Here is a 144,179-nt window from a genome sequence, read left to right as displayed (position 1 = left end):
AGAAGAGCAATTACAGAAATTTCTAGATGCAAAATATTTTTCCACAATAGATCTCGCTAATTCGTTTTGGCAGGTGGGTATCACTCCTGATTCTCGGAAATATACTGCATTTATGTTCGGGGGGCGAACCTATCAGTTTTGTGTTCTACCCTTCGGACTGAATGTCAGCTCTGGGGTATTCATTACAGCCCTGGATACCGTGCTTGGCGACGATTTAGTTGAGACAGTCACACACTATGTAGATGATATACTGATAGCTACACAATCTTGGAATGAACACGTTGACACTCTTCAAAGAATTTTAAAAAAATTTGCACAAGCTGGAGTCACAGCCAACCTAAGAAAATCAAAATTTGGTTGCAGTGAGATAAAGTATTTAGGACATATCATTAATTCACAGGGCATACGTCCGGATCCCAGTAAATTAGATGCTATCAGAAACTTTCCTAGCCCTCGAACTAAAAAGCAGTTAAAATCATTCCTTGGGCTATGTTCATTTTTCAGACGTTTTTTGCCACAACCACTTTTGAACAGTAAACATCTGCTAAATCTACTCAGAAAGAATCAAGTTTGGATCTGGTCGGAACAGTGCCAGAATGACTTTAATACAATTAAACATGCTTTAGTGAATGCTAACATTTTGAGCCATCCAGATTTCAATTTAGATTTTTGTATGACTTGTGACGCTTCACGTACTGGCCTGGGCTGTTGCTTATTTCAAGTTGTAAAGAATAAAGAGGAGGAACAGATAAGAATTATTGGGTTTGCGAGTCGCACTCTAACTGAATGTGAGCGTACATACTCCACTACTGAGTTAGAAACACTTTCCATAGTATGGGCATTCAAGAAATTCAATTATTATTTATTTGGAAAACATACGGTAATTTACACCGATCACCAGGCCCTGACATTTTTGTTAACTTGTAAACTTGTACATCCTAGACTATCACGATGGGCAGTTACACTTCAGAACTACTGTTTTGAAATTAAGTACATAATAGGAAATGGACATGCTTATGTATCAATCACGTTGTTATACAGCGATGTTACTGTGATCAAAAAAACTTTACCACGACGACACTAACCTGTGAAACAGTACTGTGCAGTAGATGAATATAAACTGTAATAACGACACGATGTGTATAGGTCAACGCACCTGAAACAACAGAACATTTTTCGTTGAAGCATTTCATTGCAATGCTATGTAACTAAGAACATTCAACAATCTAAAGTTGTATTGTATTATAACAAATATTGTAATTTTAAAACTAAGTTACCTGTCATAGAATGTAGTCTTCATATGTAATCTTGGTGGAATATTATCTTTGTGCAACGACTAAGAAATGCGCGCGCTCACGAACAATATGAACTGCAATACTGTGCCGCGTGATCTAAATTTACGAAATAACGGCAGTGCCGTAGTTACACAGACGCTTCTGCGCATGCGCGCACTCTGTTTTGCCAACATAAGAACTTTTTCGGCGCACGCGCGTCATTCAAATTTTGTATATAATATACAGTATAATGTAAGTCATGTAAATAGTTGTAGATAACTTAGATTTTCTTGTGCCTTTAGGTGAATTGCTCGCCTGCAGGTGTGTCCTTTCGCCTCGCAATTCAGGGGGCAATATAAAGGCACATTTGCATGCCGTGCGTGAGTTTCCTCGGAAACGCGAAATCTTAATCTGTGAGAAATAAATTAAGCCTATGGCACAGAACTGCAGCGCTGTGTCGCTGATAAAACAAAAACAGAATTACGATACTCTTATGTTTGATTAAGGAGAGAGAGGTCTTGGATAAGTGGTGCGGGAAGCACGTATATTTTATTGTCTGGCACACCGCCATATTTCATGTTATAGAAAATTACTGCGAGTTGCAACCATACTAGGCACTCGATTCTGAAAAGAATTTATATTTATAAAAGTAAGTAGGATTATGAACTGTAGGCTTATTCATTGAACATACCTGATTTAACTAACTGTGTAAACTTTTTATGTTTAGTAGGCAGTCACCTCTGTACGACGTATTGACATGGCTGGCAAATTATTCTAATATTGAGATTTAGATTTGAGTCCGCACCTACCGCAGCAGTCTTTGGAAACGATGTAAATACGAAGTCCGATTATTTGAGTCTTATTTCACGGTCAACTACGAATAACATTACATTTACGAAAAAGCCATTGTCAAACGTCTGATACCGAATAATTAAACGTCACGTAAATATTAATTACGACCAATCACTATCATACAATAATACATAATTAATAATTTTATTTTATTTTATTTTATTTATTTTATAAGGTCCATCGGATACAGTAAAGCTGCATTGGTGCTTCGGATTCTAATACTGGTCTCCCAGGAAACGCTCAAAGCAAACCACAAACTATGAGAAGAGTCAGTCGTCTTGTACTTATGTCTGCACTGTGCCATTTGAATTTAATCCCGACGCAATCTCTGTGTTTCATCGTCATTGTGAAGTTCCATCAAATACAGTAAAGCTGCATTGTTGCATCGGACTCTAATGCCGGTCGACCAGGAAACGATCAAAACAAAGCACAAACAATGAGAAGGGTCAGTCATCTTGTGCTTAAGTAGGGAGTTTGCTATTTGAATTAAATCCCGACGCAATTTCTCTGTTTCATCGTCAATGTGAGGGTCCAACGGATACAGTAAAGCTGCGTTAGTGCATCGGAATCTAATACTGGTCTCCCAGGAAACGCTCAAAGTAATCCACAAACAGTGAGACGACTCAGTCTTCTTGTCCCTTTTCGGCATTGTGCCACTATAATTAAATCTCGACGCAATTTCTGTGTTTCATCGTCAATGTGAATGTCCATCGGACACAGTAAAGCTGCATTGGTGCATCGGATTCTAATACTGGTCATCCAGGAAACGCTCAAAGCAAACCACAAACAATTAGAACAGTCAGTCTTATTCTACTGAAGTCGGCATCGAGCCATTTGAATTAAATTCCTACGCAATTTCTGTGTTTCATCGTCAATGTGCAGGTACATCGGATACAGTAAAGCTACTTTGGTGCGTCGGAGTCTAATTCTGGTCTCCCAGGAAACGCTCAAAACAAACCACACACAATGACAAACGTCAGTCTCTTGTAATTTGTCGGCATTGTGATATTTGAATTAAATCCCGACGCAATTTCTGTGTTTCATCGTAAGTGTGAGGGTCCATCGGATACAGTAAAGCTGCATTGGTGCATCAGAATCTAATACTGGTCTCCCAGGAAACGCTCAAAGCAAACTACAAATAATGAGAAGAGTCAGTCTTCTTGTACTTAATTCGGCATTGTGATATTTGAATTAAATCCCGAGGCAATTTCTGTATTTCATCGTAAGTGTGCGGGTCCAACGGATACAGTAAAGCTGCATTGGTGCATCGGAATCAAATACAGGTCTCCCAGACAACGATCTAAGCAAACAACATACATTGAGATGCGTCAGTCCTCTTTCACTTAAGTCGGCATTGTGCCATTTGAATTAAATCCCGACGCAATCTCTGTGTTTCATCGCCAATGTGAAGGTCCATCGGATACAGTAATGCTGCATTGGTGCATCGGTATCTAATACTGGTCTCCCAGGAAACGATCAAAGCAAAACACAAACAATGAGAAGAGTCAATCTTCTTGTACCTTGTTGGCATTGTGCCATTTGAATTAATACCCTACGAAATATCTGTGTTTCATCGTGAATGCGAAGGTCCATCGGTTGCAGTAAAGCTGCATTGGTGCAGCGGAATCTAATACTAGTTTGCTAGGAAACGCTCAAAGCAAACCACAAACAATGAGAAGAGTCAGTCGTCTTGTACTTAAGTCGGCATTGTGGCACTTGAATTTAATCCCGACGCAATCTCTGTGTTTCATCGTCAATGTGAAGGTCCATCGGATACAGTAAAGCTGCATTTTTGCATCGGAATCTAATACTGGTCTGCCAGGAAACGATCAAAACAAAGCACAGACAATGAGAAGGGTCAGTCATCTTGTGCTTAAGTAGGGAGTTTGCTATTTGAATTAAATCCCGACGCAATTTCTGTGTTTCATCGTCAATGTGAGGGTCCAACGGATACAGTAAAGCTGCGTTAGTGAATCGGAATCTAATACTGGTCTCCGAGGAAACGCTCAAAGTAATCCACAAACAGTGAGACGACTCAGTCTTCTTGTCCCTTTTCGGCATTGTGCCACTATAATTAAATCTCGTCGCAATTTCTGTGTTTCATCGTCAATGTGAATGTCCATCGGACACAGTAGAGCTGCATTGGTGCATCGGATTCTAATACTGGTCACCCAGGAAACGCTCAAAGCAAACCACAAACAATTAGAACAGTCAGTCTTATTCTACTGAAGTCGGCATCGAGCCATTTGAATTAAATTCCTACGCAAATTCTGTGTTTCATCGTCAATGTGCAGGTACATCGGATACAGTAAAGCTTCATTGGTGCATCGGAGTCTAATTCTGGTCTCCCAGGAAACGCTCAAAACAAACCACAAACAATGACAAGCGTCAGTCTTCTTGTAACTTGTCGGCATTGTGCCATTTGAATAAAAACCCGACGCAATTTCTGTGTTTCATCGTCAATGTGACGGTCCCTCGGATATAGTAAAGCTGCATTGCTGCATCGGAATCTAAAACTGGTGTCCGAGGAAACGCTTAAAGCAAACGACAAACGATGAGATGTGTCAGCCTTCTTGTACTTAAGTCGGCATTGTGATATTTGAATTAAATCCCGACGCAATTTCTGTGTTTCATCGTAAGTGTGAGGGTCCATCGGAAACAGTAAAGCTGCATTGGTTCATCGGAATCTAATACTGGTCTCCCAGGAAACGCTCAAAGCAAACTACAAATAATGAGAAGAGTCAGTCTTCTTGTACTTAATTCGGCATTGTGATATTTGAATTAAATCCCGAGGCAATTTCTGTATTTCATCGTAAGTGTGAGGGTCCATCGGATACAGTAAAGCTGCATTGGTGCATCGGAATCAAATACAGGTCTCCCAGACAACGCTCTAAGCAAACAACATACATTGAGATGAGTCAGTCCTCTTTCACTTAAGTCGGCATTGTGCCATTTGAATTAAATCCCGACGCAATCTCTGTGTTTCATCGTCAATGTGAAGGTCCATCGGATACAGTAATGCTGCATTGGTGCATCGGTATCTAATACTGGTCTCCCAGGAAACGATCAAAGCAAAACACAAACAATGAGAAGAATCAATCTTCTTGTACCTTGTTGGCATTGTGCCATTTAAATTAATACCCGACGAAATATCTGTGTTTCATCGTCAATGCGAAGGTCCATCGGTTGCAGTAAAGCTGCATTGGTGCTGCGGAATCTAATACTAGTTTGCTAGGAAACGCTCAAAGCAAACCACAAACAATGAGAAGAGTCAGTCGTCTTGTACTTAAGTCGGCATTGTGGCACTTGAATTTAATCCCGACGCAATTTCTGTGGTTCATCGTCACAGTGAAGGTCCATCGGATACATTATGGCTGCATTGGTGCATCGGAATCTAATACTGGTCTCCCAGGAAACGCTTAAAGCAAACCACAAGCAATGTGAGGAGTCAGTCTTCTTGTACCTTGTCGGCAATGTGCCCATTGAATTAAATCCCGACGTGATTTCTGTGTCTCATCGTCAATTTGAAGGTCCATCGGATACAGTAAAGCTGCATTGGTGCGTCGGAATCTAATACTAGTCTCCCAGGCAACGCTCAAAGCAAACCACAAACTATGAGAAGAGTCAGTCGTCTTGTACTTATATCGGCATTGTGCCATTTGAATTAAATCCGGACGCGAATTCTGTGTTTCATCGTCCATTGGAAGGTCCATCGGATACAATTCAGCTGCATTGGTGTTTAGGAATCTGAAACAGGTCTCCCAGGAAACACTCAAAGAAACCACAGTCAATGAGGAGAGTGAGTCTTCTTGTACTTAAGTCGGCAGTGTGCCATTTGAATTAAATCCCGACGCAATTACTCTGTTTCATCGTCAATGTGAAGGTCCATCGGATACAGTAAAGCTGCATTGGTGCATCGGAATCTAATACTGGTCTCCCAGGAAACGCTCAAAGAAAACCACAAACAATGACAAGAGTCAGCCTTCTTGTACCTTGTCGGCATTGTGCCAAATGAATTAAATCCCGACGCAATTTCTGTATTTCATCGCCAATGTGTAGGTCCATCGGATACAGTAAAGCTGCATTGTTGCATCGGAATCTAATGCTGGTCTGCCAGGAAACAATCAAAACAAAGCACAAACAATGAGAAGGGTCAGTCATCTTGTGCTTAAGTAGGGAGTTTGCTATTTGAATAAAATCCCGACGCAATTTCTGTGTTTCATCGTCAATGTGAGGGTCCAACGGATACAGTAAAGCTGCGTTAGTGCATCGGTATCTAATACTGGTCTCCCAGGAAACGCTCAAAGTAATCCACAAACAATGAGACGACTCAGTCTTCTTGTCCCGTTTCGGCATCGTGCCACTATAATTAAATCCCGACGCAATTACTGTGTTTCATCGTCAATGTGAAGGTAAATCGGATACAGTAAAGCTGCATTGGTGCATCGGAATCTAATACTGGTCTCCCAGGAATCGCACAAAGGAAACCACAAACAAAAAGGTGAGTCAGTCATCTTGTACTTAAGTCGGCATTGTGCCATTTGAATTAAATCTCGACACATAGTCTGTGTTTCATCGTCACTGTGAAGGTCCATCGGATACAGTAAAGCTGCATTGGTGCATCAGAATGTAATACTGGTCTCCCAGGAAACTCTCAAAGCAAACTACAAACAATGAGAAGAGTCAGTCTTCTAGTACGTAAGACGACATTGTGCCATTTGAATTAAGTCCCGACGCAAATTCTGTGTTTCATCGACAAAGTGATGGTCCATCAGATAGAGTAAGGCTGCATTGGTGCGTCGGAATCTAATACTGGTCTCCCAGGAAACGCTCAAAGCAAACGACAAACAATGAGAAGAGTCAGTCTTCTTGTAATTATGTCGGCATTGAGCCCTTTGAATTACAGTCCGACGCAATTTCGGTGTTTAATCGTCAATACGAAGTTCCATCGGATACAGTAAAGATGCATTGGTGCATCGGAATCTAATACTGGTCTCCCAGGGAACGCTCAAACCAAACCACAAACAATGAGAAGAGTCAGTCTTCTTGTACTTATGTCGGCATTGTGCCATTTGAATTAAATCCCGACGCAACTTCTGTGAATCATCGACAATGCGAATGTCCATCGGCTACAGTAAAGCTGCATTGGTGCATCGGAATCTAATACTGGTCTCTCAGGAAACGCTCAATGAAAACCACAAACAATGAGAAGAGTCAGTCTTCTTGTACCTTGTCGGCATTGTGCCATTTGAATTAAATCCCGCCACAACTTCTGTGTTTCATCGTCAATGTGAAGGTCCATAGGATACGTTACGGCTGCGTTGGTGCATCGGAATTCAATTCTGGTCTCCCAGGAAACGCTTAAAGCAAACCATAAACAATGTGCGGAGTCAGTCTTCTTGTACCTTGTCTGCAATGTGCCAATTGAATAAAATCCTGACGTAATTTCTGTGTTTCATCGTCAATGTGAAGGTCCATCGGATACATTAAAGCTGCATTGGTGCGTCGGAATCTAATACTGCTCTCCCAGGTAACGCTCAAGGCAAACCACAAACAATGAGAGGAGTCAGTCTTCTTGTACTTAAGTCGGTATTGTGCCATTTGAAATTAATCCCGACGCCATTTCTGAGTATCATCGCCAATGTGAAGATGCATCGCATACGGTACAACTGTATTGGTGCAGCGGGATGTAATACTGATCTCCCAGGAATCGCTCAAAGCAAACCACAAACAATGAGGAGCGTCAGTCTTCTCGTACTTAATTCGGCTTAGTGCCATTTGAATTAAATCCCGACGCAATTTCTGTGTTTCATCGTCAATGTGAAGATCCATCTGACACAGTAAAGCTGCAATGGTGCATCGGTATCTAATACTGGTCTCCCAGGAAACGCTCAAAGCAAACCACAAACAATGACCAGAGTCAGACTTCTTGTACCTTGTCGGCATTGTGCCATATGAATTAAATCCCGACGCAATTCCTGTATTTCATCGTCAATATGTAGGTCCATTGGATGCAGTAAAGCTGCATTGTTGCATCGGAATCTAATGCTGGTCTGCCAGGAAGCGATCAAAACAAAGCACAAACAATGAGAAGGTTCAGTCTTCTTGTGCTTAAGTAGGGAGTTTGCTATTAGAATCAAATCCCGACGCATTTTCTGTGATTCATCGACAATGCGGATGTCCATCGGCTACAGTAAAGTTGCATTGGTGCATCGGAAACTAAAACTGGTCTCTCAGGAAACGCTCAATGCTAACCACAAACAATGAGAAGAGTCAGTCTTCGTGTTTCTTGTCGGCATTGTGCCATTTGAATTAAATCCCGCCACAACTTCTGTGTTTCATCGTCAATGTGAAGGTCCATTGGATACTTTATGGCTGCATTGGTGCATCGGAATATAATATTGGTCTCCCTTGAAACGCTTAAAGCAAACCACAAACAATGTGCGGAGTCAGTCTTCTTGTACCTTGTCGGCAATGTTCCAATTGATTTAAATCCCGACGTAATTTCTGTGTTTCATCGGCAATGTGAAGGTCCATCGGATACAGTAAAGCTGCATTGGTGCGCCGAAATCTAATACTGGTCTCCCACGTAACGCTCAAAGCAAACCACAAACAATGAGAAGAGTCAGTCTTCTTGTACTTAAGTAGGCATTGTGAAATTTGAAATAAATCCCGACGCCATTTCTTAGTATCATCGTCAATGTGAATGTCCATCGCATACGGTAAAAGTGTATTGGTGCACCGGGATGTAATAATGGTCTCCCAGGAATCACTCACAGCAAACCACAAACAATGAGGAGCGTCAGTCTTCTCGTACTTAAGTCGGCACTGTGCCATTTGAATTAAATCCCGACGCAATTTCTGTGTTTCATCGTCAATGTGAAGGTCCATCGGACACAGTAAAGCTGCATTGGTGCATCGGAATCTAATACTGGTCTCCCAGGAAACACTCAAAGAAACCACAATCAATGAGAAGAGTGAGTCTTCTTGTACTTAAGTCGGCAGTGTGCCACTTGAATTAAATCCCGACGCAATTACTGTGTTTCATCGTCAATGTGAAGGTCCATCAGATACAGTAAGGCTGCATTGGTGCATCGGAATGTAATACTGGTCTCCCAGGATACGCACAAAGCAAACCACGAACAAAAAGAAGAGTCAGTTGTCTTGTACTCATGTCGGCATTGTGCCATTTGAATTAAATCCCGACGCAATTTCTGTGTTTCATCGTCACTGTGAAGGTCCATCGGATACAGTAAAGCTGCATTGGTGCATTGGAATCTAATACTGGTCTCCCAGGAAACTCTTAAAGCAAACTACAAACAATGAGAAGAGTCAGTCTTCTTGTACGTAAGACGACATTGTGCCATTTGAATTAAGTCCCGACGCAAATTCTGTGTTTCATCGACATAGTGAAGGTCCATCAGATACAGTAAGGCTGCATTGGTGCCTCGGAATCTAATACTGGTCTCCCAGGAAACGCTCAAAGCAAACCACAAACAATGAGAAGAGTCAGTCTTCTTGTACTTATGTCGGCATAGTTCCATTTGAATTAAATCTGGACGCAAATTCTGTGTTTCATCGACAATGTGAGGGTCCATCGGATACAGTTCAGCTGCATTGGTGTATCGGAATCTAATACAGGTCTCCCAGGAAACACTCAAAGAAACCACAATCAATGAGAAGAGTGAGTCTTCTTGTACTTAAGTCAGCAGTGTGCCATTTGAATTGAATTCCTACGCAATTTCTGTGTTTCATCGTCAATATGAAGGTCCATCGGATACAGTAAAGCTGCGTTGGTGCATCGGAATGTAATACTGGTCTCCCAGGATACGCACAAAGCAAACCACAGACAAAAAGAAGAGTCAGTTGTCTTGTACTTATGTCGGCATTGTGCCATTTGAATTAAATCCCGACGCAATTTCTGTGTTTCATCGTCACTGTGAAGGTCCATCGGATACAGTTCAGCTGCATTGGTGTATCGGAATCTAATACAGGTCTCCCAGGAAACACTCAAAGAAACCACAATCAATGAGAAGAGTGAGTCTTCTTGTACTTAGGTCGGCAGTGTGCCATTTGAATTAAATCCCGACGCAATTACTGTGTTTCATCGTCAATGTGAAGGTCCATCGGATACAGTAAAGCTGCATTGGTGCATCGGAATCTAATACTGGTCTCCCAGGAAACGCTCAAACCAAACCACAAACAATGAGAAGAGTCAGTCTTCTTGTACTTGTGTCGGCATTGTGCCATTTGAATTAAATCCCGACGCAATTTCTGTGATTCATTGACAATGCGAATGTCCATCCGCTACAGTAAAGCTGCATTGGTGCATCGGAAACTAATACTGGTCTCTCAGGAAACGCTCAATGCAAACCACAAACAATGAAAAGAGTCAGTCTTCTTGTACCTTGTCGGCATTGTGCCAATGAATTAAATCCCGCCACAACTTCTGTGTTTCATCGTCAATGTGAAGGTCCATCGGATACATTATGGCTGCATTGGTGCATCGGAATCTAATACTGGTCTCCCAGGAAACGCTTAAAGCAAACCACAAACAATGTGCGGAGTCACCCTTCTTGTACCTTGTCGGCAATGTGCCAATTGAATTAAATCCCGACGTAATTACTGTGTTTCATCGTCAATGTGAAGGTCCATCGGATACAGTAAAGCTGCACTGGTGCGTTGGAATCTAATACTGGTCTCCCAAGTAACACTAAAAGCAAACCACAAACAATGAGAAGAGTCAGTCTTCTTGTACTTAAGTCGGCATTGTGCCATTTGAAATAAATCCCGATGCCATTTCTGAGTATCATCGTCAATGTGAAGGTCCATCGGATACGGTAAAGCTGTATTGGTGCACCGGGATGTAATACTGGTCTCCCAGGAATCGCTCAAAGCAAACAACAAACAATGAGGAGCGTCAGTCTTCTCGTACTTAAGTCGGCATTGTGCCATTTGAATTAATTCCCGACGCAATTTCTGTGTTTCATCGTCAATGTGAAGGTCCATCGGATACAGTTCAGCTGCATTGGTGTATCGGAATCCAATACAGGTCTCCCAGGAAACACTCAAAGAAACCACAATCAATGAGAAGAGTGAGTCTTCTTGTACTTAAGTCAGCATTGTGCCATTTGAATTCAATCCCGACGCAATTACTGTGTTTCATCGTCAATGTGAAAGTCCATCGGATACAGTAAAGCTGCATTGTTGCTTCTAATTCTAAAACTCGTCTCCCAGGAAACGCTCAAAACAAACCACAAACAATGAGAAGAGTCAGTCGTCATGTACTTTAGTCGGCTTTGTGCCATTTGAATTAAATACCGACGCAATTTCTGTGTTTCATCGTCAATGTGATGGTCATTCGGATACAGTAAAGGTGCATTTGTTCATCGGATTCTAATACTGGTCTCCCAGGAAACGCTCATAGCAAACCATAAACAATGAGAAGAGTCAGTCTTCTTGTACTTAAGCCGGTATTGTGTGATTTGAATTAAAAACAGACGCAATTTCTGTAATTCATCGTCAATGTGAAGGTCCATCGGATACAGTAAAGCTACATTGGTGCATCGGAATCTAATACTGATCTCCCAGGTAACGATCAGAACAAATCACAAACAATGAGAAGAGTCGGTCTTCTTGTGCTTAAGTAGGGATTTTTTTTTGAATTAAATCCCGAAGCAATAACTGTGTTTCATCGCCAATGTGCAGGTACATCGGCTAGAGTAAAGCTTCATTGGTGCGTCGGAATCTAATACTGGTCTCCCAGGAGACGCTCAAAGCCAACCACGAACAATGAGAAGAGTGAGTCTTCTTGTACTTAAGTCGGCAGTGTGCCATTTGAATTAAATCCCGACGCAATTACTGTGTTTCATCGTCAATGTGAAGGTCCATCGGATACAGTAAAGCTGCATTGGTGCATCGGAATCTAATACTGGTCTCCCGGGAACCGCTCAAACCAAACCACAAACAATGAGAAGAGCCAGTCTTCTTGTACTTATGTCGGCATTGTGCCATTTGAATTAAATCCCGACGCAATTTCTGTGATTCATCGACAATGCGAATGTCCATCCGCTACAGTGAAGCTGCGTTGGTGCATCGGAATCTAATACTGGTCTCCCAGGAAACGCTCAAATCAAACCACAAGCAATGAGAAGAGTCAGTCTTCTTGTACCTCGTCGGCATTGTGCCATTTGAATTAAACCACCGCCACTACTTCTGTGTTTCATCGTCAATGTGAAGGTCCATCGGACACATTATGGCTGCATTGGTGCATCGGAATCTAAAACTGGTCGCCAAGGAAACGCTTAAAGAAAACCATAAACAATGTGCGAAGTCAGTCCTCTTGTACCTTGTCGGCAATGTTCCAATTGATTTAAATCCCGACGTAATTTCTGTGTTTCATCGTCACTGTGAAGGTCCATCGGATACAGTAAAGCTGCATTGGTACACCGGAATCTAATACTGGTCTCCCAGGAAACTCTCAAAGCAAACTACAAACAATGAGAAGAGTCAGTCTTCTTGTACGTAAGACGACATTGAGCCATTTGAATTAAGTCCCGACGCAAATTCTGTGTTTCATCGACATAATGAAGGTCCATCAGATACAGGAAGGCTGCATTGGTGCCTCGGCATCTAATACTGGTCTCCCAGGAAACGTTGAAAGCAAACCACAAACAATGAGAAGAGTCAGTCTTCTTGTAATAATGTCGGCATTGTGCCATTTGAATTACCGCCCGACGCAATTTCGGTGTTTAATCGTCAATGCGAAGTTCCATCGGATACAGTAAAGCTTCATTGGTGCATAGGAATCTAATACTGGTCTCCCAGGAAACGCTCAAAGCAAACCACAAACAATGAGAAGAGTCAGTCTTCTTGTACTTATGTCGGCATTTTTCCATTTGAATTAAATCCCGACGCAATTTCTGTGATTCATCGACAATGCGAATGTCCATCGAGTACAGTAAAACTGCATTGGTGCATCGGAAACTAATAGTGGTCTCTCAGGAAACGCTCAATGCAAACCACAAACAATGAGAAGAGTCAGTCTTCTTGTACCGTGTCGGCTTTGTGAAAATGAATTAAATCCCGCCACAACTTCTGTGTTTCATCGTCAATGTGAAGGTCCATCGGATACATTATGGCTGCATTGGTGCATCGGAATCTATTACTGGTCTCCCAGGAAACGCTTCAAGCAAACCACATACAATGTGCGGAGTGACCCTTCTTGTACCTTGTCGGCAATGTGCCAATTGAATTAAATCCCGACGTAATTTCTGTGTTTCATCGTCAATGTGAAGGTCCATCGGATACAGTAAAGCTGCACTGGTGCGTTGGAATCTAATACTGGTCTCCCAAGTAACGCTCAAAGCAAACCACAAACAATGAGAAGAGTCAGTCTTCTTGTACTTAAGCCGGTATTGTGTGATTTGAATTAAAAACAGACGCAATTTCTGTAATTCATCGTCAATGTGAAGGTCCATCGGATACAGTAAAGCTACATTGGTGCATCGGAATCTAATACTGATCTCCCAGGTAACGATCAGAACAAATCACAAACAATGAGAAGAGTCGGTCTTCTTGTGCTTAAGTAGGGATTTTTTTTTCGAATTAAATCCCGACGCAATATCTGTGTTTCATCGTCAATGTGCAGGTACATCGGCTAGAGTAAAGCTTCATTGGTGCGTCGGAATCTAATACTGGTCTCCCAGGAGACGCTCAAAGCAAACCACGAACAATGAGAAGAGTCAGACTTCTTGTACTTATGTCGGCATTGTGCCATTAGAATTAAATCCCGACGCAATTACTGTGTTTCATCGTCAATGTGAAGGTCCATCAGATACAGTAAGGCTGCATTGGTGCATCGGAATGTAATACTGGTCTCCCAGGATACGCACAAAGCATACCACGAACAAAAAGAAGAGTCAGTTGTCTTGTACTCATGTCGGCATTGTGCCATTTGAATTAAATCCCGACGCAATTTCTGTGTTTCATCGTCACTGTGAAGGTCCATCGGATACAGTAAAGCTGCATTGGTGCATCGGAATCTAATACTGGTCTCCCAGGAAACTCTTAAAGCAAACTACAAACAATGAGAAGAGTCAGTCTTCTTGTACGTAAGACGACATTGTGCCATTTGAATTAAGTCCCGACGCAAATTCTGTGTTTCATCGACATAGTGAAGGTCCATCAGATACAGTAAGGCTGCATTGGTGCCTCGGAATCTAATACTGGTCTCCCAGGAAACGCTCAAAGCAAACCACAAACAATGAGAAGAGTCAGTCTTCTTGTAATAATGTCGGCATTGTGCCATTTGAATTTCCGCCCGACGCAATTTCGGTGTTTGTTCGTCAATGCGAAGTTCCATCGGATACAGTAAAGCTGCATTGGTGCATAGGAATCTAATACAGGTCTCCCAGGAAACGCTCAAACCAAACCACAAACAATGAGAAGAGTCAGTCTTCTTGTACATATGTCGGCATTTTGCCATTTGAATTAAATCCCGACGCAATTTCTGTGATTCATCGACAATGCGAATGTCCATCGACTACAGTAAAGCTGCATTGGTGCATCGGAAACTAATACTGGTCTCTCAGGAAACGCTCAATGCAAACCACAAACAATGAGAAGAGTCAGTCTTCTTGTACCTTGTCGGCATTGTGCCATTTGAATTACACCCCCGCCACAACTTCTGTGTTTCATCGTCAATGTGAAGGTCCATCGGATACCGTAAAGCTGCATTGGTGCATCGGAATCTAATACTGGTCTCCCAGGTAACGCTCAAAGCAAACCACAAACAATGAGAAGAATCAGTCTTCTTGTACTTAAGTCGGCATTGTGCCATTTGAAATAAATCCCGACGCCATTTCTCAGTATCATCGTCAATGTGAATGTCCATCGCATACGGTAAAAGTGTATTGGTGCACCGGGATGTAATACTGGCCTCCCAGGAATCACTCAAAGCAAACCACAAACAATGAGGAGCGTCAGTCCTCTCGCACTTATGTCGGCACTGTGCCATTTGAATTAAATCCCGACGCAATTTCTGTGTTTCATCGTCAACGTGAAGGTCCATCGGACAGAGTAAAGCTGCAATGGTGCATCGGAATCTAGTACTGGTCTCCCAGGAAACGCTTAAAGCAAACCACAAACAATGAGAAGAGTCAGTCTTCTTGTACTTATGTCGGCATAGTTCCATTTGAATTAAATCTGGACGCAAATTCTGTGTTTCATCGACAATGTGAGGGTCCATCGGATACAGTTCAGCTGCATTAGTGTATCGGAATCTAATACAGGTCTCCCAGGAAACACTCAAAGAAACCACAATCAATGAGAAGAGTGAGTCTTCTTGTACTTAAGTCAGCAGTGTGCCATTTGAATTGAATTCCTACGCAATTTCTGTGTTTCATCGTCAATATGAAGGTCCATCGGATACAGTAAAGCTGCGTTGGTGCATCGGAATGTAATACTGGCCTCCCAGGATACGCACAAAGCAAACCACAGACAAAAAGAAGAGTCAGTTGCCTTGTACTTATGTCGGCATTGTGCCATTTGAATTAAATCCTGACGCAATTTCTGTGTTTCATCGTCACTGTGAAGGTCCATCGGATACAGTTCAGCTGCATTGGTGTATCGGAATCTAATACAGGTCTCCCAGGAAACACTCAAAGAAACCACAATCAATGAGAAGAGTGAGTCTTCTTGTACTTAGGTCGGCAGTGTGCCATTTGAATTAAATCCCGACGCAATTACTGTGTTTCATCGTCAATGTGAAGGTCCATCGGATACAGTAAAGCTGCATTGGTGCATCGGAATCTAATACTGGTCTCCCAGGAAACGCTCAAACCAAACCACAAACAATGTGAAGAGTCAGTCTTCTTGTACTTGTGTCGGCATTGTGCCATTTGAATTAAATCCCAACGCAATTTCTGTGATTCATTGACAATGCGAATGTCCATCCGCTACAGTAAAGCTGCATTGGTGCATCGGAAACTAATACTGGTCACTCAGGAAACGCTCAATGCAAACCACAAACAATGAGAAGAGTCAGTCTTCTTGTACCTTGTCGGCATTGTGCCAATGAATTAAATCCCGCCACAACTTCTGTGTTTCATCGTCAATGTGAAGGTCCATCGGATACATTATGGCTGCATTGGTGCATCGGAATCTAATACTGGTCTCCCAGGAAACGCTTAAAGCAAACCACAAACAATGTGCGGAGTCACCCTTCTTGTACCTTGTCGGCAATGTGCCAATTGAATTAAATCCCGACGTAATTACTGTGTTTCATCGTCAATGTGAAGGTCCATCGGATACAGTAAAGCTGCACTGGTGCGTTGGAATCTAATACTGGTCTCCCAAGTAACGCTAAAAGCAAACCACAACAATGAGAAGAGTCAGTCTTCTTGTACTTAAGTCGGCATTGTGCCATTTGAAATAAATCCCGAAGCCATTTCTGAGTATCATCGTCAATGTGAAGGTCCATCGGATACGGTAAAGCTGTATTGGTGCACCGGGAAGTAATACTGGTCTCCCAGGAATCGCTCAAAGCAAACAACAAACAATGAGGAGCGTCAGTCTTCTCGTACTTAAGTCGGCATTGTGCCATTTGAATTAATTCCCGACGCAATTTCTGTGTTTCATCGTCAATGTGAAGGTCCATCGAATACAGTTCAGCTGCATTGGTGTATCGGAATCCAATACAGGTCTCCCAGGAAACACTCAAAGAAACCACAATCAATGAGAAGAGTGAGTCTTCTTGTACTTAAGTCAGCATTGTGCCATTTGAATTCAATCCCGACGCAATTACTGTGTTTCATCGTCAATGTGAAAGTCCATCGGATACAGTAAAGCTGCATTGTTGCTTCTAATTCTAAAACTCGTCTCCCAGGAAACGCTCAAAACAAACCACAAACAATGAGAAGAGTCAGTCGTCATGTACTTAAGTCGGCTTTGTGCCATTTGAATTAAATACCGACGCAATTTCTGTGTTTCATCGTCAATGTGAAGGTCCATCGGATACAGTAAAGCTACATTGGTGCATCGGAATCTAATACTGATCTCCCAGGTAACGATCAGAACAAATCACAAACAATGAGAAGAGTCGGTCTTCTTGTGCTTAAGTAGGGATTTTTTTTTGAATTAAATCCCGAAGCAATTACTGTGTTTCATCGCCAATGTGCAGGTACATCGGCTAGAGTAAAGCTTCATTGGTGCGTCGGAATCTAATACTGATCTCCCAGGAAACGATCAAACAAAACACAAACAATGAGAAGAGTCAAACTTCTTGTACCTTGTTGGCATTGGGCCATTTAATTTAATTCCCGACGAAAATTCTGTGTTTCATCGTCAATGTGAAGGTCCATCGGTTGCAGTAAAGCTGCATAGGTGCAGCGGAATCTAATACTGGTCTCCCACGAAACGCTCAAAGCAATCCACAAACAATGAGACGACTCAGTCTTCTTGTACCTTGTCGGCATTGTGCCACAATAATTAATTCCCGACGCAATGTCTGTGTTTCATCGTCAATGTGAATGTCCATCGGATACAGTAAAGCTGCATTGGTGTATCGTAATCTAATACAGGTCTCCCAGGAAAAGGTCAAAGCAAACCACAAACAATTAGAACAGTCTGTCTTATTTTACTGAAGTCGGCATCGAGCCATTTGAATTAAATTCCAACGCAATTTCTGTGTTTCATCGTCAATGTGAAGGTTTATCGGATACAGTAAAGCTGCATTGGTGCGTCGGAATCTAATACTGGTCTCCCAGGTAACGCTCAATGCAAACCACAAACAGTGAGAAGTGTCTGCCTTTTTGTACTTAAGTCTGCATTGTGCCATTTGAAATAAATACCGACGCCATTTCTGAGTATCATCGTCAACGTGAAGGTAGATCGCATACGGTAAAAATGTATTGGTGCACTGGGATGTAATACTGGTCTCCCAGGAAACGCTCAAAGCAAACCACAAACTATGAGAAGCGTCAGTCTTCTCCTACTTAAGTCGGCATTGTGCCATTTGAATTAAATCCCGACGCAATTTCTGAGTTTCATCGTCAATGTCAAGGTCCATCGGACACAGTAAAGCTGCATTGGTGCATCGGAATCTAATACTGGTCTCCCAGGAAACGCTCAAAGCAAACCACAAACAATGAGAAGAGTCAGTCTTCTTGTACTTATGTCGGCATTGTGCCATTTGAATTAAATCCGGACGCAAATTCTGCGTTTCATCGTCAATGTGAAGGTCCATCGGACACAGTTCAGCTGCAATGGCGTATCGGAATCTAATACAGGTCTCCCAGGAAACACTCAGAGAAACCACAATCAATGGGAAGAGTGAGTCTTCTAGTACTTAAGTTGGCAGTGTGCCATTTGAATTAAATACCGACGCAATTACTGTGTTTCATCGTCAATGTGAAGGTCCATCGGATACAGTAAAGCTGCATTGGTGGTTCGGATTCTAATACTGGTCTCCCAGGAAACGCTTAAAGCAAACCACAAACTATGAGCAGAGTCAGTCGTCCTTTACTTAAGTCAGCATTGTGCCATTTGAATTAAATCCCGACGCAATCTCTGTGTTTCATCGTCAATGTGAATTTCCATCATATACAGTGAAGCTGCATTGGTGCATCGGAATCTAATACTGGTCTCCCAGGAAACGCTCAAATAAAACCACAAACAATGACAAGAGTCAGTCTCCTTGTTCCTTGTCGGCATTGTGCCATTTGAATTAAATCCCGACGCAATATCTGTATTTCATCGTCAATGTGTAGGTCCATCGGATACAGTAAAGCTGCATTGTTGCATCGGAATCTAATGCTGGTCTGCCAGGAAACGATCAAAACAAAGCACAAACAATGAGATGGGTCAGTCTTCTTGTGCTTAAGTAGGGAGTTTGATATGTGAATTAAATCCCGACGCAAATTCTGTGTTTCATCGTCAATGCGAGGCTCCATCGGATAGAGTAAAGCTGCGTTAGTGCATCGGAATCTAATACTGGTCTCCCAGGAAACGCCCAAAGCAATCCACAAACAATGAGAAGACTCAGTCTTCTTGTAATTAAGTCGGCATTGTGCCACTATAGTTAAATCCCGACGCAATTTCTGTGTTTCATCGTCAATGTGAAGGTCCATCGGATACGGTAAAGCTGCATTGGTGCATCGGAATCTAATACTGGTCTCCCAGGAAACTCTCAAAGCAAACTACAAACAATGAGAAGAGTGAGTCTTCTTGTACGTAAGACGACATTGTGCCATTTGAATTAAGTCCCGACGCAAATTCTGTGTTTCATCGACAAAGTGAAGGTCCATCAGATACAGTAAGGCTGCATTGGTCCCTCGGAATCTAATAATGCTCTCCCAGGAAACGCTCAAAGCAAACCATAAACAATGAGAAGAGTCAGTCTTCTTGTAATTATGTCGGCATTGTGCCATTTGAATTTCAGCCCGACGCAATTTCGGTGTTTAATCGTCAATGCGAAGTTCCATCGGATACAGTAAAGCTGCATTGGTGCATCGGAATCTAATACTGGTCTCCCAGGAAACGCTCAAACCAAACCACAAACAATGAGAAGAGTCAGTCTTCTTGTACTTCTGTCGGCATTTTGCCATTTGAATTAAATCCCGACGCAATTTCTGTGATTCATCGACAATGCGAATGTCCATCGACTACAGTAAAGCTGCATTATTGCATCGGAAACTAATACTGGTCTCTCATGTAACGCTCAATGCAAACCACAAACAATGAGAAGAGTCAGTCTTCTTGTACCTTGTCGGCAATGTGCCATTTGAATTAAATCCCGCCACAACTTCTGTGTTTCATCATCAATGTGAAGGTCCATCGGATACATTATGGCTGCATTGGTGCATCGGAATCTAATACTGGTCTCCCAGGAAACGCTTAAAGCAAACCACAAACAATGTGCCGAGTCAGTCTTCCTGTACCTTGTCGGCAATGTGCCAATTGAATTAAATGCCGACGTAATATCTGTGTTTCATCGTCAATGTATAGGTCCATCGGATACAGTAAAGCTTCATTGGTGCGTCGGAATCTAATACTGGTCTCCCAGGTAACGCTCAAAGCAAACCACAAACAACGAGATGAGTCAGTCTTCTTGTACTTAAGTCGGCATTGTGCCATTTGAAATAAATCCCGATGCCATTTCTGAGTATCATCGTCAATGTGATGGTCCATCGCATACGGTAAAGCTGTATTGGTGCACCGGGATGCAATCCTGGTCTCCCCGGAATCGCTCAAAGCAAACAACAAACAATGAGGAGCTTCAGTCTTCTCGTAGTTAAGTCGGCATTGTGCCATTTGTATTATTTCCCGACGCAATTTCTGTGTTTCATCGTCAATGTGAAGGTCCATCGGATACAGTTCAGCTGCATTTGTGCATCGGAATCAAATACAGGTCTCCCAGGCAACGCTCAAAGCAAACCACATACATTGTGAAGAGCCAGTCCTCATTTTCTTAAGTCGGCATTGTGCCATTTGAATTAAATCCCGACGCAATTTCAATGTTTTATCGTCAATGTTAAGGTCCATCGGATACAGTAAAACTGCATTGAGGCATCGGAATCTAATACTGGTCTCCCAGGAATCGCTCAAAGCAAACCACACACAATGAGAAGAGTCAGTCCACATGTGCTCAGGTTGGCATTGTGCCATTTGAATAAGATCAAGACGCAATCTCTGTGTTTCATCGTCAATGTGACGGTCCATCGGATACAGTAAATCTGCATTGGTGCATCGGAATCTAATACTGGTCTCCCAGGAAACGATCAAAGCAAAACACAAACAATGAGAAGAGTCAATCTTCTTGTACCTTGTTGGCATTGTGCCATTTGAATTAATTCCCGACGAAATGTCTGTGTTTCATCGTCAATGTGAAGGTCCATCGGTTGCAGTAAAGCTGCATAGGTTCAGCGGAATCTAGTACTAGTTTCCTAGGAAACGCTCAAAGCAAACCACAAACAATGAGAAGAGTCAGTCTTCTCATACTTATGTCGGCATTGTGCAATTTGAATTAAATCCTGACGCAATATCTGTGTTCCATCGTCAATGTGAAGATATATCGGATACAGTAAAGCTGCATTGTTGCATCGGAATCTAATACTGGTCTGCCAGGAAACGATCAAAACAAAGCACAAACAATGGGAAGGGTCAGTCTTCTCGTGCTTGAGTAGGGATTTTTCTATTTGAATTAAATCCCGACGCAATTTCTGTGTTTCATCGTCAATGTGAAGGTCCATCGGATAGAGTAAAGCTGCGTTAGTGCATCGGAATCTAATACTGGTCTCCCACGAAGCGCTCAAAGCAATCCACAAACAATGAGACGACTCAGTAGTCTTGTACTTATGTCGGCATTGTGCCATTTGAAATAAATACTGACGCCATTTCTGAGTATCATCGTCAATGTGAAGGTCCTTCGCATACGGTAAAAATGTATTGGTGCACGGGGATGTAATACTGGTCTCCCAGGAAACGTTCAAAGCAAACCACAAACAATGAAAAGCGCCAGTCTTCTCGTACTTAAGTCGGCATTGAGCCATTTGAATTGAATCCCGACGCAATTTCTGAGGTTCATCGTCAATCTCAAGGTCCATCGGACACAGTAAAGCTGCATTGGTGCATCGGAATCTAATACTGGTCTCCCAGGAAACGCTCAAAGCAAACCACACACAATGAGAAGAGTCAGTCCACATGTGCTTAGGTTGGCATTGTGCCATTTGAATAAGATCAAGACGCAATCTCTGTGTTTCATCGTCAATGTGAAGGTCCATCGGTTGCAGTAAAGCTGCATAGGTGCAGCGGAATCTAATACTGGTCTCCCACGAAACGCTCAAAGCAATCCACAAACAATGAGACGACTCAGTCTTCTTGTACCTTGTCGGCATTGTGCCACAATAATTAATTCCCGACGCAATGTCTGTGTTTCATCGACAATGTGAATGTCCATCGGATACAGTAAAGCTGCATAGGTTCAGCGGAATCAAGTACTAGTTTCCTAGGAAACGCTCAAAGCAAACCACAAACAATGAGAAGAGTCAGTCTTCTCATACTTATGTCGGCATTGTGCAATTTGAATTAAATCCTGACGCAATATCTGTGTTTCATCGTCAATGTGAAGGTTTATCGGATACAGTAAAGCTGCATTGGTGCGTCGGAATCTAATACTGGTCTCCCAGGTAACGCTCAATGCAAACCATAAACAGTGAGAAGTGTCTGCCTTTTTGTACTTAAGTCTGCATTGTGCCATTTGAAATAAATACCGACGCCATTTCTGAGTATCATCGTCAATGTGAAGGTCCATCGCATACGGTAAAAATGTATTGGTGCACTGGGATGTAATACTGGTCTCCCAGGAAACGCTCAAAGCAAACCACAAACTATGAGAAGCGTCAGTCTTCTCCTACTTAAGTCGGCATTGTGCCATTTGAATTAAATCCCGACGCAATTTCTGAGTTTAATCGTCAGTGTCAAGGTCCATCGGACACAGTAAAGCTGCATTGGTGCATCGGAATCTAATACAGGTCTCCCAGGAAACACTCAGAGAAACCACAATCAATGAGAAGAGTGAGTCTTCTAGTACTTAAGTCGGCAGTGTGCCATTTGAATTAAATACCGACGCAATTACTGTGTTTCATCGTCAATGTGAAGGTCCATTAGATACAGTAAAGCTGCATTGGTGCTTCGGATTCTAATACTGGTCTCCCAGGAAACGCTTAAAGCAAACCACAAACTATGAGCAGAGTCAGTCGTCCTTTACTTAAGTCAGCATTGTGCCATTTGAATTAAATCCCGACGCAATCTCTGTGTTTCATCGTCAATGTGAATTTCCATCATATACAGTGAAGCTGCATTGGTGCATCGGAATCTAATACTGGTCTCCCAGGAAACGCTCAAATAAAACCACAAACAATGACAAGAGTCAGTCTCCTTGTTCCTTGTCGGCATTGTGCCATTTGAATTAAATCCCGACGCAATATCTGTATTTCATCGTCAATGTGTAGGTCAATCGGATACAGTAAAGCTGCATTGTTGCATCGGAATCTAATGCTGGTCTGCCAGGGAACGATCAAAACAAAGCACAAACAATGAGATGGGTCAGTCTTCTTGTGCTTAAGTAGGGAGTTTGATATGTGAATTAAATCCCGACGCAAATTCTGTGTTTCATCGTCAATTCGAGGTTCCATCGGATAGAGTAAAGCTGCGTTAGTGCATTGGAATCTAATACTGGTCTCCCAGGAAACGCCCAAAGCAATCCACAAACAATGAGACGACTCAGTCTTCTTGTAATTATGTCGGCATTGTGCCACTATAATTAAATCCCGACGCAATTTCTGTGTTTCATCGTCAATGTGAAGGTCCATCGGATACGGTAAAGCTGCATTGGTGCATCGGAATCTAATACTGGTCTCCCAGGAAACTCTCAAAGCAAACTACAAACAATGAGAAGAGTGAGTCTTCTTATACGTAAGACGACATTGTGCCATTTAAATTAAGTCCCGACGCAAATTCTGTGTTTCATCGACAAAGTGAAGGTCCATCGGATACAGTAAAGCTGCATTGTTTCATCGGAATCTAATACTGGTCTCCCAGGAAACGCTCAAACCAAACCACAAACAATGAGAAGAGTCAGTCTTCTTGTACTTATGTCGGCATTTTGCCATTTGAATTAAATCCCGACGCAATTTCTGTGATTCATCGACAATGCGAATGTCCATCGACTACAGTAAAGCTGCATTGGTGCATCGGAAACTAATACTGGTCTCTCATGTAACGCTCAATGCAAACCACAAACAATGAGAAGAGTCAGTCTTCTTGTACCTTGTCGGCAATGTGCCATTTGAATTAAATCCCGCCACAACTTCTGTGTTTCATCAACAATGTGAAGGTCCATCTGATACATTATGGCTGCATTGGTGCATCGGAATCTAATACTGGTCTCCCAGGAAACGCTTAAAGCAAACCACAAACAATGTGCCGAGTCAGTCTTCCTGTACCTTGTCGGCAATGTGCCAATTGAATTAAATGCCGACGTAATATCTGTGTTTCATCGTCAATGTATAGGTCCATCGGATACAGTAAAGCTTCATTGGTGCGTCGGAATCTAATACTGGTCTCCCAGGTAACGCTCAAAGCAAACCACAAACAACGAGATGAGTCAGTCTTCTTGTACTTAAGTCGGCATTGTGCCATTTGAAATAAATCCCGATGCCATTTCTGAGTATCATCGTCAATGTGATGGTCCATCGCATACGGTAAAGCTGTATTGGTGCATCGGAATCAAATACAGGTCTCCCAGGCAACGCTCAAAGCAAACCACATACATTGTGAAGAGCCAGTCCTCATTTTCTTAAGGCGGCATTGTGCCATTCGAATTAAATCCCGACGCAATTTCAGTGTTTCATCGTCAATGTTAAGGTCCATCGGATACAGTAAAACTGCATTGAGGCATCGGAATGTAATACTGGTCTCCCAGGAATCGCTCAAAGCAAACCACACACAATGAGAAGAGTCAGTCCACATGTGCTTAGGTTGGCATTGTGCCATTTGAATAAGATCAAGACGCAATCTCTGTGTTTCATCGTCAATGTGAAGGTCCATCGGATACAGTAAATCTGCATTGGTGCATCGGAATCTAATACTGGTCTCCCAGGAAACGATCAAAGCAAAACACAAACAATGAGAAGAGTCAATCTTCTTGTACCTTGTTGGCATTGTGCCATTTGAATTAATTCCCGACGAAATGTCTGTGTTTCATCGTCAATGTGAAGGTCCATCGGTTGCAGTAAAGCTGCATAGGTTCAGCGGAATCTAGTACTAGTTTCCTAGGAAACGCTCAAAGCAAACCACAAACAATGAGAAGAGTCAGTCTTCTCGTACTTAAGTCGGCATTGTGCCATTTGAATTGAATCCCGACGCAATTTCTGAGGTTCATCGTCAATCTCAAGGTCCATCGGACACAGTAAAGCTGCATTGGTGCATCGGAATCTAATACTGGTCTCCCAGGAAACGCTCAAAGCAAACCACACACAATGAGAAGAGTCAGTCCACATGTGCTTAGGTTGGCATTGTGCCATTTGAATAAGATCAAGACGCAATCTCTGTGTTTCATCGTCAATGTGAAGGTCCATCGGATACAGTAAATCTGCATTGGTGAATCGGAATCTAATACTGCTCTCCCAGGAAACGATCAAAGCAAAACACAAACAATGAGAAGAGTCAATCCTCTTGTACCCTGTTGGCATTGTGCCACTATAATTAAATCCCGACGTAATGTCTGTGTTTCATCGTCAATGTGAAGGTTTATCGGATACAGCAAAGCTGCATTGGTGCATCGGAATCTAATACTGGTCTCCCAGGAAACGCTCAAAGCAAACCACAAACAATAAGAAGAGTCAGTCGTCTTGTACTTATGTCGGCATTGTGCAATTTGAAATAAATACCGACGCCATTTCTGAGTATCATCGTCAATGTGAAGGTCCTTCGCATACGGTAAAAATGTATTGGTGCAGCGGGATGTAATACTGGTCTCCCAGGAAACGCTCAAAGCAAACCACAAACAATGAGAAGCGTCAGACTTCTCGTACTTAAGTCGGCATTGTGCCATTTGAATTAAATCCCGACGCAATTTCTGAGGTTCATCGTCAATCTCAAGGTCCATCGGATACAGTAAAGCTGCATTGGTGCATCGGAATCTAATACTGGTCTCCCAGGAAATGATCAAAGCAAACCACAAACAAAGAGAAGAGTCAACCGTCTTGTACTTAAGTCGGCATTGCGCCATTTGAATTAAATCCCGACGCAATCTTTGTGTTTCATCGTCAATGTAAAAGTCCATCAGATACATTAAAGCTGCATTGGTGCATCGGAATCTAATACTGGTCTCCCAGGAAACGCTCAAAGAAAACCACAAACAATGACAAGAGTCAGTCTTCTTGTACCTTGTCGGCATTGTGCCATTTGAATTAAATCCCGATTCTTTGTTTCATCGTCAATGTGAGGGTGCATCGGACACAGTAAAGCTGCATTGGTGCATCGGAATCTAATACTGGTCTCCCAGGAAACGCTCAAATCAAACCACAAACAATGCGAAGAGTCAGTCTTTTTGTACATATGTCCGTAGTGTGCCATTTGAATTAAATCCCGACGCAATCTCTGTGTTTCATCGTCTATGTGAAGGTCCATCAGATACATTAAAGCTGCATTGGTGCATCGGAATCTAACACTGGTCTGCCAGGAAACGATCAAAGGAAACCACAAACAATGAGAAGGGTCAGTCTTCTTGAGCTTAAGTAGGGATTTTGCTATTTGAATTAAATCCCGACGCAATTTCTGTGTTTCATCGTCAATGTGCAGGTACATCGGATACAGTAAAGCTTCATTGGTGCGTCGGAGTCTAATTCTGGTCACCCAGAAAACTCTCAAAGCAAACCACAAACAATGACAAGAGTCAGTCTTCTTGTACCTTGTCGGCATTGTGCCATTTGAATTAAATCCCGACGCAATTTCTGTGTTTCATCGTCAATGTGACAGTCCCTCGGATATAGTAAAGCTGCATTGCTGCATCGGAATCTAATACTGGTCTCCGAGGAAACGCTTAAAGCAAACCACAAACGATTAGAAGTGTACGACTTCTTGTACTTAAGTCGGCACTGTGCCATTTGAATTAAATCCCGACCCAATTTCTGTGTTTCATCCTCAATGTGATGGTCCATTGGATACAGTAAAGCTGCATTGGTGCATCTAAATCTAATACTGGTCCCCCAGGAAACGCTCAAAGCAAACGACAAATAATGAGAAGAGTCAGTTTTCTTGTACTTAATTCGGCAATGTGATATTTGAATTAAATCCCGACGCAATTTCTGCGTTTCATCGTAAGTGTGAAGGTCCATCGGATACAGTAAAGCTGCATTGGTGCATCGGAATCAAATACAGGTCTCCCAGGCAACGCTCTAAGCAAACCACATACATTGAGAGGAGTCAGTCATCTTTTGCTTAAGTCGGCATTGTGCTATTTGAATTAAATCCCGACGCTATTTTTGTGTTTCATCGTCAATGTTAAGTTCCATCGGATACAGTAAAGCTGAATTAGGGCATCGGAATCTAATAATGGTCTCCCAGGAAACGCTCCAAGCTAACCACTAACAATGAGATGAGCCAGTCTTCATGTACTTACGTCGGCATTGTGCCATTTGAATTAAATCCCGACGCAATTTCTGTGATTCATTGTCAATGTGAAGGTCCATCGGAAACAGATAAGCTGCATTGAGGCTTCGGAATCTAATACTGGTCTCCCACGAATCGCTCAAAGCAAACCACAAACAATGAGAAGAGTCAGTCCCCTTGTGATTAGATCGGCATTGTGCCATTTGAATTAGATCAAGACCCAATCTCTGTGTTTCATCGTCAATGTGAAGGTCCATCGGATACAGTAAATCTGCATTGGTGCATCGGAATCTAATACTGGTCTCCCAGGAAACGCTCAAAGCAAACCACAAACAATGAGAAGAGTCAGTCATCTTGTACATAAGTCGGCATTGTGCGATCTGAATTAAAGCCAGACGCAATTTCGGTATTTTATCGTAAATGTGAGGTACCATCGGATACAGTAAACCTGCATTGGTGCATCGGAGTCTAATACTAGCCACCCAGAAAACGCTCAAAGCAGACCCCAAACAATGGGAAGCGTCAGTCTTCTCGTACTTAAGTCGGCATTGTGCCATTTGAATAAAATCACGACGCAATTTCTGTGATTCATCGTCAATGTGAGGGTGCATCGGACTCAGTATACCTACATTGGTGCATCGGAATCTAATACTGGTCTCCCAGAAATCGCTCTAATCAATCCACAAACAGTGAGAAGAGTCCGTCTTCATGTGCTTAAGTCGGCATTGTGTCATTTGAATGAAATCCCGAGCAATTTCTGTGTTTCATCGTCAATGTGGGGGTCCATCGGATACAGTTAAGCTGCATTGGTGTATCGAAATCTAATACAGGTCTCCCAGGAAACACTCATAGAAACCACAAACAATGAGAAGAGTCAGTCTTCTCGTACTTAAGTCGGCAGTGTGCCATTTGAATTAAATCCCGACGCTATTTCAGTGTTTCATCGTCAATGTGAAGGTCCATCGGTTACAGTAAAGCTGCACTGGTGCATCGGAATCTATTACTGGTCTCCCAGGAAACGCTCAAAGCAAATCGCAAACAATGAGAGGAGTCAGACTTCTTGTACTTAAGTCGGTATTATGCCATTTGAATTAAATACAGACGCAATTTCTGTAATTCATCGTCAATGTGAAGGTCCACCGGATACAGTAAAGCTGCATTGGTGCATCGGAATCTAATACTGGTCTCCCAGGAAACGCTCAAAGCTAACCAAAAACAATGAGAAGATTTAGTCTTCTTGTACTTAAGTCGGCATTGTGCCATTTGAATTAAATCCCGACGCAATTTCTGTGTGTCATCGTCAATGTGAAGGTCCATCGGATTGAGTAAAGCTGCATTTGTGCATCGGAATCTAATACTGGTCTCCCAGGAAACGATCAAATCAAACCACAAACAATGAGAAGGGTCAGTCTTCTTGTGCATAAGTAGGGATTTTGCAATTTGAATCAAATCCCGACGCAATTTCTGTGTTTCATCGTCAAGGAACTGGTACATCGGATACAGTAACGCTTCATTGGTGCGTCGGAATCTAATACTGGTCTCCCAGGAATCGCTCAAAGCAATCCACAAACAATGAGAAGAGTCAGTCCACTTGTGCTTAGGTTGGCATTGTGCCATTTGAATTAACTCAAGACGCAATCTCTGTGTTTCATCGTCAATGTGAAGGTCCATCGGAGACCGTAAATCTGCATTGGAGCATCGGAATCTAGTACTGGTCTCCTAGGACACGATCAAAACAACCCACAAACAATGGGAAGTGTCAAACTTTTTGTACCTTGTCGGCATTGTGCCATTTGAATTAAATCCCGACGAAATTTCTGTGTTCCATCGTCAATGTGAAGGTACATCGGTTGCAGTAAAGCTGCATTGGTGCAGCGGAATCTAATACTAGTTTTCTAGGAAACGCCCAAAGCAAACCACAAACAATGAGAAGAGTCAGTCATCTTGTACTTAAGTCGGCATTGTGCCATTTGAATTAAATCCCGACACAATCTCTGTGTTTCATCGTTTATGTGAAGGTCCATCGGATACAGTAATGCTGCATTGGTGCCTCGGAATCTAATACTGGTCTCCCAGGAAACGCTCAAAGCAAACCACAGACAAAGAGGAGAGTCAGTCATCTTATTCTTAAGTCGGCATTGTGCCATTTCAATTTGATACCGACGTGTTTTCGGTGTTTCATCGTGAATGTGAAGGTCCATCGGATACAGTAAAGCTGCATTGGTGCCTCGGTATGAAATACTGGCCTCCCAGGAAACGCTCAGAGCAAACCACAATCAATGAGAAGAGTCCGTCTTCTTATACTTAAGTCGGCATTGTGCCAGTTCAATTTAATCCCGACGCTATTTCTGTGTTTCATCGTCAATGTGAAGGTCCATCGCTTTCAATAAAGCTGCATTGTTGCATTGGAATCTAATACTTGTCTCCCAGGAAACGCTCACAGCCAACCACAAACAATGACAAGAGTCAGTCGTAATTTACTTAAGTCGGCATCGTGATATTTCAATTAAATCCCGACGCAATTTCTGTGAATCATCGCCAATGTGAGGGTCCATCGGATACAGTTAAGCTGCATTGGTGTATCGGAATCTAATACAGGTCTTCCAGGAAACACTCAAAGAAACCACAAACAATGAGAAGAGTCAGTCTTCTTGTACTTAATTCGGCATTGTGATATTTGAATTAAATCCCGACGCAATTTCTGTGCTTCATCGTCAGTGTGAGGTCCATCGGACACAGTAAAGCTGCATTGGTGCATCGGAATCAAATACAGGTCTCCCAGGGAACGCTCAAAGCAAGCCACAAACAATGGGAAGAGTCAGTCGTCTTGAACCTTGTCGGCATTGCGCCATTTGAATTAAATCCCGACGCAATTTCTGTATTTCATCGTCAATGTGAAGGACCATCGGATACAGTAAAGCTGCATTGGTGCATCAAAATTTAATACTGGTCTTCCAGGAAACGCTCAAAGCAAATCACAAACAATGTGAAGAGTCAGCCTGCCTGTACCTTGTCGACAATGTGCCAATTGAATTTAATCCCGACGCAGTTTCTGTGTTTCATCGGCATTGTGAAGTCAATCGGATACTGTAAAGCAGCATTGGTGCGCCGGAATCTAATACTGGTCTCCCAGGTAACGCTCAATGCAAACCACAAACAATGAGAAGAGTCTGTCGTCTTGTACTTAATTCGGCATTGTGACATTTGAAATAAATCCCGACGCAATTTCTGTGTTTCATCGGCAGTGTGAAGGTCCATCGGATACAGAAAAGCTGCATTGGTGCATCGGAATCAAATACAGGTCTCCCAGGCAACGCTCAGAGCAAACCACAAGCAATGAGAGGGGTCAGTCCTCTTTTACTTAAGGCGGCATTGTGCCATGTGAATTAAATCCCGACGCAATTTCTGTGTTCATCGTCAGTGTGAAAGACCATCGCATACAGTAAAGCTGCATTGGTGCATCGGAATCATATACTGGTCTCCCAGGAAACGCTCACAGCAATCCACAAACAATGGGAAGAGTCAGACTTCTTGAACCTTGTCGGCATTGTGCCATTTAAATTAATTCCCGACGCAATTTCTGTGTTTCATCGTCAATGTTAAGGTCCAGCGGATACAGTAAAGCTGCATTGAAGCATCGGAATCTAATACTGGTCTCCCAGGAAACGATCAAAACAAACCACAAACAATGAGAAGAGTCAATCTTCTTGTACCTTGTCGGCATTGTGCCATTTGAATTAAATCCCGACGAAATTTCTGTGTTCCATCGTCAATGTGAAGGTCCATCGGATACAGTAAATCTGCATTGGAGCATCGGAATCTAATACTGGTCTCCCAGGAAACGATCAAAACAAACCACAAACAATGAGAAGAGTCAATCTTCTTGTACCTTGTCGGCATTGTGCCATTTGAATTAAATCCCGACGAAATTTCTGTGTTCCATCGTCAATGTGAAGGTCCATCGGTTGCAGTAAAGCTGCATTGGTGCAGCGGAATCTAATACTAGTTTCCTAGGAAACGCTCAAAGCAAACCACAAACAATGAGAAGAGTCAGTCATACTGTACTTAAGTCGGCATTGTGCCATTTGAATTAAATCTCGACACAATCTCTGTGTTTCATCGTTAATGTGAAGGTCCATCGGATACAGTAATACTGCATTGGTGCATCGGAATCTAATACTGGTCTCCCAGGAAACGCTCAAAGCAAACCACAGACAATGAGAAGAGGCAGTCTTCTAGTGATTAAGTCGGCATTGTGCCATTTGAATTAAATACCGACGCAATTTCTGTGTTTCTTCGTCAATGCGAAGGTCCATCCGATACAGTAATGCTGCATTGGTGCATTGGAATGAAATACTGGTGTCCCAGGAAACGCTCAAAGCAAACCACAAACAATGAGAAGAGTCAGGCTTCTTATACTTAAGTCGGTATTGTGCCATTTGAATTATATCCCAACGCAATATCTGTGTTTCATCGTCAATGTGAAGGTCCATCGGATACAATAAAGCTGCACTGGTGTACTGGAATCTAATACTGGTCTTCCAGGAAACGCTCAAAGCAAACCACAAACAATGAGAAGAGTCAGTCATCTTGAACTAAAGTCGGCATTGTGCCATTTGAATTAAATCCCGACGCAATTTTTGTGATACATCGTCAATGTGAAGGTCCATCGGACACAGTAACGCTGAGTTGGTGCATCGGAATCTTGTACTGGTCTCCCAGGAAGCGCTTAATGCCAACCACAAACAATGAGAAGAGTCAGTCTTCTAGTACTTAAGTCGGCATTGAGACACTTTAATTAAATCCCGACGAAAATTCTATGCTTCTTCGACAATGTGAAGGTCTATCGGATAAAGTAAAGCTGCATTGGAGAATCGGAATCTAATACTCGTCTCCCAGGAAACGCTCAAAGTAAACCACAAACAATGAGAAGAGTCGGTCTTATTTTACTTAAGGCTGCATCGTGCCATTACCGTTAAATCCCGACGCAATCTCTGTTTTTCATCGTCAATGTGATGGTCCATTGGATACAGTAAAGCTGCATTGGTGCATCGGAATCTTATACTGGTCTTCCAGGAAACGCTCAAAGCAAACCACTAACAATGGGAAGAGTCAGTCTTCTTGAAACTTGTCGGCATTGTGCCATTTGAAATAAATCCCGACGCAATTTCTGTGTGTCATCGTCAACGTGAAGGTCCAACGGATACAGTAAAGCTGCATTGGTGCATCGGAATCTAAAACTGGTCTTCCAGGATACGCTCAAAGCAAACCACAAACAATGGGAAGAGTCAGTCTTCTTGAACCTTGTCGGAATTGTGCGATTTGAATTAAATCCCGACGCAATTTCTGTGTTTCATCGTCAATGTGAAGGTCCATCGGATACAGTATAGCTGCATTGGTGCATCAGAATCTAATACTGGTCTCCTAGGAAACGCTCAAAGCCAACCACAAACAATGAGAAGAGTCAGTCTTCTTGTACCTTGTCGGCATTGTGCCACTTTAATTAAAACCCGACGCAAATTCTGTGTTAATCGTCAATGTGAAGCTCCATCGGATACATTAAAGCTGCACTGGTGCATGGGAATCTAGTACTTGTCTCCCAGAAAACGCTCACAGCAAACCACAAACAATGAGAAGAGTCAGTCGTAATTTACTTAAGTCGGCATCGTGCCATTTCAAATAAATCCCGTCGCAATTTCTGTGTTTCATCGTCAATGTGAAGGTCAATCGTATACAGTAAAGCTGCATTGGTGCATCAGTATCATATACTGGTCTCCCAGGAAACGCTCAAAGCAAACCACAATCAATGAGAAGAGTCCGTCTTTTTATACTTAAGTCGGCATTGTGCCAGTTCAATTTAATCCCGACGCTATTTCTGTGTTTCATCGTCAATGTGAAGGTTCATCGGATACAATAAACCTGCATTGTAGCATCGCAATCTAATACTGGTCTCCCAGGAAACGCTCAAAGCAAACCACAAACAATGCGAAGAGTTAGTCTTCTTGTCCTTAAGACGACATAGTGAAATTTTTATTAAATCCCGAAGCAAATTCTGTCTTTCATCGTGAATGTGAACGTCCGTCAGATACACTAAGGCTGTGCTGGTTCATCGGTATCTAATACTGGTCTCCCAGGAAACGCTCAGAGCAAACCACAAACAATGAGAAGAGGCAGTCTTCTTGTACTTAAGTCGGCATTGTGCCATTTGAATTAAAGCCCAACGCAATTTCGGTGTTTCATCGTCAATGTGAAGTTCCTACGGATACAGTAAAGCTGAATTGGTGCATCGGAATCTAATACTGGTCTCCCAGGAAACGCTCAAAGCAAACCACAAACAATGGGAAGAGTCAGTCTTCTTCTACTTATGTCGGCATTGTGCCATTTGAATTAAATCCCGACGCAATTTCTGTGTTTCATCGTCAATGTGAGGGTCCATCGGATACAGTTAAGCTGCATTGGTGTATCGGAATCTAATACAGGACTCCCAGGAAACACTCAAAGAAACCACAAACAATGAGAAGAGTCAGCCTTCTTGTACTTAATTCGGCATTGTGATATTTGAATTAAATCCCGACGCAATTTCTGTGTTTCATCGTCGGTGTGAAGGTCCATCGGATACAGTAAAGCTGCATTGGTGCATCGGAATCAAATACAGGTCTCCCAGACAACGCTCAAAGCAAACAACAAACAATGTGAAGAGTCAGCCTGCCTGTACCTAGTCGGCAATGTGCCATTTGAACTAAATCCCGACGCAGTTTTGTGTTTCATCAACAATGTGAAGGTCCATCAGATACAGTAAAGCAGCATTGGTGCGTCGGAATCTAATACTGGTCTCCCAGGTAACGCTCAAAGCAAACCACAAACAATGAGAAGAGTCTGTCGTCTTGTACCTAAGTCAGCATTGTGCCATTTGAATTAAATGCCGACGCAATTTCCGTGTTTCATCGTCAAAGCTAAGGTACATTGAATACGGTAAAGCTGCATTGGTGCATCGGAGTCTAATACTGGTCTCCCAGGAAACGCTCAAACAAAACACAAACAATGGGAAGCGAGAGTGTTCTCGTACTTAAGTCGGCATTGTGCCATTTGAATAAAATCCCGAGAATTTTCTGTGTTTCATCGTCAATGAGAAGGTGCATCGGACGCAATAAAGCTGCATTGGTGCATCGGAATCTAATACTGATCTCCCAGGAAACGCTCAAACCAAACCACAAACAATGAGAAGAGTCAGTCTTCTAGTACTTAAGTCGGCATTGAGACACTTTAATTAAATCCCGACGCAAATTCTGTGGTTCTTCGACAATGTGAAGGTCTATCGGATAATATAAAGCTGCATTGGAGAATCGGAATCTAATACTCGTCTCCCAGGAAACGCTCAAAGCAAACCACAAAAAATTAGAAGAGTCGGTCTTATTTTACTTAATGCTGCATCGTGCCATTACAATTAAATCCCGACGCAATCTCTATTTTTCATCGTCAATGTGATGGTCCATTGGATACAGTAAAGCTGCATTGGTGCATCTGAATCTTATACTGGTCTCCCAGGAAACGCTCAAAGCAAACCACTAACAATAAGAACAGTCAGTCTTCTTGAAACTTGTCGGCATTGTGCCATTTGAAATAAATCCCGACGCAATTTCTGTGTGTCATCGTCAACGTGAAGGGCCAACGGATACAGTAAAGCTGCATTGGTGCATCGGAATCTAAAACTGGTCTTCCAGGAAACGCTCAAAGCAAACCAAAAACAATGGGAAGAGTCAGTCTTCTTGAACCTTGTCGGAATTGTGCGATTTGAATTAAATCCCGACGCAATTTCTGTGTTTCATCTTCAATGTGAAGGTCCATCGGATACAGTATAGCTGCATTGGTGCATCGGAATCTAATACTGGTCTCCTAGGAAACGCTCAAAGCCAACCACAAACAATGAGAAGAGTCAGTCTTCTTGTACCTTGTCGGCATTGTGCCACTTTAATTAAAACCCTACGCAAATTCTGTGTTAATCGTCAATGTGAAGCTCCATCGGATACATTAAAGCTGCACTGGTGCATGGGAATCTAGTACTTGTCTCCCAGAAAACGCTCACAGCAAACCACAAACAATGAGAAGAGTCAGTCGTAATTTACTTAAGTCGGCATCGTGCCAGTTCAATTGAATCCCGACGCTATTTCTGTGTTTCATCGTCAATGTGAAGGCCCATCGGATACAATAAACCTGCATTGTAGCATCGGAATCTAATACTGGTCTCCCAGGAAACGCTCAAAGCAAACCACAAACAATGCGAAGAGTTAGTCTTCTTGTACTTAAGGCGACATAGTGATATTTTTATTAAATCCCGAAGCAAATTCTGTCTTTCATCGTGAATGTGAACGTCCGTCATATACACTAAGGCTTTGTTGGTTCATCGGTATCTAATACTGGTCTCCCAGGAAACGCTCAGAGCAAACCACAAACAATGAGAAGAGGCAGTCTTTTTGTACTTAAGTCGGCATTGTGCCATTTGATTTAAAGCCCGACGCAATTTCGGTGTTTCATCGTCAATGTGAAGTTCCTACGGATACAGTAAAGCTGAATTGGTGCACCGGAATCTAATACTGGTCTCCCAGGAAACGCTCAAAGCAAACCACAAACAATGGGAAGAGTCAGTCTTCTTGTACTTATGTCGGCATTGTGCCATTTGAATTAAATCCCGACGCAATTTCTGTGTTTCATCGTCAATGTGAGGGTCCATCGGAAACAGTTAAGCTGCATTGGCGTATCGGAATCTAATACAGGTCTCCCAGGAAACACTCAAATAAACCACAAACAATGGGAAGCGTGAGTCTTCTCGTACGTAAGTCGGCATTGTGCCATTTGAATAAAATCCCGAGAATTTTCTGTGTTTCATCGTCAGTGAGAAGGTGCATCGGACGCAATAAAGCTGCATTGGTGCATCGGAATCTAATACTGATCTCCCAGGAAACGCTCAAACCAAACCACAAACAATGATAAGAGTCAGTCTTCTTGTACTTATGTCGGCATTCAGCCATTTGAATGAAATCAAGAGCAATTTCTGTGTTTCATCGTCAATGTGAGGGTCCATCGGATACAGTTAAGCTGCATTGGTGTATCGGAATCTAATACAGGTCTCCCAGGAAACACTCAGAGAAACCACAAACAATGAGAAGAGTCAGTCTTCTTGTACTTAATTCGGCATTGTGAAATTTGAATTAAATCCCGATGCAATTTCTGTGTTGCATCGCCAGTATGAAGTTCCTTCGGATACAGTAAAGCTGCATTGGTGCATCGGAATCAAATACAACTCTCCCAGGCAACGCTCAGAGCAAACCACAAGCAATGAGATGAGTCAGTCCTCTTTTACTGAAGTCGACAATGTGCAATGTGAATTAAATCCCGACGCAATTTCAGTGTTTCATCCTCAATGTGAAGGTCCATCGGATACAGTAAAGCTGCATTGTTGCATCTGAATCTAATACCGGTCAACCAGGAAACGCTCAATGCTAACTACAAATAATGAGAAGAGTCAGACTTCTTGTACTTAATTCGGCATTGTGATGTTTGAATTAGATCCCGACGTAATTTCTGTGTTCATCGTCAGTGTGAAAGTGCATCGGATACAGTAAACCTGCATTGTTGCATCGGAATCAATTACAGGTCTCCCAGGCAACGCTCAAAGCAAACCACAAGCAATGAGAGGAGTCAGTCCACTTTTACTTAAGTCGGCATTGTGCCATTTGAATTAAATCCCGACGCAATTTCTGTGTTTCATCGTCATCATAAAGGTCCATCGGATATAGTAAAGCTGCATTGGTGTATCGTAATCTAACACTGGTCTCCCAGGAATCGTTTAAATCATGCCACAAACAAAGACAAGAGTCAGTCTTCTTGTACCTTGTCGGCATTGTGCCATTTCAATTAAATCCCGACGCAATTTCTGTATTTCATAGTCAATGTGAAGGACCATCGGATACAGTAAAGCTGCATTGGTGCATCGGAATATAATACTGGTCTCCCAGGAAACGCTCAAAGCAAACCACAAACAATGAGAGGAGTCAGTCTTCTTGTACATAAGTCGGCTTTGTGCCACTTGAATTAAATCCCGACGCAATTTCTGTGTTTCACCGTCAATGGGAAGGTCCATCAGATACAGTGAAGCTGCATTTGTGCATTGGAATCTATTACTGGTCTCCCAGGAAACGCTCGAAGCAAACCACAAATAATGAGAAGAGTCAGTCATCTTATACTTAAGTCGGCATTGTGCCATTTGAATAAGATACCGACGCATTTTCGGTGTTTCATCGTGAATGTGAAGGTCCATCGGATACAGTAAAGCTGCGTTGGTGCATCGGAATCAAAAACTGGTCTTGCAGGAAACGCTCAGAGCAAACCACAAACAATGAGAAGAATCAGTCTTCTTGTCTTATGTCGGCATTGTGCCATTTGAATTAAATCCCGATGCAATTCCTGTGATTCATCGTCAATGTGAAGATCCATCGGATACAGTAAAGCTGCATTGGTGCATCGGAATCTAATACTGGTCTCTCAGGAAACGCACAATGCAAACCACAAACAATGAGAGGAGTCAGTCTTCTTGTAGCTTGTCGGCATTGTGCCATTTGAATTAAATCCCGATACAACTTCTGTGTTTCATCGTCAATGTGAAGGTCCATCGGATACAGTAAAGCTGCATTAGTGCATCGGAATCTAATACTGGTCTCCCAGGAAACGCTCAAACAAACCACAAATAATGTGAAGAGTCAGTCTTCCTGTCCCTTGTCGGCAATGTGCCATTTGAATTAAACCCGACGCAGTTTCTGTGTTTCATCGTCATTGTGAAGGTCCGTCGGATACAGTAAAGCTGCATTGGTGCGTCGGAATCTAATACTGGTCTCCCAGGTAACGCTCAAAGCAAACCACAAATCTTGAGAAGAGTCATTCTCCTTGTACTTAAGTCGGCATTGTGCCATTTGACTTAAATCCCGACGCAATTTCTGTGTTTCATCGTCAATGATAAGGTCCATCGGATACGGTAAAGCTGCATTGGTGCATCGGGATCTAATACTGTTATCCCAGGTAACGCTCAAAGCAAACCAAAAACTATGGGAAGCGTCAGTCCTCTCGTACTTAAGTCGGCATTGTGCCGATTGAATAAAATCCTGACGCAATTTCTGTGTTTCATCGTCACTGTGAAGGTGCGTCGGACACAGTAAGGCTGCATTGTTGCATCGGAACCTAATACTGGTCTCCCAGGAAAGGCTCAAAGCAATCCACAAACAATGAGAAGAGTCAGTCTTCTTGTACTTATGTCGGCATTGTGCCACTTGAACGAAATCCCGAGAGATTTCTGTGTTTCATCGTCAATGTGAGGGTCCATCGGATACAGTTAAGCTGCATTGGTATATCGGAATCTAATACAGGTCTCCCAGGAAACATTCAATGAATCCAGAAACAATGAGAAGAGTCAGTCTTCTGGTACTTAATTCAGCATTGTGATATTTGAATTAAATCCCGACGCAATTTCTGTGTTTCATCGCCAGTGTGAAGGTTCATCGTATACAGTAAAGCTGCATTGGTGCAACGGAATCAAATACAGGTCCCCCAGGCAACGCTCAAAGCAAACCACAAGCAATGAGAGGAGTCAGCCCTCTCTTACTTAAGTCGGCATTGTGATATTTGAATTAAATCCCGACACAGTTTCTGTGTTTCATCCTCAATGTGAAGGTCCATCGGATATAGTAAAGCTGCGTTGGTGCATCTGAATCTAATCCTGGTCTCCCAGGAAACGCTCAAAGCAAAACTACAAATAATGAGAAGAGTCAGTCTTCTTGTACTTAATTCGGCATTGTGATATTTGAATTAAATCCCGACGCTAATTCTGTGTTTCATTCGTCAGTGTGAAGGTCCATCGGATACAGTATAGCAGCATTGGTGCATAGGAATCAAATACAGGTCTCCCAGGCAACGCTCAAAGCATACCACTAGCAATGAGAGCAGTCAGTCCGCTTTTACTTAAGTCTGCATTGTGCGATTTGAATTAAATCCCGACGCAATTTCTGTGTTTCATCGTCAATGTGAAGGTCCATCGGAAACAGTAAAGCTGCATTGACGCATCGGAATCTAATACTGATCTCCCAGGAAACGCTCAAAGCAAACCACAAGCAATGAGAGGAGTCAGTCGGCATTGTGATATTTGAATTAAATCCCGACACAATTACTGTGTTTCATCCTCAATGTGAAGGTTCATCGGATATAGTAAAGCTGCGTTGGTACATCTGAATCTAATCCTGGTCTCCCAGGAAACGCCCAAAACAAACTACAAATAATGAGAAGAGTCAGTCTTCTTGTACTTAATTCGGCATTGTGATATTTGAATTAAATCCCGACGTTAATTCTGTGTTTCATTCGTCAGTGTGAAGGTCCATCGGATACAGTATAGCAGCATTGGTGCATAGGAATCAAATACAGGTCTCCCAGGCAACGCTCAAAGCATACCAGTAGCAATGAGAGGAGTCAGTCCCCTTTTACTTAAGTCTGCATTGTGCGATTTGAAATAAATCCCGACGCAATTTCTGTGTTTCATCGTAAATGTGAAGGTCCATCGGATACAGTAAAGCTGCATTGGTTCATCGGAATCAAATACAGCTCTCCGCGGAAACGCTCAAAGCAAACCACAAACAATGAGGAGAGTCAAAATTCTCGTACTTAAGTCGGCATTACGCGATTTGAACTACATCCCGACGCAATTTCTGTGTCTCATCGTCAATGTGAAGGTCCATCGGATACAGTAAAGCTGCATTGTTGCATCGGAATCTAATACTGGTCTCCCAGGAAACACTCAATGCAAACCACAAACAATGAGAAGAGTCAGCCGTCTTGTACTTAAGTCGGCATTGTGCCATTTTGATTAAATCCGGACGCAATTTCTGTGTCTCATCGTCAATGTGAAGATCCATCGGATACAGTAAAGCTGCATTGGAACTTCGGAAACAAATACTTCTCTCCCAGGAAACGCCCTAAGCCAACCACAATCAATGAGAAGGGTTTTCTTGTACTTAAGTCGGCATTGTGCCATTTGAATTAAATAACGACGCAATTTCTGTGTTTCATCGTCAATCTGAAAGTCCATCAATTACAGTAAGGCTGCATTACTGCATCGGAAACTAACACTGGTCTCCCAGGAAACGCTCAAAGGAAACCAAAAACAATGAGAAGAGTCAGTCTTATTTTACTTAAGGCGGCATCGTGCCAATTGAATTAAATCCCGACGCAATTTCTGTGTTTCATCGTCAATGTGAAAGTCCATCGTGTTGGTTAAAGCTGCATTGGTGCATCGGAATCTAATACTGGTGTCCCAGGAAAAGCTCAAAGCAAATCACAAACAAAGAGCAGAGTCAGTCTTCTTGCACATAAGTCGGCATTGTGCCATTTGAACTAAATCCTGACGCAAACTCTGTGTCTCATCGTCAATGTGAGGGTCCATCGGATACAGTTAAGCTGCATTGGTGCATCGTAATCTAATACTGGACCCCCAGGAATCGCTCAAAGCAAACCACAATCAATGAGAAGAGTCAGTATTCTTGTACCTTCTCGGCATTGTGCCATTTGAATTAAATCCCGACGCAATTTCTGTGTTTCATCGTCAATGTGAAGGTCCATCGGATACGGTAAAGCTGCATTGGTGTATCGGAATGTAATACTCGTCTCCCAGGAAACGCTCCGAGGAAACAACAAACAATGAGAAGAGTCAGTCTTCTAGTACTTAAGTCGGCATCGTGCCACTTTAAGTAAATCCCGACGCAATTTCTGTGTTTCTTCGTCAATGTGAATGTCCATCGGATACAGTAAAGCTGCATTGATGCATCGGAATCTAATACTTGTTTCCCAGGAAACGCTGAAAGAAAACCACAAACAATGAGAAGAGTCAGTCTTATTTTACATAAGGCTGCATCGTGCCATTTGAATTAATTCTCGAGGCAGTTTCTGTGTTTCATCGTCAATGTGAAGGTCCATCGTATTTATTAAAGCTGCATTGGTGCATCGAAATCTAATACTAGTATCCCAGGAAACGCTCAAAGCAAACCATAGAAAATAAGACGAGTCAGTCTTCTTGTACTGAAGTCGGCATTGTGCCATTTGAATTAAATTCCGACGGAATTTCTGTGATTCAACGTCAATGTGTAGGTCCATCGGATACAGTAAAGCTGCATTAGTGCTCGGAATCTAATACTGGTGTACCAGGAAACGCTCAAAGCAAACCACAAACGATGAGAAGAGTCTGTCGTCTTGTGCATAAGTCGGCATTGCGTCATATGAATGACATCCTGACGCAATGTCTGTGTCTCATCGTCAATGTGAAGGTCCATCGAATACAGTAAAGCTACATTGGTGCATCGTAATCCAATACTGGACTCCCAGGAATCGCTCAAAGCAAACCACAATCAATGAGAAGACTCAGTATTCCTGTACCTTGTCGGCATTCTGCCATTTGAATTAAATCCCGACGCAATTTCTGTGTTTCATCGTCTATGTGGAGGTCCATCGGATACAGTAAAGCAGCATTGGTGCGTCGGAATCTAATACTGGTCTCCCAGGTAACGCTCAAAGCAAACCACAAACAATGTGAAGAGTCAGCCTGCCTGTACCTTGTCGGCAATGTGCCATTTGAACTAAATCCCGTCGCAGTTTCTGTGTTTCATCGACAATGTGAAGGCCCATCGGATACAGTAAAGCAGCATTGGTGCGCCGGAATCTAATACTGGTCACCCAGGTAACGCTCAAAGCAAACCACAAACAATGAGAAGAGTCTGTCGTCTTGTACTTAAGTCGGCATTGTGCCATTTGAATTAAATCCCGACGCAATTTCCGTGTTTCATCGTCAAAGCTAAGGTACATTGGATACGGTAAAGCTGCATTGGTGCATCGGAGTGTAATACTGGTCTCCCAGGAAACGCTCAAACAAAACACAAACAATGGGATGCGTGAGTCTTCCCGTACTTAAGTCAACATTGTGCCATTTGAATAAAATCCCGAGAATTTTCTGTGTTTCATCGTCAATATGAAGGTGCATCGGACGCAATAAAGCTGCACTGGCGCATCGGAATCTAATACTGGTCTCCCAGGAAACGCTCAAAGCAAACCACAAACAATGAGAAGAGTCTGTCTTCTTGTACTTAAGTCGGCTTTGTGCCACTTAAATTAAATCCCGACGCAAATTCTGTGTTTCATCGTCAATGTGAAGGTCCATCAGATACAGTAAAGCTGCATTTGTGCATTGGAATCTATTACTGGTCTCCCAGGTAACGCTCGAAGCAAACCACAAATAATGAGAAGAGTCAGTCATCTTATACTTAAGTCGGCATTGTGCCATTTGAATTAGATACCGACGCATTTTCGGTGTTTCATCGTGAATGTGAAGGTCCATCGGATACAGTAAAGCTGCATTGGTGCATCGGAATCTCATACTGGACTCCCAGGAAACGTTCAAATCAAACCACAAATAATGAGAAGAGTCAGTCTTCCTGGACTTAAGTCCGCGTTGTGCCACCTGAGTTAAATCCCGACGCATTTTCTGTGTTTCATCTTCAATATGAAGGTGCATCTGACACAGTAAAGCTGCATTGGTGCGTCGGAATTTAATACTGGTCTCCCAGGAAACGCATAAAGAAAACCACAAACAATGAGAAGAGTCACTCTTCTTGTACTTAAGTCTTCATTGTGCCATTTGTATTAAATCCCGACGCAATCCCTGTGTTTCGTCAGCAATGTGATGGTCAACCGGATACAATAAAGCTGCATTGGTGCATCGGATTCTAATACTGGGGTCCCAGGAAACGCTCAAACCAAACCACAAACAATGAGAAGAGTCAGTCATCTTGTACGTAAGTCGGTATTGTGCCATTTGAATTAAATCCCGACGCAATTTCTGTTTTCCGTCGTCAATGTGAAGGTCCATCGGATACAGTAAAGCTGCATTGGTGTATCGGAATGTAATACTCGTCTCCCAGGAAACGCTCCGAGGAAACCACAAACAATGAGAAGAGTCAGTCTTCTAGTACTTAAGTCGGCATCGTGCCACTTTAAGTTAATCCCGACGCAATTTCTGTGTTTCTTCGTCAATGTGAATGTCCATCGGATACAGTAAAGCTGCATTTGTGCATCGGAATCTAATACTGGTTTCCCAGGAAACGCTGAAAGAAAACCACAAACAATGAGAAGAGTCAGTCTTATTTTACTTAAGGCTGCATTGTGCCATTTGAATTAATTCCCGAGGCAGTTTCTGTGTTTAATCGTCAATGTGAAGGTCCATCGTATTTATTAAAGCTGCATTGGTGCATCGAAATCTAATACTAGTATCCCAGGAAACGCTCAAAGCAAACCACAGAAAATTAGACGTGTCAGTCTTCTTGTACTGAAGTCGGCATTGTGCCATTTGAATTAAATTCCGACGGAATTTCCGTGTTTCAACGTCAATGTGTTGGTCCATCGGATACAGTAAAGCTGCATTAGTGCTCGGAATCTAATACTGGTGTACCAGGAAACGCTCAAAGCAAACCACAAACAATGACACGAGTCAGTCATCTTGTACTTACGTCGGTATTGTGCCATTTGAATTAAATCCCGACGCAATTTCTGTCTTTCGTCGTCAATGTGAAGGTCCATCGGATACAATAAAGCTGCATTGGTGTATCGGAATCTAATCCTGGTCTCCCAGGAAACGCTCAAAGGGAACGACAAACAGTGAGAAGAGTCAGTCTTCTTGTTCTTCAGTCGGCATTGTGCCATTTAAATTAAATCCCGACGCAATTTCTGTGTTTGATCGTCAATGAGAAGGTCCAACTAATACAGTAAAGCTGCATTGGTGCATCGCAATCAAATACTGGTCTCCCAGGAAACGCTCAAGGCCAACCACAAACAACGAGAAGAGTCAGTCTTCTTGTACTTAACTCGGCATTGTGCCATTTGAATTAAATCCCACGCAATTTCTGCGTTTCATCGTCAATCTAAAGGTCCATCGGATACAGTAAAACTGCATTGGTGTATCGGAAAATAATACTGGTCTCCCAGGAAACCCTCAAATCAAACCACAAACAATGAGAAGAGTCAGTCTTCTTGTACCTTCTAGGCATTTTGCCACTTTAATTTCATCTCGACGCAATTTCTGTGTTTCTTCGTCAATGTGAAGCTCCATCGGATACGGTAAAGCTGCAGTTGTGCATCGGAATCTAATACTGGTCTCCCAGGAAACGCTCAAATCAAAAAACAAACAATGAGACGAGTCATTCGTCTTGTACTTGAGTCGGTATTGTGCCATTTGAATTAAAGCCCGTAGCAATTTCTGTTTTTCGTCGTTAATGTGAAGGTCCATCGGATACAATAAAGCTGCATTGGTGTATCGCAACCTAATACTGGTCTCCCAGGAAACGCTCAAAGGAAAAACAAACAATGAGAAGAGTCAGTCTTCTTGTACCTAAGTCGGCATTGTGCCATTTGAATTAAATACGACGCAATTTCTGTGTTTGATCGTCAATGTGAAGGTCCAACGCTCAAAGCCAACCACAAACAACGGGAAGAGTCAGTCATCTTGTACTGAAGTCGACAATGTGCCATTTGAATTAAGTCCCGACGCAATTTCTGTGTCTCATCGTCAATCTGATGGTCAATCGGATACAGTAAAGCTGCATTGGTGCATCGGAATCTAATACTGGTGTCCCAGGAAACGCTCAAAGCAAACCACAAACAATGAGAAGTGTCATTCTTCATGTACTTATGTCGGCATTGTGTCATGTGAATTAAATCCCGACGCAAGATCTGTGTTACATCGTCAATGTGATTGTCCATTGGATACAGTAAAGCGGCATTGGTGCATCGGAATCTAATACTGGTCACCCACGAAACGCTTAAGGCAAACCACAAACTATGATATGAGTCAGTTTTCTTGTAATTCAGTCGGCACTGTGCCATTAGAAATTAAACCCGAAGCAATCATCGTCAATGTGAAGGTCCATCGGATGCACTATGGCTGCATTGGTGCATCGGAATCTAATACCGGTATCCCAGGAAACGCTCAAAGCTAACCACAAACAATGAAAAGAGTAAGTCTCTATGTACTTAAGTCGGAATTGTGCCATTTGAATTAAATCCCGACGCAATTTCTTTGTATCATCGTCAATGTGAAGGTCCATCAGATACAGTAAGGCTGCATTGGTGCTTCGGAGTCTAATACTGGTCACCCAAGAAACGCTTTAGGAAAACCACAAACAATGAGAAGAGTCTGCCTTCTTGTACTTAAGTCGGCATTGTGCCATTCGAATTTAATCCCGACGCAATCATCGTCAATGTGAAGGTCCATTGGATACACTAAAGCTGCATTGATGCATCGGAATCTAATACTGGTCTCCCAGGAAACGCTCAAAGCAATCCACAAACAATGAAAAGAGTCAGTCTTCTTGTACTTAAGTCGACATTGTGTTATTTGAATTAAATCCCGACGCAATTTCTTTGTTTCATCGTCAATGTGAAGGTCCATCGGATACTGTAAAGCTGCATTGGTGCATCAGAATCTAATACTTGTCTCCCAGGAAACGCTCAAAAAAAACCACAAACAATGAGAAGAGTCAGTCGTCTCGTACTTAAGTCGGCATTGTGCCATTTGAATTAAATTCCGCCGCAATTTCTGTGTTTCATCGTCAATGTGAAGTTCCATCGGAAACAGTAAAGCTGCATCAGAATCTACTACTGGTCTCCCGGGAAACGCTCAAAGCCAACCACATACAACGTGAAGAGTCAGTCTTCTTGTTCTTAACTCGGCATTGTGCCATTTGAATTAAATCCCACGCAATTTCTGTGTTACATCGTCAATGTGAGGGCCCATCGGATACAGTAATGCTGCAATGGTGCATCGGAATCTAATACTGGTCTCCCAGGAATCGCTTAAGGCAAATCACAAACAATGAGAAGAGTCAGCCTTATAGTACTCAGGCCGGCACTGTGCATTTAGAATTAAATCCCGACGCAATCATCGTCAATGTGAAGGTCTATCGGATACAGTAAAGCTGCATTGGTGGATGGGAATCTCATACTGGTCTCCCAGGAAACGCTCAAAGTAAACAACAAACAATGGGAAGAGTCAGTCTTCTTGAACCTTGTCGGCATTGTGCCATTTGAATTAAATCCCGACGCAATTACTGTGTTACATCGTCAATGTGAGGGTCCATCGGATAAAGTAATTTGCATTGGTGCATCGTTATCTAATACTGGTCTCATAGGGAACGCTCAAAGCATACGACAAACAATAGGAAGATGCAGTCTTATTTTACCAAAGTCGGCATCGTGCCATTTGAATTAAATCCCGACGCAATTTCTGTGTTTCATCGTCAATGTGAAGGTCCATCGGATACAGTAAGGCTTCATTGGTGCATCGGAATCTAATACTGGTCTCCCAGGAAACGCTCACAGCTAACCACAATCAATTAAAAGAGTCAGTCTTCTTGTACTTAAGTCGGCGTGGCCCCATTTGAATGAAATCCCGACACAATTTCTGTGTCTCATCGTAATTGTGAGGGTCCATCAGATAAAGTAAAATTGCATTGGTGCATCGTAATCTATTACAGGTCTCCCAGGAAACGCACAAAGCAAACCACAAACACTGAGAAGAGTCAGTCTTCTTGAACCTTGTCGGCATTGTGCCTTTTGAATTAAATCCCAACGCAATCTCTGTGTCTCATCGTAATTGTGAGGGTCCATCAGATAAAGTAAAATTGCATTGGTGCATCGTAATCTAATACAGGTCTCCCTGGAAACGCACAAAGCAAACCACAAACACTGAGAAGAGTCAGTCTTCTTGAACCTTGTCGGCATTTTGCGTTTTGAATTAAATCCCGACGCATTTTCTGTGTTTCATAGTAAATGTGAAGGTCCATCAGATACAGTAAAGCTGCATTGGTGCATCGCAATCTAATACTGGTCACCCAGGAAACGCTCAAATCAAACCTCGGACAATGAGAAGAGTCAGTCTTCTTGTAATTAAATCGGAATTGTGCCACTTGAATTTAATCGCTACGCTATTTCTGTGTTTCATCGTCAACATGAAGGTGCATCTGATCAGTAAAGCTGCGTTGGTTCGTCTGAATCTAATACTGGTTTCCCAGGGAACGTTCAAAGAAACCACAAACAATGAGAAGAGTCAGTCTTCTTGTACTTATGTGGGCATTGTGCAACTTGAATTAAATCCCGACCTAATATCTGTGTTTCCTCGTCAATGTGGAGGTTCATCTGACACAGTAAAGCTGCATTGGTGCGCCGGAATCTAATACTGGTCGACCAGGATACGCTCAAGGCAAACCACAAACAATGTGAAGAGTCAGTCTTCTTGTACTGAAGTCGGCATTGTGCCATTAGAAATCAAGCCCGACGCACTATCCGTGCTTCATCGTCAATGTGAAGGTCCATTGGATACAGTAAAGCTACATTGGTGCATCGTAATCTAATACAGGCCTCCCAGGAAATGGTCAAAGCAAACCACAAGCAACGAAAAGAATCAGTCTTCATTACTGAAGTCGGCATTGTGCAACTTGAATTAAATCCCGACGCTATATCTGTGATTCTTCGTCAACTGGAAGGTTCATCGGATACAGTTAAGCTGCATATGTGCATCGGAATCTAATGCTGGTCTCCCAGGAAACGCTCAAAGAAAACCACAAACAATGAGAAGAGTCAGTCTTCTTGTACTCAAGTCGGCGTTGTGCCATTTGAATTAAATCCCGACGCAATATCTGTGATTCATCGTCAATGTGAAGGTCCAAGGGATACAGTAAACCTGCACTGGTGCGTCGGAGTCTAATAATGGTCTATCAGGAAACGCTCAAAGCAAACCACAAACAACGAGAAGAGTCAGTCTTCTTGTACTTAAGTCGGCATTGTGCCATTTGACTTAAATCCCGACGCAATTTCTGTGTTTCATCGTCAATGTGAAGGACCGTCTGGTACAGTAAAGCTGCATTGGTGTATCGGAATCTAATACTGGTCCTCCAGGAAACGCTCAAAGCAAACCACAAACAATGAGAAGAGTCAGTCTTCTTGTACTTAAGTCAGCATCGTGCAATTTGATGTGAATCCCGACGCAATTTCTGCGTTTCAACGTCAAAGTGAAGGTCTGTCGGATACAGTAAAGCTGCATTGGTGCATCGGAAGCAAATACTGGTCTCCCAGGAAACGCTCAAAGCCAACCACATACAATGAGAAGAGTCAGTCTCCTTGTACTTAAGTCGGCATTGTGGCATTTGAATTAAATCCCGACGCAATATCTGAGTTTCATCGTCAATCTAAAGGACCATCGGATACAGTGAAGCTGCATTGGTACATCGGAATCTAATACTGGTCTCCCAGGAAACGCTCTTAGCAAACCACAAACAATAAGAAGCGGATGTCCTCTTTTAGTTAAGTCGGCATCGTGCCATTAGAAATAAATCCCGGCGCTATTCCTGTGTTTCATAGTCAATGAGAAGGTCCATCAGATGCAGTAAAGCTGCATTGGTGCATCGGAAACTAATACTGATCTCCCAGGAAACGCTCAAAGCAAACCACAAACAATGAGAAGAGTCAGGCTTCCTGTACTTCAGTCGGCATTGTGCCATTTGAATTAAATCCCAACGCAATCTCTGTGTTTCTTCGTCAATGTGAAGGTCCATCCGATATAGTAAAGCTGCATTGGTGCATTGGAATATAATACTGGACCCCAGGAAACGCTGAATGCAAACTACAAACAGAGAGAAGAGTACGTCTTCTTGTACATAGTCGGAATTGTGCCATTTGAATTGCATCCCGCCGCAACTTCTGTGTTTCATCGTCAAAGTGGACGTCCATCGGATATAGTAAAGCTGCATTTGTGCATTGGAATATAATACCGGTCTCCCAGGAAACGCTCAAATCAAACCACAAACAATGAGAAGTGTCATTCCTGATGTACGTTGTCAGCATTGTGCCATTTGAATTAAATCCCGAAGCAATATTTGTGTTTCATCGTCAATGTGAAGGTCCATCGGATGCAGTTAAGCTGCATTGGTGCATCGGAATCTAATAATGGTCTCCCAGGAAACGCTCAAAGCAAACCACAAACAATGAGAAGAGTCAGTCTACTTGTACCTTGTCGGCATTGTACCATTTGAATTAAATCCCGACGCAATTTCTGTCTTTCATCGTCAATGAGAAGGTCTATCGGATACAGTAAAGCTGCATTGGTGCATCGGAATCCAATACTGGTCTGCCGGGAGACGCTCAAAGAAACCCACAAACAATTAGAAGAGTCAGTCTTCTTGAACTTAAGTCGGCATTGTGCCGTTTGAATTAATCCCGACGCAATTTCTGTGTTTCATCGTCAATGTGAATGTCCATTGGACTACAGTAAAGCTGCATTGGTGCATTGGAATCTAATACTGGTTTCCCAGGAAACGCTCAAAGCAAACCACAAACAATGAGAAGAGTCAGGCTTCTTGTACTTAGGTCAGCATTGTGCCATGTGAATTAAATCCCGACGCAAAATCTGTGTTACATCGTCAATGTGAGGGTCCATCGGATACAGTAATGCTGCATTGGTGCATCTGAATCTAATAGTGGTCTCCCAGGAAACGCTTCAGCAAACCACAAACAATGAGAAGTGGCAGCCTTCATGTACTTAAGTCGGCATTTTGCCATTAGCATTAAATCCCGATACAATCATCGTCAATGAGAACGACCATCGTATACAGTAAACCTGCATTGGTGCATCGGTATGTAATACTGGTCCCCCAGGATGCGCTCAAAGCAAACCACAACAATGGGAAGAGTCAGTCTTCTTGAACCTTGTCGGCATTGTGCCATTTGAATTAAATCCCGACGCATTTTCTGTGTTTCATCGTCAATGTGAAGGTCCATCAGATACAGTATAGCTGCATTGGTGTATCGCAATCTAATACTGGTCACCCAGGAAACGCTCAAATCAAACCACGAACAGTGAGAACAGTCAGTCTTCTTGTACCTTGTCGTCATTGTGCCACTTTAATTAAATCCCGACGCAATGTCTGTGTTTTATCGTCAATGTGAAGCTCCATCGGATACAGTAAAGCTGCATTTGTGCATGGGAATCTAATACTGGTCTCCCAGGAAACGCTCAAAGCAAACCACAAACAATGAGAAGATTCAGTCTTATTTTACCAAACTCGGCATCGTGCCATTTGAATTAAATCCCGACGCAATTTCTGTGTTTCATCGTCAATGTGAAGGTCCATCGGATACAGTAAGGTTGCATTGGTGCATCGTAATCTAATACTGGTCTCCCAGGAAACGCTCAAAGCAAACCACAAACTATGAGAAGACTCAGTCTTATTTTACCAATGTCGGCATCGTACCATTTGAATTAAAACCTGACGCAATTTCTGTGTTTCTTCGTCAATGTGAAGGTCCATCGGATACGGTAAGGTTGCATTGGTGCATCGGAATCTAATACATGTCTCCCAGGAAACGCTCAAAGCAATCCACAATCAATGAAAAGAGTTAGTCTTCTTGTACTTAAGTCGGCATTGCGCCATTTGAATTAAATCCCGACGCAATTTCTGTGTCTCGTCGTCAATGTGTGGGTCCATCGGATCAAGTAAAATTGCTTTTGTGCATCGTAATCTAATACTGGTCTCCCAGGAAACGCTCAAAGCAAACCACAAACACTGAGAAGAGTCAGTCTTCTAGTACCTTGTCGGCATTGTTCCATTTGAATTAAATCCCGACGCTATATCTGTGATTCTTCGTCAACAGGAGGGTCAATCGGATACAGTAGAGCTGCATTGGTGCATCGGAATCTAATACTGGTCTACCAGGAAACTTTCAATGCAAACCACAAACAATGAGAAGAGTCAGTCTTCTTGTACTTTGTCGGAATTGCGAAATTTGAGTTAAATCCTGCCGCAACTTCTGTGTTTCATCGTCAATGTGGAGGTCCATCGGATACAGTTAAGCTGCATAGGTGCATCGGAATCTAAAGCTGGTCTCCCAGGAAACGCTCAAAGCAAACCACAAACCATGAGACGAGTCAGTCTACTTGCAACTTGTCGGCATTGTGTCATTTGAATTAAATCCCGACGCAATTTCTGTGTTTCATCGTCAATGTGAGTGTCCTTCGGATCCAGTAAAGCTGCATTGGTGTATCGGAATCTAATACTGGTCCCCCAGGAAACGCTCAAAGCAAACCACAAACAACGAGAAGAGTCAGTCTTCTTGTACTTAAGTCGGCATTGTGCCATTTCAATAGAATCCCGACGCAATTTCTGTGTTTCATCGTCAATGTGAAGGACCGTCTGGTACAGTAAAGCTGCATTGGTGTATCGGAATCTATTACTGGTCTCCCAGGAAACGCTCAAAGCCAACCACATACAATGAGAAGAATCAGTCTCCTTGTACTTAAGTCGGCATTGTGGAATTTGAATTAAATCCCAACGCAATATCTGAGTTTCATCGTCAATCTAAAGGACCATCGGATACAGTGAAGCTGCATTGGTACATCGGAATCTAATACTGGTCTCCCAGGAAACTCTCTTAGCAAACCACAAACAACAAGAAGTGGAAGTCCACTTTTAGTTAAGTCGGCATCGTGCCATTTGAATTAAATCCCGACGGTATTCCTGTGTTTCATAGTCAATGTGAAGGTCCATCAGATGCAGTAAAGCTGCATTGGCGCATCGGAAACTAATACTGATCTCCCAGGAAACGCTCAAAGCAAACCACAAACAATGAGAAGAGTCAGTCGTCTTGTACTTAAGTCGGCATTGTGCCATTTGAATTAAATCCCAACGTAATCTCTGTGTTTCATCGTCAATGTGAAGGTCCATCCGATATAGTAAAGCTGCATTGGTGCATTGGAATATAATACTGGTGCCCCAGGAAACGCTCAATGCAAACTACAAACAGTGAGAAGAGTACGTCTTCTTGTACCTAGTCGGAATTGCGCCATTTGAATTAAATCCCGCCGCAACTTCTGTGTTTCATCGTCAAAGTGGACGACCATCGGATACAGTAAAGCTGCATTTGTGCATTGGAATATAATACTGGTCTCCCAGGAAACGCCCAAATCAAACCACAAACAATGAGAAGTGTCATTCCTGATGTACATTGTCGGCATTGTGCCATTTGAATTAAATCCCGACGTAATTTTTGTGTTTCATCGTCAATGTGAAGGTCCATCGGATACAGTTACGCTGCATTGGTGCATCGGAATCTAATAGTGGTCTCCCAGGAAACGGTCAAAGCAAACAACAACAATGAGAAGAGTCAGGCTTCTTGTACTCTAGTCGGCATTGTGCCATTTGAATTAAATCCGGAGGCAATTTCTGTGTATCATCGTCAATGTGATGGTCCATCGCATACATTAAAGCTGCATTTGTGCATCGGACTCAAATACTGGTCTCCCAGGAAACGCTCAAAGCAAACCACAAACAATGAGAAGAGTCAGTCTACTTGTACCTTGTCGGCATTGTGCCATTTGAATTAAATCCCGACGCAATGTCTGTTTTTCATCGTCAATGGGAAGGTCTATCGGATACAGTAAAGCTGCATAGGTGCATCGGAATCCAATACTGGTCTCCCGGGAGACGCTCAAAGAAAACCACAAACAATGAGAAGAGTCAATCTTCTTGAACTTAAGTCGGCATTGTGCCGTTTGAATTAATCCCGACGCAATTTCTGTGTTTCATCGTCAATGTGAATGTCCATTGGATACAGTAAAGCTGCATTGGTGCATTGGAATCTAATACTGGTTTCCCAGGAAACGCTCAAAGCAAACCACAAACAATGAGAAGAGTCAGGCTTCTTGTACTTAGGTCAGCATTGTGCCATGTGAATTAAATCCCGACGCAAAATCTGTGTTACATCGTCAATGTGAGGGTCCATCGGATACAGTAAAGCTGCATTGGTGCATCTGAATCTAATAGTGGTCTCCCAGGAAACGCTTTAGCAAACCACAAACAATGAGAAGTGGCAGCCTTCATGTACTTAAGTCGGCATTTTGCAATTAGCATTAAATCCCGATACAATCATCGTCAATGAGAATGTCCATCGTATACAGTAAAGCTGCATTGGTGCATCGGTATGTAATACTAGTCCCCCAGGATGCGCTCAAAGCAAACCACAACAATGGGAAGAGTCAGTCTTCTTGAACCTTGTCGGCATTGTGCCATTTGAATTAAATCCCGACGCATTTTCTGTGTTTCATCGTCAATGTGAAGGTCCATCAGATACAGTATGGCTGCATTGGTGTATCGCAATCTAATACTGGTCACCCAGGAAACGCTCAAATCAAACCACGAACAGTGAGAACAGTCAGTCTTCTTGTACCTTGTCGTCATTGTGCCACTTTAATTAAATCCCGACGCAATGTCTGTGTTTTATCGTCAATGTGAAGCTCCATCGGATACAGTAAAGCTGCATTTGTGCATGGGAATCTAATACTGGTCTCCCAGGAAACGGTCAAAGCAAACAACAAACAATGAGAAGAGTCAGTCTTCTTGTAAACTAGTCGGCATTGTGCCATTTGAATTAAATCACGACGCAATTTCTGTGTTTCATCGTCAATGTGATGGTCCGTCGCATACAGTAAAGCTGCATTTGTGCATCGGACTCAATTACTGGTCTCCCAGGAAACGCTCAAAGCAAACCACAAACAATGAGAAGAGTCAGTCTACTTGTACCTTGTCAGCATTGTGCCATTTGAATTAAATCCCGACGCAATTTCTGTCTTTCATCGTCAATGAGAAGGTCTATCGGATACAGTAAAGCTGCATTGGTGCATCGGAATCCAATACTGGTCTCCCGGGAGACGCTCAAAGAAAACCACAAACAATGAGAAGAGTCAGTCTTCTTGAACTTCAGTCGGCATTGTGCCGTTTGAATTAATCCCGACGCAATTTCTGTGTTTCATCGTCAATGTGAATGTCCATTGGATACAGTAAAGCTGCAATGGTGCATTGGATCTAATACTGGTTTCCCAGGAAACGCTCAAAGCGAACCACAAACAATGAGAAGAGTCAGGCTTCTTGTACTTAGGTCGGCATTGTGCCATGTGAATTAAATCCCGACGCAAAATCTGTGTTACATCGTCAATGTGAGGGTCCATCAGATACAGTAAAGCTGCATTGGTGCATTTGAATCTAATAGTGGTCTCCCAGGAAACGCTTTAGCAAACCACAAACAATGAGAAGCGGCAGCCTTCATGTAATTAAGTCGGCATTTTGCCATTAGCATTAAATCCCGATACAATCATCGTCAATGAGAATGTCCATCGGATACAGTAAAGCTGCATTGGTGCATCGGTATGTAATACTGGTCTCCCAGGATGCGCTCAAGGCGAACCACAACAATGGGAAGAGTCAGTCTTCTTGAACCTTGTCGGCATTGTGCCATTTGAATTAAATCCCGACGCATTTTCTGTGTTTCATCGTCAATGTGAAGGACCATCAGATACAGTATAGCTGCATTGGTGTATCGCAATCTAATACTGGTCACCCAGGAAACGCTCAAAGCAAACCAAAAACCATGAGACAAGTCAGTCTACTTGCAACTTGTCGGCATTGTGTCATTTGAATTAAATCCCGACGCAATTTCTGTGTTTCATCGTCAATGTGAGTGTCCTTCGGATACAGTAAAGCTGCATTGGTGTATCGGAATCTAATACTGTTCCCCCGGGAAACGCTCAAAGCAAACCACAAACAACGAGAAGAGTCAGTCTTCTTGTACTTAAGTCGGCATTGTGCCATTTGAATTGAATCCCGACGCAATTTCTGTGTTTCATCGTCAATGTGAAGGACCGTCTGGTACAGTATAGCTGCATTGGTGTATCGGAATCTATTACTGGGCCCCCAGGAAACGCTCAAAGCAAACCACAAACAATGAGAAGAGTCAGTCATTTTGTACTTAAGTCAGCATCGTGCAATTCGATGTGAATCCCGACGCAATTTCTGCGTTTCATCGTCAAAGTGAAGGTCCGTCGGATACAGAAAAGCTAAATCGGTGCATCGGAAGCAAATACTGGTCTCCCAGGAAACGCTCAAAGCCAACCACATACAATGAGAAGAGTCAGTCTCCTTGTACTTAAGTCGGCATTGTGGCATTTGAATTAAATCCCAACGCAATATCTGAGTTTCATCGTGAATCTAAAGGGCCATCGGATACAGTGAAGCTGCATTGGGACATCGGAATCTAATACTGGTCTCCCAGGAAACGCTCTTAGCAAACCACAAACAATAAGAAGTGGAAGTCCTCTTTTAGTTAAGTCGGCATCGTGCCACTTGAATTAAATCCCGACGGTATTCCTGTGTTTCATAGTCATTGTGAATGTTCATCAGATGCAGTAAAGCTGCATTGGCGCATCGGAACCTAATACTGATCTCCCAGGAAACGCTCAAAGCAAACCACAAACAATGAGAAGAGTCAGTCGTCTTGTACTTAAGTCGGCATTGTACCATTTGAATTAAATCCCAACGCAATCTCTGTGTTTCATCGTCAATGTGAAGGTCCATCCGATATAGTAAAGCTGCATTGGTGCATTGGAATATAATACTGGTGCCCCAGGAAACGCTCAATGCAAACTACAAACAGTGAGAAGAGTACGTCTTCTTGTACCTAGTCGGAATTGTGCCATTTGAATTAAATCCCGCCGCAACTTCTGTGTTTCATCGTCAAAGTGGACGACCATCGGATACAGTAAAGCTGCATTTGTGCATTGGAATATAATACTGGTCTCCCAGGAAACGCTCAAATCAAACCACAAACAATGAGAAGTGTCATTCCTGATGTACATTGTCGGCATTGTGCCATTTGAATTAAATCCCGACGCAATTTTTGTGTTTCATCGTCAATGTGAAGGTCCATCGGATACAGTTAAGCTGCATTGGTGCATCGGAATATAATACTGGTCTCCCAGGAAACGGTCAAAGCTAACAACAACAATGAGGAGAGTCATGCTTCTAGTACTCTAGCCGGCATTGTGCCATTTGAATTAAATCCGGACGCAATTTCTGTGTTTCATCGTCAATGTGATGGTCCATCGCATACATTAAAGCTGCATTTGTGCATCGGACTCAAATACTGGTCTCCCAGGAAACGCTCAAAGCAAACCACAAACAATGAGAAGAGTCAGTCTACTTGTACCTTGTCGGCATTGTGCCATTTGAATTAAATCCCGACGCAATTTCTGTTTTTCATTGTCAATGGGAAGGTCTATCGGATACAGTAAAGCTGCATTGGTGCATCGTAATCCAATACTGGTCTCCCAGGAAACGCTCAAAGAAAACCACAAACAATGAGAAGAGCCAGTCTTCTTGAACTTAAGTCGGCATTATGCCGTTTGAATTAAATCGCGACGCAATTTCTGTGTTTCATCGTCAATGTGAGAGTCCATCGGATACAGTAAAGCTGCATTGTTGCATCTGAATCCAATAGTGGTCTCCCAGGAAACGCTTAAGCAAACCACAAACAATGAGAAGAGGCAGCCTTCATGTACTTAAGTCGGCATTTTGCCATTAGAATTAAATCCCGACACAATCATCGTCAATGAGAATGACCATCGTATACAGTAAAACTGCATTGGTGCAACGGAATCTAATACTGGTCTCCCAGGACACGCTCAAAGCAAACCACAAACAATGGGAAGAATCAGTCTTCTTGAACCTTGGCGGCATTGTGCCATTTGAATTAAATCCCGACGCATTTTCTGTGTTTCATCGTCAATGTGAAGGTCCATCAGATACAGTATAGCTGCATTGGTGTATCGCAATCTAATACTGGTCACCGAGAAAACGCTCAAATCAAACCACGAACAGTGAGAACAGTCAGTCTTCTTGTACCTTGTCGTCATTGTGCCACTTTAATTATATCCCGACGCAATGTCTGTGTTTTATCGTCAATGTGAAGCTCCATCGCATACAGTAAAGCTGCATTTGTGCATGGGAATCTATTACTGGTCTCCCAGGAAACGCTCAAAGCAAACCACAAACAATGAGAAAATTCAGTCTTATTTTACCAAACTCGGCATCGTGCCATTTGAATTAAATCCCGACGCAATATCTGTATTTCCTCGTCAATGTGGAGGTTCATCTGACACAGTAAAGCTGCATTGGTGCGCCGGAATCTAGTACTGGTAGCCCAGGAAACGCTCAAAGCAAACCACAACCTATGAGAAGAGTCAGTCTTCTTGTACTTAAGTCGGTATTGTGGAACTTGAATGTAATCGCTACGCTATTTCTGTGTTTCATCGTCAATATGAAGGTGCATCTGACACAGTAAAGCTGCATTGGTTCGTCTGAATCTAATACTGGTCTCCCAGGAAACGCTCAAAGCAAACCACAAACAATGAGAAGTGTCAGTCTTCTTGTACTTATGTGGGCATTGTGCCACTTGAATTATATCCCGACGAAATATCTGTATTTCCTCGTCAATGTGTAGGTTCATCTGAGACAGTAAAGCTGCATTGGTGCGCCGGAATCTAGTACTGGTAGCCCAGGAAACGCTCAAAGCAAACCACAAACTAAGAGAAGAGTCAGTCTTCTTGTACTTATGTGGGCATTGTGCCACTTGAATTATATCCCGACGAAATATCTGTATTTCCTCGTCAATGTGGAGGTTCATCTGACACAGTAAAGCTACATTGGTCCATCGTAATCTAATACTGACCTCCCAGGAAATGCTCAAACCAAACCACAAACAACGAAAACAGTCAGTCTTCTTGTACTTAAGTCGGCATTGTGCCATTTGAATTAAATCCCGACGCTATATCTGTGATTCTTCGTCAACAGGAAGATCCATCGGATACAGTAGAGCTGCATTGGTGCATCGGAATCTAATACTGGTCTCACAGGAAACTTTCAATGCAAACCACAAACAATGAGAAGAGTCAGTCTTCTTGTACCTTGTCGGAACTGCGAAATTTGAGTTATATCCCGCCGCAACTTCTGTATTTCATCGTCAATGTGGAGGTCCATCGGATACAGTTAAGCTGCATAGGTGCATCGGAATCTAAAGCTGGTCTCCCAGGAAACGCTCAAAGCAAACCACAAACAATGAGACGAGTCAGTCTACTTGCAACTTGTCGGCATTGTGTCATTTGAATTAAATCCCGACGCAATTTCTGTGTTTCATCGTCAATGTGAGTGTCCTTCGGATACAGTAAAGCCGCATTGGTGTATCGGAATCTAATACTGGTCCCCCAGGAAACGCTCAAAGCAAACCACAAACAATGAGAAGAGTCAGTCTACTTGTACTTAAGTCAGCTTTGTGCAATTACATTTGAATCCCGACGCAATTTCTGCGTTTCATCGTCAAAGTCAGGGTCCATCGGATACAGTAAAGCTGCATTGGTGCATCGGAAGGAAATACTGGTCTCCCAGGAGACGCTGAAACCCTACCACATACAATGAGAAGAGTCAGTCTTCTTGTACTTAAGTCGGCATTGTGCCATTTGAATTTAATCCCGACGCAATATCTGTGTTTCATCGACAATCTAAAGGACCATCGGATTCAGTGTAGCTGCATTGGTACATCGGAATCTAATACTGGTCTCCCAGGAAACGCTCTTAGCAAACCACAAACAATGAGAAGCGGAAGTCCTCTTTTAGTTAAGTCGGCATCGTGCCCTTTGAATTAAATCCCGACGCTATTCCTGTGTTTCATTGTCAATGTGAAGGTGCATCGGATACAGTTAAGCTGCATTGGTGCATCGGAATCCAATACTGGTCTCCCAGGAAACGGTCGAAGCAAACCACAAACAATGAGAAGAGTCAGTCTTCTTGTACTCAAGTCGGCATTGTGCCATTTGAATTAAATCCCGACGCAGTTTCTGTGTTTCATCGTCAATGCGATAGTCCATCGCATACAGTAAAGCTGCATTTGTGCATCGGACTCAAATACTGGTCTCCCAGGAAACGCTCAAACCAAACAACAAACAATGAGAAGAGTCAGTGTACTTGTACCTTGTCGGCATTGTGCCGTTTGAATTAAATCCCGACGAAATTACTGTGTTTCTTCGTCAAGTAGTCCATTGGATATAGTTAAGCTGCGCTGGTACATCGAAATCTAATGCTGCTATCCCTGGAAACGCTCAAGGCAAACCACAAACAATGAGAAGAGTCTGTCTACTTGCAACTTGTCGGCACTGTGCCATTTGAATTAAATCCCGACGCTATATCTGTGTTTCATCGTCAATAAGAAGGTCAATCGGATACTGTAAAGCTGCATTGGTAAATCGGAATCTACTACTGGTTACCCAGGGAACGCTCAATCAAACCATAAACAATGAGACGAGTCAATCTTCATGGACATAGTCGGCATTGTGCCATTTGAATTAAATCCCGACGCAATTTTTGTGTTTCATCGTCAGTGTGAAGGTCCATCGGATACAGTAAAGCTGCATTGGTGCATCGGAATCTAATACTGGTCTCCCAGGAAACGATCAAAGCAAAGCACAAACATTGAGATGAGTCAGCCTTCTTGTACTCAAGTCGGCATTGAGCCATTTGAATTAAATACCGACGCAATTTCTGTGTCTCATCGTCAATGTGAAGGTCCATCGGATACAGTAAAGCTGCGTTGGTGCATCGGAATCTAATACTGGTCTCCCAGGAAACGCTCAAAGCAAACCACAAAAAATGAGAAGAGTCAGTCATCTTGTACCTTGTCGTTATTGTGCCACTGTAAATAAAACCCGACGCAAATTCTGTGTTTCATCGTCATTTTGAAGGAACATGGGATACAGTAAGGCTGCATTGGAGCATCGCAATCTAATACTCGGTCTCCCAGGAAACGCTCATAGCAAACCCAAAACAATGAGAAGAGGCAGATTTCTTTTAGTTAAATCGGCATCGTGCCATTTGAATTATATCCCGACGCTATTCCAGTGTATCATAGGCAATGTGAAGGTCCATCGGATACAGTAAAGCTGCATTGGTGAATCGGAATCTAATACTGGTTTCCCAGGGAACGGTCAAACAAACCATGAACAATGAGACGAGTCAATCTTCATGGACATAGTCGCCATTGTGCCATTTGAATTAAATCCCGACCCAATTTCTGTGTTTTATCGTCAATGTGAAGATCCATAGGATACAGTAAAGCTGCATTGGTGCATCGGAATCTAATACTGGTCTCCCAGGAAACGATCAAAGCAAACCACAAACATTGAGATGAGTCAGCCTTCTTGTACTCAAGTCGGCATTGTGCCATTTGAATTAAATACCGACGCGATTTCTGTGTTTCATCGTCAATGTGAAGGTCCATTGGATACAGTAAAGCTGCGTTGGTGCATCGGAATCTAATACTGGTCTCTCAGGAAATGCTCAAAGCAAACCACAAAAAATGAGAAGAGTCAGTCTTCTTGTACCTTGTCGTTATTGTGCCACTGTAACTAAAACCCGACGCAAATTCTGTGTTTCATCGTCATTGTGAAGGAACATGGGATACAGTAAGGCTGCATTGGAGCATCCCAATCTAATACTCGGTCTCCCAGGAAACGCTCATAGCAAACCCCAAACAATAAGAAGAGGCAGATTTCTTTTAGTTAAATCGGCATCGTGCAATTTGAATTATATCCCGACGCTATTCCTGTGTATCATAGGCAATGTGAAGGTCCATCGGATACAGTAAAGCTCCATTGGTGCATCGGAATCTAATACTGGTCTCCTGGGAAACGCTCAAAACAAACCACAAACAATGAGAAGAGTCAGTCTTCTTGTACCTTGTCGACAATGTGCCATTTGAATTAAATCCCGACGCAATTTCTGTGTTTCATCGCCGATGTGGAGGTCCACCGGATACAGTAAAGCTGCACAAACAATGGGAAGAGTCAGTCATCTTGTACTTAAGTCGGCATTGTGCCACTTGATTTAAATCCCGACGCAATTTCTGTAATTCTTTGTCAATATGAAGGTCCATCGGGTAAAGTAAAGCTGCATTGGTGCATTGGCATCTAAATCTGGTCTCCGAGGATTCGCTCAAAGCAAACCACAAACAATGAGAAGAGTCAGTCTACTTGTACTTAAGTTGGCATTGTGCCATTTGAATTAAATCCCGACGCAATATTTGTGTTTCATCGATAATGTGAAGGTCCATCAGATACAGTAAAGCTGCATTGGCGCATCGGAAACTAAGACTGGTCTCCCAGGAAACGCTCAAAGCAAACCACAAACTAAGAGAAGAGCCAGTCTTCAGGTACTTAAGTTGGCACGGTGCCATTTGAATAACATCCCGAGGCAAAACTGTGTTTTATCGTCAGTTTGAAAGTCCATCGGATAGAATAAAGCTGCATTGGTGCATCGGAAACTAACACTGGTCACCCGGGAAACGATCATAGCAAACCGCAAACAATGAGAAGAGTCAGCCATCTTGTACCTTGTCGGCAATGTGCCATTTGAATTAAATCCCGACGCAATTTCTGTGTTTCATCGCCAACGTGGAGGTCCATCGGATACAGTAATGCTGCACAAACAATGGGAAGAGTCAGTCATCTTGTACTTAATTCGGCATTGTGCCATTTGAATTAAATCCCGACCCAATTTCTGTGTTTCATCGTCCATGTGAAGGTCCATCGGATACAGTAAAGTTGAATTGGTGCATTCGAATGTAATACTGGACTCCGAGGAAACGATCAAAGCAAACCACAAACATTGAGATGAGTCAGCCTTCTTGTACTCAAGTCGGTATTGTGCCATGTGAATTACAACCCGACGCAATTTCTGTTTTTCATCGTCAGTGTGACAGTCCATCGGATACGGTAAAGCTGCGTTGGTGTTTCGGAATCTAATACAGGTCTCCCAGGAAATGCTAAGAGCCAACAACAAACAATGAGATGAGTCAGTCTTCTTTTACTTAACTCGGCATTGTGCCCTTTGAATTAAATCCCGACGCAATTTCTGTGTTTCATCGTCAATGTGATGGTGCATCGGACACAGTAAAGCTGCATTGGTGTGACGCAATCTAATACTGGTCTCCGAGGAAACGCTCAAAGCAAAGTACAAACAATGAGAAGAGTCGGTCTTCTTGTACTTAAGTCGGCATTGTGCCATTTCAATTAAATCCCGACGCAATATCTGTGATTCATCGTCAATGTGAAGGTCCATCGGATACAATAAAGGTGCATGGGAATCTAATACTGGTCTCCCAGGAAACGCTCAAAACAAACCACAAACAATGAGAAGAGTCAGTCTTCGTGTACGTAAGTAGGCATTGTGCCATTTGAATTATATCCCGTCGCAATATCTGTGTTTCATCGTCAATGTGGTGGTCCATTGGATAAAGTAAAGCTGCATTGGTGCGTCGGATTCTAATACTGGTTTCCCAGGAAACGCCCAAAGCAAACCGCAAACAATGACAAGAGTCTGTCTCCTTGTGCCCTGTCGGCTTTGGGCCATTTGACTTAAGTCCCGACGCAATTTCTGTGTTTCATCGTCTGTGTGAAGGTCCATCGGATACAGTAAAGCTGCATTGGTGCTTCGGAATCAAATACTGGGCTCCCAGGAATCGCTCAAAGCAAACCACAAAAAATGAGAAGAGTCAGTCTTCTTGTACCATGACGGAATTCTGCCATTTGAATTAAATCCCGACGCAACTTCGGTCTTTCATCGTTAATGTGAAAGTCCATCGGATACATTAAGGTGGCATTGGAGCATCCTAATCTAATACTGGTCACAAAAAGAACCGCTCAAAGCAAACCACAAACAATGAGAAGATTCAGTCATCTTGAACCTTGTCGGCATTGTGCCATTTCAATTAAATCCCGACGAAATTTCTGTGTTTCATCGTCAATGTGAAGGTCCACCGGATACAGTAAAGCTGCATTGGTGCTTCGGAATCAAATACTGATCTCCCAGGAAACGCTCAAAGCTAACCACAAACAATGAGAGGACTCAGTCTTTATGTACCTTGTCGGCATTTTGCCACTGTAACTAAATCCCGACGCAAATTCTGTGTTTCATCGTCATTGTGAAGGAACATCGGACATAGTAAGGCTGCATTGGTGCATCGGAATCTAATACTGGTCTCCGAGGAATCGCTCAAAGCAAACCACAAACAATGAGAAGAGTCCGTCTTCTTGTACTTAAGTTGGCATTGTGCCATTTGATTTCATTCCCGACGCAATTTCTGTGTTTCATCGTCAATGTGAAGGTCCATCGGATACTGTAAAGCTGCATTGGAGCATCGGAATCTAATACTGGTCCCCCAGGAAACGCTCAAAGCAAACCACAAACAATGAGAAGAGTCAGTCTTCTTGTACTTAAGTCAGCATCGTGCAATTCGATGTGAATCCCGACGCAATTTCTGCGTTTCATCGTCAAAGTGAAGGTCCGTCGGAGACAGTAAAGCTGCGTTGGTGCATCGGAAGCAAATACTGGTCTCCCAGGAAACGCTCAAAACCAACCACAAACAATGAGAAGAGTCAGTCTTCTTGTACTTAAGTCGGCATTCTGCCATTTGAATTAAATCCCGACGCAATTTTTGTGTTTCATCGTCAATGTGAAGGTCCATCAGATACAGTAAAGCTGCATTGGCGCATCGGAAACTAAGACTGGTCTCCCAGGAATCGCTCAAAGCGAACCACAAAAAATGAGAAACGTCAGTCTTCTTGTACCTTGACGGCATTCTGCCATTTGAATTAAATCCCGACGCAACTACTGTCTTTCATCGTTAATGTGAAAGTCCATCGGATACATTAAGGCGGCATTGGTGCATCCGAATCTAATACTGGTCTCCCAAGAACCGCTCAAAGCAAACCACAAACAATGAGAATAGTCAGTCATGTTGTACTTAAGTCGGCATTGTGATAATTGGATTTAATCCCGACGCAATTTGTGTGTTTCGTAGTCAATCTGAAGGTTTATCGGATACAGTAAAGCTGCATTGGTGCATGGGATCCTAATACTGGTCTCCAAGGAAACGCTCAAAGCAAACCACAAACGATGAAAAGAGTCAGTCTTCTTGTACTTAAGTCGGCATTGTGCCATTTGAATTAAATTCCGACGCAATTTCTGTGTTTCATCGTCCATGTGAAGGTTCATCGGATACAGTAAAGCTGCATTGGTGCATCGGAATCTAATACTGGTCTCCCAGGAAATACTCAAAGATAACCACAAGCAATGAGATGAGTCAGTCATCTAATACCTTGTCGGCATTGTGCCACTTTACTTAAATCCCGACGATATTTCTGTGTCTCATCGTCAATGTGCAGGTCCATCGGATACAGTAAAGCTGCGTTGGTGCATCGGAATCTAATACAGGTCTCCCAGGAAACGCTCAAAACAAACCACAATTAATGAGAAGAATCAGTCTTCTTGTACGTAAGTAGGCATTGTTCCATTTGAAATAAATCCCGACGCAATTTCTGTGTTTCATCGTCAATGGGATGGTCCATCACCTACAATAAAGCTGCATTGGTGCGTCGGAGTCTAATACTGGTCTCCCAGGAAACGCTCAGAGCAAACCGCAAACAATGACAAGAGTCAGTCTCTTTGTACCTGGTCGGCTTTGTGCCATTTGACTTAGATCCCGACGCAATTTCTGTGTTTCATCGTCAATGTGAACGTCCATCGGATACAGTAAAGCTGTATTGGTGCTTCGGAATCAAATACTGGTCTCCCAGGAATCGCTCAAAGCAAACCACAAACAATGAGAAGAGTCAGTCTTCTTGTACCTTGTCGGCATTCTGCCATTAGAATTAAATCCCGACGCAACATCTGTCATTCATCGTCAATGTGATAGTCCATCAGATACAGTAAAGCGGCATTGGTGCATCCTAATCTAATATTGGTCTCCCAGGAAACGCTCAAAGCAATCCACAAACAATGAGAATAGTCAGTCTTGTTGTACTTAAGTCGGCATTGTGCCATTTGAATTAAATCCCAACGGAATTTCTGTGTTTCATCGTCAATGTGAAGGTCCGTCGGATACAGTAAAGCTGCATTGGTGTCTCCGAATCTAATACTGGTCTCCAGGGAACGCTCAAAGCAAACCACAAACAATGAGAAGAGTAATTTTTCTCGTACTTAAGTCGGCATTGTGCCTTTTGAATTAAATCCCGACGCGTTTTCTGTGTTTCATCGTCTATGTGAAGGTCCATCAAATACACTAAGGCTGCATTGGTGGATCGGAATCTAATACTGGTCCCCAGGAAACGCTCAAAGCAAACCACAAACAATGAGAAAAGTCAGTCTTCTTGAAATTATGTCGGCATTGTGCCATTAGAATTAAATCCCGACGCAATATCTGTGTCTCATCATCAATGTGTAGGTCCATCGGATACGGAAAAGCTGCGTTGGTGCATCGGAATCATATATTGGTCTCCCAGGAAACGCTCAAAACAAACCACAAACAATGAGAAGAGTCAGTCTTCTTGTACGTAAGTAGGCATTGTGCCATTTGAATTAAATCCCGACGCATTTTCTGTGTTTCATCGTCTATGTGAAGGTCCATCAAATACACTAAGGCTGCATTGGTGGATCGGAATCTAATACTGGTCTCCCAGGAATCGCACAAAGGAAACCACAAACTATGAGAAGAGTCAGTCTTCTTGTACCTTGTCGACAATGTGCCATTTGAATTAAATCCCGACGCAATATCTGTGTTTCATCGCCAATGTGGAGGTCCATCGGATACAGTAAAGCTGCACAAACAATGGGAAGAGTCAGTCATCTTGTACTTAAGACGGCATTGTGTCATTTGATTTAAATCCCGACGCAATTTCTGTATTTCATTGTCAATGTGATGGTCCATCGGATACAGTAAAGCTGCAGTGGAGCATCGTAATCTAATACTGGTCCCCCAGGAAACGCTCAAAGCAAACCACAAACAATGAGAAGAGTCAGTCTTCTTGTACTTAAGTCGGCATTGTGCATTTCGATTTAAATCCAGACGCAATTTCTGTGTTTCATCGTCAATGTGAAGGTCCATCGGATACAGTAAAGCTGCATTGGTGCATCGGAAGCAAATACTGGTCTCCCAGAAAACGCTCAAAGCCAACCAGAAATAATGAGAAGAGTCAGTCTTCTTGTAATTAAGTCGGCATTGTGCCATTTGAATTAAATTCCGACGCAATATTTGTGTTTCATCGTCAATGTGAAGGTCAATCAGATACAGTAAAGTAGCATTGGCGCATCGGAAACTAAGTCTGGTCTCCCCGGAAACGCTCAAAGCAATCCACAAACAATGAGAAGAGCCAGTCTTCTTTTACTTAAGTCGGCACTGTGCCATTTGAATAATATCCCGACGCAAAACTGTGTTTTATCGTCAGTGTGAAAGTCCATCGGATAGAGTAAAGCTGCATTGGTGCATCGGAAACTAACACTGGTCTCCCGGGAAACGCTCAGAGCAAACCACAAACAATGAGAAGAGTCAGCCATCTTGTACATTGTCGACAATGTGCCATTTGAATCAAGTCCCGACGCAATTTCTGTGTTTCATCGTCATTGTGAAGGTCCATCGGATACAGTAAAGCTGCATTGTTGCTTGGGAGTCAAATACTGGTCTCCCAGGAATCGCTCAAAAGCAAACCACAAAAAATGAGAAGAGACTGTCTTCTTGTACCTTGACGGAATTCTGCCATTTGAATTAAATCCCGACGCAACTTCGGTCTTTCATCGTTAATGTGAAAGTCCATCGGATACAGTAAGGCGGCATTGGAGCATCCTAATCTAATACTGGTCACCAGAGAACCGCTCAAAGCAAACTTCAAACAATGATTATAGTCAGTCTTGTTGTACTTAAGTCGCCATTGTGATATTTGGATTAAATCCCGACGCAATTTCTGTGTTTCATCGCCAACGTGGAGGTCCATCGGATACAGTAAAGCTGCACAAACAATGGGAAGAGTCAGTCATCTTGTACTTAATTCGGCATTGTGCCATTTGAATTAAATCCCGACCCAATTTCTGTGTTTCATCGTCCATGTGAAGGTCCATCGGATACAGTAAAGTTGAATTGGTGCATTCGAATGTAATACTGGACTCCGAGGAAACGATCAAAGCAAACCACAAACATTGAGATGAGTCAGCCTTCTTGTACTCAAGTCGGTATTGTGCCATGTGAATTACAACCCGACGCAATTTCTGTTTTTCATCGTCAGTGTGACAGTCCATCGGATACGGTAAAGCTGCGTTGGTGTTTCGGAATCTAATACAGGTCTCCCAGGAAATGCTAAGAGCCAACAACAAACAATGAGATGAGTCAGTCTTCTTTTACTTAACTCGGCATTGTGCCCTTTGAATTAAATCCCGACGCAATTTCTGTGTTTCATCGTCAATGTGATGGTGCATCGGACACAGTAAAGCTGCATTGGTGTGACGCAATCTAATACTGGTCTCCGAGGAAACGCTCAAAGCAAAGTACAAACAATGAGAAGAGTCGGTCTTCTTGTACTTAAGTCGGCATTGTGCCATTTCAATTAAATCCCGACGCAATATCTGTGATTCATCGTCAATGTGAAGGTCCATCGGATACAATAAAGGTGCATGGGAATCTAATACTGGTCTCCCAGGAAACGCTCAAAACAAACCACAAACAATGAGAAGAGTCAGTCTTCGTGTACGTAAGTAGGCATTGTGCCATTTGAATTATATCCCGTCGCAATATCTGTGTTTCATCGTCAATGTGGTGGTCCATTGGATAAAGTAAAGCTGCATTGGTGCGTCGGATTCTAATACTGGTTTCCCAGGAAACGCCCAAAGCAAACCGCAAACAATGACAAGAGTCTGTCTCCTTGTGCCCTGTCGGCTTTGGGCCATTTGACTTAAGTCCCGACGCAATTTCTGTGTTTCATCGTCTGTGTGAAGGTCCATCGGATACAGTAAAGCTGCATTGGTGCTTCGGAATCAAATACTGGGCTCCCAGGAATCGCTCAAAGCAAACCACAAAAAATGAGAAGAGTCAGTCTTCTTGTACCATGACGGAATTCTGCCATTTGAATTAAATCCCGACGCAACTTCGGTCTTTCATCGTTAATGTGAAAGTCCATCGGATACATTAAGGTGGCATTGGAGCATCCTAATCTAATACTGGTCACAAAAAGAACCGCTCAAAGCAAACCACAAACAATGAGAAGATTCAGTCATCTTGAACCTTGTCGGCATTGTGCCATTTCAATTAAATCCCGACGAAATTTCTGTGTTTCATCGTCAATGTGAAGGTCCACCGGATACAGTAAAGCTGCATTGGTGCTTCGGAATCAAATACTGATCTCCCAGGAAACGCTCAAAGCTAACCACAAACAATGAGAGGACTCAGTCTTTATGTACCTTGTCGGCATTTTGCCACTGTAACTAAATCCCGACGCAAATTCTGTGTTTCATCGTCATTGTGAAGGAACATCGGACATAGTAAGGCTGCATTGGTGCATCGGAATCTAATACTGGTCTCCGAGGAATCGCTCAAAGCAAACCACAAACAATGAGAAGAGTCCGTCTTCTTGTACTTAAGTTGGCATTGTGCCATTTGATTTCATTCCCGACGCAATTTCTGTGTTTCATCGTCAATGTGAAGGTCCATCGGATACTGTAAAGCTGCATTGGCGCATCGGAAACTAAGACTGGTCTCCCAGGAATCGCTCAAAGCGAACCACAAAAAATGAGAAACGTCAGTCTTCTTGTACCTTGACGGCATTCTGCCATTTGAATTAAATCCCGACGCAACTACTGTCTTTCATCGTTAATGTGAAAGTCCATCGGATACATTAAGGCGGCATTGGTGCATCCGAATCTAATACTGGTCTCCCAAGAACCGCTCAAAGCAAACCACAAACAATGAGAATAGTCAGTCATGTTGTACTTAAGTCGGCATTGTGATAATTGGATTTAATCCCGACGCAATTTGTGTGTTTCGTAGTCAATCTGAAGGTTTATCGGATACAGTAAAGCTGCATTGGTGCATGGGATCCTAATACTGGTCTCCAAGGAAACGCTCAAAGCAAACCACAAACGATGAAAAGAGTCAGTCTTCTTGTACTTAAGTCGGCATTGTGCCATTTGAATTAAATCCCGACGCAATTTCTGTGTTTCATCGTCCATGTGAAGGTTCATCGGATACAGTAAAGCTGCATTGGTGCATCGGAATCTAATACTGGTCTCCCAGGAAATACTCAAAGATAACCACAAGCAATGAGATGAGTCAGTCATCTAATACCTTGTCGGCATTGTGCCACTTTACTTAAATCCCGACGATATTTCTGTGTCTCATCGTCAATGTGCAGGTCCATCGGATACAGTAAAGCTGCGTTGGTGCATCGGAATCTAATACAGGTCTCCCAGGAAACGCTCAAAACAAACCACAATTAATGAGAAGAATCAGTCTTCTTGTACGTAAGTAGGCATTGTTCCATTTGAAATAAATCCCGACGCAATTTCTGTGTTTCATCGTCAATGGGATGGTCCATCACCTACAATAAAGCTGCATTGGTGCGTCGGAGTCTAATACTGGTCTCCCAGGAAACGCTCAGAGCAAACCGCAAACAATGACAAGAGTCAGTCTCTTTGTACCTGGTCGGCTTTGTGCCATTTGACTTAGATCCCGACGCAATTTCTGTGTTTCATCGTCAATGTGAACGTCCATCGGATACAGTAAAGCTGTATTGGTGCTTCGGAATCAAATACTGGTCTCCCAGGAATCGCTCAAAGCAAACCACAAACAATGAGAAGAGTCAGTCTTCTTGTACCTTGTCGGCATTCTGCCATTAGAATTAAATCCCGACGCAACTTCTGTCATTCATCGTCAATGTGATAGTCCATCAGATACAGTAAAGCGGCATTGGTGCATCCTAATCTAATATTGGTCTCCCAGGAAACGCTCAAAGCAATCCACAAACAATGAGAATAGTCAGTCTTGTTGTACTTAAGTCGGCATTGTGCCATTTGAATTAAATCCCAACGGAATTTCTGTGTTTCATCGTCAATGTGAAGGTCCGTCGGATACAGTAAAGCTGCATTGGTGTCTCCGAATCTAATACTGGTCTCCAGGGAACGCTCAAAGCAAACCACAAACAATGAGAAGAGTAATTTTTCTCGTACTTAAGTCGGCATTGTGCCTTTTGAATTAAATCCCGACGCGTTTTCTGTGTTTCATCGTCTATGTGAAGGTCCATCAAATACACTAAGGCTGCATTGGTGGATCGGAATCTAATACTGGTCCCCAGGAAACGCTCAAAGCAAACCACAAACAATGAGAACAGTCAGTCTTCTTGAAATTATGTCGGCATTGTGCCATTAGAATTAAATCCCGACGCAATATCTGTGTCTCATCATCAATGTGTAGGTCCATCGGATACGGAAAAGCTGCGTTGGTGCATCGGAATCATATATTGGTCTCCCAGGAAACGCTCAAAACAAACCACAAACAATGAGAAGAGTCAGTCTTCTTGTACGTAAGTAGGCATTGTGCCATTTGAATTAAATCCCGACGCATTTTCTGTGTTTCATCGTCTATGTGAAGGTCCATCAAATACACTAAGGCTGCATTGGTGGATCGGAATCTAATACTGGTCTCCCAGGAATCGCACAAAGGAAACCACAAACTATGAGAAGAGTCAGTCTTCTTGTACCTTGTCGACAATGTGCCATTTGAATTAAATCCCGACGCAATATCTGTGTTTCATCGCCAATGTGGAGGTCCATCGGATACAGTAAAGCTGCACAAACAATGGGAAGAGTCAGTCATCTTGTACTTAAGACGGCATTGTGTCATTTGATTTAAATCCCGACGCAATTTCTGTATTTCATTGTCAATGTGATGGTCCATCGGATACAGTAAAGCTGCAGTGGAGCATCGTAATCTAATACTGGTCCCCCAGGAAACGCTCAAAGCAAACCACAAACAATGAGAAGAGTCAGTCTTCTTGTACTTAAGTCGGCATTGTGCATTTCGATTTAAATCCAGACGCAATTTCTGTGTTTCATCGTCAATGTGAAGGTCCATCGGATACAGTAAAGCTGCATTGGTGCATCGGAAGCAAATACTGGTCTCCCAGAAAACGCTCAAAGCCAACCAGAAATAATGAGAAGAGTCAGTCTTCTTGTAATTAAGTCGGCATTGTGCCATTTGAATTAAATTCCGACGCAATATTTGTGTTTCATCGTCAATGTGAAGGTCAATCAGATACAGTAAAGTAGCATTGGCGCATCGGAAACTAAGTCTGGTCTCCCCGGAAACGCTCAAAGCAATCCACAAACAATGAGAAGAGCCAGTCTTCTTTTACTTAAGTCGGCACTGTGCCATTTGAATAATATCCCGACGCAAAACTGTGTTTTATCGTCAGTGTGAAAGTCCATCGGATAGAGTAAAGCTGCATTGGTGCATCGGAAACTAACACTGGTCTCCCGGGAAACGCTCAGAGCAAACCACAAACAATGAGAAGAGTCAGCCATCTTGTACATTGTCGACAATGTGCCATTTGAATCAAGTCCCGACGCAATTTCTGTGTTTCATCGTCATTGTGAAGGTCCATCGGATACAGTAAAGCTGCATTGGTGCTTGGGAATCAAATACTGGTCTCCCAGGAATCGCTCAAAAGCAAACCACAAAAAATGAGAAGAGTCTGTCTTCTTGTACCTTGACGGAATTCTGCCATTTGAATTAAATCCCGACGCAACTTCGGTCTTTCATCGTTAATGTGAAAGTCCATCGGATACAGTAAGGCGGCATTGGAGCATCCTAATCTAATACTGGTCACCAGAGAACCGCTCAAAGCAAACTTCAAACAATGATTATAGTCAGTCTTGTTGTACTTAAGTCGCCATTGTGATATTTGGATTAAATCCCGACGCAATTTGTGTGTTTCGTCGTCAATGTGAAGGTCCATCGGATACAGTAAAGCTGCATTGGAGCATGGGATTCTAATACTGGTCTCCCAGCAAACGCTCAAAGCAAACCACAAACAATGAAAAGAGTCAGTCTTCCTGTACTTGAGTCGGCATTGTGCCATTTGAATTAAATCCCAACGCAATCTCTGTGTTTCATCGTCAATGTGAAAGTCAATCGGACACAGTAAAGCTGAATTGGTGCATTGGAATATAATACTGGTCTCCCAGGAAACGCTCAAGGAAAACTACAAAGAATGAGAAGAGTCAGTCTTCCTGTACTTAAGAAGGCATTGTGCCGTTTGAATTAAATCTCGACGCAATTTCTGTGATTCATCGCAATGTGAAGGTCCATCAGATACTTTAAAGCTGCATTGGTGCTTTGGAATATTATACTGGGCTACCAGGAAACGCTCAATGCAAACCACAAACAATGAGAAGATTCAGTCATCTTTTACCTTGTCGGCATTGTGCCATTTCAATTAAATCCCGACGAAATTTCTGTGTTTCATCGTCATTGTGAAGGAACATCGGATACAGTAAGGCTGCATTGGTGCATCGGAATCTAATACTGGTCTCCCAGGAAACGCTCATAGCAAACCACAAACAATGAGAAGAGTCAGTCGTCTTGTACTTAAGTCGGCATTGTGCCATTTGAATTAAATACCGACGCAATTACTGTGTTTCTTTGTCAATTTGAAGGTCCATCGGATACAGTAAAGCTGCATTGGTGCATCGGAATCTAATACTGGTCTCCCAGGAAACGCTCAAACCAAACCACAAACAATGAGAAGAGTCAGTCTTCTTGTACTTATGTCGGCATTGTGCCATTTGAATTAGATCATGACGCAATTTCTGTGATTCATCGACAATGCGAATGTCCATCGGCTACAGTAAAGCTGCATTGGTGCATCGGAATCTAATACTGGTCTCTCAGGAAACGCTCAATGCAAACCACAAACAATGAGAAGAGTCAGTCTACATGTACCTTGTCGGCATTGTGCCATTTGAATTAAACCCCCGCCACAACTTCTGTGTTTCATCGTCAATGTGAAGGTCCATCGGACACATTATGGCTGCATTGGTGCATCGGAGTCTAATACTGGTTTCCCAGGAAACGCTTAAAGGAAACCATAAACAATGTGCGGCGTCAGTCTTCTTGTACCTTGTCGGCAATGTTCCAATTGATATAAATCCAGACGTAATTTCTGTGTTTCATCGTCAATGAGAAGATCCATCGGATACAGTAAAACTGCATTGGTGCATCGGAATCTAATACTGGTCTCCCAGGAAACAATCAAAGCAAACCACAAACAATGAGAAGAGTCAATCTTCTTGTACCTTGTTGGCATTGTGCCGTTCGAATTAATTCCCGACGACAATTCTGTGTTTCATCGTCAATGTGAAGATCCATCGGTTGCAGTAAAGCTGCATTGGTGCAACGGAATCTAATACTAGTCTCCTAGGAAACGCTCGAAGCAAACCACAAACAATGAGAAGAGTCAGTCTTCTTGTACTTAATTCGGCATTGTGATATTTGTATTAAATCCCGACGCAATTTCTCTGATTCATCGTAAGTGTGAGGGTCCATCGGATACAGTAAAGCTGCATTGGTGCATCGGAATCAAATACAGGTCATCCAGACAACGCTCTAAGCAAACAACATACATTGAGATGAGTCAGTCCTCTTTCACTTAAGTCGGCATTGTGCCATTTGAATTAAATCCCGACGCAATATCTGAGTTTCATCGTCAATGTGAAGGTCCATCGGATACAGTAATGCTGCATTGCTGCATCGGAAACTAATACTGGTCACCCAGGAAACGCTCAAAGCAAACCACAAACAATGAGAAGAGTCAGACGTCTTGTACTTAAGACGGCATTGTGCCATTTGGATTAAATACCGACGCAATATCTGTGTTTCTTCGTCAATGTGAAGGTCCATCGGATACAGTAAAGCTGCATTGGTGCATCGGAATCTAATACTGGTCTCCCAGGAAACGTTCAATCCAAACCACAAACAATGAGAAGAGTCAGTCTTCTTGTACTTATGTCGGCATTGTGCCATTTGAATTAAATCCCGACGCAATTTCTGTGATTCATCGACAATGCGAATGTCCATCGGCTACAGTAAAGCTGCATTGGTGCATCGGAATCTAATACTGGTCTCCCAGGAAACGCTCAAATCAAACCACAAACAATGAGAAGAGTCAGTCTTCTTGTACTTATGTCGGCATTTTGCCATTTGAATTAAATCCCGACGCAATTTCTGTGATTCATCGACAATACGAATGTCCATCGGATACAGTAAATCTGCATTTGTGCATCGGAATCTAATACTGGTCTCCCAGGAAACGATCAAAGCAAAACACAAACAATGAGAAGAGTCAATCTTCTTGTAACTTGTTGGCAATGTGCCATTTGAATTAATTCCCGACGAAATTTCTGTGTTTCGTCGTCAATGTGAATGTCCATCGGTTGCAGTAAAACTGCATAGGTGCAGAGGAATCTAATACTGGTCTCCCACGAATCTCTCAAAGCAATCCACAAACAATGAGACGACTCTGTCTTCTTGTACCTTGTCGGCATTGTGCCACTATAATTAAATCCCGACGCAATGTCTGTGTTTCATCGTCAATGTGAATGTCCATCGGATACAGTAAAGCTGCATTGGTGTATCGTAATCTAATACAGGTCTCCCAGGAAAAGGTCAAAGCAAACCACAAACAATTAGAACAGTATCTCTTATTTTACTGAAGTCGGCATCGAGCCATTTGAATTAAATCCCGACGCAATATCAGTGTTTCATCATCACAGTGAAGGTCCATCGGATACATTATGGCTGCTTTGGTGCATCGGAATCTAATACTGGTCTCCCAGGAAACGCTTAAAACAAACCACAAGCAGTGTGATGAGCCAGTCTTCTTGTACCTTGTCGGATACAGTAAAGCTGCATTAGTGCGTCGGATTCTAATACTGGTCTCCCAGGAAGCGCTCAAAGCAAACCACAAACAATGAGAAGAGTCAGTCTTCTTGTACGTAAGACAACATTGTGCCATTTGAATTAAGTCCCTACGCAAATTCTGTGTCTCATCGACAAAGTGAAGGTCCATCAGATACAGTAAGGCTGCATTGGTGCCTCGGAATCTAATACTGGTCTCCGAGGAAACGCTCAAAGCAAACCACAAACAATGAGAAGAGTCAGTCTTCTTGTAATTATGTGGGCATTGTGCCATTTGAATTACAGCCCGATGCAATTTCGGTGTTTAATCGTCAATGCGAAGTTCCATCGGATACAGTAAAGCTGCATTGGTGCATCGGAATCTAATACTGGTCTCCCAGGAAACGCTCAAACCAAACCACAAACAATGAGAAGAGTCAGTCTTCTTGTACTTATGTCGGCATTTTGCCATTTGAATTAAATCCCGACGCAATTTCTGTGATTCATCGACAATGCGAATGTCCATCGACTACAGTAAAGCTGCATTGGTGCATCGGAATCTAATACTGGTCTCTCAGGAAACGCTCAAAGCAAACCACAAACAATGAGAAGAGTCAGTCTTCTTGTACCTTGTCGGCATTGTGCCATTTGAATTAAATCCCGCCACAACTTCTGTGTTTCATCGTCAATGTGAAGGTCCATCGGATACAGGATACATTTTGGCTGCATTGGTGCACCGGAATCTAATACTGGTCTCCCAGGAAACGTTTAAAGCAAACCACAAACAATGTGCGGAGTCAGTCTTCTGGTACCTTGTCGGCAATGTGCCATTTGAATTAAATCCCGACGTAATTACTGTGTTTCATCGTCAATGTGAAGGTCCATCGGATACAGTAAAGCTGCATTGGTGCGTCGGAATCTAATACTGGTCTCACAGGTAACGCTCAAAGCAAACCACAAACAATGAAAAGAGTCAGTCTTCTTGTACTTAAGTCGGCATTATGCCAATGGAAATAAATCCCGACGCCATTTCTGAGTATCATCGTCGATGTGAAGGTCCATCGCATACGGTAAAACTGTATTGGTGCACCGGGATGTAATACTGGTCACCCAGGAAACGCTCATAGCAAACCACAAACAATGAGAAGAGTCAGTCTTCTTGTGCTTAGGTAGGGATTTTGCTATTTGAATTAAATCCCGACGCAATTTCTGTGTTTCATCCTCAATGTGAAGGTCCATCGGATACAGTAAAGCTGCATTGGTGCATCTAAATCTAATACTGGTCTTCCAGGAAACGCTCAAAGCAAACTACAAACAATGAGAAGAGTCAGTCCTCATTTACTTAAGTCGGCATTGTGCCATTTGAATTAAATCCCGACGCAAATTCTGAGTTTCATCGTCAATGTTAAGGTCCATCGGATACAGTAAAGCTGCATTGAGGCATCGGAATCTAATACTGGTCTCCTAGGAATCGCTCAAAGCAAACCACACACAAAGAGAAGAGTCAGTCCACATGTGCATAGGTTGGCATTGTGCCGTTTGAATAAGATCAAGACGCGATCTCTGTGTTTCATCGTCAATGTGAAGGTCCATCGGATACAGTAAATCTGCATTGGTGCATCGGAATCTAATACTGGTCTCCCAGGAAACGATCAAAGCAAAACACAAACAATGAGAAGAGTCAATCTTCTTGTACCTCGTTAGCATTGTGCCATTTGAATTAATTCCCGACGAAATATCTGTGTTTCATCGTCAATGTGAAGGTCCATCGGTTGCAGTAAAGCTGCATAGGTGCAGCGGAATCTAGTACTAGTTTCCTAGGAAACGCTCAAAGCAAACCACAAACAATGAGAAGAGTCGGTCGTCTTGTACTTAAGTCGGCATTGTGGCATTTGAATTTAATCCCGACGCAAACTCTGTGTTTCATCGTCAATGCGAAGGTCCATCGGATACAGTAATGCTGTATTGACGCTTCAGAATCTAATACTGGTCTCCCAGGAAACTCTCAAAGCAATCCACAAACAATTAGAAGAGTCAGTCTTTTCATACTTATGTCGGCATTGTGCGATTTGAATTAAATCCCGACGCAATATCTGTGTCCCATCGTCAATGTGAAGGTACATCGGATACAGTAAAGCTGCATTGTTGCATCGGAATCTAATACTGGTCTGCCAGGAAACGATCAAAACAAAGCACAAACAATGAGAAGGGTCTGTCTTCTCGTGCTTAAGTAGGGATTTTACTACTTGAATTAAATCCCGACGCAATTTCTGTGTTTCATCGTCAATGTGAAGGTCCATCGGATAGAGTAAAGCTGCGTTAGTGCATGGGAATCTAATACTGGTCTCCCAGGTAACGCTCAAAGCAAACCACAAACAATAAGAAGAGTCAGTCGTCTTGTACTTATGTCGGCATTGTGCCATTTGAATTAAATCCCGACGCAATTTCTGTGTTTCATCGTCACAGTGAAGGTCCATCGGATACATTATGGCTGCTTTGGTGCACCGGAATCTAATACTGGTCTCCCAGGAAACGCTTAAAACAAACCACAATCAATCTGAGGAGTCAGCCTTCTTGTAACTTGTCGGCAATGTGCCAATTGAATTAAGTCGCGACGTAATTTCTGTGTTTCATCGGCAATGTGAATTTTTATCGGATACAGGAAAGCTGCATTGGTGCGTCGGAATCTAATACTGGTCTCCCAGGTAACTCTCAAAGCAAACCACACACAATGAGAAAAGTCTGCCTTCTTGTACTTAAGTCGGCATTGTGCCATTTGAATTAAATCCCGACGCAATATCTGTGTTTCATCGTCAATGTGAAGGACCATAGGGTACAATGAAGCTGCATTGGTGCATCGGAAACTAATACTGGTCTCCCAGGTAACGCTCAAAGCAAACCACTAACATTGAGAAGAGTCAGTCTTCTTGTACCTTGTCGGCATTGTGCCTCTTTAATTAAATCCCGACGCAATTTCTGTCAATGTGAAGGTCCATCGGATACAGTAAAGCTGCACTGGTGAATCGGAATCTAATACTCGTCTCCCAGGAAACGCTCAAAGTAAACCACAAACAATGAGAAGAGTCAGTCTTCTTGTACTTAAGTCGGCTTTCTGCCAATTGAATTAAATCCCGACGTAATCTCTGTTTTTCATCGTCAATGTGAAGAACCATTGGATACAGTAAAGCTTCGTTGGTGCATCGGAATCTTATACTGGTCTCCCAGGAAACGCTCAAAGCAATCCACAAACAATGGGAAGAGTCAGACTTCTTGAACCTTGTCGGCATTGTTCCATTTAAATTATATCCCGACTCAATTTCAGTGTTTCATCAGCAATGTTAAGGTCCATCGGATACAGTAAAGCTGAATTGGTGCATCGGAATTTAATAATGGTCTCCCAGGAAACGCTCCAAGCTAACCACAAACAATGAGATGAGTTAGTCTTCATATACTTAAGTCGGCATTGTGCCATTTGAATTAAATCCCGACGCAATTTCTGTGTTTCATTGTCAATGTGAAGGTCCATCGGAAACAGTAAAGCTGCATTGAGGCATCGGAATCTATTACTGGTCTCCCAGGAATCGCTCAAAGCAAACCACAAACAATGAGAAGGGTCAGTCCACTTGTGCTTAGATCGGCATTGTGCCATTTGAATTAGATCAAGACGCAATCTCTGTGTTTCATCGTCAATGTGAGGGTCCATCGGATACAGTAATGCTGCATTGGTGCATCGGAAACTAATACTGGTCTCCCAGGAAACGCTCAAAGGAAACCACAAACAATGAGAAGAGTCGGTCGTCTTGTACTTAGGTCGGCATTGTGACATTTGAATTAAATACCAACGCAATTTCTGCGTTTCTTCGTCAATGTGTAGGACCAACGGATACAGTAAAGTTGCACTGGTGCATCGGAATAAAATACTGGTTTCCCGGGAAACGCTCAAAGCAAATCACAAACAATGAGAAGAGTCAGTCGTCTTGTACTTAAGTCGTCATTGTGCCATTTGAATTAAATCTTGACGAAATCTCCGTGTTTCATCGTCAATGTGATGCTCCATCGGATACAGTAAACCTGTATTGGTGCATGGGAATCGAATACTGGTCACCCAGAAAAAGCTCAAAGCAAACCCCAAACAATGGGAAGCGTCAGTCTTCTAGTACTTAAGTCGGCATTGTGGCATTTGAATAAAATCCCGACGAAATTTCTGTGTTTCATCGTCAATGTGAGGGTGCATCGGACACAGTAAAAATGCATTGGTGCATCGGAATCTAATACTGGTCTCCCAGGAAACGCTTAAAGAAAACCATTAACAATGTGCGGAGTCAGTCTTCTTGTACCTTGTCGGCAATGTTCCAATTGATTTAAATCCCGACGTAATTTCTGTGTTTCATCGTCAATGTGAGGGTCCATCGGATACAGTTCAGCTGCATTGGTGTATCGGAATCTAATACAGGTCTCCCAGGAAACACTCAAAGAAACCATAATCAATCAGAAGAGTGAGTCTTCTTGTACTTAAGTCAGCAGTGTGCCATTTTAATTAAATCCCGACGCAATTACTGTGTTTCATCGTCAATGTGAAGGTCCATCGGATACAGTAAAGCTGCATTGTTGCTTCGGATTCTAATACTGGTCTCCCAGGAAACGCTCAAAGCAAACCACAAACAATAAGAAGAGTCAGTCGTCTTGTACTTAAGTTGGCATTGTGCCATTTGAATTAAATACCGACGCAATTTCTGTGTTTCTTCGTCAATGTGAAGGTCCATCGGATACAGTAAAGCTGCATTGGTGCATCGGAATCTAATACTGGTCTCTCAGGAAACGCTCAATGCAAACCACAAACAATGAGAAGAGTCAGTCTTCTTGTTCTTAAGTAGGGAGTTTGCTATTTGAATTAAATCCCGACGCAATTTCTGTGTTTCATCGTCAATGAGAATGTCCATCGGATACAGTAAAGCTGCATTGGTGCATAGGATTCTGATACTGGTCTCCCAGGAAGCGCTCAAAGCAAACCACAAACAATTTGAACAGTCAGTCTTATTTTACTGAAGTCGGCATCGAGCCATTTGAATTGAATTCCTACGCAATTTCTGTGTTTCATCGTCAATATGAAGGTCCATCGGATACAGTAAAGCTGCATTCGTGCATCGGAATGTAATACTGGTCTCCCAGGATACGCACAAAGCAAACCACAAACAAAAAGAAGAGTCAGTCGTCTTGTACTTATGTCGGCATTGTGCCATTTGAAATAAATCCCGACGCCATTTCTGAGTATCATCGTCAATGTGAAGCTCCATCGCATACGGTAAAGCAGTATTGGTGCACCGGGATGTAATACTGGTCTCCCAGGAATCGCTCAAGGCAAACAACAAACAATGAGGAGCGTCAGTCTTCTCGTACTTAAGTCGGCATTGTGCCATTTGAATTTATTCCCGACGCAATTTCTGTGTTTCATTGTCAATGTGAAGGTCCATCGGATACAGTTCAGCTGCATAGGTGTATCGGAATCTAATACAGGTCTCCCAGGAAACACTCAAAGAAACCACAATCAATGAGAAGAGTGAGTCTTCTTGTACTTAAGTCGGCAGTGTGCCATTTGAATTAAATCCCGACGCAATTACTGTGTTTCATCGTCAATGTGAACGTCCTTCTTATACAGTAAAGCTGCATTGTAGCTTCGGATTCTAATACTCGGCTCCCAGGAAACGCTCAAAGCAAACCACAAACAATGAGAAGAGTCAGTCGTCTAGTACTTAAGTCGGCATTGTGCCATTTGAATTAAATACCGACGCAATTTCTGTGTTTCATCGTCAATGTAATGGTCCATCGGATACAGTAATGGTGCATTGGTTCATCTGATTCTAATACTGGTCTCCCAGGAAACGCTCATAGCAAACCACAATCAATGAGAAGAGTCAGTCTTCTTGTACTTAAGTCGGTATTGTGTCATTTGAATTAAAAACAGACGCAATTTCTGTAATTCATCGTCAATGTGAAGGTCCATCGGATACAGTAAAGCTACATTGGTGCATCGGAATCTAATACTGATCTCCCAGGTAACGATCAAAACAAACCACAAACAATGAGAAGAGTCAGTCTTCTTGTGCTTAAATAGGGATTTTGCTATTTCAATTAAATCCCAACGCAATTTCTGTGTTTCATCGTCAATGTGCAGGTACATCGGATAGAGTAAAGCTTCATTGGTGCGTCGGAATCTAACACTGGTCTCCGAGGAAACGCTGAAAGCAAAAAACAAACGAAGAGATGTGTCAGTCTTCTTGTACCTAAGTCGGCATTGTGCCATTTGAAATAAATCCCGACGCAATTTCTGTGTTTCATCCTCAATGTGAAGGTCCATCGGATACAGTAAAGCTGCATTGAGGCATCGGAATCTAATACTGGTCTCCCAGGAATCGTTCAAACAAAAACCACACACAATGAGAAGAGTCAGTCTTCTTGTACTTAATTCGGCATTGTGATATTTGAATTAAATCCCGACGCAATTTCTGTGTTTCATCGTCAGTGTGAAGGTCCATCGGATACAGTGAAGCTGCATTTGTGCATCTGAATCAAATACAGGTCTCCCAGGCAACGCTCAAAGCAAACCACATACATTGTGAAGAGTCAGTCCTCATTTACTTAAGTCGGCATTGTGCCATTTGAATTAAATCCCGACGCTATTTCTGTGTTTCATCGTCAATGGTAAGGTCCAACGGACACAGTAAAGCTGCATTGAGGCATCGGAATCTAATACTGGTCTCCCAGGAATCGTTCAAAGAAAAACCACACACAATGAGAAGAGTCAGTCCACTTGTGCTTAGGTTTGCATTGTGCCATTTGAATAAGATCAAGACGCAATCTCTGTGTTTCATCGTCAATGTGAAGGTCCATCAGATACAGTAAATCTGCATTGGTGCGTCGGAATCTAATACTGGTCTCCCAGGAAACGATCAAAGCAAAACACAAACAATGAGAAGAGTCAATCTTCTTGTAGCTTGTTGGCATTGTGCCATTTGAATTAATTCCCAACGAAATTTCTGTGTTTCATCGTCAATGTGAATGTCCATCGGTTGCAGTAAAGCTGCATTGGTGCATCGGAATCTAATACTGGTCTCCCAGGAAACGCTCAAACCAAACCACAAACAATGAGAAGAGTCAGTCTTCTTGTACTTATGTCGGCATTTTGCCATTTGAATTAAATCCCGACGCAATTTCTGTGATTCATCGACAATGCGAATGTCCATCGACTACAGTAAAGCTGCATTGGTGCATCGGAATCTAATACTGGTCTCTCAGGAAACGCTCAAAGCAAACCACAAACAATGAGAAGAGTCAGTCTTCTTGTACCTTGTCGTCATTGTGCCATTTGAATTAAATCCCGGTACAACTTCTGTGTTTCATCGTCAATGTGAAGGTCCATCGGATACAGCATACATTTTGGCTGCATTGGTGCATCGGAATCTAATACTGGTCTCCCAGGCAACGTTTAAAGCAAACCACAAACAATGTGCGGAGTCAGTCTTCTGGTACCTTGTCGGCAATGTGCCATTTGAATTAAATCCCGACGTAATTACTGTGTTTCATCGTCAATGTGAAGGTCCATCGGATACAGTAAAGCTGCATTGGTGCGTCGGAATCTAATACTGGTCTCACAGGTAACGCACAAAGCAAACCACAAACAATGAAAAGAGTCAGTCTTCTTGTACTTAAGTCGGCATTGTGCCATTGGAAATAAATCCCGACGCCATTTCTGAGTATCATCGTCGATGTGAAGGTCCATCGCATACGGTAAAACTGTATTGGTGCACCGGGATGTAATACTGGTCACCCAGGAAACGCTCATAGCAAACCACAAACAATGAGAAGAGTCAGTCTTCTTGTGCTTAGGTAGGGATTTTGCTATTTGAATTAAATCCCGACGCAATTTCTGTGTTTCATCCTCAATGTGAAGGTCCATCGGATACAGTAAAGCTGCATTGGTGCATCTGAATCTAATACTGGCCTTCCAGGAAACGCTCAAAGCAAACTACAAACAATGAGAAGAGTCAGTCCTCATTTACTTAAGTCGGCATTGTGCCATTTGAATTAAATCCCGACGCAAATTCTGTGTTTCATCGTCAATGTTAAGGTCCATCGGATACAGTAAAGCTGCATTGAGGCATCGGAATCTAATACTGGTCTCCTAGGAATCGCTCAAAGCAAAACACACACAATGAGAAGAGTCAGTCCACATGTGCATAGGTTGGCATTGTGCCGTTTGAATAAGATCAAGACGCGATCTCTGTGTTTCATCGTCAATGTGAAGGTCCATCGGATACAGTAAATCTGCATTGGTGCATCGGAATCTAATACCGGTCTCCCAGGAAACGATCAAAGCAAAACACAAACAATGAGAAGAGTCAATCTTCTTGTACCTTGTTGGCATTGTGCCATTTGAATTAATTCCCGACGAAATGTCTGTGTTTCATCGTCAATGTGAAGGTCCATCGGTTGCAGTTAAGCTGCATAGGTGCAGCGGAATCTAGTACTAGTTTCCTAGGAAACGCTCAAAGCAAACCACAAACAATGAGAAGAGTCGGTCGTCTTGTACTTAAGTCGGCATTGTGGCATTTGAATTTAATCCCGACGCAAACTCTGTGTTTCATCGTCAATGCGAAGGTCCATCGGATACAGTAATGCTGTATTGACGCTTCAGAATCTAATACTGGTCTCCCAGGAAACTCTCAAAGCAATCCACAAACAATTAGAAGAGTCAGTCTTTTCATACTTATGTCGGCATTGTGCGATTTGAATTAAATCCCGACGCAATTTCTGTGTTTCATCGTCACAGTGAAGGTCCATCGGATACATTATGGCTGCTTTGGTGCACCGGAATCTAATACTGGTCTCCCAGGAAACGCTTAAAACAAACCACAAGCAATCTGAGGAGTCAGCCTTCTTGTAACTTGTCGGCAATGTGCCAATTGAATTAAGTCGCGACGTAATTTCTGTGTTTCATCGGCAATGTGAATTTTTATCGGATACAGGAAAGCTGCATTGGTGCGTCGGAATCTAATACTGGTCTCCCAGGTAACTCTCAAAGCAAACCACACTCAATGAGAAAAGTCTGCCTTCTTGTACTTAAGTCGGCATTGTGCCATTTGAATTAAATCCCGACGCAATTTCTGAGTTTCATCGTCAATGTCAAGGTCCATCGGACACAGTAAAGCTGCATTGGTGCATCGGAATCTAATACTGGTCTCCCAGGAAACGCTCAAAGCAAACCAAAAACAATGAGAAGAGTCAGGCTTCTTGTACGTATGACGACATTGTGCCATTTGAATTAAGTCCCGACGCAAATTCTGTGTTTCATCGACAAAGTGAAGGTCCATCAGATACAGTAAGGCTGCATTGGTGCCTCGGAATCTAATACTGGTCTCCCAGGAAACGCTTAAACCAAACCACAAACAATGAGAAGAGTCGGTCTTCTTGTACTTATGTCAGCATTGTGCCATTTGAATTAAATCCCGACGCAATTTCTGTGATTCATCGACAATGTGAATGTCCACCGTCCACAGTAAAGCTCCATTGGTGCATCGGAATCTAATACTGGTCTCCCAGGAAACGCTCAAACCAAACCACAAACAATGAGAAGAGTCAGTCTTCTTGTACCTAGTCGGCATTGTGCCATTTGAAATAAATACTGACGCTATTTCTGAGTATCATCGTCAATGTGAAGGTCCATCGCATACGGTAAAACTGTATTGGTGCATCGGGATGTAATACTGGTCTCCCAGGAATCGCTCAAAGCAAACCACAAACAATGCGGAGCGTCAGTCGTCTCGTACTTAAGTCGGCATTGTGCCATTTGAATTAAATCCCGACGCAATTTCTGTGTGTCATCGTCAATGTGAATGTCCATCGGATTGAATAAAGATGCATTAGTGCATCGGAATCTAATACTGGTCTCCCAGGAAACGATCAAAACAAACCACAAACAATGAGAAGGGTCAGTCTTCTTGTGCTTAAGTAGGGATTTTGCTATTAGAATTAAATCCCGACGCAATTTCTGTGTTTCATCGTCAATGTGCAGGTACATCGGATACAGTAAAGCTTCATTGGTGTGTCGGAATCTAATACTGGTCTCCGAGGAGACGCTTAAAGCAAACCACAAACATTGAAAAGTGTCAGTCTTCTTGTACTTAAATCGGCATTGTGCCATTTGAATTAAATCCCGAAGCAATTTCTGTGTTTCATCCTCAATGTGAAGGTCCATCGGATACAGTAAAGCTGTATTGGTGCATCTGAATCTAATACAGGTGTCCCAGGAAACACTCATAGGAACCACAAACAATAAGAAGAGTCAGTCTTGTCGTACTTAAGTCGGCAGTGTGCCATTTGAATTAAATCCCGACGCTATTTCTGTGTTTCATCGTCAATGTGAAGGCCCATCGGAACCAGTAAAAATGCATTCGTGCATCGGAATCAAATACTGCTCTCCCAGGAAACGCTCAAAGTAAACCACAAACAATGAGAAGAGTCAGGCTTCTCATAGTTAAGTCGGCATTGTGCGATTTGAATTAAATCCCGACGCAATATCTGTGTTCCATCGTCAATGTTAAGATCCATCGGATAGCTGCATTGTAGCATCGGAATCTAATACTGGTCTGCCAGGAAACGCCTAAAGCAAACCACAAACAATGAGAAGAGTCAGTCATCTTGTTCTTAAGTCGGCATTGTGCCATTTGAATTAAATACCAACGCTATTTCTGTGTTTCTTCGTCAATGTGAAGGTCCATCGGAAACAGTAAAGCTGCATTGGTGCATCGGAATCTAATACAGGTGTCCCAGGAAACGCTCAAAGCAAACCACAAACAATGAGAAGAATCAGGCTTCTTGTACTTATGTCGGTATTGTGCAATTTGAATTAAATGCTGACGGAATATCTGTGTTTCATCGTCAATGTGAAGGACCATAGGGTACAATGAAGCTGCATTGGTGCATCGGAAACTAATACTGGTCTCCCAGGTAACGCTCAAAGCAAACCACTAACATTGAGAAGAGTCAGTCTTCTTGTACCTTGTCGGCATTAAGCCACTTTAATTAAATCCCGACGCAATTTCTGTCAATGTGAAGGTCCATCGGATACAGTAAAGCTGCACTGGTGAATCGGAATCTAATACTCGTCTCCCAGGAAACGCTCAAAGTAAACCACAAACAATGAGAAGAGTCAGTCTTCTTGTACTTAAGTCGGCTTTCTGCCAATTGAATTAAATCCCGACGTAATCTCTGTTTTTCATCGTCAATGTGAAGAACCATTGGATACAGTAAAGCTTCGTTGGTGCATCGGAATCTTATACTGGTCTCCCAGGAAACGCTCAAAGCAATCCACAAACAATGGGAAGAGTCAGACTTCTTGAACCTTGTCGGCATTGTTCCATTTAAATTATATCCCGACTCAATTTCAGTGTTTCATCAGCAATGTTAAGGTCCATCGGATACAGTAAAGCTGAATTGGTGCATCGGAATTTAATAATGGTCTCCCAGGAAACGCTCCAAGCTAACCACAAACAATGAGATGAGTTAGTCTTCATATACTTAAGTCGGCATTGTGCCATTTGAATTAAATCCCGACGCAATTTCTGTGTTTCATTGTCAATGTGAAGGTCCATCGGAAACAGTAAAGCTGCATTGAGGCATCGGAATCTATTACTGGTCTCCCAGGAATCGCTCAAAGCAAACCACAAACAATGAGAAGGGTCAGTCCACTTGTGCTTAGATCGGCATTGTGCCATTTGAATTAGATCAAGACGCAATCTCTGTGTTTCATCGTCAATGTGAGGGTCCATCGGATACAGTAATGCTGCATTGGTGCATCGGAAACTAATACTGGTCTCCCAGGAAACGCTCAAAGGAAACCACAAACAATGAGAAGAGTCGGTCGTCTTGTACTTAGGTCGGCATTGTGACATTTGAATTAAATACCGACGCAATTTCTGCGTTTCTTCGTCAATGTGTAGGACCAACGGATACAGTAAAGTTGCACTGGTGCATCGGAATAAAATACTGGTTTCCCGGGAAACGCTCAAAGCAAATCACAAACAATGAGAAGAGTCAGTCGTCTTGTACTTAAGTCGTCATTGTGCCATTTGAATTAAATCTTGACGAAATCTCCGTGTTTCATCGTCAATGTGATGCTCCATCGGATACAGTAAACCTGTATTGGTGCATGGGAATCGAATACTGGTCACCCAGAAAAAGCTCAAAGCAAACCCCAAACAATGGGAAGCGTCAGTCTTCTAGTACTTAAGTCGGCATTGTGGCATTTGAATAAAATCCCGACGCAATTTCTGTGTTTCATCGTCAATGTGAGGGTGCATCGGACACAGTAAAAATGCATTGGTGCATCGGAATCTAATACTGGTCTCCCAGGAAACGCTTAAAGAAAACCATTAACAATGTGCGGAGTCAGTCTTCTTGTAACTTGTCGGCAATGTTCCAATTGATTTAAATCCCGACGTAATTTCTGTGTTTCATCGTCAATGTGGGGGTCCATCGGATACAGTAAAGCTGCATTGTTGCTTCGGATTCTAATACTGGTCTCCCAGGAAACGCTCAAAGCAAACAACAAACAATGAGAAGAGTCAGTCGTCTTGTACTTAAGTCGGCATTGTGCCATTTGAATTAAATACCGACGCAATTTCTGTGTTTCTTCGTCAATGTGAAGGTCCATCGGATACAGTAAAGCTGCATTGGTGCATCGGAATCTAATACTGGTCTCTCAGGAAACGCTCAATGCAAACCACAAACAATGAGAAGAGTCAGTCTTCTTGTTCTTAAGTAGGGAGTTTGCTATTTGAATTAAATCCCGACGCAATTTCTGTGTTTCATCGTCAATGAGAATGTCCATCGGATACAGTAAAGCTGCATTGGTGCATAGGATTCTGATACTGGTCTCCCAGGAAGCGCTCAAAGCAAACCACAAACAATTTGAACAGTCAGTCTTATTTTACTGAAGTCGGCATCGAGCCATTTGAATTGAATTCCTACGCAATTTCTGTGTTTCATCGTCAATATGAAGGTCCATCGGATACAGTAAAGCTGCATTCGTGCATCGGAATGTAATACTGGTCTCCCAGGATACGCACAAAGCAAACCACAAACAAAAAGAAGAGTCAGTCGTCTTGTACTTATGTCGGCATTGTGCCATTTGAAATAAATCCCGACGCCATTTCTGAGTATCATCGTCAATGTGAAGGTCCATCGCATACGGTAAAGCAGTATTGGTGCACCGGGATGTAATACTGGTCTCCCAGGAATCGCTCAAGGCAAACAACAAACAATGAGGAGCGTCAGTCTTCTCGTACTTAAGTCGGCATTGTGCCATTTGAATTAATTCCCGACGCAATTTCTGTGTTTCATTGTCAATGTGAAGGTCCATCGGATACAGTTCAGCTGCATAGGTGTATCGGAATCTAATACAGGTCTCCCAGGAAACACTCAAAGAAACCACAATCAATGAGAAGAGTGAGTCTTCTTGTACTTAAGTCGGCAGTGTGCCATTTGAATTAAATCCCGACGCAATTACTGTGTTTCACCGTCAATGTGAACGTCCTTCTTATACAGTAAAGCTGCATTGTTGCTTCGGATTCTAATACTCGGCTCCCAGGAAACGCTCAAAGCAAACCACAAACAATGAGAAGAGTCAGTCGTCTAGTACTTAAGTCGGCATTGTGCCATTTGAATTAAATACCGACGCAATTTCTGAGTTTCATCGTCAATGCGATGGTCCATCGGATACAGTAATGGTGCATTGGTTCATCGGATTCTAATACTGGTCTCCCAGGAAACGCTCATAGCAAACCACAATCAATGAGAAGAGTCAGTCTTCTTGTACTTAAGTCGGTATTGTGCCATTTGAATTAAAAACAGACGCAATTTCTGTAATTCATCGTCAATGTGAAGGTCCATCGGATACAGTAAAGCTACATTGGTGCATCGGAATCTAATACTGATCTCCCAGGTAACGATCAAAACAAACCACAAACAATGAGAAGAGTCAGTCTTCTTGTGCTTAAATAGGGATTTTGCTATTTCAATTAAATCCCAACGCAATTTCTGTGTTTCATCGTCAATGTGCAGGTACATCGGATAGAGTAAAGCTTCATTGGTGCGTCGGAATCTGACACTGGTCTCCGAGGAAACGCTGAAAGCAAAAAACAAACGAAGAGATGCGTCAGTCTTCTTGTACCTAAGTCGGCATTGTGCCATTTGAAATAAATCCCGACGCAATTTCTGTGTTTCATCCTCAATGTGAAGGTCCATCGGATACATTAAAGCTGCATTGAGGCATCGGAATCTAATACTGGTCTCCCAGGAATCGTTCAAACAAAAACCACACACAATGAGAAGAGTCAGTCTTCTTGTACTTAATTCGGCATTGTGATATTTGAATTAAATCCCGACGCAATTTCTGTGTTTCATCGTCAGTGTGAAGGTCCATCGGATACAGTAAAGCTGCATTTGTGCATCTGAATCAAATACAGGTCTCCCAGGCAACGCTCAAAGCAAACCACATACATTGTGAAAAGTCAGTCCTCATTTACTTAAGTCAGCATTGTGCCATTTGAATTAAATCCCGACGCTATTTCTGTGTTTCATCGTCAATGGTAAGGTCCATCGGACACAGTAAAGCTGCATTGAGGCATCGGAATCTAATACTGGTCTCCCAGGAATCGTTCAAAGAAAAACCACACACAATGAGAAGAGTCAGTCCACATGTGCTTAGGTTGGCATTGTGCCATTTGAATAAGATCAAGACGCAATCTCTGTGTTTCATCGTCAATGTGAAGGTCCATCGGATACAGTAAATCTGCATTGGTGCATCGGAATCTAATACTGGTCTCCCAGGAAACGATCAAAGCAAAACACAAACAATGAGAAGAGTCAATCTTCTTGTAGCTTGTTGGCATTGTGCCATTTGAATTAATTCCCGACGAAATTTCTGTGTTTCATCGTCAATGTGAATGTCCATCGGTTGCAGTAAAGCTGCATAGGTGCAGCGGAATCTAATACTGGTCTCCCACGAATCGCTCAAAGCAATCCACAAACAATGAGACGACTCAGTCTTCTTGTACCTTGTCGGCATTGTGCCACTATAATTAAATCCCGACGCAATGTCTGTGTTTCATCGTCAATGTGAATGTCCATCGGATACAGTAAAGCTGCATTGGTGTATCGTAATCTAATACAGGTCTCCCAGGAGAAGGTCAAAGCAAACCACAAACAATTAGAACAGTCTGTCTTATTTTACGAAGTCGGCATCGAGCCATTTGAATTAAATTCCTACGCAATTTCTGTGTTTCATCGTCTCTGTGAAGGTTTATCGGATACAGTAAAGCTGCATTGGAGCATCGGAATCTAATACTGGTCTCCCAGGAAACGCTCAAAGCAAACCACAAACAATAAGAAGAGTCAGTCGTCTTGTACTTATGTCGGCATTGTGCCATTTGAATTAAATCCCGACGCAATATCTGTGTTTCATCATCACAGTGAAGGTCCATCGGATACATTATGGCTGCTTTGGTGCATCGGAATCAAATACTGGTCTCCCAGGAAACACTTAAAACAAACCACAAGCAATGTGAGGAGTCAGTCTTCTTGTACCTTGTCGGATACAGTAAAGCTGCATTGGTGCGTCGGATTCTAATACTGGTCTCCCAGGAAGCGCTCAAAGCAAACCACATACAATTAGAACAGACAGTCTTATTTAACTGAAGTTGGGATCGAGCCATTTGAAATAAATCCCGACGCAATTTCTGTGTTTCATCGTCAATGTGAAGGTCCATCGGATACAGTAAAGCTGCATTGGTGCATCGGAATCTAATTCTGGTCTCCCAGGAAACTCTTAAAGCAAACTAAAAACAATGAGAAGAGTCAGTCTTCTTGTACGTAAGACGACATTGTGCCATTTGAATTCCCGACGCAAATTCTGTGTCTCATCGACAAAGTGAAGGTCCATCAGATACAGTAAGGCTGCATTGGTGCCTCGGAATCTAATACTGGTCTCCCAGGGAACGCTCAAAGCAAACCACAAACAATGAGAAGAGTCAGTCTTCTTGTAATTATGTCGGCATTGTGCCATTTGAGTTACAGCCCGACGCAATTTCGGTGTTTAATCGTCAATGCGAAGTTCCATCGGATACAGTAAAGCTGCATTGGTGCATCGGTATCTAATACTGGTCTCCCAGGAAACGCTCAAACCAAACCACAAACAATGAGAAGAGTCAGTCTTCTTGTACTTATGTCGGCATTTTGCCATTTGAATTAAATCCCGACGCAATTTCTGTGATTCATCGACAATGCGAATGTCCATCGACTACAGTAAAGCTGCATTGGTGCATCGGAATCTATTACTGGTCTCTCAGGAAACGCTGTATGCAAACCACAAACAATGAGAAGAGTCAGTCTTCTTGTACCTTGTCGGCATTGTGCCATTTGAATTAAATCCCGCCACAACTTCTGTGTTTCATCGTCAATGTGAAGGTCAATCGGATACATTTTGGCTGCATTGGTGCATCGGAATCTAATACTGGTCTCCCAGGAAACGTTTAAAGCAAACCACAAACAATGTGCGGAGTCAGTCTTCTTGTACCTTGTCGGCAATGTGCCAATTGAATTAAATCCCGACGTAATTACTGTGTATCATCGTCAATGTGAAGGTCCATCGGATACAGTAAAGCTGCATTGGTGCGTCGGAATCTAATACTGGTCTCCCAGGTAACACTCAAAGCAAACAACAAACAATGAAAAGAGTCAGTCTTCTTGTACTTAAGTCGGCATTGTGCCATTTGAAATAAATCCTGACGCCATTTCTGAGTATCATCGTCGATGTGAAGGTCCATCGCATACGGTAAAGCTGTATTGGTGCACCGGGATGTAATACTAATCCCCCAGGAAACGCTCATAGCAAACCACAAACAATGAGACTAGTCAGTCTTCTTGTGCTTAGCTAGGGATTTTGCTATTTGAATTAAATCCCGACGCAATTTCTGTGTTTCATCGTCAATGTGCAGGTACATCGGATAGAGTAAAGCTTCATTGGTGCGACGGAATCTAATACTGGTCTCCGAGAAACGCTGAAAGCAAAAAACAAACGATGAGATGTGTCAGTCTTCTTGTATCTAAGTCGGCATTGTGCCATTTGAATTAAATCCCGACGCAATTTCTGTGTTTCATCCTCAATGTGAAGGTCCATCGGATACAGTAAAGCTGCATTGGTGCATCTGAATCTAATACTGGTCTCCCAGGAAACGCTCAAAGCAAACTACAAACAATGGGAAGAGTCAGTCCTCATTTACTTAAGTCGGCATTGTGCCATTTGAATTAAATCCCGACGCAAATTCTGTGTTTCATCTTCCATGTTAAGGTCCATTGGATACAGTAAAGCTGCATTGAGGCATCGGAATCTAATACTGGTCTCCTAGGAATCGCTCAAAGCAAACCACACACAATGAGAAGAGTCAGTCCATATGTGCATAGGTTGGCATTGTGCCGTTTGAATAAGATCAAGACGCAATCTCTGTGTTTCATCGTCAATGTGAAGGTCCATCGGTTGCAGTAAAGCTGCATAGGTGCAGCGGAATCTAGTACTAGTTTCCTAGGAAACGCTCAAAGCAAACCACAAACAATGAGAAGAGTCGGTCGTCTTGTACTTAAGTCGGCATTGTGGCATTTGAATTTAATCCCGACGCTAACTCTGTGTTTCATCGTCAATGCGAAGGTCCATCGGATACAGTAATGCTGCATTGGCGCTTCAGAATCTAATACTGGTCTCCCAGGAAACTCTCAAAGCAAACCACAAACAATTAGAAGAGTCAGTCTTCTCATACTTATGTCGGCATAGTGCGATTTGAATTAATTCCCGACGCAATATCTGTGTTCCATCGTCAATGTGAAGGTACATCGGATACAGTGAAGCTGCATTGTTGCATCGGAATCTAATACTGGTCTGCCAGGAAGCGATCAAAACAAAGCACAAACAATGAGAAGGGTCTGTCTTCTCGTGCTTAAGTAGGGATTTTACTATTTGAATTAAATCCCGACGCAATTTCTGTGTTTCATCGTCAATGTGAAGGTCCATCGGATAGAGTAAAGCTGCGTTAGTGCATCGGAATCTAATACTGGTCTCCCAGGTAACGCTCAAAGCAAACCACAAACAATAAGAAGAGTCAGTCGTCTTGTACTTATGTCGGCATTGTGCCATTTGAATTAAATCCCGACGCAATTTCTGTGATTCATCGTCACAGTGAAGGTCCATGTGATACATTACGGCTGCTTTGGTGCATCGGAATCTAATACTGGTCTCCCAGGAAACGCTTAAAACAAACCACAAGCAACGTGAGGAGTCAGCCTTCTTGTATTTTGTCGGCAATTTGCCAATTGAATTAAGTCCCGACGTAATTTCTTTGTTTCATCGTCAATGTGAAGGTTTATCGGATACAGTAAAGCTGCATTGGTGCGTCGGAATCTAATACTGGTCTCCCAGGTATCTCTCAAAGCAAACCACACAAAATGATAAGAGTCTGCCTTCTTGTACTTAAGTCGACATTGTGCCATTTGAAATAAATACCGACGCCATTTCTGAGTATCATCGTCAATGTGAAGGTCCATCGCATACGGTAAAAAAGTATTGGTGCACCGGGATGTAATACTGGTCTCCCAGGAAACGCTCAAAGCAAACCACAAACAATGAGAAGCGTCAGTCTTCTCGTACTTAAGTCGGCATTGTGCCATTTGAATTAAATCCCGACGCAATTTCTGAGTTTCATCGTCAATGTCAATGTCCATCGGACACAGTAAAGCTGCATTGGTGCATCGGAATCGAATACTGGTCTCCCAGGAAACGCTCAAAGCAAACCAAAAACAATGAGAAGAGTCAGTCTTCTTGTACTTATGACGGCATTGTGCCATTTGAATTAAATCCGGACGCAAATTCTGTGTTTCATCGTCAATGTGAAGGTCCATCGGATACAGTTCAGCTGCATTGGTGTATCGAAATCTACTACAGGTCTCCCAGGAAACACTGAAAGAAACCACAATCATTGAGAAGAGTGAGTCTTCTTGTACTTAAGTCGGCATTGTGCCACTATAATTAAATCCCGACGCAATTTCTGTGTTTCATCGTCAATGTGCATCTCCATCGGATACAGTAAAGCAGCATTGGTGCATCGGATTCTAATACTGGTCTCCCAGGAAGCGCTGAAAGCAAGCCACAAACAATTAGAACAGACAGTCTTATTTTAATGAAGTCGGCATCGAGCCATTTGAATTAAATTCCTACGCGATTTCTGTGTTTTATCGTCAATGTGAAGGTCCATCGGATACAGTTAAGCTGCATTGCCGCATCGGAATCTAATACTGGTCTCCCAGGAAACGATCAAAACAAACCACAAACAATGAGAAGGGTCAGTCTTCTTGTGCTTAAGTAGGGATTTTGCTATTTGAATTAAATCCCGACGCAATTTCTGTGTTTCATCGTCAATGTGCAGGTACATCGGATACAGTAAAGCTTCATTGGTGTGTCGGAATCTAATACTCGTCTACGAGGAGACACTTAAAGCAAACCACAAACGATGAAAAGTGTCAGTCTTCTTGTACTTAAGTCGGCATTGTGCCATTTGAATTATCCCGACGCAATTTCTGTGTTTCATCCTCAATGTGAAGGTCCATCGGATACAGTACAGCTGTATTGGTGCATCTGAATCTAATACAGGTCTCCCAGGAAACACTCATAAGAACCACAAACAATAAGAAGAGTCAGTCTTGTCGTACTTAAGTCGGCAGTGTGCCATTTGAATTAAATCCCGACACTATTTCTGTGTTTCATCGTCAATGTGAAGGTTCATCGGAAACGGTAAAGCTGCATTGAGGCATGGAATCTAATACTGGTCTATCAGGAATCGCTCAAAGCAAACTACAAACAATGAGAAGAGTAAGTCCACTTGTGCTTAGGTCGGCATTGTGCCATTTGAATTAGATCAAGACGCAATCTCTGTGTTTCATCGTCAATGTGAAGGTCCACTGGATACAGTAAAGTTTCATTGGTGCAACGTAATCTAATACTGGTCTCCCAGGAAATGATCAAAGCAAACCACAAACAATGAGAAGAGTCAGTCATCTTGTACTTAAGTCGGCATTGTGCCATTTGAATTAATTCCCGACGCAATTTCTGTGTTTCATCGTCAATGTGAAGGTCCATCGGATACAGTAAAAATGCATTTGTGCATCGGAATCAAATACTGCTCTCCCAGGAAACGCTTAAAGCAAACCACAAACAATGAGAAGAGTCAGTCTTCTCATAGTTAAGTCGGCATTGTGCGATTTGAATTAAATCCCGACGCAATATCTGTGTTCCATCGTCAATGTTAAGTTCCATCGGATTGCTGCATTGTAGCATCGGAATCTAATACTGGTCTGCCAGGAAACGCCTAAAGCAAACCACAAACATTGAGAAGAGTCAGTCATCTTGTTCTTAAGTCGGCATTGTGCCATTTGAATTAAATCCCGACGAAATTTCTGTCTTTCATCGTCAATGTAAAGGTCCATCGGTTGCAGTAAAGCTGCATTGGTGCATCGGAATCTAATACTAGATTCCTAGGAAACGCCTAAAGCAAACCAGAAACAATGAGAAGAGTCAGTCATCTTGTACTTAAATCCGCGTTCTGCCATTAGAATTAAATCCCGACGCAATCTCTGTGTTTCATCGTCAATGTGAAGGTCCATTGGATACAGTAAAGCTGCATTGGTGCATCGGAATCTTATACTGGTCTCCCAGGAAACGCTCAAAGCAATCCAGTAACAATCGGAAGAGTCAGACTTCTTGAACCTTGTCGGCATTGTGCCATTGAAATTAAATCCCGACGCAATTTCTGTGTCTCATCGTCAATGTGAAGGTCCATCGGAAACAGTAAAGATGCATTGATGCATCGGAATCTAATACTGGACTCCCAGGAATCGCTCAAAGCAAACCACAAACAATGAGAAGAGTCAGTCCACTTGTGCTTCGGTCGGCATTGTGCCATTTGAATTAACTCAAGACGCAATTTCTGTGTTTCATCGTCAGTGTGAAGGTCCATCGGATACAGAAAAGCTGCATTGGTGCATCAGAATCAAATACAGGTCTCCCAGGCAACGCTCAGAGCAAACCACAAGCAATGAGAGGTGTCACTCCTCTTTTACTTAAGTCGGCATTGTGCCATGTGAATTAAATCCCGACGCAATTTCTGTGTTTCATCCTCAATGTGAAGGTCCATCGGATACAGTAAAGCTGCATTGTTGCATCTGAATCTAACACTGGTCTCCCAGGAAACGCTCAATGCAAACTACAAATAATGAGAAGAGGCAGTCTTCTTGTACTTAATTCGGCATTGTGATATTTGAATTAGATCGGGACGCAATTTCTGTGTTCAACGTCAGTGTGAAAGTCCATTGCATACTGTAAAGCTGCATTGTTGCATCGGAATCAATTACACGTCGCCCAGGCAACGCTCAAAGCAAACCACAAGCAATGAGAGGAGTCAGTCCTCTTTTACTTAAGTCGGCATTGTGCTATTTGAATTAAATCCCGACGCAATTTCTGTGTTTCATCGTTATTGTAAAGGTCCATCGGATATAGTAAAGCTGCATTGGTGTATCGGAATCTAACACTGGCCTCCCAGGAAACGTTTAAAACATGCCACTAACAATGACAAGAGTCATTCTTCTTGTACCTTGTTGGCATTGTGCCATTTCAATTAAATCCCCACGCAATATCTTTAATTCATCGTCAATGTGAAGGACCGTCGGATACAGTAAAGCTGCATTGGTGCATCGGAATATTATACTGGTTTCCCAGGAAACCCTCAAAGCAAACCACAAACAATGTGAAGAGTCAGTCTTCTTGTACTTAAGTCGGCATTGTGTCACTTGAATTAAATCCCGACGCAATTTCTGTGTTTCATCGTCAATGTGAAGGTCCATCGGATACAGTAAAGCTGCATTTGTGCATTGGAATCTATTACTGGTCTCCCAGGAAACGCTCGAAGCAAACCACAAATAATGATAAGAGTCAGTCATCTTATACTTAGGTCGGCATTGTGCCATTTGAATTAGATACCGTCGCATTTTCGGTGTTTCAATGTGAATGTGGAGGTCCATCGGATACAGTAAAGGTTCATTGGTGCGTCGGAATCTAATACTGGTCTCCGAGGAAACGCTTAAAGCAAACCACAAACGATGAGAAGGGTCAGTCTTCTTGTACTTAAGTCGGCATTGTGCCATTTGAACTAAATCCCGACGCAATTTCTGTGTTTCATCCTCAATGTGAACGTCCATCGGATACAGTAAAGCTTTATTCTTGCATCTGAATCTAATACTGGTCTCCCAGGAAACGCTCAAAGCAAACTACATATAATGAGAAGAGTCAGTCTTCTTGTACTTATTTCGGCATTGTGATATTTGAATTAAATCCCGACGCAATTTCTGTGTTTCATCGTCAGTGTGAAAGCCCATCGGATTCAGTAATGCTGCTTTGGTGCATCGGAATCAAATACAGGTCTCCCAGGCAACGCTCAAAGCAGACCACATGCATAGAGAAGAGTCAGTCCTCATTTACTTAAGTCGGCATAGTGCCATTTGAAATAAATCCCGAAGCAATTTCTGTGTTCATCGTCAATGTGACAGTCCATCGGAAACGGTAAAGCTGCATTGAGGCATGGAATCTAATACTGGTCTCCCAGGAATCGCTCAAAGCAAGCCACAAACAATGAGAAGAGTGAGTCCACTTGTGCTTAGGTCGACATTGTGACATTTCAATTAGATCAAAACGCAATCCCTGTGTTTCATCGTCAGTGTGAAGGTCCATCGGATGCAGTAAATCTGTATTGATGCATCGGAATCAAACACTGGTCTCCCAGGAAACGATCAAAGCAAACCACAAACAATGAGAAGAGTCAATCTTATTGTACCTTGTTGGCATTGTGACATTTGAATTAAATCCCGAGAAAATTTCTGTGTTTCATCGTCAATGTAAAGGTACATCGGTTGCAGTAAAGCTGCATTGGTGCAGCGGAATCTAATACTAGTTTCCTAGGAAACGCTCGAAGCAAACCAGAAACAATGAGAAGGGTCAGTCGTCTTGTGCTTAAGTCGGCATTGTGCCATTTGAAATAAATCCCGACGCAATTCCTGTGTTTTATCGTCAATGTGAAGGTTCATCGGATACAGTAAAGCTGCATTTGTGCATCGGAATCAAATACTACTCTCCCAGGAAACGCTCAATGCAAACCACCAACAATGAGAAGAATCAGTCTTCTCACACATAAGTCGGCATTGTGCATTTTCAATTAAATCCCGACGCAATATCTGTGTTCCATCGTCAATGTGAAGTTCCATCGGATACAGTAAAGCTGCATTGTTGCATCGGAATCTAATACTGGTCTGCCAGGAAGCGCCTAAAGCAACCCACAAACAATGAGAAGAATCAGTCATCTTTTACTTATGTCGGCATGGTGCCACTTGAATTAAATGCCGACGCAATTTCTGTGTCTCATCGTCAATCTGAAGGTCAATCGGATAAAGTAAAGCCGCATTGGTGCGTCGGAATCTCATACTGGTGTCCCAGCTAACGCTCAAAGGAAACCACAAACAATGAGAAGAGTCAGGCTTCTTTTACTTACGTCGGTATTGTGCAATTTGAATTAAATCCTGACGTAATATCTGTGTTTCATCGTCAATGTGAAGGTCCATTGGGTACAATAAAGCTGCATTGGTGCATCGGAAACTGATACTGGTCTCCCAGGAATCGCTCAAAGCAAACCACAAACATGGAGAAGAGTCAGTCCACTTGTGCTTAGCTCGGCATTGTGCCATTTGAATTAAATCAACACGGAATCTCTGTGTTTCATCGTTAATGTGAAGGTCCATCGGATACAGTAATGCTGCATTGGTGCATCGGAATCTAATACTGGTCTCCCAGGAAACGCTCAAAGCAAACCACAGACAATGAGAAGAGGCAGTCTTCTAGTGATTAAGTCGGCATTGTGCCATTTGATTTAAATACCGACGTAATTTCTGTGTTTCTTCGTCAATGTGAAGGTCCAACCGATACAGTAATGCTGCATTGGTGCATCGGAAAGAAATACTGGTGTCCAAGGAAACGCTCAAAGCAAACCACAAACAATGAGAAGAGTCAGGCTTCTTGTACTTAAGTTGGTATTGTGCCATTTGAATTATATCCCGACGCAATATCTGTGTTTTATCGTCAATGTGAAGGTCCATCAGATACAATAAAGCTGCATTGGTGTACTGGAATCTAATACTGGTCTTCCAGGAAACGCTCAAAGCAAACCACAAACAATGAGAAGAGTCAGTCTTCTTGTACTTAAGTCGGCATTGTGCCATTTGAATTAAATCCCGACGCAATATCTGTGTTTCATCGTCAATGTGAAGGTCCATCAGATACAATAAAGCTGCATTGGTGTACTGGAATCTAATACTGGTCTTCCAGGAGCGCTTAAAGCCAACCACAAACAATGAGAAAAGTCAGTCTTCTAGTACTTAAGTCGGCATTGTGACACTTTAATTAAATCCCGGCGCAAATTCTGTGTTTCTTCGACAATGTGAATGGCTATCGGATAGAGTAAAGCTGCATTGGAGAATCGGAATCTAATACTCGTCTCCCAGGAAACGCTCAAAGCAAACCACAAACAATGAGAAGAGTCAGTCTTATTTTACTTAAGGCTGCATCGTGCCATTAGAATTAAATCCCGACGCAATCTCTGTTTTTCATCGTCAATGTGATGGTCCATTGGATACAGTAAAGCTGCATTGGTGCATCGGAATCTTATACTGGTCTCCCAGGAAACACTCAAAGCAAACCACAAACAATGGGAAGAGTCAGTCTTCTTGAAACTTGTCGGCATTGTGCCATTTGAAATAAATCCCGACGCAATTTCTGTGTGTCATCGTCAACGTGAAGGTCCAACGGATACAGTAAAGCTGCATTGGTGCATCGGAATCTAATACTGGTCTCGCAGGAAACGCTCAAAGCAAACCAAAAACAATGAGATGAGTCAGTCTTCTTGTACTTATGTCGGCATTGTGCCATTTGAATTAGATCCGGACGCAAATTCTGTGTTTCATCGTCAATGTGAAGGTCCATCGGATACAGTTCAGCTGCATTGGTGTATCGAAATCTAATACAGGTCTCCCAGGATACACTCAAAGATACCTCAATCAATGAGAAGAGTGAGTCTTCTTGTACTTACGTCGGCATTGTGCCACTATAACTAAATCCCGACGCAATTTCTGTGTTTCATCGTCAATGTGAATTTCCATCGGATACAGTAAAGCAGCATTGGTGCATCGGATTCTAATACTGGTCTCCCAGGAAGCGCTGAAAGCAAACCACAAACAATTAGAACAGACAGTCTTATTTTACTGAAGTCGGCATCGAGCCATTTGAATTAAATTCCTACGCGATTTCTGTGTTTCATCGTCAATGTGAAGGTCCATCGGATACAGTTAAGCTGCATTGCCGCATCGGAATCTAATACTGGTCTCCCAGGAAACGATCAAAACAAACCACAAACAATGAGAAGGGTCAGTCTTCTTGTGCTTAAGTAGGGATTTTGCTACTTGAATTAAATCCCGACGCAATTTCTGTGTTTCATCGTCAATGTGCAGGTACATCGGATACAGTAAAGCTTCATTGGTGTGTCGGAATCTAATACTCGTCTCCGAGGAGACGCTTAAAGCAAACCACAAACGATGAAAAGTGTCAGTCTTCTTGTACTTAAGTCGGCATTGTGCCATTTGAATTATCCCGACGCAATTTCTGTGTTTCATCCTCAATGTGAAGGTCCATCGGATACAGTAAAGCTGTATTGGTGCATCTGAATCTAATACAGGTCTCCCAGGAAACACTCATAGGAACCACAAACAATAAGAAGAGTCAGTCTTGACGTACTTAAGTCGGCAGTGTGCCATTTGAATTAAATCCCGACACTATTTCTGTGTTTCATCGTCAATGTGAAGGTTCATCGGAAACGGTAAAGCTGCATTGAGGCATGGAATCTAATACTGGTCTATCAGGAATCGCTCAAAGCAAACTACAAACAATGAGAAGAGTCAGTCCACTTGTGCTTAGGTCGGCATTGTGCCATTTGAATTAGATCAAGACGCAATCTCTGTGTTTCATCGTCAATGTGAAGGTCCACTGGATACAGTAAAGCTTCATTGGTGCAACGTAATCTAATTCTGGTCTCCCAGGAAATGATCAAAGCAAACCACAAACAATGAGAAGAGTCAGTCATCTTGTACGTAAGTCGCAATTGTGCCATTTGAATTAAATCCCGACGCAATTTCTGTGTTTCATCGTCAATGTGAAGGTCCATCGGATACAGTAAAAATGCATTTGTGCATCGGAATCAAATACTGCTCTCCCAGGAAACGCTCAAAGCAAACCACAAACAATGAGAAGAGTCAGTCTTCTCATAGTTAAGTCGGCATTGTGCGATTTGAATTAAATCCCGACGCAATATCTGTGTTCCATCGTCAATGTTATGTTCCATCGGATAGCTGCATTGTAGCATCGGAATCTAATACTGGTCTGCCAGGAAACGCCTAAAGCAAACCACAAACAATGAGAAGAGTCAGTCATCTTGTTCTTAAGTCGGCATTGTGCCATTTGAATTAAATACCAACGCTATTTCTGTGTTCCTTCGTCAATGTGAAGGTCCATCGGAAACAGTAAAACTGCATTGGTGCATCGGAATCTAATACAGGTGTCCCAGGAAACGCTCAAAGCAAACCACAAACAATGAGAAGAATCAGGCTTCTTGTACTTATGTCGGTATTGTGGAATTTGAATTAAATCCTGACGGAATATCTCTGTTTCATCGTCAATGTGAAGGACCATTGGGTACAATGAAGCTGCATTGGTGCATCGGAAACTGATACTGGTCTCCCAGGTAACGTTCAAAGCAAACCACTAACATTGAGAAGAGTCAGTCTTCTTGTACGTTGTCGGTATTGTGCCACTTTAATTAAATCCCGACGCAATTTCTGTCAATGAGAAGGTCCATCGGATACAGTAAAGCTGCACTGGTGAATCGGAATCTAATACTCGTCTCCCAGGAAACGCTCAAAGTAAACCACAAACAATGAGAAGAGTCAGTCTTCTTGTACTTAAGTCGGCTTTCTTCCAATTGATTTAAATCCCGGCGCAATCTCTGTTTTTCATCGTCAATGTGAAAGTCCATTGGATACAGTAAAGCTTCGTTGGTGCATCGGAATCTTATACTGGTCTCCCAGGAAACGCTCAAAGCAATCCACAAACAAAGGGAAGAGTCACTCTTCTTGAACCTTTTCGGCATTGTACCATTTAAATTAAATCCCGACTCAATTTCTGTGTTTCGTCAGCAATGTTGAGGTCCATCGGATACACTGAAGCTGAATTGGTGCATCGGAATTTAATAATGGTCTCCCAGGAAACGCTCCAAGCTAACCACAAACAATGAGATGAGTTAGTCTTCATATACTTAAGTCGGCATTGTGCCATTTGAATTAAATCCCGACGCAATTTCTGTGTTTCATTGTCAATGTGAAGGTCCATCGGAAACAGTAAAGCTGCATTGAGGCATCGGAATCTATTACTGGTCTCCCAGGAACCGCTCAAAGCAAACCACAAACAATGAGAAGGGTCAGTCCGCTTGTGCTTAGATCGGCATTGCGCCATTTGAATTAGATCAAGACGCAATCTCTGTGTTTCATCGTCAATGTGAGGGTCCATCGGATACAGTAATGCTGCATTGGTGCATCGGAAACTAATACTGGTCTCCCAATAAACGCTCAAAGGAAACCACAAACAATGAGAAGAGTCGGTCGTCTTGTACTTAAGTCGGCATTGTGCCATTTGAATTAAATACCGACGCAATTTCTGTGTTTCATCGTCAATGTGGGGGTCCATCGGATACAGTTAAGCTGCATTGGTGTATCGGAATCTAATACAGGTCTCCCAGGAAACTCTCATAGAAACCACAAACAATGAGAGGAGTCAGTCTTCTCGTACTTAAGTCGGCAATGTGCCATTTGAATTAAATCCCGACGCAATTTCTGTAATTCATCGCCATTGTGAAGGTAGACCGGATACAGTAAAGCTGCATTGGTGCATCGGAATCTAATACTGGTCTCCCAGGAAACGCTCAAAGCAAACCACAAACAATGAATAGAGTCAGTCTTCTTGTACTTAAGTCGGCATTGTGCCATTTGAATTAAATCCTGACGCAATTTCTGTGTGTAATCGTTAATGTGAAGGTCAATCGGATTGAGTAAAGCTGCATTAGTGCATCGGAATCTAATACTGGTCTCCCAGGAAACGATCAAAACAAATCACAAACAATGAGAAGGGTCAGTCTTCTTGTGCTTAAGTAGGGATTTTGCTATTTGAATTAAATCCCGACGCAATTTCTGTGTTTCATCGTCAATGTGCAGGTACATCGGATACAGTAAAGCTTCATTGGTGCGTCGGAATCTGATACTGGTCTCCAACGAAGCGATCAAAGCAAACCACAAACAATGAGAAGAGTCAATCTTCTTCTACCCTGTTGGCATTGTGCCATTAGAATTAAATCCCGACGCAATCTCTGTGTTTCATCGTCAATGTGAAGGTCCATTGGATACAGTAAAGCTGCATTGGTGCATCGGAATCTTATACTGGTCTCCCAAGAAACGCTCAAAGCAATCCAGTAACAATCGGAAGAGTCAGACTTCTTGAACCTTGTCGGCATTGTGCCATTGAAATTAAATCCCGACGCAATTTCTGTGTCTCATCGTCAATGTGAAGGTCCATCGGAAACAGTAAAGATGCATTGATGTATCGGAATCTAATACTGGACTCCCAGGAATCGCTCAAAGCAAACCACAAACAATGAGAAGAGTCAGTCCACTTGTGCTTCGGTCGGCATTGTGCCATTTGAATTAACTCAAGACGCAATTTCTTTGTTTCATCGTCAGTGTGAAGGTCCATCGGATACAGAAAAGCTGCATTGGTGCATCGGAATCAAATACAGGTCTCCCAGGCAACGCTCAGAGCAAACCACAAGCAATGAGAGGTGTCAGTCCTCTTTTACTTAAGTCGGCATTGTGCCATGTGAATTAAATCCCGACGCAATTTCTGTGTTTCATCGTCAATGTGAAGGTCCATCAGATACAGTAAAGCTGCATTTGTGCATTGGAATCTATTACTGGTCTCCCAGGAAACGCTCGAAGCAAACCACAAATAATGATAAGAGTCAGTCATCTTATACTTAGGTCGGCATTGTGCCATTTGAATTAGATACGTCGCATTTTCGGTGTTTCAATGTGAATGTGGAGGTCCATCGGATACAGTAAAGGTTCATTGGTGCGTCGGAACCTAATACTGGTCTCCGAGGAAACGCTTAAAGCAAACCACAAACGATGAGAAGTGTCAGTCTTCTTGTACTTAAGTCGGCATTGTGCCATTTGAACTAAATCCCGACGCAATTTCTGTGTTTCATCCTCAATGTGAAGGTCCATCGGATACAGTAAAGCTTTATTCTTGCATCTGAATCTAATACTGGTCTCCCAGGAAACGCTCAAAGCAAACTACATATAATGAGACGAGTCAGTCTTCTTGTACTTAATTCGGCATTGTGATATTTGAATTAAATCCCGACGCAATTTCTGTGTTTCATCGTCAGTGTGAAAGTCAATCGGATTCAGTAATGCTGTTTTGGTGCATCGGAATCAAATACAGGTCTCCCAGGCAACGCTCAAAGCAAACCACATGCATTGAGAAGAGTCAGTCCTCATTTACTTAATTCGGCATAATGCCATTTGAAATAAATCCCGAAGCAATTTCTGTGTTCATCGTCAATGTGAAAGTCCATCGGAAACGGTAAAGCTGCGTTGAGGCATGGAATCTAATACTGGTCTCCCAGGAAACGCTGAAACCAACCACAAACAATGAGATGAGTCAGTCTTCTTGCATCTTGTCGGCGTTGTGCCACTTTAATTAAAACCCGACGCCAATTCTGTGTTAATCGACAATGTGAAGCTCCATCGGATACTTTAAAGCTGCACTGGTGCAACGGAATCTAGTACTTGTCTCCCAGAAAACGCTCACAGAAAACCACAACCAATGAGAAGAGTCAGTCGTAATTTACTTAAGGTGGCATCGTGGTATTTCAATTAAATCCCGTCGCAATTTCTGTGTTTCATCCTCAATGTGAAGGTCCATCGGATACAGTAAAGCTGCATTGGTGCAACGTAATCTAATACTGGTCTCCCAGGAAACGCTCAAAGCAAACCACAAACAATGGGAAGAGTCAGCCTGCCTGTACCTTGTCGGCAATGTGCCATTTGAATTAAATCCCGACGCAGTTTCTGTGTTTCATCGACAATGTGAAATACCATCAGATACAGTAGAGCAGCATTGGTGCATCGGACTCTAATACTGGTCTCCCAGGTAACGCTCAAAGCAAACCACAAACAATGAGGAGAGTCTGTCGTCTTGTGCTTAAGTCGGCATTGTGCCATTTGAATTAAGTCCCGACGCAATTTCCGTGTTTCATCGTCAACGCTAAGGTACATTGGATACGGTAAAGCTGCATTGGTGCATCGGAATCTAACACTGGTCTCCCAGGAAACGTTTAAATCATGCCACAAACAAAGACAAGAGTCAGTCTTCTTGTACCTTGTCGGCATTGTGCCATTTGAATTAAATCCCGATACAACTTCTGTGTTTCATCGTCAATGTGAAGGTCCATCGGTTGCAGTAAACCTGCATTGGTGCAGCGGAATCTAATACTAGTTTCCTAGGAAACGCTCAAAGCAAACCAGAAACAATGAGAAGGGTCAGTCGTCTTGTGTTTAAGTCGCCATTGTGCCATTTGAATTAAATCGCGACGCAATTTCTGTGTTTTATCGTCAATGTGAAGGTCCATCGGATACAGTAAAGCTGCATTGTTGCATCGGAATCTAATACTGGTCTGCTAGGAAAGGCCTAAAGCAAACCACAAACAATGAGAAGAATCAGTCATCTCTTACTTATGTCGGCATGGTGCCACTTGAATTAAATGCCGACGCAATTTTTTGTGTCTCATCGTCAATCTGAAGGTCAATCGGATCAAGTAAAGCTGCATTGGTGCGTCGGAATCTAATACAGGTGTCCCAGCTAACGCTCAAAGCAAACCACAAACAATGAGAAGAGTCAGGCTTCGTTTACTTATGTCGGTATTGTGCAATTTGAATTAAATCCTGACGTAATATCTGTGTTTCATCGTCAATGTGAAGGTCCATCGGGTACAATAAAGCTGCATTGGTGCATCGGAAACTAATACTGGTCTCCCAGGAATCGCTCAAAGCAAACCACAAACATGGAGAAGAGTCAGTCCCCTTGTGCTTAGCTCGGCATTGTGCCATTTGAATAAAATCAACACGCAATCTCTGTGTTTCATCGTCAACGTGAAGGTCCATCGGATACAGTAATTCTGCATTGGAGCATCGGAAACTAATACTGGTCTCCCAGGAAACGATCAAAACAAACCACAAACAATGAGAAGAGTCAATCTTCTTGTACCTTGTCGGCATTGTGCCATTTGAATTAAATCCCGACGAAATTTCTGTGTTCCACCGTCAATGTAAAGGTCCATCGGTTGCAGTAAAGCTGCATTGGTGAAGCCGAATCTAATACTAGTTTCCTAGGAAACGCTCAAAGCAAACCACAAACAATGAGAAGAGTCAGTCATCTTGTACTTAAGTCGGCATTGTGCCATTTGAATTAAATCTCGACACAATCTCTGTGTTTCATCGTTAATGTGAAGGTCCATCGGATACAGTAATGCTGCATTGGTGCATCGGAATCTACTACTGGTCTCCCAGGAAACGCTCAAAGCAAACCACAGACAATGAGAAGAGGCAGTCTTCTAGTGATTAAGTAGGCATTGTGCCATTTGAATTACATACCGACGTAATTTCTGTGTTTCTTTGTCAATGTGAAGGTCCATCCGATACAGTAATGCTGCATTGGTGCATCGGAATGAAATACTGGTGTCCCAGGAATCGCTCAAAGCAAACCGCAAACAATGAGAAGACTCAGGCTTCTTGTACTTAAGTCGGTATTGTGCCATTTGAATTATATCGCGACGCAATATCTGTGTTTCATCGTCAATGTGATGGTCCATCAGATACAATAAAGCTGCATTGGTGTACTGGAATCTAATACTGGTCTTCCAGGAAACGCTCAAAGCAAACCACAAACAATGTGAAGAGTCAGTCTTCTTGTACTTAAGTCGGCATTGTGCCATTTGAATTAAATCCCGACGCAATTTCTGTGTTACATCGTCAATGTGAAGGTCCATCGGACACAGTAAAGCTGCATTGGTGCATCGGAATCTTATACTGGTCTCCCAGGAAGCGCTTAAAGCCAACCACAAACAATGAGAAAAGTCAGTCTTCTAGTACTTAAGTCGGCATTGTGACACTTTAATTAAATCCCGGCGCAAATTCTGTGTTTCTTCGACATCAAAGCAGACCACAAACAATGGGAAGAGTCAGTCTTCTTGAACCTTGTCGGAATTGTGCGATTTGAATTAAATCCCGACGCAATTTTTGTGTTTCATCGTCAACGCTAAGGTACATTGGATACGGTAAAGCTGCATTGGTGCATCGGAATCTAACACTGGTCTCCCAGGAAACGTTTAAGTCATGCCACAAACAAAGACAAGAGTCAGTCTTCTTGTACCTTGTCGGCATTGTGCCATTTGAATTAAATCCCGATACAACTTCTGTGTTTCATCGTCAATGTGATGGTCCATCGGATACAGTAAAGCTGCATTGGTGCATCAAAATTTAATACTGGTCTCCCAGGAAACGCTCAAGGCAAACCACAAACAATGTGAAGAGTCAGCCTGCCTGTACCTTGTCGGCAATGTGCCATTTGAATTAAATCCCGACGCAGTTTCTGTGTTTCATCGACAATGTGAAGGTCCATCAGATACAGTAAAGCAGCATTGGTGCGTCGGACTCTAATACTGGTCTCCCAGGCAACGCTCAAAGCAAACCACAAACAATGAGAAGAGTCTGTCGTCTTGTGCTTAAGTCGGCATTGAGCCATTTGAATTAAATCCCGACGCAATTTCCGTGTTTCATCGTCAACGCTAAGGTACATTGGATACGGTAAAGCTGCATTGGTGCACCGGATCCTAACACTGGTCTCCCAGGAAACGTTTAAGTCATGCCACAAACAAAGACAAGAGTCAGTCTTCTTGTACCTTGTCGGCATTGTGCCATTTGAATTAAATCCCGATACAACTTCTGTGTTTCATCGTCAATGTGATGCTCCATCGGATACAGTAAAGCTGCATTGGTGCATCGGAATCTAATACTGGTCTCCCAGGAAACGCTCAAACAAACCAAAAACAATGTGAAGAGTCAGTCATCCTGTCCCTTGTCGCAATGTGCCATTTGAATTAAACCAGACGCAGTTTCTGTGTTTCATCGTCATTGTGAAGGTCCATCGGATACAGTAAAGCTGCATTGGTGCGTCGGAATCTAATACTGGTCTCCCAGGTAACGCTCAAAGCAAACCACAAACAATGAGAAGAGTCATTCTCCTTGTACTTAAGTCGGCATTGTGCCATTTGAATTAAATCCCGACGCAACTTCTGTGTTTCATCGTCAATGATAAGGTCCATTGGATACGGTAAAGCTGCATTGGTGCATCGGAATCTAATACTGGTATCCCAGGAAACGCTCAAAGCAAACCAAAAACTATGGGAAGCGTCATTCCTCTCGTACTTAAGTCGGCATTGTGCCAATTGAATAAAATCCCGACGCAATTTCTGTGTTTCATCCTCAATGTGAAGGTCCATCGGATATAGTAAAGCTGCGTTGGTGCATCTGAATCTAATCCTGGTCTCCCAGGAAACGCTCAAAGCAAACTACAAATAATGAGAAGAGTCAGTCTTCTCGTACTTAATTCGGCATTGTGATATTTGAATTAATACCCGACGCTAATTCTGTGTTTCATTCGTCAGTGTGAAGGACCATCAGATACAGTATAGCAGCATTGGTGCATAGGAATCAAATACAGGTCTCCCAGGCAACGCTCAAAGCATACCGCTAGCAATGAGAGGAGTCAGTCCCCTTTTACTTAAGTCTGCATTGTGCGATTTCAATTAAATCCCGACGCAATTTCTGTGTTTCATTGTCATTGCAAAGGTCCATCGCATATAGTAAAGCTGCATTGGTGCATCGGAATCTAATACGGGTCTCTCAGGAAACGTTGAAACGATACCACAAACAATGAAAAGAGTCAGTCTTCTTGGACCTTTTCGGCATTGTGCCATATCAATTAAAGCCCGACGCAATTTCTGTGCTTCATCGTCAATGTGAAGGTCCATCGGAAACAGTAAAGCTGCATTGTTGCATCGGAATCTAATACTGGTCTCCCAGGAAACACTCAAAGCAAACCACAAACAATGAGAAGAGTCAGCCCTCTTGTACTTAAGTCGGCTTTGTGCCATTTTAATTAAATCCCGACGCAATTTCTTGTCTCATCGTCAATGTGAAGGTAGATCGGATACAGTAAAGCTGCATTAGAACATCGGAAACAAATACTGGTCTCCCAGGAATCGCCCAAAGCCAACCACAAACAATGAGAAGGGTCTTCTTGTACTTAAGTCGGCATTGTGCCATTTGAATTAAATAACGACGCAATTACTATGTGTTTCATCGTCAATCTGAAAGTCCATCAATTACAGTAAGGCTGCATTGGTGCATCGGAAACTAACACTGGTCTCCCAGGAAACGCCCTAAGGAGCCCAAAAACAATGAGAAGAGTCAGTCTTATTTTACTTAAGGCGGCATCGTGCCATTTGAATTAAATCCCGACGCAATTTCTGTGTTTCATCGTCAATGTGAATGTCCATCGTATTTGTTAAAGCTGCATTGGTGCATCGGAATCTAATACTGGTGTCCCAGGAAACGCTTAAAGCAAACCACAAACAAAGAGCAGAGTCAGTCTTCTTGCACATAAGTCGGCATTGTGCCATCTGAATTAAATCCTGACGCAAACTCTGTGTCTCATCGTCAATGTGAAGGTCCATCGGATACAGTTAAGCTGCATTGGTGCATCGTAATCTAATACTGGACTCCCAGGAATCGCTCAAAGCAAACCACAATCAATGAGAAGAGTCAGTATTCTTGTACCTTGTCGGCATTGTGCCATTTGAATTAAATCCCGACGCTATTTCTGTGTTTCATCGTCAATGTGAAGGTCCATCGGATACAGTAAAGCTGCTCTGGTGCATCGGAATCCATTTCTGGTCACCCAGGAAACGCTCAAAGCAAACCAAAACCAATGACAAAAGTCAGTCTTCCTGTACTTAAGTCGGCATTGTGACACTTCTATTAAATCCCGACGCATTTTCTGTGTTTCATCGTCAATGTGAAGGTGCATCTGACACAGTAAAACTAAATTGGTTCGTCGGAATTTAATACTGGTCTGCCAGGAAACGCTCAAAGAAAACCACAAACAATGAGAAGAGTCAGTCTTCTTGTACTTAAGTCTTCATTGTGCCATTTTAATTAAATCCCGACGCATTCCCTGTGTTTCATCGTCAATGTGAAGTTCCATCGGATACACTAAAGCTGCATTGGTGCATCGGAATCTCATACTGGGCTCCCAGGAAACGCTCAAATCAAACCACAAATAATGAGAAGAGTCAGTCTTCTTGGACTTAAGTCCGCATTGTGCCACTTGAGTTAAATCCCGACGCAATTTCTGTGTTTCATCGTCAATATGAAGGTGCATCTGTCACAGTAAGGCTGCATTGGTTCGTCGGAATTTAATACTGGTCTCCCAGGAAACGCTCAAAAAAAACCACAAACAATGAGAAGAGTCAGTCTTCTTGTACGTAAGTCTACATTGTGCCATTTTAATTAAATCCCGATGCAATCCCTGTGTTTCATCGTCAATGTGAAGTTCCATCGGATACACTAAAGCTGCATTGGTGCATCGGAATATAATACTGGTTTCCCAGGAAACGCTTGAAGCAAACCTCAATCAATGAGGAGAGTCAGTCTTCTTGAACCTTGTCGGCATTGTGCCATTTAAATTAAATCCCGAAGCAATTTCTGTGTCTCATCGTCAATCTGATGGTCAACCGGATACAGTAAAGCTGCATTGGTGCATCGGATTCTAATACTGGTGTCCCAGGAAACGCTCAAACCAAACCACAAACAATGAGAAGAGTCAGTCATCTTGTACTTAAGTCGGTATTGTGCATTTTGAATTAAATCCCGACGCAATTTCTGTTTTTCGTCGTCACCGTGAAGTTCCATTGGATACAGTTAAGCTGCTTTGGTGTATCGGAATGTAATACTCGTCTCCCAGGAAACGCTCCGAGGAAACCACAAACAATGAGAAGAGGCAGTCTTCTAGTACTTAAGTCGGCATCGTGCCACTTTAAGTAAATCCCGACGCAATTTCTGTGTTTCTTCGTCAATGTGAATGTCCATCGGTTACAGTAAAGCTGCATTGGTGGATCGGAATCCAATACTGGTTTCCCAGGAAACGCTGAAAGAAAACCACAAACAATGAGAAGAGTCAGTCTTATTTTACTTAACGCTGCGTCGTGCCATTTGAATTAATTCCCGAGGCAGTTTCTGTGTTTCATCGTCAATGTGAAGGTCCATCGTATTTATTAAAACTGCATTGGTGCATCGAAATCTACTACTAGTATCCCAGGAAACGCTCAAAACAAACCACAGAAAATAAGACGAGTCAGTCTTCTTGTACTGAAGTCGGCATTGTGCCATTTGAATTAAATTCCGACGGAATATCTGTGTTTCAACGTCAATGTGTAGGTCCATCGGATACAGTAAAGCTGCATTAGTGCTCGGAATCTAATACTGGTGTACCAAGAAACGCTCAAAGGAAACCACAAACAATGAGAAGAGTCAGTCGTCTTGTGCATAAGTCGGCATTGTGCCATATGAATGAAATCCTGACGCAATCTCTGTGTCTCATCGTTAATGTGAAAGTCCATCGGATACAGTAAAGCTACATTGGTGCATCGTAATCTAATACTGGAATCCTAGGAATCGCTCAAAGCAAACCACAATCAATGAGAAACCTCAGTATTCCTGTACCTTGTCGGCATTCTGTAATTTGAATTAAATCCCGACGCAATTTCGGTGTTTCATCGTCAATGTGAAGGTCCATCGGATTCTGTAAAGCTGCATTGGTGCATCGGATTCTATTACTAGTCTCCCAGGAAACGCTCAAAGCAAACCACAAACAATGACAAGAGTCAGTCTTCCTGTACTTATGTCGGCATTGTGCCACATGAATTAAATCCCGACGCATATTCTGTGTTTCACCGTCAATGTGAAGGTGCATCTGACACATTAAAGCTGGATTGGTGCGTCGGAATCAAATACAGGTCTTAAGGAAACACTCAAAGCAAACCGCAAACAATATAAAGATTCAGTCCTCTCTTACTTAAGTCGGCATTGTGCCATTTGAATTAAATCCCGACCCAATTTCTGTTTTTCGTCGTCAATGTGAAGGTCCATCGGATACAATAAAGCTGCATTGGTGTAACGGAATCTAATACTGGTCTCCCAGGAAACGCTCAAAGGAAACCACAAACAATGAGATGAGTCTGTCTTCTTGTAATTAAGTCTTCATTGTGCCATTTTAATTAAATCCCGACGCAATCCCTGTGTTTCATCGTCAATGTGAAGTTCCATCGGATACAGTAAAGCTGCATTGGTGCATCGGAATCTAATACTGGTTTCCCACGAAACGCTCAAAGATAACCACAATCAATGAGAAGAGTCAGTCTTCTTGTACCTTGTCGGCATTGTGCCACTTTAATTAAATCCCGACGCAATTTCTGTGTTTTATCGTCAATGTGAAGCTCCATCGGATACAGTAAAGCTGCATTGGCCCATCGACATCTAATACTGGTCTCCCAGGAAACGCTAAAAGCAAACCACAGACAATGAGGAGAGTCAGTCCTCTTGTACTTACGTCGGTATTGTGCCATTTGAATTAAATCCCGACTCAATTTCTGTCTTTCGTCGTCAATGTGAAGGTCCATCGGATAAAATAAAGCTGCATTGGTGTATCGGAATCTAATCCTGGTCTCCCAGGAAACGCTCAAAGGAAACGACAAACAGTGAGAAGAATCAGTCTTCTTGTACTTAAGTTGGCATTGTGCCATTTAAATTAAATCCCGACGCAATTTCTATGTTTGATCGTCAATGAGAAGGTCCAACTAATACAGTAAAGCTGCATTGGAGCATCGCAATCAAATGCTGGTCTCCCAGGAAACGCTCAAGGCCAACCACAAACAACGAGAAGAGTCAGTCTTCTTGTACTTAAGTCGGCATTGTGCCATTTGAATTAAATCCCACGCAATTTCTGCGTTTCATCGTCAATCGAAAGGTCCATCGGATACAGTAAAGCTGCATTGGTGTGTCGGAAAATAATACTGGTCTAACTGGAAACCCTCAAATCAAACCACAAACAATGAGAAGAGTCAGTCTTCTTGTACCTTGTAAGCATTTTGCCACCTAAATTAAATCCCGACGCAATTTCTGTGTTTCTTCGTCAATGTGAAGCTCCATCGGATACGGTAAAGCTGCATTTGTGCATCGGAATCTAATTCTGGTCTCCCAGGAAACGCTCCAAGCAAACCACAAACAATGAGAAGTGTCATTCTTCTTGTTCTTAGGTCGGCGTTGTGCCATACTAATTAAATCCCGACGCAATATCTGTGCTACATCGTCAATGTGATGGTCCATTGGATACAGTAAAGCTGCATTGGTGCATCGGAATCTAATACTGGTCACCCAGGAAACGCTTTAGGCAAACCACAAACAATGAGAGGAGCCAGCTTTACATTGTGCCATTAGAATTTAATCCCGACGCAATCATCGTCAGTGTGAAGGTCCATCGGATACACTGTGGCTGCATTAGTGCATCGGAACGTAATACCGGTCTCCCAGGAAACGCTCATAGCAAACCACAATCAATGAAAAGAGTCAGTCTTTATGTACTTAAGTCGGCATTGTGCCATTTGAATTAAATCCCGACGCAATTTCTGTTTTTAATCGTCAATGTGAAGGTCCATCGGATACAGTAAAGCAGCATTGGTGCATGGGAATATAATACTGGTCTCACAGTATTTCAGAAGAGCCAGCTTTACATTGTGCCATTAGAATTTAATCCCGACGCAATCATCGTCAGTGTGAAGGTCCGTCGGATACACTGTGGCTGCATTAGTGCATCGGAACGTAATACCAGTCTCCCAGGAAACGCTCAAAGCAAACCACAAACAATGAGAAGAGTCAGTCTTATTTCACTTAAGTCGGCATCGTGCCACTTGCATTAAATCCCGACGCAATTTCTGTTTTTCATCGTCTATGTGAAGGTGCATCTGACACAGTAAAGCTGTTTTGATGCGTCAGTATCTAATACTGGTCTCCTAGGAAACGCCCAAAGCAAACCACAAACAAAGAGAAGAGTCGGTCTACTTGTTCTTATGTCTGCATTGTGATATTTGAATTAAATCCCTACGCAATTTCTGTGTATCATCGTAAAATATGAAGGTGCATCTGACACAGTAAAGCTGCATTGGTTCGTCTGATTGTAATACTGGTCTCCCAGGAAACGCTCAAATCAAACCACAAAGAATGAGAAGAGTCTGTCTTCTTGTACTTATGTCGGCATTGTGCCATTTGAATTATATTTCGACGCAATCTCTGTGTTTCATCATCAACGTGAACGTCCATCGGATACGGTAAAGCTGCATTGGTGCATCGTAATCAATACTGGTCTCCCAGGAAACGCTCAAAGCAAACCACAAACAATGAGAAGAGTCAGGCTTCTTGAACTTAAGTCTTCATAGTGCCATTTTAATTAACTCCCGACGCAATCCCTGTGTTTCATCGTCAAGGTGAAGTTCCATCGGATACAGTAAAGCTGCATTGGTGCATTGGTATCTAATACTGGTTTCCCAGGAAACGCTCAAAGCAAACCACAATCAATGAGAAGAGTCAGTCTTCTTGTACCTTGTCGGCATTGTGCAACTTTAATGAAATCCCGACGCAATTTCTGTGTTTTATCGTCAATGTGAAGCTCCAACGGATACAGTAAAGCTGGATTGGTGCCTCGTAATCTAATACTGGTCTCCCAGGAAACGCTAAAAGCAAACCACAAACAATGAGAAGAGTCAGTACTCTAGTACTTTAGTAGGCATTGTGCCATTTGAATTAAATCCCGACGTAATTTCTGTGTCTCATCGCCAATCTGATGGTCAAACGGATACAGTAAAGCTGCATTGGTGCATCGGAATCTAATACAGGTGTCCCAGGAAACGCTCAAATCAAACCACAAACAATGAGACGAGTCAGTCGTCTTGTACTTAAGTCGGTATTGTGCAATTTGAATTAAATACCGACGCAATTTCTGTTTTTCGTCGTCAATGTGAAGGTCCATCGGATACAATAAAGCTGCATTGGTGTATCGCAACCTAATACTGGTCTCCCAGGAAACGCTCAATGGAAACCACAAACAATGGGAAGAGTCAGTCTTCTTGTACCTAAGTCGGCATTGTGCCGTTTGAATTAAATCCCGACGCAATTTCTGTGTTTGATCGGCAATGTGAAGGTCCAACGCTCAAAGCCAACCACCAACAACGAGAAGAGTCAGTCATCTTGTACTGAAGTCGACATTATGCCATTTGTATTAAATCCCGACGCAATATCTGTGTCTCATCGTCAATCTAACGGTCAATCGGATACAGTAAAGCTGCATTGGTGCATCGGAATCTAATACTGTTATAACAGGAAACGCTCAAATCAAACCACAAACAATGAGAAGAGTCAGTCTTCTTGTACCTTGTCGGCACTTTGCCACTTTAATTAAATCCCGACGCAATTTCTGCGTTTCATCGTCAATGTGAAGGTCCATCGGATGCACAATGGCTGCATTGGTGCTTCGGAATCTAATACCGGTCTGCCAGGAAACGCTCAAAGCAAACCACAAACAATGAGAAGAGTCAGTCATATTTTACTTAAGTCGGCAACGTGCTATTTCAATTACATCCCGACGCAATTTCTGTGTTTCATCATCAATGTGAAGGTGCATCGGATATGGTAATGCTGCATTGGTGGATCGGAATCTAATACTGGTCTCCCAGGAAACGCTCAAAGCAAACCACTAACAATGAGAAGAGTCAGTCTTCTTGTACCTTGTCGGCATTGTGCCACTTTAATCAAATCCCGACGCAATTTCTGTGTTATATCGTCAATGTGAACTTCCATCGGATACCGTAATGCTGCATTGGTGCATCGGAATCTAATACTGGTCTCCCGGGAAACGCTCAAAGCAAACCACAAACAATGAGAAGAGTCAGTCGTATTTTACTTAAGTCGGCATCGTGCCATTTGAATTAAATCCCGATGCAATTTCTGTGTTTCATCGTCAATGTGAAGGTCCATCGGATGCAGTATATCTGCAATAGTGCATCGTAATCTAATACTGGACTCCCAGGAATCGCTCAAAGCAAACCACTATCAATGAGAAGAGTCAGTCTTCTTGTACCTTGTCGGTGTTGTGCCATTTAAACTAAATTGCGACGCAATTTCTGTGTTTCATTGTCAATGTGAAGGTCCATCGGATACAGTAAATTTGCATTGGTGCATCGGAATCTAATACTGTTCTCCTAGGAAACACTCAAAGCAAACCACAAACAATGAGATGAGTCAGTCTTCTTATACTTAAGTCGGCATTGTATCACTTAAATTAATTCCCGACGCTTTTTCTGTGTTTCATCGTCAATATGAAGATGCATCTGACACAGTAAAGCTGCATTGGTTCGTCGGAATTTAATACTGGTTTCCCAGGAAACGCTCAAAGCAAACCACAAACAATGAGAAGACACAGTCTTCTTGTACATAAGTCGGCATTGTGCCATTAGAATTTAATCCCGATGCACTCATCGTCAATGTGAACATCCATCGGATACACTTATGCTGCGTTGGTGCATCGGAATCTAATACTGGTCCCGAATTAAACGCTCAAAGCAAACCACAAACAACGAAAAGAGTCAGTCTTCTTTTACTTAAGTCGGCATTGTGAAATTTGAATTAAATCCCGACGTAATTTCTGTTTCATCGTCAATGTGAAGGTCCATCGGATACAGTAAAGCTGCATTGGTGCATTGGAATCTAATACTGGTGTCCCAGGAAACGCTCAAAGCAATCCACAAACAATGAGAACAGTCAGTCTTCTTGTACATAAGTCGGCATTGTGCCATTTGAATTAAATCCAGACGCAATCTCAGTGTCTCATCGTCAATGTGAAGGTCCATCCGATACAGTAAAGCTGCATTGGTGCATCGGAATCCATTACTGGTCTCCCAGGAAACGCTCAAAGCAAACCACAAACAAAGACAAGTGTCTCTCTTCCTGTACATAAGTCGTCATTGTGCCACTTGAATCAAATCCCAACGCAATTTCTCGAATTTTATCGTCAATATGAAGGTGCATCTGACACAGTAAATCTAAATTGGTTCGTCGGAATTTAATACTGGTCTCCCAAGAAACGCTCAAAGCAAACCACAAACAATGAGAAGAGACAGTCTTCTTGTACTTAAGTCGGCACTGTGCCATTTTAATTAAATCCCGACGCAATCCCTGTGTTTCATCGTCAATGTAAAGTTCCATCTGATACAGTAAAGTTGCATTGGTGCATTGGAATCTAATACTTGTTTCCCAGGAAACGCTCAAAGCAAACCACAATCAATGAGAAGAGTCAGTCTTCTTGTACCTTGTCCGCACTGTCCCACTTTAATTAAATCCCGACGCAATTTCTGTGTTTTATCGTCAATGTGAAGCTCCAACGGATACAGTAAAGCTGCATTGGCGCATCGGAATCTAATACTGGTCTCACAGGAACCGCTAAAAGCAAACCACAAACAATGAGAAGAGTCAGTCATCTTGTACTTAAGTCGGTATTGTACCATTTGAATTAAATTCCGACGCAATTTCTGATTTTCGACGTCAATGTGAAGGTCCATCGGATACAATAAAGCTGCTTTGGTGTATCGGAATCTAATACTTGTTTCCCAGGAAACGCTCATAGCAAACCACAATGAATGAGAAGAGTCAGACTTCTTGTACTTAAGTCGGCATTGCGCCATTTGAATTAAATCCCGACGCAATTTCTGTGTCTCATCGTAATTGTGAGGGTCCATCAGATAAAGTAAAATTGCATTGGTGCATCGTAATCTAATACAAGTCTCCCAGGAAACGCACAAAGCAAACCACAAACACTGAGAAGAGTCAGTCTTCTTGAACCTTGTCAGCATTGTGCCATTTGAATTAAATCCCGACGCATTTTCTGTGTTTCATATTCAATGTGAAGGTCCATCAGATACAATAAAACTACATTGGTGCATCGCAATCTAATACTGGTCACCCAGGAAACGCTCAAATCAAACCACGAACAGTGAGAAGAGTCAGTCTTCTTGCACCTTGTCGTCATTGTGCCACTTTAATTAAATCCCGACACAATATCTTTGTTTCATCGTCAATGTGAAGGTCCATCGGATACAGTAAAGCTACATTGGTGCATCGCAATCTAATACTGGTCACCCAGGAAACGCTCAAATCAAACCACGAACAGTGACAACAGTCAGTCTTCTTGTACCTTGCCGGCATTGTGCCATTTGAATTAAATCCCGACGCATTTTCTGTGTTTCATTGTCAATGTGAAGGTCCATCAGATATAGTATAGCTGCATTGGTGTATCGCAATCTAATACTGGTCACCCAGGAGACGCTCAAATCAAACCACGAACAGTGAGAACAGTCAGTCTTCTTGTACCTTGTCGTCATTGTGCCACTTTAATTAAATGTCTGTGTTTTATCGTCATTGTGAAGTTCCATCGGAAACAGTAAAGCAGCATTTGTGCATGGGAATCTAATACTGGTCTCCCAGGAAACGCTAAAGCAAACCACAAATAATGAGAAGATTCAGTCTTATTTTACCAAACTCGGCATCGTGCCATTTGAATTAAATCCCGACGCAATTTCTGTGTTTCATCGTCAATGTGAAGGTCCATCGGATACAGTAAGGCTGCATTGGTGCATCGGAATCTAATACTGGTCTCCCAGGAAACGCTCAAAGCTAACCACAATCAATGAAATGAGTCAGTCTTCTTGTACGTAAGTCGGCATTGTGCAATTTGAATTTAATCCCGACGCAATTTCTGTGTTTCATCGTCAATGTGAAGGTCCATCGGATACAGTAAAGCTGCATTGGGGCATTGGAATCTAATACTGGTCTCCCAGGGAACGCTCAAAGAAAAACTCAAACAATGAGAAGAGTCAGTCTTCTTGTACTTAAGTCGGTATTGTGCCACTTTAATTTAATCGCTACGCTATTTCTCTGCGTCATCGTCAATATGAAGGTGCATCTGACACAGTAATGCTGCATTGGTTCGTCTGAATCTAATACTGGTCTCCCAGGAAACGCTCAAAGCAAACCACAAACAATGAGAAGAGTCAGACTTCTTGTACTTATGTGGGCATTGTGCCATTTGAATTAAATCACGACGCAATATCTGTGTTTCCTCGTCAATGTGGAGGTTCATCTGACACAGTAAAGCTGCATTGGTGCGCCGGAATCTAGTACTGGTAGCATCGGAAACGCTCAAAGCAAACAACAAACAATGAGAAGAGTCAGTCTTCTTGTACTTAAGTCGGCATTGTGGCATTAGAAATCAAGCCCGACGCAATTTCTGTGCTTCATCGTCAATGTGAGGGTCCATCGGATACAGTAAAGCTACATAGGTGCATCGTAATCTAATACTGGCCTCTCAGGAAATGCTCAAAGCAAACCACTAACAACGAAAACAGTCAGTATTCTTGTACTTAAGTCGGCATTGTGCCATTTGAATTAAATACCGACGCTGTATCTGTGATTCTTCGTCAACAGGAAGGTCTTTCGGATACAGAGGAGCTGCATTGGTGCAACGGAATCTAATACTGGTCTTCCAGGAAACTTTCAATGCAAACCACAAACAATGAGAAGAGTCAGTCTTCTTGTATCTTGTCGGAATTGCGAAATTTGAGTTAAATCCCGCCGCAACGTCTGTGTTTCATCGTCAATGTTGAGGTCCATCGGATACAGTTAAGCTGCATAGGTGCATCGGAATCTAAAGCTGGTCTCCCAGGAAACGCACAAAGCACACCACAAACCATGAGACGAGTCAGTCTACTTGCAACTTGTCGGCATTGTGTCATTTGAATTAAATCCCGACGCAATTTCTGTGTTTCATCGTCAATGTGAGTGTCCTTCGGATACAGTAAAGCTGCATTGGTGTATCGGAATCCAATACTGGTCCCCCAGGAAACGCTCAAAGCAAACCACAAACAACGAGAAGAGTCAGTCTTCTTGTACTTAAGTCGGCATTGTGCCATTTGAATTAAATCCCGACGCAATTTCTGTGTTTCATCGTCAATGTGCAGGACCGTCTGGTACAGTAAAGCTGAATTGGTGTATCGGAATCTATTACTGGTCCCCCAGGAAACCCTCAAAGCAAACCACAAACAATGAGAAGAGTCAGTCTTCTTGTACTTAAGTCAGCATCGTGCAATTCGATGTGAATCCCGACGCAATTTCAACGTTTCATCGTCAAAGTGAAGGTCCGTCGGATACAGTAAAGCTAAATTGGTGCATCGGAAGCAAATACTGGTCTCCCAGGAAACGCTTAAAGCCCACCACATACAATGAGAAGAGTCAGTCTCCTTGTACTTAAGTCGGCATTGTGCCATTTGAATTTAATCCCGACGCAATATCTGAGTTTCATCGTCAATCTAAAGGACCATCGGATACAGTGAAGCTGCATTGGTACATCGGAATCTAATACTGGTCTCCCAGGACACGCTCTTAGCAAACCACAAACAATAAGAACCGGAAGTCCTCTTTTAGTTAAGTCGGCATCGTGCCATTTGAATTAAATCCCGACGCTAATCCTGTGTTTCATAGTCAATGTGAAGGTCCATCAGATGCAGTAAAGCTGCATTGGTGCATCGGAAACTAATACTGATCTCCCAGGAAACGCTCAAAGCAAACCACAATCAATGAGAAGAGTCAGGCTTCCTGTACTTAAGTCGGCATTGTGCCATTTGAATTAAATCCCAACGCAATTTCTGTGTTTCATCGTCAATGTGAAGGTCCATCCGATATAGTAATGCTGCATTGGTGCATTGTAATATAATACTGGTCCCCCAGGAAACGCTCAATGGAAACTACAAAAAGAGAAAAGAGTACATCTTCTTGTACCTAGTCGGAATTGTGCCATTTGAATTAATTCCCACCGCAACTTCTGTGTTTCATCGTCAAAGTGGACGTCCATCGGATACAGTAAAGCTGCATTTGTGCATGGGAATCTAATACTGGTCTCCCAGGAAACGCTAAAGCAAACCACAAATAATGAGAAGATTCAGTCTTATTTTACCAAACTCGGCATCGTGCCATTTGAATTAAATCCCGACGCAATTTCTGTGTTTCATCGTCAATGTGAAGGTCCATCGGATACAGTAAGGCTGCATTGGTGCATCGGAATCTAATACTGGTCTCCCAGGAAACGCTCAAAGCTAACCACAATCAATGAAATGAGTCAGTCTTCTTGTACGTAAGTCGGCATTGTGCAATTTGAATTTAATCCCGACGCAATTTCTGTGTTTCATCGTCAATGTGAAGGTCCATCGGATACAGTAAAGCTGCATTGGGGCATTGGAATCTAATACTGGTCTCCCAGGGAACGCTCAAAGAAAAACTCAAACAATGAGAAGAGTCAGTCTTCTTGTACTTAAGTCGGTATTGTGCCACTTTAATTTAATCGCTACGCTATTTCTCTGCGTCATCGTCAATATGAAGGTGCATCTGACACAGTAATGCTGCATTGGTTCGTCTGAATCTAATACTGGTCTCCCAGGAAACGCTCAAAGCAAACCACAAACAATGAGAAGAGTCAGACTTCTTGTACTTATGTGGGCATTGTGCCATTTGAATTAAATCACGACGCAATATCTGTGTTTCCTCGTCAATGTGGAGGTTCATCTGACACAGTAAAGCTGCATTGGTGCGCCGGAATCTAGTACTGGTAGCATCGGAAACGCTCAAAGCAAACAACAAACAATGAGAAGAGTCAGTCTTCTTGTACTTAAGTCGGCATTGTGGCATTAGAAATCAAGCCCGACGCAATTTCTGTGCTTCATCGTCAATGTGAGGGTCCATCGGATACAGTAAAGCTACATAGGTGCATCGTAATCTAATACTGGCCTCTCAGGAAATGCTCAAAGCAAACCACTAACAACGAAAACAGTCAGTATTCTTGTACTTAAGTCGGCATTGTGCCATTTGAATTAAATACCGACGCTATATCTGTGATTCTTCGTCAACAGGAAGGTCTTTCGGATACAGAGGAGCTGCATTGGTGCAACGGAATCTAATACTGGTCTTCCAGGAAACTTTCAATGCAAACCACAAACAATGAGAAGAGTCAGTCTTCTTGTATCTTGTCGGAATTGCGAAATTTGAGTTAAATCCCGCCGCAACGTCTGTGTTTCATCGTCAATGTTGAGGTCCATCGGATACAGTTAAGCTGCATAGGTGCATCGGAATCTAAAGCTGGTCTCCCAGGAAACGCACAAAGCACACCACAAACCATGAGACGAGTCAGTCTACTTGCAACTTGTCGGCATTGTGTCATTTGAATTAAATCACGACGCAATTTCTGTGTTTCATCGTCAATGTGAGTGTCCTTCGGATACAGTAAAGCTGCATTGGTGTATCGGAATCCAATACTGGTCCCCCAGGAAACGCTCAAAGCAAACCACAAACAACGAGAAGAGTCAGTCTTCTTGTACTTAAGTCGGCATTGTGCCATTTGAATTAAATCCCGACGCAATTTCTGTGTTTCATCGTCAATGTGCAGGACCGTCTGGTACAGTAAAGCTGAATTGGTGTATCGGAATCTATTACTGGTCCCCCAGGAAACCCTCAAAGCAAACCACAAACAATGAGAAGAGTCAGTCTTCTTGTACTTAAGTCAGCATCGTGCAATTCGATGTGAATCCCGACGCAATTTCAACGTTTCATCGTCAAAGTGAAGGTCCGTCGGATACAGTAAAGCTAAATTGGTGCATCGGAAGCAAATACTGGTCTCCCAGGAAACGCTTAAAGCCCACCACATACAATGAGAAGAGTCAGTCTCCTTGTACTTAAGTCGGCATTGTGCCATTTGAATTTAATCCCGACGCAATATCTGAGTTTCATCGTCAATCTAAAGGACCATCGGATACAGTGAAGCTGCATTGGTACATCGGAATCTAATACTGGTCTCCCAGGACACGCTCTTAGCAAACCACAAACAATAAGAACCGGAAGTCCTCTTTTAGTTAAGTCGGCATCGTGCCATTTGAATTAAATCCCGACGCTAATCCTGTGTTTCATAGTCAATGTGAAGGTCCATCAGATGCAGTAAAGCTGCATTGGTGCATCGGAAACTAATACTGATCTCCCAGGAAACGCTCAAAGCAAACCACAATCAATGAGAAGAGTCAGGCTTCCTGTACTTAAGTCGGCATTGTGCCATTTGAATTAAATCCCAACGCAATTTCTGTGTTTCATCGTCAATGTGAAGGTCCATCCGATATAGTAATGCTGCATTGGTGCATTGTAATATAATACTGGTCCCCCAGGAAACGCTCAATGGAAACTACAAAAAGAGAAAAGAGTACATCTTCTTGTACCTAGTCGGAATTGTGCCATTTGAATTAATTCCCGCCGCAACTTCTGTGTTTCATCGTCAAAGTGGACGTCCATCGGATACAGTAAAGCTGCATTTGTGCATTGAAATATAATACTGGTCTCCCAGGAAACGCTCAAATCAAACCACAAACAATGAGAAGTGTCATTCCTGATGTACATTGTCGGCATTGTGCCATTTGAATCTCATCCCGACGCAATGTTTGTGTTTCATCGTCAATGTGAAGGTCCATCGGATACAGTTAAGCTGCATTGGTGCATCGGAATCTAATACTGCACTTCCAGGAAACGGTCAAAGCAAACAACAAACAATGGGAAGAGTCAGTCTTCTTGTACTCTAGTCGGCATTGTGCCATCTGAATGAAATCCCGACACAATTTCTGTGTTTCATCGTCAATGCGATGGTCCACCGCATACAGTAAAGCTGCATTTGTGCATCGGACTCAAGTTCTGGTCTCCCAGGAAACGCTCAAAGAAAAACCACAAACAATGAGAAGAGTCAGTCTACTTGTACCTTGTCGGCATTGTGCCATTTGAATTAAATCCCGACACAATTTCTGTTTTTCATCGTCAATGAGAAGGTCTATCGGATACAGTAAAGCTGCATTGGTGCATCGGAATCCAATACTGGTCTCCCGGGATACGCTCAAAGAAAACCACAAACAATGAGAAGAGTCAGTCTTCCTGTACTCTAGTCGGCATTGTGCCGTTTGAATTAAATCCCGACGCAATTTCTGTGTTTCATCGTCAATGTGAATGTCCATTGGATACATTAAAGCTGCATTGGAATCTAATACTGGTCTCCCAGGTAACGCTCAAAGCAAACCACAAACAATGAGAAGAGTCAGGCTTCTTGTACTTAGGTCGGCATTGTGCCATGTGAATTAAATCCCGACGCAAAATCTGTGTTACATCGTCAATGTGAGGGTCCATCGGATACAGTAAAGCTGCATTAGTGCATCTGAATCTAATAGTGGTCTCCCAGGAAACGCTTAAGCAAACCAGAAACAATGAGAAGAGGCAGCCTTCATGTACTTAAGTCGGCATTTTGCCATTAGAATTAAATCCCGACACAGTCATCGTCAATGAGAATGTCCATCGTATACAGTAAAACTGCATTGGTGCATCGGAATCTAATACTGGTCTCCCAGGATACGCTCAAAGCAAACCACAAACAATGGGAAGAGTCAGCCTTCTTGAACCTTGTCGGCATTGTGCCATTTGAATTAAATCCCGACGCATTTTCTATGTTTCATCGTCAATGTGAAGGTCCATCAGATACAGTATAGCTGCAATGGTGTATCGCAATCTAATACTGGTCACCCAGGAAACGCTCAAATCAAACCACGAACAGTGAGAACAGTCAGTCTTCCTGTATCTTGTCGTCATTGTGCCACTTTAATTAAATCCCGACGCAATGTCTGTGTTTTATCGTCAATGTGAAGCTCCATCGCATACAGTAAAGCTGCATTTGTGCATGGGAATCTAATACTGGTCTCCCAGGAAATGCTCCAAGCAAACCACAAACAATGAGAAGATTCAGTCTTATTTTACCGAACTCGGCATCGTGCCATTTGAATTAAATCCCGACGCAATTTCTGTGTTTCATCGTCAATGTCAAGGTCCATCGGATACAGTAAAGCTGCATTGGGGCATCGGAATCTAATACTGGTCTCCCAGGGAACGCTCAAAGCAAACCACAAACAATGAGAAGAGTCAGTCTTCTTGTACTTAAGTCGGTATTGTGGCACTTGAATGTAATCGCTACGTTATTTCTGTGTTTCATCGTCAATATGAAGGTGCATCTGACACAGTAAAGCTGCATTGGTTCGTCTGAATCTAATACTGGTCTCCCAGGAAACGCTCAAAGCAAACCACAAACAATTAAAAGAGTCAGTCTCCTTGTACTTATGTGGGCATAATGCCACTTGAATTATATCCAGACGCAATATCTGTATTTCCTCGTCAATGCGGAGGTTCATCTGACACAGTAAAGCTGCATTGGTGCGCCGGAATCTAGTACTGGTAGCCCAGGAAACAATCAAAGCAAACCACAAACAATGAGAAGAGTCAGACTTCTTGTACTTAAGTCGGCATTGTGCCATTAGACATCAAGCCCGACGCAATTTCTGTGCTCCATCGTCAATGTGAGGGTCCATCGGATACAGTAAAGCTACATTGGTGCATCGTAATCTAATACTGGCCTCCCAGGAAATGCTTAAAGCAAACCACAAACAACGAAAACAGTCAGTCTTCTTGTACTTAAGTCGGCATTATGCCATTTGAATTAAATCCCGACGCTATATCTGTGATTCTTCGTCAACAGGAAGGTCCATCGGATGCAGTAGAGCTGCATTGGTGCATCGGAATCTAATACTGGTCTCCCAGAAAACTTCAATGCAAACCACAAACAATGAGAAGAGTCAGTCTTCTCGTACCTTGTCGGAATTGCGAAATTTGAATTAAATCCCGCCGCAACTTCTGTGTTTCATCGTCAATGTGGAGGTCCATCGGATACAGTTAAGCTGCATAGGTGCATCGGAATCTAAAGCTAGTCTCCCAGCAAACGCTCAAAGCAAACCACTAACAATGAGAAGAGTCAGTCTTCTTGTACTTAAGTCAGCTTTGTGCAATTAGATTTCAATCCCGACGCAATTTCTGCGTTTCATCGTCAAAGTGAGGGTCCATCGGATACAGTAAAGCGGCATTGGTGCGTCGAAAGGAAATACTGGTCTCCCAGGAAACGCTGAAAGCCTACCACATACAATGAGAAGAGTCAGCCTTCTTGTACGTAAGTCAGCATTGTGCCATTTGAATTAAATCCCGACGCAATATCTGTGTTTCATCGACAATCTAAAGGACCATCGGATACAATGTAGCTGCATTGGTACATGGGAATCTAATACTGGTCTCGCAGGAAACGCTCTTAGCAAACCACAAACAATGAGAAGCGGAAGTCCTCTTTTAGTTAAGTCGGCATCGTGCCATTTGAATTAAATCCCAACGCTATTCCTGTGTTTCATTGTCAATGTGAAGGTCCATCAGATGCAGTAAAGTTGCATTGGTGCATCGGAAACTAATACTGATCTCCCAGGAAACGCTCAAAGCAAACCACAAACAATGAGAAGAGTCAGGCTTCCTGTACTTAAGTTGGCATTGCACCATTTGAATTAAATCCCAACGCAATCTCTGTGTTTCATCGTCAATGTGAAGGTCCATCCGATACAGTGAAGCTGCATATGTGCATTGGAATATAATACTGGTCTCCCAGGAAACGCTCAATGCAAACTACAAACAGTGAGAAGAGTACGTCTTCTTGTACCTAGTCGGAATTGTGCCATTTGAATTAAATCCCGCCGCAACTTCTGTGTTTCATCGTCAAAGTGGACGTCCATCGGATACAGTAAAGCTGCATTTGTGCATTGGAATATTATACTGGTCTCCCAGGAAGCGCTCAAAGCAAACCACAAACATTCAGAAGAGTCATTCCTGATGCACATTGTCGGCATTGTGCCATTTGAATTACGTCCCGACGCAATTTCTGTGTTTCATCGTCAATGCGATAGTCAATCGCATACAGTAAAGCTGCATTTGTGCATCGGACTCAAATACTGGTCTCCCAGGAAACGCTCGAAGCAAACCACAAACAATGAGAAGAGTCAGTCTACTTGTACCTTGTCGGCATTGTGCCATTTGAATTAAATCCCGACGCAATGTCTGTGTTTCATCGTCAATGTGAAGGTCTATCGGATACAGTAAAGCTGCATTAGTGCATCGGAATCCAATACTGGTCTCCTGGGAAACGCTCAATGAAAACCACAAACAATGAGGAGAGTCAGTCTTCTTGAACTTAAGTCGGCATTGTGCCCTTTGAATTAAATCCCGACGAAATTTCTGTATTTCTTCGTCAATGTGGTGGTCTGTCGGATGGAGTTAAGCTGCACTGGTGCATCGAAATCTAATGCTGGTATCCCTGGAAACGCTCAAGGCAAACCACAAACAATGAGAAGAGTCAGTCTACTTGCAACTTGTCGGCATTGTGCCATTTGAATTAAATTCCGACGCTATTTCTGTGTTTCATCGTTAATAAGAAGGTCCATCGGATACTGTAAAGCTACATTGGTGCTTTGGAATCTAATACTGGTCTTCCAGGAAACGCTCAAAGCAAACCACAATCAATGAGAAGAGTCAATCTTCATGTACCTGGTCGGCATTGTGCCATTTGAATTAACTCCCGACGCAATTTCTGTGTTTCATCGTCAATGTGAATGTCCATCGGATACAGTAAAGCTGCATTGGTGCACCGGAATGTAATACTGGTCTCCCAGGAAACGATCAAAGCAAACCACAAACATTGAGATGAGTCAGCCTTCTTGTACTCAAGTCGTCATTGTGCCATTTGAATAAAATACCGACGCAATTTCTGTGTTTCATCGTCAATATGAAGGTCCATCGGATACAGTAAAGCTGCATTGGTGCATCGGAATCTAATACTGGTCTCTTAGGAAACGCTCAAAGCAAACCACAAAAAATGAGAAGAGTCAGTCTTCTTGTACCTTGTCGTTATTGTGCCACTGTAACTAAAACCCGACGCTAATTCTGTGTTTCATCGTCATTGTGAAGGAACATGGGATACAGTAAGGCTGCGTTGGAGCATCGCAATCTAATACTCGGTCTCCCAGGAGACGCTCATAGCAAACCCCAAACAATGTGAAGAGGCAGATTTCTTTTAGTTAAATCGGCATCGTGCCATTTGAATTATATCCCGACGCTATTCCTGTGTATCATAGACAATGTGAAGGTCCATCGGATACAGTAAAGCTCCATTGGTGCATCGGAATCTAATACTGGTCTCCCGGGAAACGCTGAAAGCAAACCACAAACAATGAGAAGAGTCAGTCTTCTTGTACCTTGTCGACAATGTACCATTTGAATTAAATCCCGACGCAATTTCTGTGTTTCATCGCCAATGTGGAGGTCCACAGGATACAAAAAAGCTGCACTAACAATGGGAAGAGTCAGTCATCTTGTGCTTAAGTCGGCATTGTGCCATTTGATATAAATCCCGACGCAGTTTCTGTATTTCATTGTCAATGTGAAGGTCCATCGGATACAGTAAAGCTGCATTGGTGCATCGGAAGCAAATACTGGTCTCCCAGGCAACGCTCAAAGCCAACCACAAACAACGACAAGAGTCAGTCTTCTTGTACTTAAGTCGGCATTGTTCCATTTGAATTAAATCCCGACGCAATTTTTGTGTTTCATCGTCAATGTGAAGGTCCATCAGATACAGTAAAGCTGCATTGGTGCATCGGTATCTAAGACTGGTCTCCCAGGAAACGCTCAAAGCAAACCACAAAAAATGAGAAGAGTCCGCCATCTTGTACCTTGTCGACAATGTGCCATTTGAATTAAATCCCGAAGCAATTTCTGTGTTCATCGCCAATGTGGAGGTCCATCGGATACAGTAAAGCTGCACAAACATGGGAAGAGTCAGTCATCTTTTACTTAAGTCGGCATTGTGCCATATGATTTAAATCCCGACCCAATTTCTTTGTTTCATCGTCAATGTGAAGGTCCATCGGATACAGTAAAGCTGCATTGGTGCATCGGAATCAAATACTGGTCTCCCAGGATTGGCTAAGAGTCAACCACAAACAATGAGAGGAGTCAGTCTTCTTTTACTTATGTCGGCATTGTGCCATTTGAATTAAATCCTGGCGCAATTTCTGTGTTTCATCGTCAATGTGACGGTCCATCGGATACAGTAATGCTGCATTGGTGCATCGGAATATAATACATGTCTCCAAGGAAACGCTCATAGCAAGCCACATACAATGAGATGAGTCAGTCTTCTAATACCTTGACGGCATTGTGGCACTTTAATTAAATCACGACGATATTTCTGTGTTTCATCGTTAATGTGAAGGTCCATCGGATACAGTAAAGCTGCATTAGTGCATCGAAATTTAATACTGGTCTCGCAGGAAACGCTCAAAGCAAAGCACAAACAATGAGAAGAGTCATTCTTCATTTGCTTAGGTCGGCATAGTGATATTTGAATTAAATCCCGACGCAATTTCTGTGTTTCATCGTCAATGTGAAGGTCATTCGGATGCAGTAAAGCTGCATTGGTGCTTCGGAATCTAATACTGGTCTAGCAGGAAACGCTCAAAGGAAACTGCAAACAATGAATAGAGTCAGTCTTCTTAAACCTTGTCCGGATTGTGCCATTTGAATCAAATCCCGACGCAATTTCTGTGTTTCATCGTCAATGTGAAGGTCCATTGGATACACTAAGGCTGTTTTGGTGCATCGGAATCTAATACTGGTCTCCCAGGAAACGCTCAAAGCAAACCACAAACAATGAGAAGAGTCAGTCTTCTTGTACTTAAGTCAGTATTCTGCCATTTGAATTAAATCTCGACGCAATATCTGTGTTTCATCGTCAATGTGAAGGTCCATCGGATACAGTAAAGCTGGATTGGTGCATGGGAATCTAATACTGGTCTCCCAGGAAACGCTCAAAACAAACCACAAACAATGAGAAGAGTAAGTCTTCTTGTACATAAGTTGGCATTGTGCCATTTGGATTAAATCCCGTCGCAATATCTGTGTTTCATCGTCAATGTGGTGGTCCTTCGGATAAAGTAAAGCTGCATTGGTGCGTCGGATTCTAATACAGGATTCCCAGGAAACGCCCAAAGTAAACCAAAACAATGACAAGAGTCTGCCTCCTTCTGCCGTGTCGGCTTTGGGCCATTTGACTTAAGTCCCGACGTAATATCTCAGTTTCATCGTCAGTGTGAAGGTCCATCGGATACAGTAAAGCTGCATTGGTGCTTCGGAATCAAATACTGGTCTCCCAGGAATCGCTCAAAGCAAACCACAAACAATGAGCAGAGTCGGTCTTATTGTACCTTGACGGCATTCTGCCATTTGAATTAAATCCCGACGCAACTTCTGTCTTTCTTTGTTAATGTGAAAATCCATCGGATACAGTAAGGCGGCATTGTTGCATCCTAATCTAATACTGGTCTCCCAAGAACCGCTCAAAGCAAACCACAAACAATGAGAATAGTCAGTCGTGTTGTACTTAAGTCGGCATTGTGATAGTTGGATTAAATCCCGACGTAATTTGTGTGTTTCGTCGTCAATCTGAAGGTTTATCGGATACAGTAAAGCTGCATTGCTGCATGGGATCCTAAGACTGGTCTCCGAGGAAACGCTCAAAGCAAACCACAAACGATGAAAAGAGTCAGTCTTCTTGTACTTAAGTCGGCATTGTGCCATTTGAATTAAATCCCGACGCAATTTCTGTGTTTCATCGTCCATGTGAAGGTTCATCAGATACAGTAAAGCTGCATTGGTCCATCGGAATCTAATACTGGTCTCCCAGGAAATACTCAAAGCTAACCACAAACAATGAGATGAGTCAGTCATCTAATACCTTGTCGGCATTGTGCCACTTTACTTAAATCCCGACGATAATTCTGTGTTTCATCGTCAATGTGAAGGTGCATCGGTTACAGTAAAGCTGCATCTGTGCATCGGTATCTAATACTAGTCTCCCAGGAAACGCTCAAAGCAAACCACAAACAATGAGAAGAGTCAGTCCTCTTTTACTGAAGTCGGCATAGTGATATTTGAATTAAATCCCGACGCAATTTCTGTGTTTCATCGTCAATGTGAAGGTCATTAGGATGCAGTAAAGCTGCGTTGGTGCTTCGGAATCTAATACTGGTCTCGCAATAAACGCTCAAAGCAAACCGCAAACAACGAATAGAGTCAGTCCACTTGTACCCTCTCAGCATTGTGCGATTTGAATTTAATCCCGACGCAATATCTGTGTTTCATCTTCAATGTGATGGTGCATCGGACATAGTAAAGCTGCATTGGTGCGTCGCAATCTAATACTCGTCTCCCAGGATACGCTCAAAGCAAACCACAATCAATGAGAAGAGTCCGTCTTCTTGTACTGAAGTCGGCATTGTGCCATTTGAATTAAATCCCGACGGAATTTCTAAGTTTCATCGTCAATGTGAAGGTTCATCGGATACAGTAAAGATGCATTGGTGCTTCGGAATATAATACTGGTCTCTCAGGAAACGCTCAAAACAAACTACAAACAATGAGAAGAGACAGTCTTCTTGTACTTAAGTCGGCATTGTGCCATTTGAATTAAATTCCGACGCAATATTTGTGTTTCTTCGTCGATGTGAAGGTCCATCAGATACAGTAAAGCTGCATTAGCGCATCGGAAACTAAGACTGGTCTCCCAGGAAACACTTAAGCAAACCACAAACAATGAGGAGAGTCAGTCATCTCGTACTTAAGTCGGCATTGTGCCATTTGAATTAAATCCCGACTCAATTTCTGTGTTTCATCGTCAATGTGAAGGTCCATCAAATACACTAAGGCTGCATTGGTGGATCGGAATCTAATACTGGTCTCCCAGGAAACGCTCAAAGCAAACCACAAACAATGAGATGAGTCAGTCTTCTTGAAATTAAGTCGGCATTGTGCCATTAGAATTAAATCCCGACGCAATATCCGTTTCTTATCATCATTGTGTAGGTCCATCGGATACAGTAAAGCTGCGTTGGTGCATCGGAATCAAATACTGGTCTCCCAGGAAACGCTCAAAACAAACCACAAACAATGAGAAGAGTCAGTCTTCTTGTACGTAAGTAGGCATTGTGCCATTTGTATTAAATCCCGACGCAATTTCTGTATTTCATCGTCAATGTGATGGTCCATCGGATACAGTAAAGCTGCTTTGGTGCGTCGGAGTCTAATACTGGTCTCCCAGGAAACGCTCAGAGCAAACCGCAAACAATGACAAGAGTCAGTCTTCCTTTACCTGGTCGGCTTTGTGCCATTTGACTTAAATCCCGACGCAATCTCTGTGTTTCATCGTCAATGTGAAAGTCAATCGGACACGGTAAAGCTGAATTGGTGAATTGGAATATAATACTGGTCTCCCAGGAAACGCTCAAGGAAAACCACAAAGAATGAGAAGAGTCAGTCTTCTTGTACTTAAGACGACATTGTGCCGTTTGAATTAAATCCCGACGGAATTTCTGTGATTCATCGCAATGTGAAGGTCCATCAGATACATTAAAGCTGCATTGGTGCATTGGAATATTATACTGGTCTCCCAAGAAACGCTCAATGCAAACCACAAACAATGAGAAGATTCAGTCATCTTGAACCTTGTCGGCATTGTGCCATTTCAATTAAATCCCGACGAAAATTCTGTGTTTCATCGTCAATGTGAAGGTCCATCGGATACAGTAAAGCTGCATTGGTGCATCGGCATCTAATTCTGGTCTCCGAGGAATCGCTCAAAGCAAACCACAAACAATGAGAAGAGTCAGTCTTCTTGTACTTAAGTTGGCATTGTGCCATTTGATTTAAATCCCAACGCAATTTCTGTGTTTCATCGTCAATGTGAAGGTCGATCGGATACTGTAAAGCCGCATTGGAGCATCGGAATCTAATACTGGTCCCCCGGGAAACGCTCAAAGCATACCACAAACAATTAGAAGAGTCAGTCTTCTTGTACTTAAGTCGGCATTGTGCATTTCGAGTTAAATCCCGACGCAATTTCTGTGTTTCGTCGTCAATCTGAAGGTCTATCGGATACAGTAAAGCTGCGTTGGTGTTTCGGAATCTAATACAGGTCTCCCAGAAAATGCTAAGAGCCAACCACAAACAATGAGAAGAGTCAGTCTTCTTTTACTTAAGTCGACATTGTGCCTTTTGTATTAAATACCGACGCAATTTCTGTGCTTCAGCGTCAATGTGAAGGTCCATCGGATACAGTAAAGCAGCATTGGTGCATCGGAATCAAATACTGGTCTCCCAGGATTCGCAAAGAGCCAACCACAAACAATGAGAAGAGTCAGTCTTCTTTTACTTAAGTCGGCATTGTTCCATTTGAATTAAATCCCGGTGCAATTTCTGTGTTTCATCGTCAATGTGAGGGCCCATCGGATACTGTAATGCTGCATTGGTGCATCGGAATATAATACAGGTCTCCAAGGAGACGCTCATAGCAAGCCACATACAATGAGATGAGTCAGTCATCTAATACCTTGTTATCATAGTGCCACTTTACTTAAATCCCGACGATAATTCTGTGTTTCATCGTCAATGTGAAGGTCCATCGGATACAGTAAAGATGCATTGGTGCTTCGGAATCTAATACTGGTCTCTCAGGTAACGCTCAAAGCAAACCACAAACAATGAGATGAGACAGCCTTCTTGTACTTAAGTCGGCATTGTGCCATTTGAATTAAATCCCGACGCAATTTCTCTCCTTCATCGTCAATGTGAAGGTCCATCGGATGGAGTAAAGCTGCATTGGAGCATAGTAATCTAATACTGGTCCCCCAGGAAACGCTCAAAGCAAACCACAAACAATGAGAAGAGTCAGTCTTCTTGTACTTAAGTTGGCATTGTGCATTTCGATTTAAATCCCGACGCAATTCCTGTGTTTCATCCTCAATGTGAAGGTCCATCGCATACAGTAAAGCTGCATTGGTGCTTCGGAAGCAAATACTGGTCTTCCAGGAAACGCTCAAAGCCAACCACAAACAATGAGAAGAGTCAGTCTTCTTGTACTTAAGTCGGCATTGTGCCATTTGAATTAAATTCCGACGCAATATTTGTGTTTCATCGTCGATGTGAAGGTCCATCAGATACAGTAAAGCTGCATTGGCGCATCGGAAACTAAGACTGGTCTCCCAGGAAACACTTAAGCAAACCACAAACAATGAGGAGAGTCAGTCATCTCGTACTTAAGTCGGCATTGTGCCGTTTGAATTAAATCCCGACGCAATTTCTGTGATTCATCGCAATGTGAAGGTCCATCAGATACATTAAAGCTGCATTGGTGCATTGGAATATTATACTGGTCTCCCAGGAAACGCTCAATGCAAACCACAAACAATGAGAGGATTCAGTCATCTTGAACCTTGTCGGCCTTGTGCCATTTCAATTAAATCCCGACGAAAATTCTGTGTTTCATCGTCAATGTGAAGGTCCATCTAATACAGTAAAGCTGCATTGTTGATTCGGAATCAAATACTGGTCTCCCAGGAAACGCTCAAAGCAAACCACAAACAATGAGAAGACTGAGTCTTCATGTACCTTGTCGGCATTGTGCCACTGTAACTAAATCCCGACGCAAATTATGTGTTTCATCGTCATTGTGAAGGAACATCGGATATAGTAAGGCTGCATTGGTGCATCGGAAACTAATACTGGTCTCCCAGGAAACGCTCATAGCAAACCCGAAACAATGAGAAGAGACAGATTTCTTCTAGTTAAATCGGCATCGTGCCGTTTGAATTATATCCCGACGGTATTCCTGCGTTTCATAGTCAATGTGAATGTCCGTCGGATACAGTAAAGCTCCATTTGTGCATCGGAATCTAATACTGGTCTCCCGGGAAACGCTCAAAGCAAACCACAAACAATGAGAAGAGTCAGTCTTCATGTACCTTGTCGACAATGTGCCATTTGAATTAAATCCCGACGCAATTTCTGTGTTTCATCGCCAATGTGGAGGAACATCGGATACAGTAAAGCTGCACAAACAATGGGAAGAGTCAGTCATCTTGTACTTAAGTCGGCATTGTGCCATTTGATATAAATCCCGACGCAATTTCTGTATTTCATTGTCAATGTGAAAATCCATCGGACACAGTAAAGCTGCGTTGGTGCATCGGAATCTAATACAGGTCTCCCAGGAAACGCTCAAAACAAATCACAAACAATGAGAAGAGTCAGTCTTCTTGAAATTAAGTCGGCATTGTGCCATTAGAATTAAATGCCGACGCAATATCTGTGTCTCATCATCAATGTGTAGGTCCATCGGATACAGTAAAGCTGCGTTGGTGCATCGGAATCAAATACTGGTCTCCCAAAACGCTCAAAACAAAAAAACAAACAATGAGAAGAGTGGGTCTTCTTGTACGTAAGTAGGCATTGTGCCATTTGAATTAAATCCCGACGCAATTACTGTGTTTCATCGTCAATGTGATGGTCCATCGGATACAGTAAAGTTGCCTTGGTGCGTCGGAGTCTAATACTGGTCTCCCAGGAAACGCTGAGAGCAAACCGCAAACAATGACAAGAGTCAGTCTCCTTGTACCTGGTCGGCTTTGTGCCATTTGACTTAAATCCCGACGCAATTTCTGTGTTTCATCGTCAATGTGAACGTCCATCGGATACAGTAAAGCTGCATTGGTGCTTCGGAATCAAATACTGGTCTCCCAGGAATCGCTCAAAGCAAACCACAAACAATGGGAAGAGTCAGTCATCTTGTACTTAAGTCGGCATTGTGCCATTTGATTTAAATCCTGACTCTATTTCTGTATTTCATTGTTAATGCGATGGTCCATCGGAGACAGTAAACTAGCATTGGTGCGTCGGAGTCTAATACTGGTCTCTCAGGAAACGCTCAAAGCAAACCACAATCAATGAGAAGAGACAGTCTTCTTGTACTTAAGTCGGCATTGTGCCATTTGAATTAAATCCCGACGCAATTTCTCTCTTTCATCGTCAATGTGAAGGTCCATCGGATACAGTAAAGCTGCAATAGAGCATCGTAATCTAATACTGGTCCCCCAGGAAACGTTCAAAGCAAACCACAAACAATGAGAAGAGTCAGTCTTCTTGTACTTAAATCGGCATTGTGCATTTCGATTTAAATCCCGACGCAATTTCTGTGTTTCATCGTCAAAGTGAAGGTCCATCGGATGCAGTAAAGCTGCATTGGTGCTTCGGAATCAAATACTGGTCTCCCAGGAATCGCTCAAAGGAAACCACAAAAAATGAGAAGAGTCAGTCTTCATGTACTTAAGACGGCATTGTGCCATTTGAATTAAATTCCGACGCAATATTTGTGTTTCATCGTCAATGTGAAGGTCAATCAGATACAGTAAAGCTGCATTGGCGCATCGGAAACTAAGACTGGTCTCCCAGGAAACGCTCAAAGCAAACCACAAACAATGAGCATAGCCAGTCTTCTTTTACTCAAGTCGGCACTGTGCCATTTGAATAATATCCCGACGCAAAACTGTGTTTTATCGTCAGTGTGAAAGTCCATCGGATAGAGTAAAGCTGCATTGGTGCATCGGAAAGTAACACTGGACTCCCGGGAAACGCTCAAAGCAAACCGCAAACAATGAGAAGAGTCAGCCATCTTGTACCTTGTCGACAATGTGCCATTTGAATTAAGTCCCGACGCAATTTCTGTGTTTCATCGTCAGTGTGAAGGTCCATCGGACACAGTAAAGCTGCATTGGTGCTTCGGAATCAAATACTTTTCTCCCAGGAATCGCTCAAAGCAAACCACAAAAAAATGAGAAGAGTCAGTCTTCTTGTACCTTGACGGAATTCTGCCATTTGAATTAAATCCCGACGCAACTTCGGTCTTTCATCGTTAATGTGAAAGTCCATCGGTTACAGTAAGGCGGCATTGGAGCATCCTAATCTAATACTGGTCACCAAAGAACCGCTCAAAGCAAACCTCAAACAATGATTATAGTCAGTCTAGTTGTACTTAAGTCGGCATTGTGATATTTCGATTAAATCCCGACGCAATTTGTGTGTTTCGTCGTCAATGTGAAGGTCCATCGGATACAGTAAAGCTGCATTGGAGCATGGGATCCTAATACTGGTCTCCCAGCAAACGCTCATAGCAAACCACAAACAATGAAAAGAGTCAGTCTTCCTGTACTAGAGTCGGCATAGTGCCATTTGAATTAAATCCCCACGCAATCTCTGTGTTTCCTCGTCAATGTGAAAGTCAATCGGACACAGTAAAGCTGAATTGGTGCATTGGAATATAATACTGGTCTCCCAGGAAACGCTCAAGGAAAACCACAAAGAATGGGAAGAGTCAGTCTTCTTGTACTTAAGACGGCATTGTGCCGTTTGAATAAAATCCCGACGCAATTTCTGTGATTCTTCGCAATGTGAAGGTCCATCAGATATATTAAAGCTGCATTGGTGCATTGGAATTTTATACTGGGCTCCCAGGAAACGCTCAATGCAAACCACAAACAATGAGAGGATTCAGTCATCTTGAACCTTGTCGGCATTGTGCCATTACAATTAAATCCCGACGAAATTTCTGTGTTTCATCGTCAATGTGAAGGTCCATCGGATACAGTAAAGCTGCACTGGTGCTTCGGAATCAAATACTGCTCTCCCAGGAAACGATCAAAGCAAACCACAAACAATGAGAAGACCCAGTCTTCTTGTACCTTGTCGGCATTGGCCACTGTAACTAAATCCCGACGCAAATTCTGTGTTTCATCGTCATTGTGAAGGAACATCATATACAGTAAGGCTGCATTGGTGCATCGGAATCTAATACTGGTCTCCCAGGAAACGCTCATAGCAAACCCGAAACAATGAGAAGAGGCTGATTTCTTCTAGTTAAATCGGCATCGTGCCATTTGAATTATATCCCGACGCTATTCCTGCATTTCATAGTCAATGTGAAAGTAGATCGGATACAGTAAAGCTCCATTGGTGCATCGGAATCTAATACTGGTCTCCCGGGAAACGCTCAAAGCAATCCACAAACAATGAGAAGAGTCAGTCTTCTTGTACCTTGTCGACAATGTGCCATTTGAATTAAATCCCGACGCAATTTCTGTGTTTCATCGCCAATGTAGGGGAACATCGGATACAGTAAAACTGCACAAACAATGGGAAGAGTCAGTCATCTTGTACTTATGTCGGCATTGTGCCATTTGATATATATCCCGACGCAATTTCTGTATTTCATTGTCAATGTGAAGGTCCATTGGATACAGTAAAGCTGCATTGGTGCATCGGCACCTAATTCTGGTCTCCGAGGAATCGCTCAAAGCAAACCACAAACAATGAGAACAGTCAGTGTTCTTGTACTTAAGTGGGCATTGTGCCATTTGATTTAAATCCCGACGCAATATCTGTGTTTCATCGTCAATGTGAAGGTCCATCGGATACAGTAAAGCTGCATTGGAGCATCGGATTCTAATACTGGTCCCCCAGGAAACGCTCAAAGCATACCACAAACAATGAGAAGAGTCAGTCTTCTTGTACTCAAGTCGGCATTGTGCATTTCGATTTAAATTCCGACGCAATTTCTGTGTTTCATCGTCAATGTGAAGGTCCATCGGATACAGTAAAGCTGCATTGGTGCATCGGTATTTAAGACTGGTCTCCCAGGAAACGCTCAAAGCAAACCACAAAAAATGAGAAGAGTCAGTCTTCTAGTACTTAAGTCGGCACTGAGTCATTTGAATAATATCCACACGCAAAACTGTGTTTTATCGTCAATGTGAAAGTCCATCGGTAGAGTAAAGCTGCATTGGTGCATCGGAAACTAATACTGGTCTCCCGGGAAACGCTCAAAGCAAAATACAATCAATGAGAAGAGTCAGTCTTCATGTACCTTGTCGACATTGTGCCATTTGAATGAAATTCCGACGCAATTTCTGTGTCTCGTTGTGAAGGTGTAGGTCCATCGGATACAGTAAAGCTGCATTGGTGCTTCGGAATAAAATACTGGTCTCCGAGGAATCGCTCAAAGCAAACCACAAACAATGAGAAGAGTCAGTGTTCTTGTACCTTGTCGGCATTCTGCCATTAGAATTAAATCCCGACGCAACTTCTGTCATTCATCGTCAATGTGATAGTCCATCAGATACAGTAAAGCGGCATTGGTGCATCCTAATCTAATACTAGTCCCCCAGGAAACGCTCAAAGCAATCCACAAACAATGAGAATAGTCAGTCTTCTTGTACTTAAGTCGGCATTGTGAAATTTGAATTAAATCCCAACGGAAAATCTGTGTTTCATCGTCAATGTGAAGGTCCGTCGGATACACTAAGGCTGCATTGGTGGAACGGAATCTAATACTGGTCTCCCAGGAAACGCTCAAAGCAAACCACAAACAATGAGAAGAGTCAGTCTTTTTGAAATTAAGTCGGTATTGTGCCATTAGAATTAAATCCCGACGCAATATCTGTGTCTCATTATCAATGTGTAGGTCCATCGGATACAGTAAAGCTGCGTTGGTGCATCGGAATCAAATACTGGTCCCCCAGGAAACGCTCAAAACAAAAAAACAAACAATGAGAAGGGTCAGTCTTCTTGTACGTAATTAGGCATTGTGCCATTTGAATTAAATCCCGACGCAATTTCTGTGTTTCATCGTCAATGTGATGGTCCATCGGATACAGTAAAGCTGCTTTGGTGCGTCGGAGTAATACTGGTCTCGCAGGAAACGCTCAGAGCAAACCGCAAACAATGACAAGAGTCAGTCTCCTTGTACCTGGTCGGCTCTGTGCTATTTGACTTAAATCCGGACGCAATTTCTGTGTTTCATCGTCAATGTGAACGTCCATCGGATACAGTAAAGCTGCATTGGTGCTTCGGAATCAAATACTGGTCTCCCAGGAATCGCTCAAAGCAAACCACAAACAATGAGAAGAGTCAGTCTTCTTGTACCTTGTGCACAATGTGCCATTTGAATTAAATCCCGAGGCAATATCTGTGTTTCATCGACAATGTGGAGGTCCATCGGATACAGTAAAGCTGCACAAACAATGGGAAGAGTCAGTCATCTTGTACTTAAGTCGGCATTGTACCATTTGATTTAAATCCTGACTCAATTTCTGTATTTCATTGTCAATGTGATGGTCCATCGGATACAGTAAAGCTGCAATGGAGCATCGTAATCTAATACTGGTCCCCCAAAAAACGCTCAAAGCAAACCACAAACAAAGAGAGTAGCCAGTCTTCTTGTACTTAAGTCGGCACTGTGCCATGTGAATAATATCCCGACGCAAAACTGTGTTTTATCGTCAGTGTGAAAGTCCATCGGATAGAGTAAAGCTGCATTGGTGCATCAGAAACTAACACTGGTCTCCCAGGAATCGCTCAAAGCAAACCACAAAAAATGAGAGGAGTCAGTCTTCTTGTACCTTGAGGGAATTCTGCCATTTGAATTAAATCAAGACGCAACTTCGGTCTTTCATCGTTAATGTGAAAGTCCATCGGATACAGTAAGGCGGCATTGGAGCATCCTAATCTAATTCTTGTCACTAAAGATCCGCTCAAAGCAAACCTCAAACAATGATTATAGTCAGTCTTGTTGTACTTAAGTCGGCATTGTGATATTTGGATTTAATCCCGACGCAATTTGTGTGTTTCGTTGTCAATGTGAAGGTCCATCGCATACAGTAAAGCTGCATTGGAGCATGGGATCCTAATACTGGTCTCCCAGCAAACGCTCAATCCAAACCACAAACAATGAAAAGAGTCAGTCTTCCTGAACTTGAGTCGGCATTGTGCCATTTGAATTAAATCCCAACGCAATCTCTGTGTTTCATCGTCAATGTGAAAGCCAATCGGACACAGTAAAGCTGAATTGGTGCATTGGAATATAATACTGGTCTCCCAGGAAACGCTCAAGGAAAACCACAAAGAATGGGAAGAGTCAGTCTTCTTGTACTTAAGACGGCATTCTGCCGTTAGAATAAAATCCCGACGCAATTTCTGTGATTCATCGCAATGTGAAGGTCCATCAGATACATTAAAGCTGCATTGGTGCATTGGAATATTATACTGGGCTCCCAGGAAACGCTCAATGCAAACCACAAACAATGAGAGGATTCAGTCATCTTGAACCTTGTCGGCATTGTGCCATTTCAATTAAATCCCGACGAAATTTCTGTGTTTCATCGTCAATGTGAAGGTCCATCGGATACAGTAAAGCTGCATTGGTGCTTCGGAATCAAATACTGCTCTCCCAGGAAACTATCAAAGCAAACCACAAACAATGAGAAGACTCTGTCTTCTTGTACCTTGTCGGCATTGTGCCACTGTAACTAAATCCCGACGCAAATCCTGTGTTTCATCGTCATTGTGAAGGAACATCGGATACAGTAAGGCTGCATTGTTGCATCGGAATCTAATACTGGTCTCCCAGGAAACGCTCATAGCGAAACCCGAAACAATGAGAAGAGGCAGATTTCTTCTAGTTAAATCGGCATCGTGCCATTTGAATAATTTCCCGACGGTATTCCTGCGTTTCATAGTCAATGTGAAAGGCCATCGGATACAGTAAAGCTCCATTGGTGCATCGGAATCTTATACTGGTCTCCCGGGAAACGCTCAAAGCAATCCACAAACAATGAGAAGAGTCAGCCTTCTTGTACCTTGTCGACAATGTGCCATTTGAATTAAATCCCGACGCAATTTCTGTGTTTCATCGCCAATGTAGAGGAACATCGGATACAGTAAAACTGCAGAAACAATGGGAAGAGTCAGTCATCTTGTACTTATGTCGGCATTGTGCCATTTGATATATATCCCGACGCAATTTCTGTATTTCATTGTCAATGTGAAAATCCATCGGATACAGTAAAGCTGCATTGGTGCATCGGCATCTAATTCTGGTCTCCGAGGAATGGCTCAAAGCAAACCACAAAGAATGAGAAGAGTCTGTGTTCTTGTACTAAAGTGGGCATTGAGCCATTTGATTTAAGTCCCGACGCATTTTCTGTGTTTCATCGTCAATGTGAAGGTCCATCGGATACAGTAAAGCTGCATTGGAGCATCGGAATCTAATACTGGTCCCCCAGGAAACGCTCAAAGCATACGACAAACAATGAGAAAAGTCAGTCTTCTTGTACTCATTCGGCATTGTGCCATTTGAATTAAATCCCGACGCAATTTTTGTGTTTCATCGTCAATGTGAAGGTCCATCGGATACAGTAAAGCTGCATTGGTGCATCGGTATTTAAGACTGGTCTCCCAGGAAACGCTCAAAGCAAACCACAAAAAATGAGAAGAGTCAGTCTTCTAGTACTTAAGTCGGCACTGAGTCATTTGAATAATATCCCGACGCAAAACTGTGTTTTATCGTCAATGTGAAAGTCCATCGGTAGAGTAAAGCTGCATTGGTGCATCGGAAACTAATAGTGGTCTCCCGGGAAGCGCTCAAAGCAAACCACAATAAATGAGAAGAGTCAGCCATCTTGTACCTTGTCGACAATGTGCCATTTGAATTAAATCCCGAAGCAATTTCTGTTTTTCATCGCCAATGTGGAGGTCCATCGGATACACTAAATCTGCACAAACAATTTGAAGTGTCAGTCATCTTTTACTTAAGTCGGCATTGTGCCATATGAATTAAATCCCGACCCATTTTCTTTGTTTCATCGTCAATGTGAAGGTCCATCGGATACAGTAAAGCTGAATTGGTGCAATCGAATGTAATACTGGTCTCCCAGGAAACGCTCAAAGCAAACCACAAACAAAGAGAAGAGTCAGTCTTCTTGTACCTTGTTGACATTGTGCCATTTGAATTAAATTCCGACGCAATTTCTGTGTTTCATCGTGAAGGTGAAGGGCCATCGGATACAGTAAAGCTGCATTGGTGCATCGGAATCAAATACTGGTCTCCCAGAAAATGCTAAGAGCCAACCACAAACAATGAGAAGAGTCAGTCTTCTTTTACTTAAGTCGGCATTGTGCCATTTGAATTAAATCCCGGCGCAATTTCTGTGTTTCATCGTCAATGTGAGGGCCCATCGGATACTGTAATGCTGCATTGGTGCATCGGAATATAATACAGGTCTCCCAGGAAACGCTCAAAGCAAACCACAAACAATGAGAAGAGTCAGTCCTCTTTTACTGAAGTCGGCATAGTGATATTTGAATTAAATCCCGACGCAGTTTCTGTGTTTCATCGTCAATGTGAAGGTCATTAGGATGCAGTAAAGCTGCGTTGGTGCTTCGGAATCTAATACTGGTCTCGCAATAAACGCTCAAAGCAAACCGCAAACTACGAATAGAGTCAGTCCACTTGTACCCTCTCAGCATTGTGCGATTAGAATTAAATCCCGACGCAATTTCTGTGTTTCATCCTCAATGTGATGGTGCATCGGACATAGTAAAGCTGCATTGGTGAGTCGCAATCTAATACTCGTCTCCCAGGAAACGCTCAAAGCAAACCACAATCAATGAGAAGAGTCCGTCTTCTTGTACTGAAGTCGGCATTGTGCCATTTGAATTAAATCCCGACGGAATTTCTATGTTTCATCGTCAATGTGAAGGTCCATCGGATACAGTAAAGATGCATTGGTGCTTCGGAATCTAATACTGGTCTCTCAGGTAACGCTCAAAGCAAACCAC

Source organism: Schistocerca piceifrons, unplaced genomic scaffold, assembly GCF_021461385.2.
Source record: "Schistocerca piceifrons isolate TAMUIC-IGC-003096 unplaced genomic scaffold, iqSchPice1.1 HiC_scaffold_1808, whole genome shotgun sequence".
Taxonomy (NCBI): domain Eukaryota; kingdom Metazoa; phylum Arthropoda; class Insecta; order Orthoptera; family Acrididae; genus Schistocerca; species Schistocerca piceifrons.
This window is presented reverse-complemented; position numbering follows the sequence as displayed.